Source organism: Emys orbicularis, chromosome 4 (assembly GCF_028017835.1).
Source record: "Emys orbicularis isolate rEmyOrb1 chromosome 4, rEmyOrb1.hap1, whole genome shotgun sequence".
In the NCBI taxonomy this organism is placed as follows: Eukaryota; Metazoa; Chordata; order Testudines; family Emydidae; genus Emys; species Emys orbicularis.
Window position 1 is genome coordinate 28,561,869 of NC_088686.1, and position 144,179 is coordinate 28,706,047.

General features: G+C 46.0%; 1 protein-coding gene across 1 annotated transcript; it reads right to left on the reverse strand.

The window, feature by feature from the left end:
- Nucleotides 1-52,315: 52,315 nt before the first annotated feature.
- Nucleotides 52,316-109,681, reverse strand: C4H14orf132 (chromosome 4 C14orf132 homolog). Its single transcript, XM_065402620.1, has 4 exons — nucleotides 109,660-109,681; nucleotides 107,874-108,100; nucleotides 84,236-84,298; nucleotides 52,316-52,540 (listed from the first exon to the last, which is right to left on the reverse strand). Exons 1-4 carry the CDS (start codon nucleotides 109,679-109,681, stop codon nucleotides 52,316-52,318), a joined length of 537 nt encoding a protein of 178 aa, XP_065258692.1.
- Nucleotides 109,682-144,179: the final 34,498 nt, after the last annotated feature.

Sequence of the window (144,179 nt, forward strand, 5' to 3'; positions counted from 1 at the left end):
AGGATGAGACACTTCTTGATTCAAATCCCATCCAGTTTACAGAACCTAGATTGCGTTTTTGTTTTATTTCTTATGGTCACCTACTTTGATCTCAAGTATCAGAGGGGTAGCCGTGTTAGTCTGGATCTGTAAAAAGCAACAGAGAGTCCTGTGGCACCTTTAAGACTAACAGATGTATTGGAGCATAAGCTTTCGTGGGTGAATGCCCACTTCGTCGGATGCAACAAAGTGGGCATTCACCCACAAAAGCTTATGCTCCAATACATTTGTTAGTCTTAAAGGTGCCACAGGACTCTCTGTTGCTTTCTACTTTGATCTGTTTGCTATTACTTATAATCACTTAGAATCTATTTTTCTGTAGTTAATACATGTGTTTTATATTTTTTACATAAAACAGTGTGTTGTTTGAAGGGTGGACTGGAAAATAAACTTACACTGGTCAGGGTTTTGACCGGGGCAAGATGGTTCATCTCTGGGGTCCTAGGTTGGAGGCTGGAGCCTCTTTATTGTTGAGTGACTGGCAAAGGCATTCAAGTAACTGCTGCTGGGTGTGTCCCTGCCTGTGTAAATGCTTGTGTAGAGTTGGACCTTGCAAAGGGAATTAAAACCAATAGTAAAAGGTTCTATAGTGTGACAAAGTTCCTCCTCTACCTTGGTGGGTCCTGCGCTTATTGGCGGATTTTCTTGCCTCAGAGATTCACCATGTGGGTTGGGGAACAGCCCAGAGACCTTCCCCACTGGAAGAACCCACAGTCCAGGTCAATTGGGAGGTTTGGGGGGAACCCGGGCCCGCCCTCTACTCCGGGTTCCAGCCCAGGGCCCTGTGGACTGCAGCTGTCTATAGTGCCTTCTGTAACAGCTGCATGACAGCTACAACTCCCTGGGCTACTTCCCCATGGCCTCCTCCAAACACCTTCCTTAGTCTCACCACAGGACCTTCCTCCTGGTGTCTGATAACGCTTGTGCTCCTCAGTCCTCCAGCAGCACACCCTCTCACTCTCAGCTCCTTGTGCCTCTTGCTCCCAGCTCCTCACACTCACACCACAAACTGAAGTGAGCTCCTTTTAAAACCCAGGTGCCCTGATTAGCCTGCCTTAATTGCTTCTAGCAGCTTCTTCTTAATTGGCTCCAGGTGTCCTAATTAGCCTGCCTGCCTTAACTGGTTCTAGCAGGTTCCTGATTACTCTAGTGCAGCCCCTGATCTGGTCACTCAGGGAACAGAAACCCTGTCTGACCTGGGACTAATAGACCACTCTCCTGTAGCCCTCTGGTCTGGAGGGAGGGAGGTAGGGGGCTGCTCCTCCTCCTTCTCTGCTACCTGCTTGCTGGCTGGCTGCTAGACCCACCCACACCCTTGGTTGCTGCTGCTCCAGCTACAGCCCCTTGGGGGGGGCCTGCTGGCCCACTCCCCAGAGGAGGGGAGGGAGAGACCCCAGCCATTGCTCCTGCTACTGGGGATGCCACCACCACCATCTCCACCTGAGAAGGGTCCTTCCTGCTGGCCACCAGACTGCCGCCTGGAGCTGCTGCGTTTGCTGCTGGAGCCCTGAGGAGGAGGAGAAGAAGAAGACCATCTACCAGTGGGGGAGCGCGTAGGAATTCCACAGACCACCGCGGAGGGGGCCCTCCCGGACTGAGTAACTTTTGAACTGTGCTCTTGTGGTGGGGGTCTAGACTGTGTTTGTGGGGACACAGGGGGTGTGGCGTGGAGCCTGCCCCCTGGTCCATCTGTGTCCCCCCCCCGATCCCCACCACCACCATCATCGTTGCCCCCTCCACCACCCCCACCGGCTACTCACCATCTGCCTTGAGCTCCTGCCTCTGGGACTCAGCTGCTCACCTAGGCTTGCCACGCCCTGTTGCCACCATTGGGCCTGATATAGCAGCCAGCCTAAACTGCCTTTCCTTTTTGTTACAAGCGCACGTGGGTGCACGTGCCCCCCCTCCTTTGGACTGACCCTCTCCCCCCTGTAGCAAGCCCCCAGCTTTACCCCTGCTACCTACCCATTTGCCCCTTGCAGCCTTTTGCCCCTCTCCCTTGCCCCAGCCCCTCGCTAGCTCCAGTTTGTTTGCCTGCCCCGCCCTTTCCCTCTGCAGCCTTTGTTTGACCCGCCCCAGCCTCTGAAGCTAGCCCCGTGGTTCCCCTGCCCCATTTCCCGCCTGGTTGCTCCCTTCCCCCTGCGGTCCCCTTGCCCTGATTAGCCCCTCCCCTTGTGCGCCCATGTCTCCTCCTATGCGCTTGTACCCCTCCCCGTTTTAGTTTGATTCTGTCTCACTGCACCCCCCAATGCTGTTATATCCTCCCTTCCTTGGTGCAACAAGAGGAGCCGGAAACCTTCCCTGAGTTGGTGACTGACCCCTAGCCCTTGATAGCCCCCCCATCCACCACCCCTTTTTTTGGCACCCTCCTCCCCTGCCTACAGCCTAGCGGGGAGGAGTGGTCGACCTGCTTCCCCCTTCCCTACCCCCCCTCCAGTGTTTGCTCTCCCCCCGTCCTCATTATGGCAGGGGACGAGGAGAGTGAGACCCCTCGGGCAGACCCTGCTGCCCCTCCTCCACCCGCCCCATCATCGTCCCCCCTAGCCTCTACCTCAACCGCCGCTGCCGAGCCACCTACTACCACCCCTGCTGGAGCACCGGCAGCGGTGGGTAATGAGGTGACCTCCGCTGCTGCCACGTCACTTGCCCCCTCTGACTCTGGGGGAGTCCTTCCAACCGGCAGGAAGGGCCAGGGCACAAAGAAGGGTAAAGGCCCCGCTAAAAAAGCCAGGCCCTCCATGGCAGGGGGTGCCCCCACTGCCGCGGCCCTGCAACCGGCCACAGCGTCCCTCCCTGCTGTTCCCTCCACCAGCTCTGTGGGTGTCCCTCCCCCGGCCCCCAGGGCATATGCCCAGGTAGCGGCGGCCCCCCCGCCTGCCGCTGCATCATCATCTCAATCAACCACTGCCTCTCTATAGTGGCCGGGGCCCCTTCCCCACCTTGACTAGGAAGCACGGCGTCCGTTGCCTCCTGGTACCCGCCTCGCCCCACGTGGAAACCTACGTGCGGGCGTTGGCGAGGGTGGTGGGGCCCACGGCCATTGTGGCGGCCTCCAAGATGTACGGAAAGGTCGTCTTCTTCCTAGCATCGGAGGCCGCCGCCCAGGAGGCGGTGGAGAAGGGCCTGGCGGTGGGGGGCGTGTTCGTCCCCCTGGAGCCGCTAGAAGACATGGGCGCCCGACTGGTCCTGACTTCTGTCCCTCCCTTCCTTCCTAATGCCGCCCTGTTACCTGCCCTCTCTACCCTGGGGAGGCCGATCTCCGTGGTCAGCCCTCTCCCGTTGGGCTGCAAAGACCCCGCCCTCCGTCATGTCCTCTCGTTCCGCCAGCAGGTACAGTTACAACTGCCGCCGGCGGCACGTGACGGTGAGGCGCTCGAGGGGTCCTTCTTGGTCCCCTACCAGGGGGCCCGCTACCGGGTGCATTATTCAACGGGGGAGGCCTGGTGCTACCTCTGCCGGGCGATGGGGCACGTCCGGAGGGACTGCCCCTTTTCCCGGCACGGAGGGGCATCCGGGACCCTGCGATCTGGCGGGGCCTGTGGAGGAGGGTGAGGTAGGGATACCGCCGGGCATAGAAAAGGGCATGCCCCAGGGTGGCTTCTCCCTCCTACATGCTGCCCCACCATTGCCTCCCCGAGTCCCTGAGCCTTCGTCCTTGCTCCCTGACCCGACCCCTGTTAGCCAACCCCTGGATGATGATGATGCCATGGAGGGCTGGTCCTTAGTACAGGGGAAGCGGGGCAAGCGGAAGGCTTGAGCTCCGCTCCTCCCACCTGATGCGGTAGCCCCCCGGAAGACCAGGAAGGGGGGCACCGATGCCGAGCCTTCCGCTTTGCCCCCTGCCGATTCCAATTCAATGGTGCCAGCTGGAGATGCCGTGGCAGCACTGGAAGGTAATATCGCCCCTCCTCCGGAGTCCTTTCCTATGGAAGCCCCTGCTGAGGCCCCTCTCGCCCCCTTACAATCTGAAGCCCCTGCAAGCACCAAGGCGAGCGTCGCTTTGGGTGCTGGCGGGGAGAACCCTGGGGTGGTGGAAGGTGATCTCCCCTCCATTTATGAGGAGATCGAGGCCCTGGGTCTGACCCCGGTTACCCAGGGGGAGGACGATCCTCTGCCAGTGGGCCTCGATTTGAACGACCTCGCCTCGGCCCCCCTTTCCCCGTGTTCCGTCCCCTTATCCACTGCCTCCGTTCCCGCCTCCGAGGAGCCCCTAGACTCTTCCACCAACCAGGCCGCAGATGGCACCCCGCTAGCAGCCGCCGAGCCTCTTGAGGCGACGGCCAGTGCCACGCAGCCGGGACCCGAGTCGCCAGGGGACTCCCTCGTGGCTGAGGGGCAGCCAACCTCCTTCCCAGGTGGGGGCCCCATCGTTGATTTTCCACCTACAGATGCCGTGGCCTTACCATCTGCCTTGGAGCATGAGCCCGGCATCGCCGAGGGCCCACCTCCCTCCCCGCAAATCCCTGAGCCCATTTGTGGGGTGTTACCCCCCCCCATCCAGTGGCCTGGCTGCTGGGACCCCCGATCCCAATATCGCCCCTTCCCCTGTCCCTATTCCTGATTCCAGCCCTTCCCCTGACACTGACCCCGTCCCTGTCCCCTCCACTTCCCGTGCTGCTTTTGCCGCCCCTGGGGCTGTCTCCTTCTATATCCCAGAGGATGACCCCCAAGGCGCGGCCTTTGTTTTTCCCTGTCCCTACCCACCAGGGGCTGCTATTTTCCCTCCGCCGCCCCCCATTGAGCCAGGGTCTGAGGTGGGCCACGTGGCGTCGGCCCATCGGACGCCACGTCGAGGGTCTGCCCCCTGCTTGCCCGTCTCGGTGGGCCACGGGGCTGTGACAGGGGCCCCACTGGGGGAAAGCCATAGATCAGTGACCCCACCCCCCCATACGCTGAGAGAGGAGCTACGGGAGTTCCTTGAGGACGTCCGTGGCTCCCGCAACAAGGTACAGCTTGCACTCCAGCGATGGGGGGATTTTCATCAGATCCTCCGGGCCGCGAGGGCCCTCATGGGGGAGGGTAAGAGGACCGGGAGGCAGGCCGCTGCGGCCTACCAATGGGTCCGCCTCTTCCGTGACTCCTTAATCGCCCACGGGGTAGGTCACGGATTGTTGCGCGGCCCGACGGAGGCCGTGAGTGTCTCTGCCGGCGAGGATCCCCCCCAGCCCTCCTTATGGCACCGATCATCTTTGCAACATTAAACACCCGGGGCTGTAGGATGGGTCTCCGCAGGAGCCAAGTGCTCTCCTTCCTTCGGGAGGCGGGGTACTCTGTGATTTTCCTGCAGGAGACCCATACGGATCCGGCCGCTGAAGCTAGCTGGCGGCTGGAGTGGGGGGACAGGGTCTATTTTAGCCACCTCATAGTTCGTACGGCTGGAGTGGCGACCCTGTTCTCCCCCGACCTACGGCCCGAGGTGCTGGGGGTCGCCGAGGCTGTGCCAGGCCGCCTGCTACACCTCCGGGTCCGCATGGAGGGGCTTGTGGTTAATCTCGTCAACGTTTACGCCCCGACATTGGGCCCGGAGAGGTTGTGTTTTTATCAGCAGGCGTCCGCCTTCCTCGGCACCTTGGATCCTCGCGAGTGCCTGGTCCTGGGTGGGGACTTTAACGCCACCCTTGAGGAACGGGACCGCTCGGGGACCGAGCAGCGCCCGGCCGCTGCAGATGTCCTCCGGGAGATCATCGAACATCACTCCCTGGTGGACGTCTGGCGCGACCACCACCCGGATGACGTTTCGACATTCACTTTTGTCCGGGTGGAGGTCCATCGGTCGTACCACTCCCGGTTGGACCGCATCTATATGTCACGCTTCCATCTTTCCCGGGCCCACTCCTCCAGCATCCGGCAGGCCCCTTTTTCAGATCACCATCTAGCCACCGTGACAGCCTCTCTCTGCGCGGAGAGGCCGGGGCCGGCCTATTGGCACTTTAATAATAGCTTGTTGGAGGATGTGGGCTTCGTGGCGTCCTTCCGGGAGTTCTGGCTGGCCTGGCGAGGGCAGCGGCGTGCCTTTCCCTCGGCGCGGCGGTGGTGGGACCTGGGGAAGGTGCGCGCCCGGCTCTTCTGCCGTGACTACACCCGGGGCGCCAGCCGACGGAGGGCTGCAGCGATAGGGCAGTTGGAACGGGAGGTCTTAGAGCTGGAGAGGCGTCTGGCCACCAGCCCCGGTGATCCATCCCTCTGCGGAGCGTGCCGGGAGAAGCGGGAAGAGCTCCGGACCCTCGAGGACCATCGGGCCCGAGGTGCCTTTGTTCGATCCCGCATCCGCCTCCTTCGGGAGATGGATCGTGGTTCCCGCTTCTTCTACGCCCTGGAGAAAAAGAGGGGGGCCAAGAAGCACGTCACCTGCCTTCTAGCAGAGGACGGCACCCCCGTCACGGATCCGGCGGAAATGTGCGGGAGGGCCAGGGCCTTCTACGCAGGCCTTTTCTCCCCGGATCCGACCGATCCTAACGCTTGCAGAATGCTCTGGGATGAACTCCCGACGGTCAGCGCGGGCGACCGAGACCAGCTGGAGCTGCCTCTCACTCTGGCCGAGTTCTCGGAAGTCCTCCGCCACATGCCCACCAATAAATCTCCGGGCATGGACGGGCTGACCGTGGAGTTCTACCGCGTGTTTTGGGACGTCCTCGGCCCGGACCTTGTCACCGTCTGGGCCGAGTCCTTGCAGGGCGGGGTCCTCCCTCTTTTGTGCAGGCGAGCCGTGCTCGCCTTATTGCCGAAGAAGGGGGACCTCCGCGATTTACGGAATTGGCGTCCCATCTCCCTCCTCAGCACGGACTATAAAATCGTAGCGAAGGCCATCTCGCTGCGGCTAGGGTCGGTGCTGGCGGACGTGATCCACCCAGACCAGACCTACACCGTCCCGGGCTGCACCATCTTCGACAACTTGTATCTGGTCCGGGACCTCTTGGAACTCGGGTGTAGGGATGGTCTGTCGTTCGCCCTCCTGTCCCTGGATCAGGAGAAGGCGTTCGACAGGGTGGACCACGGGTATCTCCTGGGCACTCTGCGAGCGTTTGGCTTCGGGCCCCAGTTTGTGGGTTTTCTCCAGGTGCTGTACGCCTCCGCAGAGTGTTTGGTCAGGCTCAACTGGACCCTGACCGAACCGGTCAGCTTCGGGCGAGGAGTACGTCAAGGGTGCCCCCTCTCGGGCCAGCTGTATGCTCTGGCGATCGAGCCCTTCCTCTGTCTCCTCCGTAGGAGGTTGGCAGGGTTGGTGCTGCGGGAGCCGGAGCTGTGGCTGGTCCTGTCGGCGTACGCCGACGACGTGCTCCTCGTGGTCCAGGACCCGGGCGACTTGGTGCGGGTGGAGGCTTGCCAGACCATCTATTCGGCGGCCTCCTCCGCCCGGGTCAATTGGGTCAAGAGCTCTGGTCTGGTGGTAGGGGACGGGTGGCAGGCGAGCTCCCTCCCACCCGCGCTTCAGGCCATCCGGTGGAGCGCGGGTCCGCTGCTCTATCTCGGCGTTTACCTTTCTGCCACGCATCCGTCTCCGCCGGAGAACTGGCTAGGTTTAGAGGGCAGGGTGTCGGAGCGGCTCCGGAAATGGACAGGACTGCTCCGGTGTCTCTCCCTTCGAGGGAGAGCACTGGTGCTCAATCAACTAGTCCTGTCCATGCTCTGGTACCGGCTCAACACCCTGGTCCCGGCCCCGGGCTTCCTGACCACCCTCCGGACGTTGTTTCTGGAGTTCTTTTGGTCAGGACTGCACTGGATCTCTGCGGGGGTTCTCCATCTACCCCTGGAGGAGGGAGGGCAGGGCCTGAAGTGTCTGCACGCTCAGGTCCACGTCTTCCGCCTCCAGGCCCTGCAGAGGCTCCTTTATGGTGCAAGTAGTCCGACATGGAGCGTATTGGCACACGCCTTCCTGCGCCGCTTCCGAGGGCTCCGATATGACCGGCAGCTCCTTTGTCTCCATCCGAGAGGTCTTCCGCGAGGCCTCTCCGAGCTGCCGGTCTTCTACCAGGACCTCCTCCGGACCTGGAAACTGTTTTCAGTGACCAGGTCCGTGGCGGCCACCGTGGGGGCAGATCTCCTCGCGGAGCCCCTGCTACACAACCCCCAGCTTCGTGTGCAGGTGGCGGAGTCCCCCATGGTGCGCCAGAGGTTGGTCCTGGCAGAAGTCACCAAAGTCGGAGACCTCCTGGACTACGACCGGGGAGACTGGCTGGATCCCCTGACGCTCGCTCAGCGCATGGGGCTCTCCAGACCTCGTACTCCCCGGCGCGTACTTCAGGAGGTGAGGGCCGCTTTGCCGCCCGCTGCTCGGGACTATCTCGACCGGGTCCTGCGAGAGGGCACGCCCCGCCCACCCTCCACTCCGAGCCCTCCAGACTTTTTCATCGGGCCCCTGCCCCGTGGACCCAACCAGCCCCCTCCCCGTCCATTTGCCATGAGCCGGCTGCACCATCTGCAGCCAGTTCTGTTCCGCACCGCGCCAAGTAAATATCTATACACGCTCGTGCTCCATGTTCTTCATGTCCTCACCCTCGCGTCCCGCCCCGATACGAAGTGGCGGGACCTTCTGCCACCTCTGGAGGGTGAGGAGCCCCGGTGGGCCAGCCTTTATTCTGCTCTGATCCCGAAGCCCACCGGGGACATCAGTTGGCGGCTCCTTCATGGAGCCATGAGCACGGGCGTGTACTTGGCGCGGTTTACCCCTATCCCAGACACCTGCCCCTTTTGCGGCGTGAGGGAGACCCTGGCGCATGTTTACCTGGAGTGCGCCAGGCTGCAGCCCCTATTCCGGCTCCTCACGGATATTTTGTTAAGATTTTGGTTGCACTTTTCTCCTCACCTTTTTATTTATGCACTCCCTATCCGTCGCCCCACAAAGTGGCGGGACCTCCTGGTCAACCTCCTTCTGGCCCTAGCGAAACTGGCCATCTATAAAACCAGAGTGAGGAGGTTGGCCGATGGAGTTTCCTGTGACTGTGGGGCGTATTTCAAGTCCTCCGTTCTTTCACGTATCCAGGCAGAGTTCCTCTGGGCGGCGTCCACTGGATCCCTTGACGCCTTTGAGGAGCAGTGGGCGCTGTCCGGGGTTCTCTGCTCGGTGTCCCCATCTGGTTCGCTTCGTTTGACCCTTTGACCTCACTCCTGTCCCTGTTCTTTTATTAGTTGTCCCCCGTAATTTTTTGGTCTCTAGGTCCTGTGGACCCCCCCTTAGGCTGGGGGGGATCCTTTAGCAGTGGGCGGGCTTTGCCCGCCCACTTCCTGGATCCCAATAGGTCTGGTCACTCAGGGAACAGAAAACTACTCATCCAGTGACCATATTTGCCCTCTACCATACTCCTGTACCCCACTGGTCTGGGTCTGTCACAATAGCCATATAAATAAGAAGAAAACAAAGAAAGAAGAAGCGGGACCGCTAAACACTGAGGATGGAGTGGAGGTTAAGGATAATTTAGGCATGGCTCAATATCTAAACAAATACTTTGCCTCAGTCTTTAATGAGACTAATGAGGAGCTTAGGGATAATGGTAGGATGACAAATGGGAATGAGGATATGGAGGTCGATATTACCACATCCGAGATAGAAACCAAACTCAAACAGCTTAATGGGACTAAATTGGGGGGCCCAGATAATCTTCATCCAAGAATATTAAAGGAACTGGCACATGAAATTGCAAGCCCATTAGCAAGAATTTTTAATGAATCTGTAAACTCAGGGGTTGTACCGTATGACTGGAGAATTGCTAACGTAGTTCCTATTTTTAAGAAAGGGGAAAAAAGTGATCTGGGTAACTACAGGCCTGTTAGTTTGACATCTGTAGTATGCAAGGTCTTGGAAAAATTTTTGAAGGAGAAAGTAGTTAAGGACATTGAGGTCAATGGTAATTGGGACAAAATACAACATGGTTTTACAAAAGGTAGATTGTGCCAAACCAACCTGATCTCCTTCTTTGAGAAGGTAACAGATTTTTTAGACAAAGGAAACACAGTGGATCTAATTTACCTCGATTTCAGTAAGGCATTTGATATGGTTCCACATGGGGAATTATTAGCTAAATTGGAAAAGATGGGGATCAATATGAAAATTGAAAGGTGGATAAGGAACTGGTTAAAGGGGAGTCTACAATGGGTCAAACTGAAAGGTGAACTGTCAGACTGGAAGGAGGTTACTAGTGGAGTTCCTCAGGGATCAGTTTTGGGATCAATCTTATTTAATCTTTTTATTACTGCCCTTGGCACAAAAAGTGGGAATGTGCTAATAAAGTTTGCGGATGACACAAAGCTGGGAGGTATTGCCAATACAGAGAAGGACAGGGCTATCATACAGGAAGATCTGGATGACCTTGTAAACTGGAGTAATAGTAATAGGATGAAATTTAATAGTGAAAAGTGCAAGGTCATGCATTTAGGGATTCATAACAAGAATTTTGGTTATAAACTGGGGACACATCACTTGGAAGTAACAGAGGAGGAGAAGGACCTCAGAGTATTGGTTGATCACAGGATGACTATGAGCCGCCAATGTGATATGGCTGTGAAAAAAGCTAACGCGGTCTTGGGATGCATCAGGAGAGATATTTCCAGTAGAGATAAGGAGGTGTTAGTATCATTATACAAGGCACTGGTGAGACCTCATCTGGAATATTGTGTGCAGTTCTGGTATCCCATGTTTAAGAAGGATGAATTCAACCTGGAACAGGTACAGAGAAGGGCTACTAGGATGATTCGAGGAATGGAAAAACTGTCTTATGAAAGGAGACTCAAAGAGCTTGGCTTGTTTAGCCTAACCAAAAGAAGGCTGAGGGGAGATATGATTGCTCTCTATAAATATATCAGAGGGATAAATACCAGGGAGGGAGAGGAATTATTTAAGCTCAGTACCACTGTGGACACAAGAACAAATGGACATAAACTGGCCATCAGGAAGTTTAGACCTGAAATTAGACAAAGGTTTCTAACCACCAGAGGCGTGAAGTTCTGGAATAGCCTTCCAAGGGGAGCAGTGGAGGCAAAAGACATATCTGGCTTCAAGACTAAGCTTGATAAGCTTATGGAAGGGATGGTATGATGGGATAGCTTAATTTTGGCAATTAATTGATCTTTGACTATTAGTGGTAAATATGCCCAATGGCCTGTGATGGGATGTTAGATGGGGTGGGATCTGAGTTACTACAGAGAATTCTTTCCTGGGTGTCTGGCTGGTGAGTCTTTCCCACATGCTCAGGGTTTAGCTGATCGCCATATTTGGGGTCAGGAAGGAATTTTCCTCCAGGGCAAATTGGCAGAGGCCCTGGGGGTTTTTCACCTTCCTCTGCAGCGTGGGTCACGGGTCATTTGCTGGAAGATTCTCTGCACCTTGAAGTCTTTAAACCACAAGTTGAGGACTTCAATAGCTCAGACGTAGGTCAGGGGTTTGTTACAGGAGTGCGTGGGTGAGATTCTGTGGCCTGCGTTGTACAGGAGGTCAGACTAGAAGATCATAATGGTCCCTTCTGACCTTAAGTCTATGAGTCTATGAGGACTGGGAGAGGTCTGCAGCTTGCCACAGCCTCACAATGAGTAAGGGAGCCAAGCTGGTGAGAGTACCCCAGTTCCAGGTTGCACCCCGGGGACGTCTTGCACATAGACCTGGCCTTAAAAATTAAAAAATCCCTTCCCACCAACCCCACAAGAAAGCTAGGCTTGCACTGATGCGCTCACAGAATTTCTTTCTTTAGCAGAATTTCTTCCTCTAAACATCTCTGTTCCTTCTCCACCCATTTCTCATGTCTCGGTATTTGCTATTTCTCTCTACTCCATTATCCATCCAATTTGTTTCACTGTATGTTTTACTCTGGCCTATCTCTGCACTCCTTTTTTTCCTCCAAAGTGAAACATGAACTCAGTAACGTTGCAGTCTGACATTTGAGTGGCTTTAGAATTAGACAAAATGAGCTTGTCTGTTCAGACTTTATGTATGACTGATCCTGATTACAAGGATTTTCCAATTCTTCAGTGGCAAGTCACAGATCTCACAGCCCTACAACTTGGAGCCACAAAGTCTCTCCCAGCTGACCTCCACTAGTTAAAGAGGGCCAACTATATGCTCATAAATAGTGACAAAGACAATCTGGAAGATAGTACACTAATAAGTAGCAGGTTCTGTGTTGACCAACTTCTTGTAACTCAAAGATTCCCCTTGAAGTATTTATCACAGCTGAGATTATTCTCCTTAATATATTCCCATTTCTAAAGCATGTTCTGGAATCCTTCATAGGAGGGTTTTCTTATCTAAAGATTTTAGTATCCCACAAAGCATTACAAAAACATTTAATAAAAATACCAGTACTTTAGTCAGCTTTCAAACTTAGTTTCCCAGGATATTACTATTCTATGCAGAATCTTTGTTTACAGATGAAAGACAAGTGTTTAAAACAGAGCAGTGAGACTGACCAATTCTGCCCTTAGATGTGCATGACTACCTTCCAATGATTTAAATAAAAGTCTTATTCCACATAACCAGGGTCAGAATTCTGTCTTGGTGGACATGTGGTATACAACCATGCCACACCCTGCTGGGCTCTCATCAGATCTCATAAGCTAAGCAGGATCAGGCTGGGTCCAGCATTAGTAGGCATTACCTCTCATGAGAATTAGACAATAAAGTCATTTATGGATACATATCATTTATGGATGTATATTATATTTCCCATAGAAGTCTGAGCAAACCTCATGTGGACTTAGTCTGACAGCTCAATCTGTGGAATAAATGTCATGTTCTATTTTTCATCCCTTGGAAAAAAATGTACACTGTGTCTTGATATTTCTGCGTTCAGAATAGAAATTCCAAGTTATATGTTGTGCTGCACATCCTGGGCTGTGGCGCCTGGCTTACTTAGGCTAGGTCTACATTACAAACTTTCATTGGTAGAACTATGCCTTGCGGGGGTGGGGGAGAAGAAGGGGTGAAAAAGCCACGTCACTGAGCAACGTAGCTATACAACCTAACCCCTACTGTAGATGGCACCATGTTGATGGGGCAGCTTCTCCTGTCAACATAGCTCCTGCCTCTCACGGAGGTGGATTAACTAAGAGCATCTCCCATTGGTGTAGTAGCATCTTTACAAAAGAGCTGCCGTGGCACAGCTGCACTGCTGCAGCTTTTTAAGGGTAGCTCTGTTTTTAGAGTCAGGGCTGCTCTCACTCACACCAAGCTCCCATTGCCCCAGTGGGCTGTTCTAGTAGTGGAGGGTTGCCAACTCCTAGAGATGCCACAGCCACGCTGAACTTTTCCCAGATCCACCCCCTGCACCTGGCCTGGGAGGGATGGTGGTCGGTGCAGGAGCTGTTATTGAAGAGTACCCAGGAGACCAGCTCCTCCAGCTTTCTGGATGCTTTGTTTTGCTATAGCAGCATAAAGCAACCAACTCAAGTTGGCCCCCAAATCTTTTTTTCGTAACAATTTGTTGACGGGCAAGGCCAGATGGCTGTAGGAAAGTAGTGGGAGACAGATATATTAGCCCCAGGCTAAACAAATCCCTGTTACCAGGGTAAGTAAATGGCAGTTGCTCCAGGTCAATTAAGACATCTGGGGCCAATTAAGATCCTTCCAGAAAGCAGTGAAGACAGGTAGGTTGATTGGGACACCTGAAGCCAATCAGGGCCTCGCTGAAACTAGTTAAAAGCCTCCCAGTTAGTCAGGTGGGTGGGTGTGTCAGGAGTGGTAGGAGGAAGCTGTGCTGTTGGAGAAACTAGGCAGCACAAACCCTATCTGCCACAGGGGAGGAGGCCCTGAGGTAAAGGTGGAGTAGATGGGGCGGGGGCTGCTGTGGGGAAGGGGTCCAGGGAATTGTACCCATCCTGTTTCAAAGTCAGATGCCAAGAGTTGCTGCTATTAGGGTCCCTGGGCTGGACCCCAAAGTAGAAGGTGGGTCTGGGTCCCCCCCCCCGATTAATCACAGAGACTGTGAAGCAAGAGAGACTGTGCGAGGGAGGGTAGCTTCTTCACACCTCCCTTGCTGGCTTATGATGAAAATGGCTCAGTAGGCTATGACCCTTGCCCCTAGAGAAAGAAGGGCTATGTGGAAGGTCACAGTGAGTCTCTGAGGCTAGCATAATCCACCTGGAAGCATGGGACCCACTGAGACAAGGTTGGAGCTTTGCCACACATTATATAATAGCTTTCATCTGAGGCTGTCAAAGTGCTCGACATACCTCAAGTATTCAATCTTTATACCACACCTGTAAGGTAGGCAAGTATTATCTCCAGTTTGTAGACGAGTAAACTGAAACACGTCAAAGTGAGCAGTGACTTACAGGAGGTCAATCAGTGAGTTAGTAGGAGATAACACTCTGCTATTCCTCTCTTCTGCCCACATGGCACTTAATGGCATAGTACTTGGCTAAAGTTTTTCAAATAAAGAGCAAGAACTTGACACAGACTTTGTTTCTCTGTTCTGGAGATGCAAAGTGAAATAGAAAAAAATAAAAGAGAATTGTGTTTATCTAATACCTAAATCCCAGAGCACTTTACAAAAATAAAAGGACTGTTAATTCTCTAGACCAGAGTTCATTTTCATCCCCGATTTAAGCATATCCCCATACTATGAAAACCAGCTGTTGACCATTAGGCAAAATGCTTGTCAGAAATCTGTTACAGGATTTGAATGTTGTTGTAGCCATGTCAGTCCCAGGATATTAGAGAGACATGGTGGGTGAGGTAATATCTTTTATTGAACCAACTTCTGTTGGTGAGAATAGCATGTTTTAGAGTTTACACAGAGCTTACACAAAGCTTGTCTCGCTCACCAACAGAAGCTGGGCCAATAAAAATGTGACCTTATCTACTCGCAGGATATCAAAGCACTTATAACTTAAAGCCAATGGGACTACTATGAGTAAGTTACTCACGTGCATGAGTGATGGCAGAATCCTCTCCTTAAGGTGTATATGGGCAGATGTATAACTTGGAAACATTTTTTTTTTGCTTTATCTTTTAATTTACTAGCTCATATATGGACTTTTACCATTTAAATAAATAATGTACGTCATAGCAGAGCGAGACCAAACTGCAAATAACTCCCTTGATAAGAAAAGGCTTGACTGAGGCTTTTACTATTATGTGGCATTCGCTTCTGTCACTGCCAGATTTTCAAACAGATCAGCATTTTGGGTGCTGAGCTTTTTGAAAGTCTGGCTCTAAGTATCACCATGGGAGCCGTAGGAAGCTTTCAAAATCTGACATTTAGGTGCCTAAACAGGAGTTGAATTCTTTTGAAAATCCTGTACACTCTCAGGGTGATGGACATCATTTTCCAGTTATGTAGCCTCTATGTGTGCATTCAGCATAGACAACACTGGCTCTTTCTTCTTCCTCGCCTCTTCTGGCACTGCCATTTTAAAACAGTGTTGAAAGCATTGGCCACCAGCCTGATGGATTTTCTCAATTCAACTAGAATTTCTATTTTTTAAAAACATCTTGACAGGTGGTATGGCCGAGTAACAGTAAAATAGGACAGAGGGCATATTTAATCAGCCTGTGAAGCAATAGGAAGAGCCCCAGATGGACCAGCAAGCTCTCATCCCCCACCATCCATCTGTGTATAAACAATGTTTATAAATCAACCAGATAAACACAATGGCTTTGTTTATAGCTAGTTTAGAGGGGTGGGAAAAATTCCAGCAAGTGATGTAAATGCATAACTAAGTGGGAACAGGGTGTTTCATTCCACACTGAACTGCTGTGGCCATGTTTCTAGCATGCTGTCAAAAATGGTATAACTGCAAGTGTATATGGGACAAAACTCTGTTCATCATTGTTGTGAGAACATGACTGACGCTTTAGATGAATCACTGAGCCAGATTCTCTTGTGCATTCCGATCCCTTTGCTCCTTTCAAACATGACTTAGAGGCTGAAAGGCTGCTGGATCTTCCCAGCTAAGAATTCCCCTGGTGTGGCGAAGTTCTTAGCTGGTGCAGAGATGGAGTAACCAGCTCCCTCCTCTATCCATCCCTGGCACAGAGGCTGTGGCTGGATCATGCTGTGTCCTAAAACCTTCAGCACAAGTGCCGGCTTTCCAAAGTGCCGGGGGGTGCCCCTAAGGCACCATCCCCACCCTGCCTCTTCCCACCCCTGCTCCACCCCGCCTCTTCCTTCCCAGTTCCACCCCGTCCCTGCCTCTTCCCACCCAGTTCTTCCCCCTCCCCCGAGCGTGCTGCGTCCTCGCTTCTCCCTCTCCCTCCCAGCCTCGAGCATGCTGTGAAACAGCGGGGAGAGAGGGGGAGGTGCTGATCCACGGGGCCACCAGTGGGCGGGAGGCATTGGTGGGGAAACTGATAGAGGGGCTGCTGGTGGGTGCTCAGCATCCACCATTTTTCCCTGTGGGTGCTCCAGCCCTGGAGCACCCATGGAGTCCACGCCTATGATCTCCAGCCAGCATGCCATCCCTTGTGAACTGTTAACAGCTGGCCTTGTTTAAAACAGCACAGACTTATCCAAGCACTAGTACCGAAAAAGCCAGAGAACCCATGGCCCCAGTCACACTGCCTGTGATGGTGCTGGAAATGGTTTTGTTTTGTCTGTTATTACTATTGTTTATGTTTCCATCAATGCCTTAGGTCCCAGCTCTGAACGAGGGCCCATTGTGATAGGCTCTGCACAAACACATAATGTGAGACAGTCTCTGCTCTGAAGTGCTTAGTCTGTAAATAGACAAGACAGAATAACATTGGGAGGGAAAACAGAGGTGAAGTGACTTGTCCATAATCACTCAGCAGGATCAGAACCCAGGCCTCCTAGCTCCCAGTCTAATGATCTAGCTACTAGATGCAATTGCCTCCTAACCTATGCTTAAGCCCCTTTGTTTTCAGTTTAAACCAATTTTTACTGAAAAATTCCCATGTTTTACAAAAAGTATTATTCATTTTTTTCTGATTTTTGCCCTACTTTTGTATCATCCAAATATATAAAAATTATTTGTTTTATTAGGAAAATACAATAGATTGCATGAGATATGTATTCTGATAATACACTGTGTGTATATGCAAAGCTGCCTATTGAAGTAAGGCTGTGTATTAGTCTAGAAGATATGCACAATAAACAAACAGGCACGCACGTGAGCTCTGAAGTGCATGCGCATCTGAACATACTGATGAATCTCATGCCCACCACAGACACATTTCAAGCTGTTAGCAGATAATGGTTTAAAGATTTGACACATTAAAATGGGAAGAAAATGAAAATCTGTATCAGAATAAATTTCAGAACACAAGAAAGTTTTCGAAAGTTTTAGAAAAACAAAAACAGGAGAAAAGGATGAAGTTCAGTGTATGTGCTGCAAATGGCATGACCCAATTATTAAATGTAAATATTTATAGGCTAATAGTCCTAAAACTACAACTGTGAACTGTTTGTTCAAATGAAAAGTTTTATTTGGGGATTAGAGATATATTATTTTCTTAAACTCAGAGGTGGAATTGTGTTTTGATTTCTGTTTTAGTTCTGCAGCAAACCACACTGATGAACAGAATTCAAAGCATTAGTCTACTGAATACTTTCCCCCTCTCTTTCCATCCACCAAAATAAACCCTGATATTTACCTAGAAAAATTATTAATAGTTTTTTGCACTGATTTTCACCTGTTTTTGTTGTGGTAATAAACACTGATAAATTCCCAGCAAAAATTAAATAAAATAAAAACTGAAAATGAAGGGCCCTACCTATGCTCAACACTAGCTGAAGGTGGACCCATTGATGTCAACAGATGCCATCAAAGAGCCATTCCCATAGTTCAGATGGGGACTAGATAATGGCATTTCCATTGTACAAAGTTGGGATCATCTGAGGTGTTTAATTCAGGAAATCCAAGTGTGTAGGAAATTGTTACATTTCCCCTTCCTTACCATCTCTCTTGTTGAGAATTTCTTGCATTGTGAGCATGATTTATTTTTAGTTCATTCCCCGCAGTTGCATGCGGCTTTGTTGACTGAAGCTTTTGTTGGCTATTGCATAATCTTTTTCTCAGACATTCCCACCTAACTGAGCTCTTTACGATCAGCATCTACTTCCATTACAGTTGGGCCACGGTCAGACATTTATAGAATAACACCTTATCAGATCTGGCAGTTGGAGATTTTCTTCCTCAATAACAGGAGTCTGATTCTTTTCATCTTATCATCATTAATGTTAATAATCATTTCTTCCTTTACACAGGGGAAATAACTTGGAACACCCACATTAAAAATGACACATTCCCTGCAGGGCAGTCACACATTTCAGGAACTTTGTAGCCAAGCGGAAATAGAAAAATAGATTCAAATGCGTCAGATGCTTCCGTTTGTTCTTTCCTTTGGCTTTTTATTAAGTAAATATTCCATCCATCGTTTAAACACTCAGCAGAAGGCAAACAGTATGGTTCAAATAAGGCAAGCTGAAATCTTTGGCTACCACACTGAGATCCTAAAAACTGCATCTTCTGGTTATCTCACTCCACTCTAAGCAGAGTAATCATATTGTGGTTTCACTCATCTCCATATGGTGGTTCTGCCTGTGTTGGCAGAACGCCCCTCGGCTTATTAAGGCATTTAACTCTTAGGTCGCCGGCCAGTCCTTGAGTGTTCTACACATCGGGGATAGCCACTTTTCTAGATTTGAGGCCAGGGGAGTGGGCTTGACTGAGTTTGCCAGGGGAAAGGGCCTTGTTGGATTCCTGGACAGAGCAAGTGTGAGTGAGCAGATCTGATGGTGATTCCCTGTTCTGGAGGAGAGGCTTGCCCCTATTCCCGTTGCTGGATCTCACCCCTTGTCTCAAACAGGGAATTCAGCTGGTCAGCATTGGGAATTCCTGGCATGGTGGACAGTGGCTACATGTGGAAGAGGCCAGTTAGCAGGGGAAGCAAGGCAGGCAAGGAGCAGGAGGCTCACTGCTTGCTAGAAAGAAATGATCCTTCTTATGTTCAGGATACAGGAAGAGGGGAAGAATGAGGAAGTGGGATGGATATCAGGCTGCAGCTGGAAAGGAGAGGTGATAGAGAATGAAAGCAACAATGGGCTCGTGCATCGGGACCAGAATGTAAACCTGGCCAAGCACTGTCTGTCTAGGGCCAGGACCATGGTTTGCATATGGTAGTATCGTACTGTACAAATAGTCCCATTGCTTTCAATGAGTGAAGTACTGCTCAGTGTATGGGCAACAGAATTGGGCCCTCTTTGAGTAAATCTAAAGAAACTATTCAAGATGCTTCCTTACACCTGTGGTTACAAATGGACTGGACTCCACAGTCAGAGTCAGCTGCTGAAATGCTTATTATTATACATGTATTTATTTTTTTTAAAGACCAACATTTTAAAGGAATGGAAACATTTTATAGATTTTTATCATTTTAAAATTCTAACAGTTCTTATGTAGTCTAAGAAAAATATTTCCATGCTTAAAAGATAAACGAATAACGAAAAATACGCAGACTCTTTACAGCACAAGCATTGCTGTATTGTGCTAATAGGAAAAAAGGGGGGGGAGCAATTGGCAGATATAACATACTGCTGGCCCTTTGTACAGGGTGAATTCTACCCAAAACTAAACCGATTAGGAAGAAACTAAGGCCCCGATACAGCAATTTCTAACTCATCTGTGTGGGTGTAGCTGTCTGCTTCTGATGGTTGCATGTGAGCTTGTCTTCACAGCATTGTTAGCTCACACTATAACTCTCGTGTTGAGCCTAACCCGACTCTTGTCCACACATGCAGATCTCTAGCTTGAGTTAAGTGGTGCTTTAATCTTGAGCTAGCCAACCTGTCCAGGCTGTGGGGTGAAGTTCAAGAGCTCCTGAAGCTTGACCTAGTGATCCAGTGGGGATGTGGGAACTCGAGTTACAACAACTCATCAGCTGTTATTCCAGTCACTCTTTATAGCTCAGGGGGTATTTCATGTGGTTGCTCAAGCTAGGCTAACATGTACTAAACTGAGCTAACTGTTTCAGTGGAAACAAGTCCTGGGCACAGGCTCAGCATCCCAGTCAAGACCCGTTTAAACATTTGCTCCTGTCAGCAAATTTTTCCGGAGAAAACTTTTATAATATATATTTTAAAAACCAAACTATCCCAAAAGATTTTAGTTGCTGACATTGTGCAGGATAATTCTCATCCTATGGCAAATAACTAATGGACAAAGTGACTTTTAGTATTAAAAGTGGCTGCCAGTGGGTAGAACAGGATTGTGGGTATGTAATGACTGACACATCTCTAATTTTAAGATGTCCTACATAACAATCTGCTGTAACATGCCAACATACTGCAGCATTTTTAAGGAATAAGAAATGTAGATTTGCAGTGACTCATCCCTAAAGTAAGAGACCAAGAAGAGAAAAATCTCTCTGGCAAAAGTGAAAGGGCTACATACAAACCGAGATGGGCTCAAGGTACATTTCAATCTGCTTTTAAATGTCTCAGACCTGGGTGTATATACACCTCTACCCCTATATAACGCTGTCCTCGGGAGCCAAAAAATCTTACCGCGTTATAGGCGAAACCGCGTTATATCGAACTTGCTCTGATCCCCCGGAGTGCGCAGCCCCGCCCCCCCAGAGCGCTGCTTTACCACGTTATATCCGAATTCATGTTATATTGGGTTGCGTTATATCGGGGTAGAGCTGTATTAAGATTAGGGCTTTCAGGTCACACCCATTCTAAACATAGGGATCATTTGGAAAATTCAGACACTTCAGAGCTGGAGTTTTGGTGTGGGTCTTTCCCCATAAGGAAATTAAAGATCCAGAAATGGGAACAGGGCTTGTAACTACAGGAAAACCATTTCCCACTCTTGACTAAAATGCCAGTGTATGCTTCACTGGGTGAAGATTAAGATGAATGATGGTTCTGAGCCAGATCATGTAATCTGAATCTTTCCTCAGTTTTGGAAAGTTTGGAAACATCACAGCTGAGATCTCTCTCTCATTAAAGGGAAAACCCAGATAGAAAAGGAAGGAAAGTGAGAAACAGTTCACTTAGGGTATGTCTACACTACGAGGGTAGTTCGATTTCTCTTAAATCGAAAATGTAGAATCGATATTGCAAAGTCGAATGTGTGTGTCCACACTAAGGACAGTAATTCGACTTTGTGAGTCCACACTAACGGGGAAAGCGTCGACATTGGAAGCGCTGCACTGTGGGCAGCTATCCCACAGTTCCCGCAGTCCCCGCTGCCCATTGGAATTCTGGGTCGAGCCGCCAATGCCTTCTGGGTAAAAAAAAAGGGTCGAGGGTGCTTTTGGGTAATTGTCATCATCCGTCCGTCACTACCGCCCTCCCTCCCTCCCTGAAAGCGCCGGCGGGAAATCAGTTCACGCAATTTTCCGGTCAGTGACAGCGCGAACGCCACAGCACTGCGAGCATGGAGCCCGCTGCGACCATCGCTGCAGTTGTGGCCGTTGTCAACGCCTCGCAGCTTATCATCCACCTTTCCCAGAGGCAGATGCAGATAAATCAGGCGAGGAGGCTACGGCACCGCGGTGAGGGCATGAAGTCTGAGAGTAGCACAGACCTGTCAGAAAGCACGGGACCCAGTGCCGAGGACATCACGGTGGCAATGGGTCATGTGGATGTTGTGGAACGGCGATTCTGGGCACGGGAAACAAGCACGGACTGGTGGGACCGCATAGTGCTGCAGGTCTGGGACGAATCCCAGTGGCTGCGAAACTTTCGCATGCGGAAGGGGACTTTCCTTGAACTTTGTGAGTTGCTGTCCCCTGCCCTGAAGCGCAAGGACACCCGGATGCGAGCAGCCCTGACTGTCCAGAAGCGAGTGGCCATAGCCCTCTGGAAGCTTGCAACGCCAGACAGCTACCGGTCAGTCGCGAACCACTTTGGCGTGGGCAAATCTACCGTGGGGGTTGTTGTGATGCAAGTAACCAACAAAATCGTTAAGGTACTGCTCTCAAAGGTAGTGACCCTGGGAAACGTGGAGGTCATCATAGATGGCTTCGCCGCGATGGGATTCCCAAACTGCGGTGGGGCTATAGATGGAACTCACATCCCTATCCTGGGACCGGACCACCAGGCCAGCCAGTACATTAACAGAAAGGGCTACTTTTCAATGGTGCTGCAAGCACTGGTGGACCATCGGGGACGTTTTACAAACATCAACGTCGGATGGCCGGGCAAGGTTCATGACGCTCGCGTCTTCAGGAACTCTGGTCTGTTTAGACGGCTGCAGGAAGGTATTTACTTCCCGGACCACAAAATAAGTCTTGGGGATGTGGAGATGCCTACAGTGATCCTTGGGGACCCAGCCTACCCGCTAATGCCCTGGCTCATGAAGCCCTATACTGGCGCCCTGGACACTGAAAAAGAACTGTTCAACTACCGGCTGAGCAAGTGAAGAATGGTGGTGGAGTGTGCTTTTAGCCGTCTCAAGGGGAGATGGAGAAGCTTACTGACTCGCTGTGATCTCAGCAAAACCAATATCCCCATTGTTATAGCAGCTTGCTGTGTGCTCCACAATCTCTGTGAGAGCAAGGGGGAGACCTTTATGGCAGGGTGGGAGGTTGAGGCAAATAGCCTGGCATCTGATTACGCCCAGCCAGACAGCCGGGCGATTAGAAGAGCCCAGCGGGACGCGCTGTGCATCCGGGAGGCTTTGAAAGCTAGGTTCCACAGTGAGCAGGGTAACCCGTGACTTTGAAGGTTCTGTACAGAGAAGCTGAACCTGCCCCCGTTTCTTTACCCAGTTAATGTTGACTATCCTCTCCAGTTACAGACCCCCTCCACCCCCTTCCAAAAAAATAAAATCAGTTTTATTTTGTTAATGAACACCGTTGTCTTTATTACTGTTTTCCCGGGAATGTTTTAAACCTGGGACGCAGACTGTGGTGGGGAGCGGGTGTAGTGTACTGATGCAAATGATCCTTCTAAACTCCAGGAATGACAGGATTCGCAGTGGCGGACTGGTTGTTTCAACGGAGCCTGCCAGCCCTCCTGAGCGGGATTGCGTGTATGTGGGGGCTATGTGACTTTATGGCAGGGGGAGGAGGGTTACAGATCCCCTGCTGCGTGGCTCTGTGATCCAGGACAAGGACCGCTGCATAAGATCTGTAACTGCCCTCCCCCGCCACAAAGTCACAGAGCAACCCCCCCCCCCCCTCCACGCACAGAACATGAAAACCACCTCCCAGACTGACCAGGGTAACTAGTCACTGCACTGTGTATGTGCCCTGCTGCTGGACCTGCCCCCGCCTCTGTACCCTGCTAAAGGTGACTGTCCTGTCCAATTACCAAGCCCCTTCCCCCCCTTCAGACAGACTCTCCCACAAAAGAACATGATTGAAACAGTAATGAACAGAAACGTATTTTTTATTAACAACCACACATGAAACTGGGGGGTGAAACTTGGACGGGGGCTTGGGTGAGGCGGGCAGGAAAGGACTTTTCAAATTTTGGGGAATGACAGCCTTCTGGTGCTTGAGCAGTCTGCAGGGGTCGAGTGAGAGTTTTCACGGACTCTGCCGCCCCTCCTTCTTTGGACTTTGGGCGAGGGGGGTATGGGACTTGGTGGCGGGGGAGTGCGGTTACTGATAGACTGCAGCGGGGCTCTGTCCTCCTGCCTCCGTTCCTGCAGAACATCAACAAGGCGCCGGAGCGTGTCCGTTTGCTCCCTCAGAAGTCCAAGCAGCGTTTGAGTCGCCTGCTGGTCTTCCTGCCGCCACCTCTCCTCACGTTCCATGTGTGTCCGGTGCATTTGGGACAAATTCTCCCTCCAATGGTTCTGCTGTGCTGCCTGGGCTCGGGAGCAGCCCATTAGTTCTGAGAACATGTCCTCTCGCGTCTTCTTCTTCCTCCGCCTAATGTGCGTTAGCCTCTGGGAGTGTGATGCCAGGCTGGGTTGGGAGACAGTCGCAGATGTGGCTGTGGGAATGAGAAAAAGGTAGTGAATTCCTCCGAAACATACATGTAGTTGTGAACAAAGAACATAGTCTTTCTCTGTGAAAAAGACCATGCACCGCACCTATCACATGCGCACTCAGGACAAGGTCGAATTTTCGGACCTCGCCTTCAGTGCCTGGGGTCTTGCACTGCCGATCTGGGAAGCGGGGCAGGACACCGGAATTTCTGTAGCAGGCAGACATGGTAAGCCGTAGACTTGTGGCTGCTTAAAACTTTAGTAGTACCACTGGCCTCCTTTCACATTGAAAGCAATGCCAGTCTCTGCTGCCAGCAATCGGCCAAGCATGAACTCTGGCCCTGTCCCACCCCCTCGCAGATGTCCCAGGGAAAGATCCCTGTATGCTGCCCCTCTCCCGCCTCCACCGCGTGGCTGTAAACCAGCGGTTACAGTTCTGTAAAGGAACTTGCAAGCAGTCCCAATACTAACAGTCCCCTACCTAATTCAAAGCAGGTCATCATGAGCGACATAACAATAATGAGGATTTCGGACAGCGAGAAGGAAAGGATGCTTCGGGAAAGCCTGCAAAGACCAGGGCCCTATGCCGCCATGCTGTGCAAGGCAATGATCCCGGAGTACTTGAGGATCTCCTGGCGCGGGAACGTCTCCTACTTCGGAGGACCCAATAAGGCCGCTCTCCCCAGGAACCTGATGAACAGGCTTTCCCATTACCTCCAGGAGAGCTTCCTCGAGATGTCCGTGGAGGATTTCAGCTCTATCCCCGGACATATAGACCGCATTTTAATATAGCTGCAGTGGCAGGGACTAAAGAGTGGAGCAGCTTGGGCAGCAGAATCATGCACAACCGGACACTGTTAGATTTTTTTTAAATAGTTGGAACTGAATACTTAAGCGCCCAGGGTAAAGAAATCATGAAGAACACATTGTTCTTATTCTTAATATTCCAGTTTTGTTAAAAATAAATGTTTACATGTTTAAAACACTTACTGCTTGATCCTTCCCCTGAATCTGTGTCCGGGTTAAATGCTGGGGAGGGTTGGTAGGGGATCTCTGTAAGGGTGATGAAGAGCTCCTGGCTGTCGGGGAAATCAGCTTGGTAAGCGCTGTCGACTGCCTCGTCCTCCTCATCTCCTTCCTCATCTTCCCCGTCCGCTAACATGTCCGAGGAAGCGGCCGTGGACAATATCCCATCCTCAGAGTCCACGGTCAGTGGTGGGGTAGTGGTGGCGGCCGCACCTAGGATGGAATGCAGTGCCTTGTAGAAATGGGATGTGTGGGGCTGGGATCTGGATCGTCCGTTTGCCTCTTTGGTCTTCTGGTAGCCTTGTCTCAGCTCCTTGATTTTCACGCGGCACTGCGTTGCATCCCGGCTGTATCCTCTCTCTGCCATGGCTTTAGAGATCTTCTCATAGATCTTTGCGTTCCGTCTTTTGGAGCGCAGCTCGGAAAGCACGGACTCATCGCCCCACACAGCGATCAGATCCAGGACTTCCCGATCAGTCCATGCTGGGGCCCTCTTTCTATTCTGGGATTGCACGGCCATCTCTGCTGGAGAGCTCTGCATCGTTGCCAGTGCTGCTGAGCTCGCCACGATGTCCAAACAGGAAATGAGATTCAAACTGCCCAGACAGGAAAAGGAATTCAAATTTTCCCGGGGCTTTTCCTGTGTGGCTGGTCAGAGCATCAGAGCTCGGACTGCCGTCCAGAGCGTCAACAGAGTGGTGCACTGTGGGATAGCTCCCGGAGCTATTAGCGTCGATTTCCATCCACACCAAGCCTAATTCGATATGGCCATGTCGAATTTAGCGCTACTCCCCTCGTTGGGGAGGAGTACAGAAGTCGAATTTAAGAGACCTCTATGTCAAACTAAATAGCCTCGTGGTGTGGACGGGTGCAGGGTTAATTCGATGTAACGGCGCTAAATTCGACATAAACGCCTAGTGTAGACCAGGCCTAAGAAACTGGAGGCATTTATTCAATGCAGTGGGTCTGAGCAAAGATTCTTCTTTAGGATGCTCAAGGATTAGACTGAGGCAGAAATGCTGTCCTGTGTCAAGATGCTGCATCGGGGACACATTTTTGATTGCTTTAGCAAGAAGTTATGCTATTTTCAGCCTCCCACTGAAGTAAAACACATCAGTGTGTTGGGCTGCTTTCGCTTGAGGGTTATGTAGTGATAATGCGAGAAAAACAATAGTTTGATAATCACAGCGTGTCATTTGAATTACAGTTACTGCAGGTGGCAGGAATTCCCACAGCTGAAAACATGAAGAAAGGCTGTGAGAATAAGCATATGCATGAGAAAATCTGATAAGGTTAGGATGTTACATGGGAGAGCAAAGGCCTGAGGCGAAGCCTTTACGTTAATCCATAGGGGATAGAAAGTTTAGAGGAAAGAGGCAGAATGTGAGTGCTCATAACTCTGAGCCATGTAATGAGAGGCCAGTTATGCCATAGGGCTGCTCTGGAATGCTAATCATAACAGTGGCAATTTGGCTTGTCAAACTGAGAGACTTTAAAAGTATTTTTCTTAATTAAAAGAATTTCTTTTAATTTGTTAAAGACTTGAAACTCAAATCTGTGGTTCCCGCAAATGTCTTTTTCTCCCACTCTGCACATGCACAAAGATATGTGTGCATACAGACACACACACGCACACTTGTGTTATGGCAGGGCTGCTCTCTAGAGCTGGGCAGAAACTGGTTATTGTGATTCATCGGGGATCATGCCATCAATCTCCTTTGAGGTTTTGACTCAAGAGTTTCACCAGTTTTCAAACAAAGGCTTAGTCCCAAGTCCCTTGAAGTCCACTGGAAATCTCTGTTGCCATCACTTAGGTTTTGGCTCAGGCTCTAAAACCATTAAAACCTGCAAGAGCAGCAGAGATGCATGATCTGCAGAGACGCAAAACCATAAATCAGCCCAGAGTCACATGAAACCAGGCCCCAGTTTGCTAGAATGGTTTGTGAATCTGAAAGAACCAGCGCTGAGTTCCAGGAGTAACGAACCACCAATTCAGAGAGGTTTCACATTGTTTTGGATTACAAAATAGAAGCTGGGCATATCTCTTCTGCTCACAAACAGGGAAGGGTCTATGATAACTCAGCCTCACTTGGCTTTTGATGCCTGCCCTCAACCATTTCTAAACTTAGGCAAGGAGTGCTGTATATTCCTCCCTCCCCACCCCCCGTGCCTACTACAAAGAATATCACTGAAGCGTTTGTTCGTCAAAGAGGTGTACATAAAGCGCTGTGTGACTTTTGCAGAGACACCTGGGGAAATAATAAACTAGGTCAAATTTTGGATGTCCCAGCTTAGACAGTAAAGCAGACAACAAGGAGGAGGAAATGTATTTTATTGCCAGTACATGATTTAGTGGGACAGGATATCACTCATGGGAAGCTGAGAAAGCTGTGGCAGAAAGCAGTGATGGCAGGATTTCACCCAGGGAGATTTGGGGTTCAGTGCTTGATTCTTAAAGAGCTCACTCCTCAGTGAGAGCTTTGCTACACTAAAAATTCATGTAGAGCTAGAGCAAGTTACCACTAGTTGCCCTCTCACTTTTTCCCCCCAGGGGGTGGAGGGGCAGCAACTTTACCTGCCATCTCCTTCCTACATGCCTGCAGAGTTTATAATAAAGAAAAACATCTGCAGCAGCTACCACGCAGGTTTGCTTCTCCATACTATGAGTGTGAGAAGGAAAAGCCTGGTCATAATGCTGCAAATACAAACAATGACAGGAATCTTGGTAACTATATAAAGGGTTTCAAGCTGCAGTGGCTTTTTGCTTGCAGCAGTTTGATAATCCTGGTGACTGACTTATTGTTTTGGTTTTTTCCCCCGAGGCTTGCATGGCACTGAAAACCTAATGAGCACTTTCAGGGCTGTGTGTGAGACCGAGGGACTAATTCTGAACTCAGAGTAGTTTAGCTCAGGAGTAACTCCAATGAAGTCAATGGAGCTGATTCCCTTTGCACCATATGTAGTCATTTAACACTCTGTACAATGCTGGTATGAAATGCTACCTGAGCGATATTTTAGCATGTTAGATCCACTTTGCACAATGATTGTGAGAATCAGGCCCAATGAAGTTACCCTGTGGTAAAACTACCGGAAAAGCAGAAGCAGGCCATGAGTCAAATACATGGCGCTAAAATCCTCAAGCTTGTTCACTAGACATTTGCTGACAAGCAGCCCACTCACTGTTGTTGTTAGTTCAACTTCAGTTAGGAGGAAAATGTCTTTATTTTAAAAATGAAGGTTTTCTTTAAGACGCGGTGTACATAAAACTTTGATGCCTTTGTTTCCATGGCCACTGCATTTATTAAATATTTAAGAACTCTGCCTGTCTCCAGGTTGCTCCACCATGCTCGGAGAGCAGACACACACTGGGCTCTCCCATGCACGCTGAACTTTTGTTATTTCTTGCTCTTGTTCTCCTTGCTCTAAAATGAGAGGGGGGAGTATATTTTTTGTTCTCTGTGTATGGAAATAATAAATAATAATGATAATACCTTGCTCTTACATAGTGCTTTTCAGGATAGATCTCAAAGTCCATGGGTTAGCTCAACTACCTGTGTTCCCTGGACTCAGTACGCTTTGCTGTTTACTGACAAACAAGGTTCAATTCATGTATTTTTTTAAACTCAAACTAAGAAATCTCATATTTGTCACCCTCTCCTTTAATACTCATGTAAGAAAATAATGTGTATGATCAACAATTCTCTTTATCTTTAATAAAGAAAGAAACTAAGAGTGAAATGCAATGCTGTGCTGAAGGCCTGCACCACTTATGTCCAATTTAAGACCTTGAAGTAGGGCTGAAAACACTATGGCTTATAGAAATTTACTGGGGTGCTATAGAAATTAACTCTGAAAATCGATAGCATTTAGTAGAATATGATAAACTTTCTATATTTTTTTTAACTATTCCAAAGAAGAGAGAGAATTTTCCATTACATTTTATCAGATCATTCAAAAAAATCACTAAAAGGTTATTCACAGAATTTAAGTCCAGAAGGAACTACTGTATTATGATCATCTAGTCTGATCTGATGGATAACGCAGGCCACCAAATTTAGCCACGAATGCTTTCTCATTTAAATTTTAAAGGATAATTCCATAAGGAAGAGACTTTCACAGTGTGGGGAAGGAAGGAGTTTTTAAAAGGTACACTCAGAGGTGAAAGTAAGCTGGTACCGTACGGCAAGAGTCCTACACAGCCAACCGTACCAGCAGGGGGCAGCTTCCCCAGGCCGACAATTTAAAAGGGTCCTGGGCTCCCGGCAGCGACTGGAGCCCCTGGCCATTTAAATCGCCGCCAGAGCCCCGCTGCTGGAGCCCTGGGGTGGCAGCGGCTGGGAGCCCCAGGGCTCTGACAGCGTTTTAAAGGGCCCGGAGCTCCCAGAAGCAGGCCTCTGGTGGCGATTTAAAGGGCCAGGGGCTCTGGTCGCTGCCGGGAGCCCAGGGCCCTTTTAAATTTCTGGCCTGGGGAAGCTGCCCCCTGGGGTAGCGGCAGTGGCCAGGAGCCCTGGGGCTCTGGTGGCAATTTAAAGGGCCTGGGGCTCCCAGCTACCGCTATCACAGCCAGAGCCCCAGGCCGTTTAAATCGCTGCCGGAGCCCCAGGTAGCGGTGGTGGCCGGGAGCCCTCGGGCTCTGGTAGCGATGTTAAGGGCCCGGGGATTTAAAGGCCCCGCCCCTTCCACCCAAGGCCCCGCCCCTTCTGCCTGAGGGGCCCCCCCCCACCTTGCTCAGGACCCTGGCCCTTAAGTTACTTTCACCCCTGGGTACACTATGTCCAAAAGTATATCTGTGCTGCATACCTCCCCCAGCCTGCTTAGAGAAGCATGAAGAGTGTGTTTCTGATTCAATTTTCATTTTAGTTTTGCAGTGGGGTGCTGAGGTACAGTGTGATTCAGACCAAAAGGTAGATGGGATGTAGATCATTTTGCTTATATAACTTAGAAAAAAACCAGAAACATAATTCAATGATGATATGCTCTAACGATTAGTTGATAGTACATAATGAAGCATTCCATTGGAGACCTCTCCCCTCCACACTGAATTCTAATGATATCTCAAGGCTAAAAAATTACATTATGGAGGAGTCATAATTGATGATATAGACAAAGGAGAATATTTGATTTCTGTAATATCAAGGGTGATCACTAAACCCACGAAAGACTGGAGGGAAAAGAGAAAGAAAAGCCTTCAGTATTATGACGCATCCCTCAAAGAATTATTCATAAGGAAGACAATTTGTATTATTCATAATAGATAGAAGTCTTTGCAACTATAAGCCAATATACTTTTCAAATATGAGAAATGGTCTGATGAGTGGAAGGTATTAACAGTATCCAAAACAACAACAATAGTTGAAGGCAGATTGTATAGGAGGCAAGGGAAAAATACCCAAAGTAGAAGGAAGGATAACCCTTAAAATATAGGCACTAACTGGATTGACTTCCTGGATCAAGAGAAGAATGGGACATGAAGCGCACTAGGGTTCAGAAGTTTGAGACGTTTGCTAAACAAGGATCCTTCTCTATTCAAGTCAATAGGACTCTTCCAATTTACTTCAGTAGGAGCAGGATTACAACTCAATGGTGAAACTCACATGACCTCTGAATCACTGAAGTCTAAGTTAAATACTGATATGAGCAGTTAAGGGGACTTAAATGATGGCCATTACTTGTGCTGGCCCTCTCACAGCAGTGAATTTCTCCTCAAGTGACCAGTGAAAACTTACATATTGCCATCGTGTTGTGAGCTCCTCCACCATGCATTTGTTGCCGATTCAATGTTTGTTAAATTTGGGCCTAAGTACAATATTAATGATGAGCTTTTAAAAACACCATCACAATAGTTATAAATAATTAGCATTGGTTGGAAATTTTCTGATGAAACAGTTTCATGGAAAAATTGATGGCTTGTTGAACTTGAATGTCTTGTAAAAGCACAGCTAATATCAAGAATGTGAATTTCAGCCAGTAGTTCCAGTCCAGGCCAGGATGTTTCTGAATCACCATATGTCCATGGTTTTGAAACAATTTTTTTGTTTAGATTTCTGGTTTGCGAAACATTTCAAAACATTTGGGTTTTGTTCTAATTCAGAACTAAACTAAATTCTGAAAACTCAAAATTTCTCCCAAATAAAAATTCCTGAGTTTTAACCAGCTCTATAAACAGTGTGCATGGAAAAAGACCATGAGTAACTAAAAAGCTGCTTCTCTAGCTAGAGAAGTGGTATCACTAGAAGTGGTATCTACATAAAAATGTAGATCTCTGAAAAGTTACTGTCAATAAGAAAAATATCATTTTGACTCAATTGGACGTTTTGATATGATTAAGGAATAACAAATTAAGAAGATGCAAAAATAGGAAAATTCAGTCAGAGTTAATTTAGATCAAAGGAAAATTAAGATAATGTCACTTGACAGAAGAATCCAGTTGATGAACATGGCAGAAAATAGTATGAAAACTAAGCCAGCCTCTTGCAGTCCTTTTCCCAGATTGCTCTAATTAAGTGAGCCATCCGCTGTTTACACAATTCACTTGAAATTACTGGGGAAGTTATTGCTTCAGCTCATTTGCAGTGCAGGTTACTCCATCTCCAGCCTTTGATTGGGAATTGGTTTGGTATAATACAATGCCTATATTCAGCCAGGGCTGTAACGTTGTTTACTGATAAGTCCTTTCTCTGCATGAGAAGTGAGAAATAATGTTTGCTTAGGAAGGGCTCAGATACCCTCTTGCTGTCTGCTTTGTATTAGTTACCCCATGCAAAGTCATTATGTTGCAATGAGAATTAAACATTCCTTTGTTAACTGAACATCTGCGCACTATTCTTTGGACTGTCTAACAGAACTGCTGTTTTATAAACAGGGATGTTTTCAGGAATGGAAAGTAGGCAGGTTGGCTCAAGCTGCAAGGGAATACATATAGTAGGAATGGCACCGGGAGAGTGTCAGCTTTGGGGCTATTCACTCCATGATGCAAGTAAGGCAGCTGTGCAAAAATCACAGTGAGTTCATGTGCACATTTTCTTTGGTCCTTGTGTGTTTGCAGCCCCTGTATTTCACTTGGAGTTCCTGGGTTCAAATGAGCCTCAAACTCAACATACAACCCAATCAATGCTGCTAACCTTCACCTGGTTTTGTGGGCTTTTTTAAAAAAACATAAAATTGCCAAGGTTTTGGTGTAAAATATGTTGATTGATCAGCTCATGTTCATTGGACAAACCTTTTCCGAGTTTCAAGTTCGTCATTAAACCAAGCAAGTTTCACGTGGTTTGGCCAATCTAACAGCGCAAAGTGCTGTTCCCAGGTCTTACTAGAATTACATGCACATTTACACAGAGAAGTGGTAGCTATTCCTGCTTTCAGCAGTTTCCTTACTTTGACCCTCCCATCCTCCTTGAAAGTTTGCTCTTAAACATAGAAAAACCACAGTACCATCTTCTGGCAGCCTCCAATATATTGCATTCAAACAACACCATCAAATGGTTTATAGACACTATCATTTTCTTCCAAAATCTATTAATTTCTTCCATGTGATTATAAGAAAAATGTTCAAGCTAATCAAAGAAATTCCAGGAGGCTTCTGCATCTGTCACCATAGAGAAAAGCAAATGCCAGGAAGATAACCCCTCCTTAGCCATAAAACCATGTTTATTACCCCACAAGTGTTACAGAAACTCAGGAAAACTGCATTTTAAACTTTACCTTGCTTTAACTTTATACTGTTTTCTTTTGTGCTATGTTTAAAAGATGTATTGGTTATTAAAATGGGTGTTTTGTACAAAATATTTAATTGCTATAACAAGAAGGTTGTAACTCTAAGGAGCTTGGGTCAACAGACAAACCAAAAAAATGTCTTATCTAGAACAGACACCTCCCTCTTACATAAGATATAAGTTTGGTACAAATGTAATCCTAATGTTAGGAATACAGAGCACACAAAACAGTCATGTCTTAAATAAAGACCTGATCAAGTTGGAAAAAATGTGAGGATGTTCTTTATGCAGTATACTTTAAAAAGGAAGGTAGGAAACAGGAAAGTCTTATCAGAGCAATAAATCTAGGTGGTAAAGTGGACTATACCATTCCCCTCTGCCCCCTTTTCTTTTATAGAAAAACCTCTGCTTGTGTCTTTAAAACTCCAGAAAAAATATGTGTAGTAGGAAATATTTTAAACCTTTTGTCTATTTCTTAAATGTTGAAATGGCAAACCCCTTTGCATACTTGCAAATATCTTAACTAAATGCAAAGCTCCTAATATGATTTCCTAATATGATTGCTATGTAAATAGTTAAAAAATTATGTACCAGCATGGAATCTAATGACCTTGCTAATCAAATTACTAATGTAAGAAGCTATTTAAGTATAGATTATTTATATTAACTGGACATTAATTATTGCCAGTGCTCAATCGACTCCCTCAGTCAGCTCAGGAAAACAAGAATCATCTTTCCAAAAATTGTTATGAAGAATCAACAACTTATTTAATAACTAATAAGCTAAAGACACTCTAAGAATTATTGAATTTAAAATACTTTTTTGAGAACTGGTTGCTGTGGACAAATTGGAGAGAGTCCAGCGAAGGGCAACGAAAATGATTAGGGGGCTGGGGCACATGACTTATGAGGAGAGGCTGAGGGAACTGGGATTATTTAGTCTGCAGGAGAGAAGAGTGAGGGGGGATTTGATAGCAGCCTTCAACTACCTGAAGGGGGGTTCCAAAGAGGATGGAGCTCGGCTGTTCTCAGTGATGGCAGAAGACAGAACAAGAAGCAATGATCTCAAATTGCAGTGTGGGAGGTCTAGGTTGGATATTAGGAAACACTATTTCACTAGGAGGGTGGTGAAGTACTAGAATGGGTTGCCTAGGGAGGTGGTGGAATCTCCATCCTTACAGGTTTTTAAGGCCCGGCTTGACAAAGCCCTGGCTTGGATGATTTAGTTGGTGTTGGTCCTGCTTTGAGCAGGGGATTGGACTAGATGACCTCCTGAGATCTCTTCCAACCCTAATCTTCTATGATTTTCTCCCCATCCATCAGGGAGGGAGACCCCACCCTCTCACTGCAATGCTCCTATAGTGACTCCATTCATGGGGGGAATTAGCCAACAGTTAGTAGGTCCACACCTGCAGTCCAGGCCGGGCAGCAATTGGGTCTGTGAGCCTTGGCTCTCAGCCAGAGTGGGACAGCACACAGTTAATGCTTCTGGCCTGCAGACGGGCAGTGTAGCAGTAAGTCTATAGGCCTGGCGCCCTCAATCAGGGCGGGAGTGTAATCAGTTATTGGCTCTGGCATGCAGTCAGGAAGAGCAGTAGGGCATCTGTCTGCCCGGGGCCCTCAATCAGGGTGGGGCAGCATCAGGTAATGGTTCTGGCCTACAGTCAGGTAGAGCAACACAGCAATCTAGGGGGGATTAGTTCTCGGGCGAGAGAGCCAGCCAAACCATCTAGCGTCCTATCTCAGGCGGGCGCCAGACCAATGCAGGCCTCCTGGCCTAAAGATGGGGAGGCTGCCACTCCCAGCGGTAGGGTGGCAGAGAGTAGGGGGATGCAGGCCCACCCACTCCACTGTGTCCCACTCCAGGGCCCAAACAGTGGCAGCGTGGTCTGCCACTGGGTCAGCGGGGAAATCTGGCCGCAACACGCTGGTCGACTTGCAGTTTGCAACACAGCCAAACCCTATTCGGCTCTTTTGAGCTCCTTCCGACTCTCCCAGTTAGGGTGACCAGATGTCCCAACTCTAGTTCCTTCTGACTTACAGAGAGACTCTGGGCCGCCCAGAGGGGGGGACAAGTGGGGCAATTTGCCCCGGGCCCCACAGGGACCCCCACGAGAGTTTTTCGGGGCCTCTGGAGCAGGGTCCTTAACTCGCTCCGGGGGCCCCGGAAAACTCTCGCAGGGCCCGGGCCCCCGGAGCTTCTTCCGCTCCGGGTCTTCGGCGGCAATTCAGCGGTGGGGGGTCCTTCCGCTCTGGGACCCGCTGCTGAAGTGCCCTGAAGACCCGCGGTGGGGGGGTCCTTCCGCCCCGGGACCCGCCGCCAAAGACCCCAGGTCCCTGAATCCTCTGGGCGGCCCTGCAGAGGGATTGCCACTGGGAGAACTCTAGGAATAGCCTAGCTCAGGGGGAAGTTTAGGCTGAGGTTTATTGTTCTTAAACTAAGAAGGGAGTAAAACGGAAGGCTGGGGAGGAGAGTTCTGGCCACTAAGCCAATGTTTGTGTGCTGTGTTTAGATTAGGATGGGGACTCAGACACCAATTCTGGCAGCATTTCAATGTAATCCAGTGGTTCTCAAACTTCATTGCACTGCTACCCCCTTCTGACAACAAAAATTACTACATGACCCGAGGAGGGGGGATGGAAACCAAAGCCCGAGCCCCACTGCCCCGGGTGGGGCTCAAGCTTCAATTGTGACCCCGGGCGGTGGGTCTCAGGCTTCGGCCCTGGGTGGTGGGGCTCGAGCTTCAGCCCTGGACCCCAGCGAGTCTAACACCAGCCCTGGCATTCCCATTAAAATGGGGTCCCAACCCACTTTGGGGTCCCAACCCACAGTTTGAGAACCGCTGATATAATCTTTACAAAATATATGTGTGAACTGAATGCAGTTGATGAGATGTGACTGTGGCTCAGCAGAAGGATAAAGATGTCTTCAGTGACAAGATATTATGTTCAGTACAAACATTGGTCTGGCAATCTTGCCAGAGTCACTCTTTTTGGTACCATGCCTCAGTCACTGTCAGCTAGAATTCCTCCTGGGAATTATGGTTGTGGAGCTGCCCCCTCCAGCAAGCTTCAGGGTACCAAGGGCACAAAGTGGCCCATAAGGATTAAGAGTCAGAACAGAGCCTCCAGGCAAAATTCTCCTCTCCAATTCCCAGGGTGGATCTCTTCTCTGGGGTGTCTCTATTGTTACTCTGCAAGTCTGCATGTGGGATGTGTACAGAATAGGCAAAGAGAGAGAGAGACCTGCAGTGCAAATAAAGGAGGAGAATATTTGAGTGAACTTGCACCAAAGAATCATGCTAAATAATAGAGACTTAACATGGTGACTTTCTTCCTGCTTGCACTGTGATAGAACGGGAACTTGCAAAGGATCTAAGAGGAGCATTGTCTTTTTTTATGCTCATTTTACCTCACTAAAAATTGTATATAAAGTGGTGCTTCCTTATTTAGTTTAAAATGTATTTTCTTCAGTGCCTCCTTTCCAATTAAAAATTGGTGCATTGCAGCAGAAGATTTTCACTGAACAGATGTGAAGAAGCCCCTGGTAATTTCTCTGCATTGACTCATGGAAAATGTATCACTTTCTCAATGAACAAAACATGTAATTTTCTCAAGCCAAAGACATTATGATTTTTGGTTTAGTTATGTTTGTAGACTGTTTTGGCAAACAGCTGCTAAGACAAGGTTTGGAGGAGGACCCTTATACAATTGCTCTTTGGCACAGCCAGTTCCTGAGAAGGCTACTTTCCTTAGAACTAAATAGCACACAGGAGTGATTTCAGAGAAATTGGTTGAAAAAGTAAGCCACTGATATATATAAGTGCAATATAATTCAATTTAGCACTTGGGGGAAGGGATTCATATCAAACACTAGTACTAAAGTTGGTCAAAATTATTCTGACACAATGTTTTTCTGCTGGAAAATGCTGATTTGATTAAATCCAAACATTTCATGGGAACATATCGAATGCATTGGAATTTTCAATGAAAATCTATCAAAATGATTCATTTTAACCTTATTGAAATATTTCATTTTGACTTTATTATATTTTTGATTTGTTATATTACAATTTATAATACAAAAGTCAAATCATTTCAATTGTCATGTCATGTCATAATATAATGTGTATAATATATATACATATGTATAATACAATGACGACGTGACATAATATAGTAGTCAAGTCGAGAAAGTCAAAACTAAATGTTTCTACCTTATCTAAGTTATTTCAACCTTATCAAAGCAATTTTTGAAAAGGTCAAAATGAAATGTCATTTCAGTTTTTCCCAAATGAAATTTCAAAATTTTGTTATGTGGTAAATTTCAAAATTTTTGATTTATTTATTTGTTTGTTTATTTATTATTGTTCCAATTGAGAATAAAAAATATCAAAATGTTGGCATATCCCATGGGTGGGAAATCTTGGCTCTGGCCAGCTCTAACTAGCACTGTGACACAAAACTTTAGAGTTGAGAATTTAGAGGGGAAAAAAGAATGAAGAAGCTCACCCAAAACTCCTTAAAGTTAACAGGAAATCAGAATCTTTCCCTTTATCATAGAATACAGGGTTGGCTGGGAACTCAGAAGGTCATCTAGTCTAACCCACTGCTCAAAGCAGGCCCAATCCCCCAACAGATTTTTGCCCCAGAACCCTAAATGGCCCCCTCAAGGATTGAGCTTACAAGCCTGGGTTTAGCAGGCCAATGCTCAAACCACTGAGCTATCCCTCCTCTTAAATAGAGACTACTTAATGCCTTTGATAATTAGGTCACAGAAGGCATTCATACCCCTGAACTGAAAAGGAAGTGGTAGTGGAGCTCAAGAATATTTATAATACTGACACTATCAAACTAAACTGGTGTATGCTACTCAGACCTGACAGACCTTTCACTGTAAATGGATTGCTATTTTCCTCTTTGACTACTGAGGAGAATTCTCACTGCTACCTGTAATTAGCCTTCACACAATACATACCTTTGTTTATTTGTTTTATTTCAAATTTTCCACACATTTGTAAAAATTCAAATATGCAACCAGAGTTCCACAATGGCAACAGGTAAATGAACTATGATTAGGCATTGCCTGCTGAAATGTAGTGACTCTAGTCCATTGAATGACATAATTCACTCCAGTGTTAGAGAGTCATACTCACTGTACCTGATAAGTATCAGCTGATCTGGGTTTTTATGAGTTTTAGCCAAATTTACCATCCATGCAGATTTGTGAGCTTTGGGTTGCAGATTCACCCAACCCCAACAAAATTAAGACAAATATTTATTTGAAACCATGTAAGGTGAGTTTCATAGCACTCCTTTCTGCCCTCCTCTCAACAGAGTTGGACTTCCTCTTAGCCATCTGTTGGAGGACCATGAAATCAGCCTTCTACCTGCCCTGTCAGTAACTCCCCTTAAGAGAAGATGTCTGGGCCACTTTCCACTTCATCTTGCCTCTTCAGAGAATGTCTACACTGCAATTAAAAACCTGCAGCTGGCTCATGCCAGCTGACTTGAGCTCACAGGGCTCAGGTTGCGGGGCTCTTTAACTGCAGCATAGACGTTCAATCTCGGGCTGGAGCCTGGGGTCTAGGACTGTGTGAGGTGGGAGAGTCCAGGAGCTCAAAATCCTAGCCCAATCCCAAACATCTATCACCTGGATCAATCTGTCTTCAGCTGTCGTTAAGACTGCGCCGATCACAACACGTCCACCATTCTTCTCGCATTCTTGCCTTTCTTCTCCACGTTCGTCCGAAACGTTTTACAATGTCATCTTCCCATCTTCTTGGAGGCTGACCAGGTGGTCTTTTCTGTTCTCGCGGGTACCACTCAGTAATGATTGTAATCTATACTGTAATTAATCAACCCTGCAGCCTGAGTCAGCTGGCACGGGCCAGTCGCAGGTGTCTAACTGGAGTGTAGACCTACCCTTAGAGGCCAGCCAATAGGTCTGCTCCCCCATCAAGTATCATCGGGAAGTCAGAGAGCTACCCCTGTCCCATTCTGTAGCACCAAGAGCAGGACATGCTGCTTTAACTGTGCTACTGACATAGCTCAAAGCCCTTTATCTCACTCCTGGGATAAGAGACCCAAGAGTGCATCACCATGGCAATAACTATAGTGAGGCAAAAGACCTTGAGAAGTGGTAACAGCATTGCAGGAGGAGCAGAATGGATTTTAAGGGTTGCAAGCAGCATTCCTATTACAGTGAACATAGGGTTGGTGGTTAAGGCTAACCAACCTTCCAGACAGCTGGAGAGAGGGATCATCTAGCTGAGTTGTAGGGTGGAGATATAAGTGTGTATACCTGTTATAGGGTGTCACAAGGTCCGCACAGGTCTCTGCCCTCTCGAGCCTATGCCCTGTGTTGGCTGGTTAAAAAAATAGTCCTCGCACCTTCTTCAGTGCTTCACCCTTGTGTCTTTATTTACAGTACAACAGTGCAACCCCACCTTGTTCCCCCAACAGTTATCCACATTTAGACCCTCCCCAGGGTCTGCTGGCCCATGAGGCTCCTTTCCTGGGGTGGGGAGACAGAGACCTCCTGTCTCCCCCCAGGCTAGCCTCCTGAGTGAGCTTTCCTCAGGGCTTTTATAGCCCTCCTTTACTCAGCCCAGCTGCTGGCATTCAACTCAAGTCATTGCTGTGAGACAGCCCTCATTAGGGCCTTCAGCTGGGCCCTCTGCTGGGTGCCCGAGCCCCTGCACTTGGACTCCTTACCAAAAAGCAGGGCTTAGCCAGCATTTTAGCAGGACATTCAAGGGGTTTACCCCTGCCCTGCCACATAGGGTGACCAGATAGTAAGTGTGAAAAATTGGGACACTTTTTTTGGGGGGGGGTGGGGGAGAGTATAGTTGCCTATATAAGACAAAGCCCCTAATATCAGGATGGACCTGATAATATCGGGATGTCTGGTCACCCTAATCTGTTATCTGTATTGATCTACAGCCTTTCTTCTTGGTATTGTGTGTAACAGATGAGTGGTACATTTATTTTAAATTATGTTATTTTATTTTTAATAAATTCTCAGAGATTAACAAATAATGGAGATCTGTAAATTATAGGTGATTATTAATATACTGATCGACTCAACTTTAATTATAATCCAATCCCTTTCAAGTTAACCGAGAGAATGAAATAAAAATCATCCTGTTGTGGTCAATTTCAAGAACTTTATCAAGAAAAAGCACAAATTTAATCTTACATTAACAAATTTTGTTATTCTCATCATAGTAAAAAGAGTAAACAAGTAGTAAGTAAATACATAGTGAAGCCAGTTAAATAACTAGGAAATGAATGTAGCAGAAGCTTAAAGGAACATTTTTCTGTTTACTATACCAGTAAGGATTACAATAAATTATGAAAAATCCAATTAGACACAGAACAGTTTTCAAACTTTTTATCTATACAGATAAATCCACATTTCAAGAACAATTCATTACAAGAATAAAGTTTCTGTAAACCAACCCATACAATATAAAACAGTACAGTAAAGCCCCTTCAAAGCAAACCAAGCAGAGAAAGAAGTAGCAGAGAGAAAGAACATGAGCGTTATATTGTCAAAGATACTTAATAAAAATGGTACTAAATACCGAAGGACTCTTGTGAAAGCCGGTGACTTAAATAAGATTAAAAGGAAGGTTTAGCTTCCTAAAACAGTGAGAGTTTGGGTGAAGTTTGGACAGCATCAATGGAATTAGTTTGAATTTTTGCAAAAATTCTGCAAGTGGTAATTGAAATGAAAAGCTAACCAAATTTGAAAAAAATAAATACATTGCAAGTTAGGTAACAAAGCTACCTCTTTGACCTATTTACATCACCTACAAACTCTTTTGAGATTTTGCACCCAATTAAGGGCTTGTCAACTTCAGAACTGAAGCAAGTCTTCACTTGATTAAGTTCAGACGCTCCTCAAGCAAGCAGCGAAATGGAAGGAGAAGGCAAGTTACAAATTTGCTATATTATACACCCCTCTGCCCCATCTATCAAAATTCTCAGATTTTCTATTACCCATTCATTTAAAAAATACATCGATCTGATTTCTTTTTAAATAACAAAGATTTTAGAGATATAAAAGAGATTTAAGTCCCCAGTCCTGCAAGCTGTTCTGCACAGGCAGACCCATTTTATCAGCAAGGAACCTTAGTCAAGCCAATGGGGGCTCCACAAGAGGGCAAGGTTCTGTCTGCATGGACCAGCTTGCAGCACTGGGGCTGTAGGCATTCTTGTGAAGGGAGGAGCCTAATAACCCAGTATGAATTTTAGGCTTTGATCCTGCAGTTTAATTTAATTCATATGAGTAAGCCCATTGACATCGAAGAGACTACTCGTGTGAGTAAAATTACGCATATAGTTTAGCTGTCTGATTCCACTGATTTCAGTGGCAGCAGGATCAGTTTGTGTTTGAAGGTGTTTAAGGGGTTTTTCACTGCCTCGCTATTAAACTTTTTTTCAGTTCTATCAGAAAAGTTCCAAGCAAGTTCCCACATCCATGGTCTTTGGTCAGAAGTTGATTTAGGAATGATCACATATCATTTGCTGGAATGGAACCAAAAGAGGTTCCACATGGACCAGGCTCCAGGATAAATCTCTGAATGGCCCAATCAATGCCTGACTCCCACGAAGGACCCCAGAGACTCCAAGGTGAGGGAGGAGCTACCATCTGTCCCTCTGTGAGTGTCTCCCTCCCTTGTTGCTGGGGCTGTCCCTCTTTGCTTCTGGGCCCATGTTGTTCCCCCACATGTTGAAGCAGGTGGGTGGCCTTTAGGAATGTTCATACATCTGCTTCAATGAACACCTGAGAGCAAAAGAGATCCCCGGGTTTTAAATATCTGTGGCTTAGGAGCCGCTAAGGTCAGGAATCACCTTTTTGTTCTGTGTTTGCAGAACTTCTAGCACAACGAGGGGTTGGTTCATGACTACGGCTCTGAGGCACAACATTAATACAAAAAATAAATTATAATACTAGGACTCCAGAAGTATTTCAATTCAGGTTATTTTTCTTTAACTGAATGATACATTAGCCTTTTCTGGACTCAATCCTGCCCCCATGTCAACATGAAGAACAGCCAAGAGGAAAAGAGTTCATAGATAGCAATATCTGTATCAAAACTGGCCCATCATTATTTTTGGAAGAGGCAAAATTAAACACACTGTAAAATGGAACCATAGGGAATATTTAGGGACAGGTCCACATACCAAATGATGACATACAAAGACGTGTCTGATTTCACATCATCACAAAAAGTGTGTGTATTGAAAAGTCACCCAAAGAGACTGACATGATTGTTTCATTGGATATGAGTGCACGGTGCAGTTTAAATCCATGATGATGGTTTTATCGTAATGCTGTATACTGGTGTAAGGTCAGTCCTGCATCTTTGTCTCTATTATAGAAAAGGGTCCCATAGAATCTGTCTGATCTATTTGTGCTACCCGCGCTGATTACAGCACAATGAAACACAATAAAGCATGAACAGTAGCTTTCCCATATGTTTTTTAAAATATCACTTTGCCAGACACCTGGAAAAAAAGTCAAGATGACAGAGTATTAAACTTTGGGAGAAAGTCTCCATATTCTTGGGGCTCTGGATTCTCCTACTCCATAGAAGCAAGATTGGATCGGTTTTTCGATACACAATATTACCCCAACCTTTAACAGAAAGGATTCTCTCCATATCAAGAAAAAATTGCTATAAACTGTAGCAAATTACTGTATAAGTCCAACATTACATTAGCTGTGAAAATTTGCATTTCCAGTGCTTGCTAGAATATTTAAATGCAGTATGATATTGGTCAATATTCAACAGCATTATATTGATCAGTATTCAACATCCAAAAACATTTAATCCTGGCTGCTAGAGTTCTGGTACTTATTGGAGATAAGATGGGCCACAAATACCCTGACATGTGAGCTCCAAACACCTGCTCTGACCACAGATACACTGAGGAGTATGATTTAACATTGGGTAAAATTCTAGCCCCACGGAAGCCAATGGGAGTTTAGCCATTGACATCAACACAGCCACGCATTATTCTTAGACAAACTCTTACTTCATCAAGAATTTTATCCTCAGAACCCTTTAAACTGAATTTCTTGATGGGAAGCTCTTTGAATTAGTGGCTGTGTCTTTTTTGTGTGTATGTACAGTGCCTAACACGTTGTTAATGCTACCAGAAACAAACAAATAATAACAACAACAATGTGGGTATTCATAAGATTTTTCCACTTTCGGGGATGCGGCTCTTTGTGCTACACCATCAGCCTCCTTTTCTCCTCCTCCCACCCCGTTTTCTATTAGTAATCATAATACCCTAGTTCCAGCTGTAGAATTACATGAGGACTGGGTTTTGAGGTTAAAAGGAGGCTGGTTACTAAAAGCTGGCTAGGTAGGAGCTTGCACTTATGGGTGCCAGCTTGCTGATAAAGGCTGAGCTTCTATTGACTCAGGCAGCAGGCATGTTTAAGCTGCACAAATATTGACGAGCTTAGATGCTATAAATGAGAAGGTGTAGGAATGTAAGCCTGGCTTGACATAAGTAATTAAATATGGGGGAAGCCTCATTTTTTGGAAGACAGGATTAGAGAGGGAAATTGATCAGCAGACTAAAGATGGAATATTTGTGGTAACTAAGATAAATAAATGGGTCAGTGGGCTAAGAGAGAATGTCTGACTAGCTCAGATAACAAGGGGAACACCCAAGGAATCATTTACTATGAACAAGATAAGTCAGGAATGTGAAGATGCAGTAAAGAGTAGGTTGAGCATGGACAAGGCATGAACAGAGCATGCTGTCCAGGGATGTTCCGACACAATAACCAAGCCAATATAAAAATGCATGATGCAATGTATAGTAAATGCAATGAGAAGTGTAAATGTATGTAAAGGGAGAGGGTTTCTCTGTAACTTTAGATCAGTGATGTACCCTGCATCCACCCCTGGTGTTTGAGTTTGATCAACTCAGCACAGTGTTGCTGTGCCACATAGAGATACCTGAATGACAAAGTTTGGAGTTGAACTAAGTTCTTGGGAAGCTGAGTGGAAAGAGATCTCAGAGGGAATCGCAACATAGTGGGGCCATGACTCAGAGGCCCCCCAAAGTATTGTCTGGCTTGCAGAAATATTGGGTAGTTTTGTATGACCCTTGGTAACTAACACTTACCTATGGGAAGGGAAGATGCTCTTGCTCTCCTGGACTTTCTCTAGCAGTATTTGGAATGTCTGCAAAATTGAGAGAAGGGATGAAGACTATTTCTGGTTCCTAATCTGGTTCCTTGATGGGTTGATTGGGAATTAACTCACGTGCCCCTAAGGGAGATTTTAAAAAGTGCCAATGGGGGAAGATAACAAAATAAAGGAATTGTGTCATGTTGTGTTTGAGTTCTTGTAGCCAGTTACTTTAGAGGAAGGTGCATTTGAAATAAAACAGTCAAGGGAGACAGTATGGCCTAAAGGATTGTGCCCTAGACAGGGAATTGTGAAACCTCAGTTCTAGCGCTGGCTCTTCTGCTGGATGATGTTGGGCAAATTGCTTCAGCTCTCAGAGATTCAGTTACCTCCTCTGTAAAATGAGAATAAGGATCCTGACCTTCCTTATAAAGCACTTTGAGAGCTACCACTGTAAAGTTCTATATAACAGCTGGTGGTGTTAGCATTATGCAAATAATGCTGCCTCGTTAACTATTTATGGATGAGAGATCTGTCTGTTATATCGTTTTCTATTGTTGTCTATATCTCTTTATATACAACATAGGGCTTTACATAATAAATCGTTCCTCAAACATTTCTCCAAAATTGGGAAGCCTCTTTTGCCGTTTCTGTACCTGAAGGCCTCCATCCCCTACCCCACCAGCCACACCGCCTGGCATAGGAAGTACAGGACAGATCTAACAAAGGGGGCCTTTGGGGATTTTCTGACTTTGTTAAGCCTTCCAGGTGATGAGATAACAAGGTTGTGCTCATGCTAAAGGGCTAGTTGCCTTGGCAACATCTTGAACATGTCCATGAACCTCAAGGTGAACCTGTCTTTGGGGCTGGACCCTGCAGTATGCTACAGAGACCTAGTGTGCTCAAAGGCTTTTCTGTCACAAGCAGTTTTATAATTTAGGGGAGTCTTCCTGGCTAAGTGTTATGATAGTTCCCAAAATGAGTGACTGCAGTAGCAAGATCAAGAGAAAAAGAATTAACAAAAGAGGAAAAAAACATCAGTTTAAAGGGGCCTAAATGCCAAGCCATTCAGAAGTAAATGTTTTCTTCCCTTCCACTGAATATTCAGCAACAAGTAGCTCTGATGTAATAGATAGGCCTAAAAAACCATAGCCTGCAGGTTCAATTGTGCTAGTCAAATCACTTATCTATTGTGTAAGCCTGTCAGGTTTGTTTTGGCTTCTTTCAGCCAATGCAGACATGACAGGCACACACAACCCATCACAAAATTGACTAGGATAATTGACACCCTCAAAATAACCTACCTGTTGTCACAGGCCAAGCCATATTGAATCAGTCTAAATACTCTGGAATAGGCTGGGACCACATAAAAATGTCACCCACTTCATTCTGTGAAGGCACGTATCACTCTTGATATGGAAGGGTAGATTCTTGGCCTCACTCTACCCGCTTTGTGACTTTCTGGCAGCGCAAAGAGAGCAGAGACTATCTGCTGGGGATTCCTGATGTGTGTGGGAATCCTCAGTCAACACAGAATCAGCGTGGTTGCCTCCTACACCACCTTACCCTGCAGCCTTTGGTGCAGGGGCTATGTCAGAGGCAGAGTGGGATGAGAGAGGTGGGCATGAGGAGCTCAATGTACTCCAGCAATGCCCAGCTAGGGGACCATGAAAGCTGGCATAGTTTAAAGCAGGCCCCAGGAAGCTCCAACCTGTGTAGGACATGCCCAAGGCTGGAGCTAAGGCGGGACAACCCCTCATCTTCCATGCCCTGCATAAATTCTCCTATGCTTTTCTTGTGGTGACAAATCAAGGTACACATAGCTCAGTCTTGATTAGGGTGACCAGATGTCCCAATTTTATAGGGACAGTCCCGATATTTGGGGCTTTTTTTTATATGGGTTCCTATTGCCCCCCACCCCCTGTCCCGATTTTTCACACTTGCTATCTGGTCACACTAGTCTTGATCCCTGGCCACAGTTGCTAGTGCCAGCAGGGTAAATACAAATGCTTCCCTCAGGAGTCTCAACAACAGAAATAGGGAGGAGCTGCTGTACACTATGTCCCCCTGGGATGTCCAGCTCTTGTGTGAACAGAGATCAGAGTAAATGAATTGGGAGCATAGGAACAGGATGCTAGTTAACAGAGCTCTGAATTCTCCATGGGACTTTATACCATTAGGTGAAACACGGGATGCCCTTCATCTTCCCTAGCATTAGTGAGATGAAAGTCAGTTCCAGATATCGAAACTCCAAAGCTCAGAAGTGTTTCCACCTGTGGTTTTGATTTTGGCCAATTCTTTTTATTAACAAAAATCATATTTTTTTTAACAAAATGTCATTTTCCAGATCTACTTCTGTGATTAACCACAGAAAACTCAGTAAAATTATACTTTGCAGGGACATGGTGTGAAAAGCAGAGCTGTGTTAAATTAATAGTTACTAGCTCCCTGCAGGAAAATGCAAAGAGGATATTAAGAATTGAATAATTGCAGGATATTAAACAGGAGGCTTTCAATAATAGAGAAAATATATAATGGCTCACTGAACAGACTGTGGCTGTATTTGGATTGGACTCACCCACTGTAGTAAAGCTTCCAGTTGGCTCGATATGGGTGTATCTGAAGCAGATGTTTGTCTAGCTTGCATCCTCTCTCATCTCATTCTTGAATGGTGCTGAGCACTCCTGCAAGATGCTGAGTGCCCCCAGCTCTCACTGAAGTCGGGAAGAGTTGAGGGGGCTCAGCGCCTGACAAGAGCGCTGTTAAATGGTGATCTATATTGCTTGAAACACACGAGCCATCTCTTTCCTCCATTTTGCTTGTTGTTAGTTGTTGTTAACAAAGGGAAATGATTGATTTCAAACCATGTTTGCTGGGAAACAGGCATGTTTTCCGCCTCTCTCATTTTGTTGTAAAGGAATGTTAGTGCTGGGGGCATGTACTGGATTAATAGTGATGGAGGCCAAAGAGAACAAGGACAGCAGGGGCAGCTCTGTAAGCTTCCCCCCTCACCTCTCCCTACTAACATGCCTCCTTCCTGACCTGAAGGAACCAGCAGTCTCCATACCTGATCAATCCTTTGTCTCTTTGCTAAAATGCCAACAGGGCTGCTCAGTTGGGATGGTGGCTGCTCATGGTCAAATCATTCTTAAAATAGTGAGATACATGAGCATAGAGCCCTAGAACAGTGATTCTCAACCAGGGTACATAGAGGTCTTCTACAGGGCACATCACCTCATCTAGATATTTGCCTAGTTTTACAACAGGCTACATAAAAAGCACTAGCAAAGTCAGTACAAACTACAATTTCAGACAATGACTTCTTTATACTGCTCTATATACTATATACTGAAAGGTAAGTACAATATTTATATTCCAATTGATTTATTTTATAATTATATGGTAAAAATAAGAAAGGAAGCCATTTTTCAGTAATAGTGTGCTCTGACACTTTTGTATTTTTATCTCTGATTTTGTAAGCAAGTCGTTTTTAAGTGAGGTGCAACTTGTGGGTACTCAAGACAAATCAGACTCCACAAAGGGGTACAGTCGTCTGGAAAGGTTGATAGACAGTGCTCTAGAAGTTATGGAAGATCACCCAGTCCATCTCCTTGCTCCCCCCAGCACATCAGCTTGAGGTACATTAACAACCTTGAACATGACAGATATTGTTACTACATGCATTTGCAAGGTGTGGCATTTATACAGCTAGGGGTCTTATGCTAGATTTAGAAGGTATTCTGCCTTCTCCACTACAAAGGCCTAATAGAACTATGAACACTTTCTGCATGTCACTGAGTATCTCATTGTCATTTGCTTGTGTTATGTGCCTCTATTTTAATACTGACCTGAACTAATCTTTGAGCTGACTCCTGCCTTGGTGTGCAAGGGGGCCAAGGGAGAAGTGCAGAGGAGCTCCTCCTCCCCTGCCAAATAGCCACGTAGAATGGCTCCCCAGCATGCACAAATGCACAGGCAGAAATTCCTGATTGACATGCCGAAGCTCATACCACGTCCCAAAGAGAGTGAGGGCTGTTGGAAGACGGGGGCTACACAGTCCACAGGTGGCTAGTGGCTATGGTGCAGTCAGCAGTAAGTGCTAGCTGGAGCAGGTCAGGGCATACACCTGCTTAAGAAGAGCACTAAAATGCAGTCAAAAGTACAAGGATCCTAACAGAGTTCCTGATGCAGAAGCATCTGCCGTGGCCCTACTTATTCTCCCAGAACTGCTGCTTTCACCAGTTAGGATTGGAAGTTGGGTCCATTTTGTAATGTTTGGATGCAGAATTGGATCCAAATCTGAAATTCCCCAATACGTGGAGGTATTTGGATTCTGCCTTCTGGTTTGGCCCAATACAGAGAGAGGGCCAAGCGCTGAAGTTCCAATCCATATCTGGATCTTAGATTCAGCTACCACATTGAGATCCTGTTACAAATACCTAGACAGCTAATATCTGGTTCTGCAGCTGCATATCCACCTAGTTTGATGAGATTCCACCTCAGTGCAAGCCCATCCCTAATATGCTTGACAACACACTGCCCAGACTTTTCATTCAATAGTCCATATATATTCCTGGAGAAGGCTATTTTTAATCATAAAGTTCCCATCGCACCTGCCTTTATTTTGTGGAAATCTCCTGAATTCACAGTGCTAACCACATATTTACAATCTTTTTAAGTGTGAGATGTGGCAAGAGCAAATATTTTCCTTAGATACCCTACTTTAAATGTCACCCTCTTAAATCAGTTACATTAAGTTACATCAGGCCTCTCCTGGCAAGTCAACTCTGATGATGAAAAATATATAGAGAGAGGACAGGGGGAGAACTGGTTCGTTCCAATCTTTCCTGAAATTCCTGTTGACTTCATATGAAAGTAGGGCACTTCTTTGCACAAAACAACATGGCAGTATCTCTCATTTTAAAACAACTCATTCTCAAGTATTTTTTTCATGGTTGACTGTACCTTTTCAATTTGGTCCAATACTTTGGGAGATTAAAGATAAACTTTGCTAATTGCATTTAGATTAAAATCCTAAAAAGTTGAAGCAAAGCATTCTACTGGCAAATTCACTGAGCAGCAAAAGATTCCCATTAGATAAATACAACATTGTCTAACTGGTTTTAATTAGGGTGAAAATGCTTTACTATCAACCATGCAAAAATAGTTTTACTGCATGAGGTAGCATCACTACAGAGCCTTTTTGAGGCACCGAAAAATCCTATTAGTAACTAATTGATGCAATTATGATGCTAGTGACACACCTGAAATAGCTGAGGGCATGACATTAAACTATTCTACCATACATGAGTGTCTTAAAATGGAAAGCCGAGGAGGCACACACACACTTAGGACCAAATCTTTTCCCCTGCCCAAAGCCTGATTAGATGGGCCTTGCACTAAGGACTTCACTTGACAATTGCTATTGGTGGTGGGGTGGGAATCATAGAATCATAGAATATCAGGGTTGGAAGGGACCTCAAGAGGTCATCTAGTCCAACCCCCTGCTCAAAGCAGGACCAATTCCCAACTAAATCATCCCAGCCAGGGCTTTGTCAAGCCGGGCCTTAAAAACCTCCAAGGAAGGAGACTCCACCACCTCCCTAGGTAACGCATTCCAGTGCTTCACCACCCTCCTAGTGAAATAGTGTTTCCTAATATCCAACCTGGACCTCCTCCACTGCAACTTGAGACCATTGCTCCTTGTTCTGTCATCTGCCACCACTGAGAACAGCCGAGCTCCATCCTCTTTGGAACCCCCCTTCAGGTAGTTGAAGGCTGCTATCAAATCCCCCCTCATTCTTCTCTTCTGGAGACTAAACAATCCCAGTTCCCTCAGCCTCTCCTCATAAGTCATGTGCGCCAGACCCCTAATCATTTTTGTTGCCCTCCGCTGGACTCTTTCCAATTTTTCCACATCCTTCTTGTAGTGTGGGGCCCAAAATTGGACACAGTATTCCAGATGAGGCCTCACCAATGTCGAATAAAGGGGAACGATCACGTTCCTCGATCTGCTGGCAATGCCCCTACTTATACAGCCCAAAATGCCGTTAGCCTTCTTGGCAACAAGAGTACACTGTTGACTCATATCCAGCTTCTCGTCCACTGTGACCCCTAGGTCCTTTTCTGCAGAACTGCTACCTAGCCATTCGGTCCCTAGTCTGTAGCAGTGCATGGGAGGTTGCAGTGCATGGGAGGTTGAAGTCTCCTTCACCAGGCTGCTCCGTGGAGGGCTGTGCTCTTCCACTACATACACATGTACATGGGGGCGGGGAGAGAGGACTACAAATGCACTGCTGACATAACTCATCCTACCCCCAAATGCCTCCTCTTTGAGTCTACTGTAGAGGCCCTTCTGCACCCTGCCACACTAGTTTCACTGCATTCAGGGCTTTACTTGGGCTACAGGATTTGGCACTTAATGGCTTATTCTCTTACATGAGCATTAATAGATGCTAAATCCTCTGTCTATAAAGGAGAGAGTAGACATAGTAGGATGCCAATCATCTAAAATACCAGCTTCACAGGTGCCTGACACAGATACGCCATGACTGATCATCCATACAGTCTAACCAGGAGTCTGGTTCCAGAGGTTCAGTGGTGCGGAATGGTACTGCACTTCCCTCCTGAAGTGGTAGCCATACAGAGTACGGTATGGCCCCTAGAAAAGGGCCTTGGGAATCCTCTCCTGTGATTTCATGGATCAAGGATCTTTGCAGTTGACTGACAGTGAGCCAGCTGCAAAAGAACCGGGGCAGCTTTACAGGCCAGCACTTTGACTAACAATAAATACATGCAAAAGCTGAAATGCTCATTTGGGACATATTGCTCTGGATTGTGTGACTATCCACTAACCCTGCAGGAAAATTGGTTTAGAGAGAAAAATCAAAGCAAAACCACTCCATACGTTTGCCAGCTCTTATTCCAGCCTTGAGCTGAGTGACAGAGAAGTGTCAAAAATAGCCACCTTGCCTGCAGACAGGGCCTTCTGGAATCAGGGTAATAGATGTAGGGGACAAGAGTAGAGGGAGAACTGTCCAATACACCGAGGTTTTGTGTAAAGTATTTATCTGCTGCCATTTCTCTATGCTCACATCCGTCACCTTTTTTAAAAGAGAAGGAGAAATGGGGCAGACTTTTACAGCTCAGATGAGCTTTGGCTGAAGATGGATATATATCCTTCCTTTGGCAAGGAAGGCTACAGATTATTTTGGATGGATACAGCCCTTAAAAATCATTGCTCACAAGATTAATACAACAAAGACATTACCCATTAATAGAACACTGAATACAAATATTTGTATAAAATTGCTACCACAAATGATTTTACATTTCCCCCCTCGTTAGCAGGCCATAGAAACATATTAGTGCCTAAATGTAAACAATTGTCAAGGTCTATCAGCAACTTCCCTTAAGCTACTTCCCTCCAATGCTCCGTATATCCCACCACTGTATGTAACACATGTACCCAATTCACCATGGGAGGTTATGTATGTGCACAGTAGGGCTATCTGGTAAACCTTGTGATTCATTTATCCCCATAGATGAATCATTGGCAGTTAAATAGGTTGCAGAATTACTGCACTTTAAGTCATTTCTTTCATTCATAAATAAAGCTTATTTGACCACATGGCTTTTGTGGGAAATTTGGATTTCAGCATAATGAACCAAAACGAGCCATGGACTTTATTTTCTAGAAGGGGTCAATCCAATGAACTATAATCATTATCATTTCTGGCTGTCAATAGTCTGATGGAAATTGGAGCTTTTGCCCCTCCCATTTAAAACTCACTTGCCAGCACTTCATCCTCTGGAGTACAGGTTCTGGAAATATCAAGCAGATTCAGTACTAACACTCAGATTATCATCTCTGCTCACTGTCTTTAGAAGGGGAGTCCTAGTTAAACCAGCCATGCATCCACCTGCATGCCACTGCTTTAAGATTAATAATATCTACACTTTACACATAGCCAACTGATCATGTGCATTTTAGTTCAACACACAAGAATCCTGAAAATCCGCTACTTACAATTGAGCCAATGCCGACCATCCAATGCATCTGCACATCTAGATAACTAGATTTCCATGGAGCATAAGATACAGAGCATTTTTCATATAATGTTGTGATAGAAATACCAATCCCCAAAGCAGATTAAAAACTCAACAAAAGGAACAAACGAAAAACAGCAGAGCTAGAAAATCCAACCAATAGGAAATAAGCATTTTCTACATAAATCCCACTTTCATTTTGTATTTTGCATATCGGCATTGGCCTTTCACATCAAATTTATATATGACATGTATTGGCTGTTCTTGATTAAAGCTTTTGCCTCCACAAAATTTGCCAATGCATCCAAACTTTGCTACTGAAGATCAAGTTTAATAACTTGCACTTCATTTCCAGTACTGTGGCAGTTTTTAATGAACAAAATGTGTCTACCTATATATATTTATATAGCTATACATGTATATATACACAAACACGCACAACAAACACGCTTGTAGCCATCCACTCCTGCAGTATTCCAGTCTCCTGTCTTCTTAGAACGTGAAGGCATACACCACTCCCACAACCACAATGTTTCCAATTGTTGCTATGATCGCAATCCATAACAATATGGCATCGTTTGAGGAGCGGGATGTCTCTTCTGGCTGGTTCTGCATTGAAGCAGCTGCATGGACATTGGCCGATGAATTAAACAAGGAGTATTCTGTACCAAAGTCCTCATTGGGTGAGTCCATGAAAGCTCCTCCCATAACAGGAATCTGTGAAGAAGAATTTGACAACATTAGATTAAAGTCCAGGGTCAACTTTTTTTTGGGTCTTAATATGTTATTTATCTTTTCATACAAAGCAGTAACTACCACTCATTCTGGCAAAACTGCAAAGCTCTCACATGCACGATGTTGGGATGCAATGATCATATATGGAAGACTGTCCTTTGCCAGGCACATTCCTTGCCTTAATAATTAGACTAGGGGTGGGCAAACTACGGCCTGCAGGCTGGATCCAGCCCATCAGGGCTTTGGATCCACCCTGCGGGATTACCAGCCCCATGGCGCCACTGGGCTAAGGCAGACTCCCTGCATTCCCTGCCCCCGCGCTGCTCCCAGAAGCAGCCGGCACCATGTCCCTGCGGTCCCTGGAAGGGAAGGGGGGGGCAGAGGGCTCCGCATGCTGCCCTTGCCTGCAGACACTGCCCCCTGCAGCTCCCATTGGCCGGGAACGGGGAACCATGGCCAATGGGAGCTTCGGAGGAGGTACCCGCAGGCGAGGGCAGCACGCGGAGCCCTCTGCCCTTCCCTCCCCCCAGGGGCTGCAGTGACGTGGTGCCGGCCACTTACGGGAGCAGCGTGGTGCCAGCGCAGGCAGGGAGCCTGCCTTAGCCTCACTTCATGCCACTGCCACCCTGGAGCTGCTCCGGGTAAGCAGCGCTGGGCTGGACCCCAACCCCTTGCCCATAGCCCCTTCCTGCACACGGCACACCCTCCCATACCCCACACTTCCTCCCGCACCCCAGCCTCCTGCCCCAGCCCTACATTCATGGCCCTGCATTCAATTTCTCCACCCAGATGTGGCTCTCGGGCCAAAAGGTTTGCCCACCCCTGCATTAGACAATGGATCTGTCCATGCCTTGCATCATCTTCATGGGATCTTTGCACTTTTTCATAGTATAGGCAGATTTTAAATGTGCACATCATAACGTTTCCATCAGCACTATTAACTTCATTTCAGGGGACCTGTGATATTATACATGGATCTGAGAAAGACAGTTTTCTTTCTGTACGTCTGGGTACTTATATGACTCCCATCAACATAATTTCTGAGTGGAGGTGGCTGGACTTTAAATTCAGTCTGTGATTGGGGAATCAGGCACTTTTAAAACCATGCCTGCATTTTTACTTCTCTCAAGCAGGATAATCTTATACTGTAAAGTAGCTGCTCAGCTCCTTTCTTTGGCTACTTGACTTTGCTCCTCTCTTTGGACAATCATCCAAAACGGGAGGGCTATAAGACGGGAGCAGCTGAAGAACCACCCTTCCCTGCTCAAACAAGCTTCTTTTAAGGGTCAGCCAGCCCTTGTGACTAAGTAGGTACTTCTGAGCTGGGATAGGTTGATTCCACTCTAAGAGCAGCAGGAAGCGGTAGAGAGAGGGGAGACACTCAGGGAGAGACAATGAGAGGAAGCTGTGGCAGAGGCTGCAGTCAGAAGAGCTGCAGTGAGCAGGAGGCTCTTGCCAGATACCCTTGACCAGGGGGAAAGGTTTGGACCTACTTTCATAGGTGCTTCCAGAGCAATCTACATCACAGCCTTCCTGTGCAGCCACGTTGCCAGGAAGCTAGAGGGGGCACAAAGGGCCTCAGAGCAGGTGCAGAGGTATGAGGCCTTTGCATGGATAGGTCTTTTGCATATCCCCAGGTTCTGCCATCAGTATCCCCTGCTCATTTCACAGGGTGGGGTGGGCTGGTGCATGAGGCAAACTTATCACTGACACTCACTCTTAACACTCTTTGGGGAAAGTATCATGAGGGGAGTCTCACTGAGATTCCCCACCCCCAAATCCCTCCAGTGGTTTTTCTGTGGGAGGGTTGACTGATCACACAGCATCAAAACATGCTGTGCCCTGTGGATCAGACACCAAGAAGTAATATTTACATACATTTCTCTATTAACAGTTTATTGCATGTGGCAGTCAAAAGATCTATTCCAGAACTTTGTATCCATTCTGACCTAATAAACATGACTCGGAGGCAAGCCTGGGAAAATACAGTGCTTTTGATTTACTTGGGAAGACAGCTGAATCAAACCACATAAATAAAAACACTATTAATCTTTAGCTGGTTTTTGCTTCATTGTAAAGAAGCCAGAGCTTTAACTCAGCCTGGTTATGGGTCCCATCAATTGGTATCAGATGGGACCCACAATTTAAGAATGGTGGAAATCTTGTAATACTTTGATCATTAAGGCCCTGATCCTGTAAAAAAGTATGCCCATGCTTAACTTTAAGCAGGTGAGTACAGTAACTCCTCACTTAAAGTTACCCTGCTTAACGTTGTTTCGTTGTTACATTGCTGATCAATTAGGGAACATGCTCGTTTAAAGTTGCGCAATGCTCCCTTATAACGTTGTTTGGCAGCTGCCTGCTTTGTCCACTGCTTGCAGAAAGAGCAGCCCCTTGGAACTAGTGGTGGGGGCTTGGAACCAGGGTGGACTGGTAGCCCCCCATCAGCTCCCCTAAGTTCCCTGTGCAGCAGCTGCCCAGCAGGCTAGCAATTGCCGGCAGTTCAGCTGTCCCTCCTCCCACTGCCTTGCGCTGCTCCTGCCCTCTGCCTTGGAGCTGCTCCCAGGAGCCTCCTGCTTGCTGTGCAGAGGGCGGGGGATAGGGATGCTAATGTCAGGGTGACTCCAAGAGGGACAGGGACCCTCCGCCGAATTGCCGCCGAAGAGCCCAACGTGCCGCCCCTTCCCCTTGGCCACCCCAAGCACCTGCTTGCTCAGCTGGTGCCTGGAGCCGGCCCTGATGACAGGTGGTCCTTTTCTTCCTTTATAGGAATGAAAAGGAAAGAATAGATTCTGTGAAGGAAACAAGAATGGATAGTTATCTCACTGTACTGATCCTATTTCTTAAAGGATGATTACCATTAGCATCAAACAGGCTGATCCTGCAAGGTGCTGAGCCTTTCCCACTACCCGCAGCTCCTGATGGAGTCATTAGGAGTCGAGGGTCCTCAGCACATTGTAAGACTGGCCACATAAAATACAACTCTTTCACCTAAGGAGAATGGACTACAGCAAGGAAACTTAGTAAAAGGCACTTTGCAAAAAAATGTGTAATGAACTGAGTATTCCAGGGACAAGAAATATTTTTATTACAAATACGGTACCTAAAACCGATCACCAGTCATCCTCTGATCCTAAAATAAATGATTCACAAAATTCCAAATCAAGAAGCAGACATTTACAAATGCCTTATTATATTATCACTCCACAGTCTGATTTTCTTTCAAACCGTTTAAGAATGAGGGGGCAAGATCATTTTTTGCTTTCCTAAACATTTCCAGAGCATAATTCAAAAACCAGTCAGAGAACACTTCAACCTCCCTGGACACTCAATAACAGACTTAAAAGTGGCAATTCTTCAACAACAAAACTTCAAAAACAGATTCCAACGAGAAACTGCAGAACTGGAATTAATTTGCAAACTGGACACCATCAAATTAGGCCTGAATAAAGACTGTGAGTGGATGGGTCACTACAAAAACTAAAAACTAATTTCCCCATGTTAATTTTCCCCTACTGTTACTCACACCTTCTTGTCAACTGTTTGAAATGGGCCACCCTGATTATCACTACAAAAGTGATTTTTCCTCCTCTTGATAATAGCTCACTTTAATTGAATTGTCTCGTTAGCATTGGTAAGACAACGCCCACCTTTTCATGTACTATGTATATATATCTTCCTACTGTATTTTCCACTCCATGCATCTGATCAAGTGGGTTTTAGCCCATGAAAGCTTATGCCCAAATAAATGTGTTAGTCTCTAAAGTGCCACAAGTACTCCTCGTTGTTTTTGCTGATACAGACTAACACGGCTACAACTCTAAAACCTGTCACAATAATCATAGCTTCTTGGGTTTAGGCTAGAATGTTTGAAAAAGCCCTTGGAAAAAAATCTTTGGTCAACAAATGAACCTTTACTTATGGGGGGAAGGGGAAATTATGTTTACCACAAACAGCACACATTAGTTGCAGGGGGAACTGGTGCTTGCTGTTCAACAGGCTCTCCAGGGCCTGATCTAGTCCTCTTTAACGTCAATGGAAAACACCTATTAACATCAATGGGAGATGGATCAAGTTTCAGTAGCATGTCTGATGCACCGTCCACCTTTTGGTTTTCAACAGTAAATGATCATTTATTTCTGAATCAAGAACCTATTTCTCAGTTATTAGAGGGGGGATGATTAGTGCATTATCCATCTTCAAAAGATGAAATGTGGAGTGAAGTCAAAGCTTTGAACAATCCTGTTGTTCTCATATTAATCTTTACTCAAGCCTGAGCTTATACAGACAGATTTCTCAAAATATCCCCAGGGGAGCATTAGTAAATGATGCTATAAGTATCAAACAGGCCTTGAAATGGGGAGAGTGCAGTCTCAGGTTGGGATTACATTTTAAAAACCTACTTTATTCAAGGCACTTGAGAGACAATCTTTCAGAAAACAGTTTTTAACGAGAAAGGACCAGAGCATTAGAGCCTGCACTAAGAATTTGGAGCAAACACAGCTCTAAGCTCTGCACATCCCAGGGAAAGAAAAGGCTAACAACTTCTCAGGGATCCCACCGTTTTTGTGGGAACAGCCTCTGTAAAATCAATTATCTTCTAAAAATGATTTGGTTTCCTTTGCTCCAAAGAATACAGGGGCATGTGTGGTTTAACAGGCTCTCTTCTGGGTGGTTGAACAGCATCGTGGGCCAGTGAAGACTGGGAGGAGTGAAGTCATGGCCCCAGATGCTTATGGAGCAGGGCATTATTGATCAGTTGCCATGTTTCACTGGGAAGGTGGGTGCAGTGTACTTGAGTAGTGGGCTAGTGATTCCTATATACGGTACCAACAGTTTATAGACTGAGGATCAAATTTTCTCCTTCACCACACCATAAAAGACCTACAAGGGCAGGGCAGGCTTACATGTCCTGTTGCCGTTCAACCATATCACCTCTTGTGAGAGGTGAGGCTTGCAGTAGAGTAGTCTTGCCATGGGGAGTGACCATCAAGAGGTGAAGAAGCTGAGATGCAGGGGTGGACTGGTGGATCTCTGGCCTTCCATGTGGCAGGGATCTGTCTCTGGGAGTCCCCTGGCCCCTATTTCTGCTCTGCAGCATTGTCATATGGTGCCCTTGCCCTTCACTGTGCACATACTCCCACTACTGCGCCACAGAGGGTTATTGCTTCTAGCAGCATTAACTTGCATTGCCTCAAATGTCAAGTCCCACTTACCTGCAAGGGGAACAAGGTAACTCTTCCCTCTCACTTCCTACCTATGTGGATTTAACTTCTCACCAGCACACTTAGCCACACCCCTCTTCGTCATGTACAGCTGAGCTCAAGAGAAGCAGCTTAATGTGGAGGATAACAGAGCATAGCCACTTTCCCCCATGACAGGACCTCTACTCAACTCTGCTTTGCAGAATTTGGCCCATCATTTGTAAAGCATGTGGGGGACCTTCTGGGATGAAATGTGTTTGATACATGTAAACTGTTATCAATAGCACTCAAAGCTGTAAAAGGCAGACCCTCCTTCAGTGTGGCCTGCTCTAAAGGTTTCAAGTGGAATGTAAAGCATATTTCATTTTTAATGGAAAATAACCAGTGTAACATTTATACTACATCAGTGGTTCTCAAAATGTGGGTTGGGACCAATGTTCTCTCTAATTTTTTTCACCCATGTGTGGAATAAATTTTGTTATGTGCACCAAGTTAATGTGCAGATGTGTGCCACCAGTAGAAACAAAAAAACCTAGATATAATATATATTTTTTAAAAGTGACCAATAGGGATAATTTCTCCAGCCAGGACAAGTTAGGCATTTTAGAACTCACTACTCAAAGAATTAAATGTAAGTGTAAGAGAGAAATAAAAATTATGAAATGCATAGACCAGTCAACAAATTAAAATAACACACTTTGAAAGAATAAAATTACAGAGAATATATGTGCATTGCAGGAAGTACCAAGAAGTAACAACAACAACAGTGCTGTGAGGTGTGTTACACAGACTCTGTGTGTGTCTGTGAGAGAGAGAGATCATGTGCGTGTGTGTGACACAGAGACAGTGTGTGTGTGTGTGTGTGTGTGTGTGTGTGTGTGTGTGTGTGTGTGTGTGTGTGTGTGTGTGAGACACAGAGACTGTGTGTATGATGGCTGCTGGGGAAGTTTCTGAGAGACGCCTGTCCACTGTCTCTTTACGGCACTCACTGAAAGCTCTCCTCCTCCTGAACCATGTCCCCCCTCCCCTGCTCTGCGGAGATGGGGTAGATGGGCAGGGGAGAGGGGGAGAGACAGAGTGTGTGTGTGTGTCTGAGAGACCCTGCACTGTCTCTTTAAGGCACTCACTCACCCAAAGGCTTGTTCAGACCTCAGAGCTGCTGCGAGTCCTGAGGCCTATTCCCTCTACCCTGCTCTGTGGAGATGGGGTACAGGGGCTGGGGGAGGGGAAGGGAGACACCCTGACATCAGCACCATCCTTTCCCCCTCCCCAGCCCTGCTCTGCAGAGCCAGCAGGAGGGTCCCAGGAGCAGCTGCAGAAGCAAGGAGGCACCTGAACACACACTGCCGTCTGGATGTGCGTGGCTCTGCTATTCAAATGCACAGCACTTGAATCTCTCCTGGGCGGCCGCCCAAGCGCACAGCTTCCAGGGAACACAGGTCGGGATCCCAAAGTGGGTTGCGACCTTCTTTTAATGGGGTCGCCAGGGCTGGCATTAGACTTGCTGGGGCCTGGGGCCGAAGCCTGAGCCCCAAGCCTGAGCCCTGGTCAGCAGGGCTCAGGCTTGGGCTTCAGCCCTGGGCTCAGGTTAAAGGCCCCCGCCCCTACCTGGGGCTGAAGCCCGTGGGCTTTGACTTTGGTCCCCCTCTGGCCCGGGGCAGCGGGGCTTGAGTGGGCTCAGGCTTCAGTCCTCCCGCCTGGAGTCGTGTAGTAATTTTTGTTGTCAGAAGGGGGTCGCGGTGCAATGAAGTTTGAGAACCCCTGTACTACACAGACAGAGAGAGATGTTGTGTGTGTGCATTTGTAATGCTATCAGTAGAACACTTCATTTGAAGGGCTTGCCTCTTAAACAAAATCATTTTACTAGACTTAGATTATTTATTATTTGAATCCGAGAAGCTATAAGTACCTTAAGACACATGGTGCTGCCACTTCTGTGTAAGTACCATTCAGAGTACATGGACAGTGTGGACATGCACAGCATTGCAAGTAATGTCAAGTCAGAACCCTGCAATACCACACACAATGCAAATGAATAGTTTTCAACATCTGAGAGTAGCACATGGTGAAAAAGCTCAGCCGACTTTTTGAAGGACTTGCAGTGACCCATTATGAAGTGCTGACTTTCAGCAGCTGGTACAGACATATTTTATAACATTGAGTCTCTCTATTTATAGGTTCGCTCTTCATCACAGATTGGAAGGCATTTAGTCTCTAATAGTTGCCTTCTGATTAAATTCGCATCTCCCTTAGCACAAAACACTGCTAAAATTGCTTTCCTCTGAGTCTGGTATCTCCTTGTCATACAACAGTGAGAGAGGAAAGACAGTCCAGTGGTGAGGCCTTTAGACTGGGATTTGAAAGAGCTGCGTTCAAGTCCCAGCTCAGCCATAGAATTCCTGTGCACCTTTGGGCAAGTCATTTAGTCTTTCTGTGCCTCAGTTCCCCATTTGTAAAATAAGGATAACAGCACTGTGCACCACAGGGGTGTTATGGGGAGAACTCAGAGACTGTGAGGTGCTCAAATACTACAGTGATGGGGCCCTCTAACTACCTAAGATAGACAGATTCACCTAGTAGGTCTTAAGAATGGAAAGCAGGAAATACGGACAAGATGCTCAGCTGTTGTAATTTAGTGTAGCTCCATTGAGATAATTGAAGATGCATTGATTTACAGCAGCTGAGGATCTTGCCCATGTCATCCTACCATGGCAGACTGGCATCCTCGCTGTGCCTGCTCTGACTCCTTCTGAAGTCCATGGGTCGGGACCCCCAAGTGGGTTGCGTTGAGAGACTTGGGTAGCTTTCCCTCAGCAGGTCTGTACTCACACTGACATCCTCTGGTTTTCCTGAAAGCTGCTGTAAATGACATCTCCTTTATTGGGTCAAGGTGCCCTGCTGCTAGCCATATCTATTGTGACCTGCCTGTCTTCATGAATAAAGGGTGTGGGCTGGGAGAAGTAATGCTACTTTGTTTCAGAACACCTTTATCTCCCCCCTAGATGTATTTTTATGTTTACAAAGGTGATTGGGCCAAATATATTTCTAGATCTTGATTTGGGTCCTGGGAAAGAGAGAGAATGTGTTCAAATAAAAAAAGAGCTTAAGTAAAAGACTATAGAATACACATCACATATCCTCATCTCCTACATCATGTCTCTCTTTGATTCTGAAATAGCGAATGCAACATAAAGATGAAGAGAAAGGAAGAAAATAAATAGGGAAAGAAAATGCTGAACAAAAATGAGTTACAATTCTTATGAAAACCAATACATCATTAGCAGTATTCTTACTCCTCAGTTCTTGCAGCGGGTCTGAAAACATGTGGTTTTAAGGAAAATATCCATTAAGGAAAAAGCTGAGGCTTTTTTCCCTTTGAAGCATTTCCCTTTGAAGCATTCTCTTTGAAAGCCAGATATTTTCTTCCATTCCTGCATGTGTTTTCCATGAAGGAACTAATATTTAGAATGATTTAATATAATGATGTTATCAGTAGGGTTACACCATGATGAGGGCACTGCAAGTATGAAAAATTGGGACAGGGGGTGGGGGGTAATAGCAGCCTATATAAGAAAAAGACCCCAAAATCGGGACTGTCCTTATAAAATCGGGACATCTGGTCACCCTAGGTATATTTGAGGATATAACCCTTATGGCTGTCTCAGAGTTGCTGACAATGAGGCAGCTATTTTGTATCATTACCTACAGTAGTGCTGCTGTGATAGCAATTACTCCCCTCAGTAGGCAAATGTATCCTAGCCTGCCTTTGTACTTCAACCAACACTATATAAAATGCATCAGGCAGATAGTTTGATGGATCTTCAATCTGCGTGGAATAGCTATATGTTTCTTTGATGAAGTAGAGCTCAGCTGTATTAGCTTGTTAGTGTGGCATAGCTAAGGCTCAGCTGGTTAATGTTTTATGGGGAGTGCAACTGAGTCTGATCTAGCCTACAAGATATTATTATTCCCAGTACGAGCTGGTTCACACAATGGTCAACATAGGCTACGTGGTGGGTTTTAAAAAAAATTCTTCATGTTTTAGACCCACTAAGATTTACTCTCACATAATGGGTCCCTCTAGATTCAGCCCCTCCAACACTTGCCCTCTGAAATCTTCCCGCCTTTGTCAGAAGCACCAAAACTACCTAAATCGGCATCAAATGTAGCCATTTGGAGTGGACAGATTTTTATTTTTTATGAACTCACCAAGCCAATCGGTAATGAGTTCTAGTCATTTAATAATAATTAGTTTTGAACTCAACCTGTGTTGAGATATACACTTCCACTTCCATCTCTACTAATGAGAGCCAAACACCCTCATACCCTATCAAGTGATGCAGCAATAGACTAAACATCCTGTTAGGCAGATAACAACATATAGGGGTGAAAAAATACAAAGCTTTGATCCAAGGCCCATTGAAATCAATGGTAAGCATCCCATTAACGTCAACAAGCATTGGATCAGGCCCCAAAGGCACATAATATAATATCATTATATTAAATCCACTAGCTAATTGAAAAAATCGTCTTCAGTGATTTCAGGAGGCAGTTGATGTAGCATCAGAAAGACCTGTGTTCTATTCCTGGCTCTGCCAGTAATTTGCTATGTGACTTTGGACAATTAACATGATATGTCTGTGCCTTAGTTTCCCATTCCTTAAAAAAAAGATTAATGATACTTATCTACCCTTGTCAAGTACTTTGAGATCTGTTCATGAAAAACACTCTGTAATTGCTAGTTTTATACTATTTAATTATAATCAAGAGAATGAGACAGTTGACCCCCTCTCCACCAGTGTTTTACACGAGTACCACATCCAAAGCCAAGAGAGGTGGCCATGAAACATTGGGGCTTTTACTTGGTAGAGGATTCCATTTGGCATCATTACCTGATTTATTTTTAAGAGAAGGATTTTTTAAAATATAAGGTGTGGCATTATGAGCTGCATGCACGTGGACTTTTTCATCTAACAGATAAACCTCCTCTTAGTTTTTGCACAGCATCTATTGAAACATTCCACTAATACAATGTAGATGGTATTGCTAACTGCATTAAGTACATTTCCATGTGTCTGAAATGAAATGTCCTCCCACAAGGCATTGTGCGCTGGGCTGTGTTGCTTTTTTTTCAGATAAAATATAATATTGGAATATAGAAAAAGAGGATCCAACTAGAGGTCCATCAAATCTAAATCCCTATATCTGATGGTGGCCGATACCAGAAATTTCATAGGATGGTACAAAAATAAGAAACCCTGTAGTTGGCAGATATGGGATAATCTACACCCCATTAAGGTCTCTTCCTAATCCCTAATAGTTAGGAGTGATTTGAACTCTGACACTTGACTAACCAAGATTGGTTATTCCTTGTGTACCATGACATTCCTTCATATGCAGGCATGGTTCTGTCAAATGAAGGGTATGATTAGTGAGAATAGGGCTTTGATACATATACAGAATGAGTACCTGGAAAGTGCAATCGTTGAAGCAGCTTGAGTGCACCTTTTGCATTCTGTATTGGTGGCACTGAACAACTGGGATGGCAATTCAGTGAACTGCTAGTCAGGAAGTACTATAATGGCACTGTCAGGGCTGGCCATTGCTGTTAGGAGCTAACGTGTACTGATGTGCTTGAGCCAGGGTCGGCTCTAGGCACCAGCAAAACAAGCTGGTGCTTGGGGTGGCACATTTTTAGGGGCGGCATGGCCGGCGCCAGAATGCCGCCCCTAAAAATGTGCCCCGGCCGCCCTAGCTCACCTCCGCTGCTGCTGGCGCGCGAAACAGCTGTTTCGCGCACCGCAGCCACTCGGAGTCTCCCCCTCCCTCCCAGGCTCTCAAACCTGGGAGGGAGGGGGAGATCCCGAGCGGCCCTTTCGCGCGCCGCTGCTCCCCCTCCCTCCCAGGCCTGAGAGCCTGGGAGGGAGGGGGAGGAGCGGCGCCCGCGCCGCGGCCACTCGGAGTCTCCCCGTCCCTCCCAGGCTCTCAAGTCTGGGAGGGAGGGGGAGATCCCAAGCGGCCGTTTCGCGCGCCGCTGCTCCCCCTCCCTCCCAGGCTCTCAAGCCTGGGAGGGAGGGGGAGACGCCGAGTGGCCGCGGCGCGGGCGCCGCTTCTCCCCCTCTCTCTTAGGCTTGAGAGCCTGGGGGGAGGAGGCAGGGCTGGGGATTTGGGGAAGGGGCGGAGTTGAGGCGGGGCGGGGGGGTAATTAAAAAACGGGGGGGGGAGCAAAATTGTTTTTGCTTTGGGCGGCAAAAATGCTAGAGCCGGCCCTGGCTTGAGCCAGGACGAGAGCCTCACCAGCCATGATTTGTGACTGGCAAGCAGGTATCACAGACTGTATACAGGTTGCTGATATGAATCTGAGCCAAGTCAGTAGAAAATGAAAACTCTGATCATTTGAAGGCTGTTTTGTGGCCTATGAAAAATGAATTTGGTGATCTCAGTCCAATTCAAAAGCCCACGTCACTTAGCCATGATCCAAACCACACTGAAGTAAATGGAAAGGCTCCTATTAAATTCAATGGATTTTGGATCAAGCTTTTATTTACATTCTCAGCAGAGACACCAAGGACTGGAAAGACATGAAGCCTGACCTATCCTTTCTCTCCTGGAGGTGGTCAGTTCTGGTCAGGGCTGAGGGGATGAGAGGCACTATGGTCCAGTGGATAGGGCCTGGTTACTCATGAAACTTGGCTTTTACTTCTGGCTCTGCCACTGACCTGCTCTATGACTTGAATAAGTCACTTCACGTTCCTTTGCTTCTCTTTGCTCTCCACTTTTATATCAATTCCTTATTTATATTTTAGCTCTTCACGGCAGGGACTGTTTCTTATTATGTTTTTAATACAGAGCCTAGAACAATGAGGCCCCAATCTCAATTGGGGAGTCTAGTCACTTGTGTAATATAAATAATAACACAATTGTTTGCATTACTGTAGTTCTCAGAAACCTCAATCAAAATTGGGTCTTTATCATCCTGGGCATTGAACCAACATACATGAAGACATATCTGCTCTGAAGTGGCTTAAAGAATATTCTGAAATATATCAGAATATTTCAGAACCCTGATCCATCCCTTGTTTTTTCATTTCTGTTTTAAATGGTGATTAGTTACATTTGGAAACGTTCTGCAGCATCAGCCCACTTTTTACCTTTTTCTTGTTACCCATATTAAAAGAAATAAAGAAATTAATTTATCTAAGATCAGTATCAACTGCATGTCACAATTACTAGTGATGCTTTATACCAACACCTGTATTAATGCGTGGCATAGAAGAGTGGGAGACACTAGTTGCTGGCAGGTATCCACTCCAGATACCTGATCTACCTATGAGATTTCAAGTCATTGGATACAGAAGCTCCAATTCTCCTCTCACACTGATTTTTCACTGGTATAACAACATTGACTTCAATAGCTTTACACCTGATTTACAGATGTGTAAGTGAGAGGAGACTCGGGCCCCCTCACTTTTTCCCCACTCACGCTATTATTTCAGGAAGTACATCATCTGGAAATGTTTGTAGGAATGGCAGCCATTCAGAACAAGCTGAAGCTGTGATGTAATCTGTGGTTGTTTAACTGGTATGGCAGCTCAAAGAAGAGATCCAAGCAAGTGGAGTCCACTTATTCTGCAATAGCAACAACCTGTGAGCTCCAAGTATCCTGGGTTACTTAGTCCCTGTTTGGCCCACACATGATATGAAATGTGCTTGCAGATCACACTGCAGGCTGTAGATGCATGATTGCATGAAATAGTAGGCCAAACTCTCAACTACTCAGGAAGTCCACATGAAATGTGCATGTGATCCTAAAGAAAAAGGACCTATGGCTTGTGAAGTAGTTGTACTGTCTAATTAGCATGGTAATTTAACTTCCAAACATAGTATGGTTAAACTTTAATAATGTTGGAATCTCTTAAAACAGATGCTCTCAGGCAGATTTCTGTTTTATCCACTAATGACTGTCGTACACAATTATGTCTCTGGTTTCAAAGGTTACGGGGTTTACCTGCTGGTAGGCAAATGCTGATAAGTCACAGCAAACAAATGTACTTAAGCCAACACCCTGGTGAGTCCAACAGAGATAGTTGGGGTACTATTGTGGAGGTAAGAGAACTAGACTGTGATGCAGTTACAATAATTCAAAGAGGTGGACAGTGTAATCACCAGCATTTGCAGTGTCTGCATTAGCTTCTCTGGAGAACACTGCCCTACTCTGATCCCTGCTTGAAAAGTTGTGCTGTAGGTCCTCCTCTAGGCTTCTTGGGTCAACAAGGAGTGTTGTCGGAACTTCACAAACTAGTTGAGGGAAAAGGGAAATTGCCACAGCCTAGAGTGTCACAGACAGGCAGGAGGCAGCTGCAGAGGAAGAGGGACATCATGGGTATATGAAGGTTAGGGATGATCAGTTGAGGCCCTGCATACTTCACATTGGGCCTGATCCAAAGTCCACTGAAGTCAGTGGAAAGACTCATTGACTTCAGTGGACTTTGGATCAGGCCCAGAGGACTGTACAAACCCTACAACAAGCCCTGGACTTTGGCATACCACCAACTTCCTGCAACGTGCCTGGAAGGATCGAGGCAGGAAATACATGTTTATTCCCATGCCAAGGGAATACAATACACATGTATGGTTTACCAGCTTAGTTAAGAACACATGAAAATAGGAGTTCACGCTGGAAATGCTAACAAGATCTGTAATTACAGAGCACTGCTGTCACAGGTGGATCAGAGTGGGAAGTGGTTTTCCTGTCCCATGAAAATTCTCGAGATTTTTAAAACATTTCCGGTAAAAAGTTGAAATCTTGAAAATTTTCACAAATCAAAAAGGCAAAAGAAATTAGCTCAGCACTCAAAATGTTTTGCTTTAATAATTTTGCAACATTTCAGTTGTGAGCTTTTACATTCTTTAAAATTTTGTTTTACTATAAACTAACTAAAAGTCATTTTGAAATAAAAAAACAGAATTGTGCACGTTGGAAATTTTTGACAATGTGAAAGCTCCCCCGCCCCGAAGACAGAAAGCTTCTAGAAAGCAGATAAGAGGATGATTCATTACCAAGGGAGCGTCTCTGTATCCTATCTGTCTTAGAACTGAACTGACATGTTTCAAAAAAGGAACAGTGCCAAAAAAAATCAAATCTAGGTATTTATTGGAACCTTTACAGCACAGGATCAAGTGAGATGGATTTTGAGTATGACATTACTTACAAAACACAGAAAAAACAAGACCTGAGAGCAACACAATTCTCATGTCTTGATTTGTTTCACACCTGCAGGAGGAACATTGTGAAAATAAGCAAATTTTGCTTCTCTATTATATCCCTTACTTCTATCTGGGCCAGTCTTTTCTATTTAGATTAGTGGTTTTTAACCTGTGGTCTGCAGATCCCTGGGGTTCCACAGATTATGTTTAAGGGGTCCATGAAAGGTTGTTGTTACTGTAGAACAGTGGTTTTTAACCTGGGGTCCGCAGACTAAGTCTGAGATTTCCAAAGGGCTCCGCATCTCCATTTGAAAATTTTTAGGGATCCTGCAAACGAAAAGGTTGAAAACCACTGATATAGACTGTAAGCCCTGCAAGACAGGGATGGTCTCTTACTCCATGTTTGTGCACTGCCCAGTACAATGGAACCCCATTCATGATTGGACCCAAGGTACTATCAGGGTAGAAATATATAAATACGACTGATGCATCAGAATCAAAATAACGCACCAGCCAAGGTCCTCCATTCACATATTCCTCATTTACCTCCCATCATTTGCCCACTGGCAAATCAAGTGCTGACAGCAGTAAGGGAAGCCATGTTTTTATATCATTCCTCTTCCTGGTATGGGATAATTCCAGAAATGGCTGGCCAATCAGGGCCATCAATACTATGATGTAATTTGGAATTATGCCATATAGATACATAGGGGCAAAATTGTTAAAAGTTAACTAGTGATGTTAGGAATCTCAGGTTTGTGGGTAGCTGATTTGAAACCCCTTAGTGCTGCTTGATTTTCAGAAAGAGCTGAGTAACCGCCCTCTGAATGTGAAGCCGCTTTAGCGTGTCTCAAACTGGGCACCTCCCAAAAGAGGTACCCGCTATTACTAGTCACTTTTGACTATCTTGGACCGCAGATCTCAGACAATCCTCCAGGTCAGGGGTCGGCAACATTCGGCACGCGGCTCGCCAGGGTAAGCACCCTAGCGGGCCGGGCCAGTTTATTTACCTGCTGACGTGGCAGGTTCGGCCGATCGCGGCCCCCACTCACCGCGGTTCGCCGTCCCGGGCCAATGGGGGCGGCGGGAAGCCGCAGCCAGCACATCCCTCGGCTCGCGCCACTTCCCGCCGCCCCCATTGGCCCGGGACGGCGAACCGCGGCGAGTGGGGGCCGCGATCGGCCGAACCTGCTGCATCAGCAGGTAAATAAACTGGCCCGGCCAGCTAGGGTGCTTACCCTGGCGAGCCGCGTGCCGAACGTTGCCGACCCCTGCTCCAGGTAGTAGGTTGCTGTTGTTCAGTCCAACTCTAAAAAAAGATGCGGTTATTAGTAATTATTAGTCTCGCTATAACTATTTTTATTGTTATTGTTATTCTCATTAGTTTATAGAGCACCAGTCTCAGTGAGCCAGTAGCTTCATAACATTAAACAAGCTAAAATGTAGCAAATAGTTCCACAAATTCAGTCAAAATAATAAATAAAGAAATGTAGTTCTTGTGTGTAGATTAATGAATGAAGGTTGGGTCCAATAGCTTGGGGAGGAGCATACCAGAGGAGAAAGCGATGCTCAGCCTCAACCATAGCGGAGCTGACACTCCGTTGTATATCAGTGTTGTATATCTTCATATGGAAAGGATGGGTTTAAGATCAGCTATTAAGCAATGTAGCAATATAATTTCACAGGGATAAATTAGGGGAAGAAATTCCAGGGAGGAGCTGCCAATCCCAGGGACCAAAGGAATGGATACAGATACAGAGGGACCGGTGGACACTGATGATGTAATCAGAGTGCTTTATACTGTTTTGGCTGGACACTCTCTCCCCAGTGCTGACTGGCTGTTTGCTCCAACTCCCTCCCTCACATTCTCTACACCCAAGCCTCACTCTACCTGCCCTGCACACCCTTCTACTTTCTCACCCTACTATTTCTCCCCTGCCCTGCCCCCTCACCGCTCTCCCTTCTCTTGTCTTTCCGTCTAGCTAATCCCCTCCTAACTAAATCCCAGCCAAATAATATTTTTAAATTTTGATACTCACATGGTGTTTGCAGACTCACTCTACTTCCTCTACTTGTGTATTATATCCCTGCCCTTACCCTTTATCTGTCTTGTCTATTTAGTTTGTAAGCTCTTTGGGACAGGTACAGTCTATTACTCTGTGTCTGAACAGTGCCTAATCAATGGGATCCCAAACTTCGTTGATCCCTAGTTGTTACAATATTAATTTATTAATTATTATTAATTAATATTAAAATCCTGGCACTGCACCAGTAAGGAGATTGGAAATCCATTATTGCTACATATACTGGGTCTGTATGCGCCTGCCCAACAGAGACAGATTAACCCAATACATATCTATGTTTGCATAAACACAACCTATATTCATTCTGAGATGCCAGTTCAGACAGCTGATGGCAGCAGTCCATTTCCTCTTCTTCTCACAGATTCTCTTGTTCATGTATCATCTCCTCGCTGGCATGGTTCTCCTCCAGCTGCATGGCCAGCATGCACCTGCAGCTCCTCCCCGAGACTGGAACAGCTATAGCTGCTTAAGTCATGCCAGACAGCCTCAGATTCCACTAAGTTGTCTAGTTCTATTCACTGCTACCACTCCCGTTTACATATCTTGCCACCTCTCCAGAATGGTGGTCCTACAATTGCTGTACCCTAGTCCTGGGCTTCATGAGCCTATTGGTTAGTGTGGCCTTGCTGACTAATCCGGAGGGCAGCTGGCTCAGTTCCGAAAAGAAGGGGGGCAGACGGGCTCTGAACACATAGCCTGTATTCAAGGCTGATGGAACAACTGGCAAAGGATTGTGAAAATGAACTCCTTGCTCCATACCCTGAACTCACCTTTGTTTAGCCTGCTTCCTCTCTCTCCCACTTGCAGCTGTAGGGACCAGGATAGAGCCATAAAATCAAACCAAACCAAATGGTACCTTGAGCCACAACGCCTATCCTTGATACAGCTCTGGTCTGGATCTGTCACTAGGAGTGCCATATTAAGGAGGCATATTCCATTCATGGTTCCACCCAGCTGTTGGTCAGCTGTGCATATCCTCCCAATGCATAGGTAGGACAGAGTCTATGGGTACATCTATACTTACCTCCGGGTTCGGGGGTAAGCAATCGATCTTCTGGGATCGATTTATCGCGTCTTATCTAGACGCAATAAATCGATCCCGGAAGTGCTCGTCATCGACGCCGGTACTCCTGCTACGCGAGAGGAGTACGCGGAGTCAACGGGGGAGCCTGCCTGCCGCGTGTGGACCCGCGGTAAGTACCTTGTAGTTCGAACTAAGGTACTTCGACTTCAGCTACGTTATTTACGTAGCTGAAGTTGCGTATCTTAGTTCAAACTGGGGGGTTAGTGTGGACCAGTCCTCAGATTATCCCATGGAGAAGTTGAGCATCCTGAAAAATCTAGTCAGATACCAAGGTATCCAGAATATGTTTTTCAATAGGAAGGATCATGCCTGATCTCTAACTTTTTGGTGCTCCTTGCAATGCCATGGCAATGCTTACCTACAAAGATGTTTTATTCTTTGATAGAGCAGAAGAATAGATGAACATTAGAAAGCCTGATTTCCAACAGTGCTCTAGGTTCCACATCTTTTGTGCCTATCAGGAAATAGATGCATTTAAGTTATTGAGCTCAACATAATTAAAATGTATCCAACTGCTTTAAAATCTTTGACAATGCACCATGTTAGTAACAGAGCTGTGCAGGAACCAGAAGTTCCTTTCTGTAAAACATTTTGGGTTGATCAGAGCATTCTGTTTTGATCAAATCTAAATGTTTCATTCTGATTTCATATTTTAAGAAAAAAAATAATGAAAATTCAGGTCAAAAAGCCATTTTGAAACAAAAATTTGAATTTTTTTGTCTGATAATGGATTTTTTAAATGCTGAAAATATTACAAAATGAAAAATCAGAACATTTGGCCTGATCAAAACACTTTTTTCCAGTTTTTTAAAAAGAAAATGTTGTTGTAATTGACACGTTCCTTTAGACAACACAGCATTTTCTGATGGAAATATGTTTTGTCTGAAAAAATTTGACAACCTCTAGTTAGCATGTGAGATGAGAGTGAATCTTTTAGCACTCGCTATTAAATGACTGTTGAGATGTCTCTGTTATGCAAAAATAAACTATAGCAGAGAGAAGATAAAAAGAACTCATTCTTCCAGAGACAGCACTTGCTAACTAGCTTGTCCATGTAGCCAAAACGGAGAACTTCCTTAATATCCTTCATGAGATCATTTCAAACTGGAGTAAATCAAAACATTGAGTTTCAAACATCCCTCAAATAAAATATTAAAATCCTGGCACTGCACCAGTAAGGAGATTGGAAATCCATTATTTATTCTTTTGCATAGAGACTGTCCGGTTTGACCAATGTACATGGCAGAGGGGCATTGCTGGCACATGATGGCATATATCACGTTGGTAGATGTGCAGGTGAACGAGCCCCTGATGGCGTGGCTGATGTGATTAGGTCCAGCGATGGTGTCACTTGAATAGATATGTGGATAGAGTTGGCATTGGGCTTTGTTGCAAAGATAGGTTCCTGGGTTAGTGTTTTTGTTGTGTGGTGTGTGGTTGCTGGTGAGTATTTGCTTCAGGTTAGGGGGCTGTCTGTAAGCGAGGACTGGTCTGTCTCCCAAGATCTGTGAGAGTGAGGGATACTCTGAATCTGAACTTTGCAAATGTGCCACATCTAAGGTTGCCAGCTTTCTAACTGCTGAAAACCAGACACCTCTGTCCCACCCCTTCCCCCAGGCCCTGCCCCCACTCACTCTTCTTCCCACCTCCCACCGTCGCTCACTCCCCGCTGTCCAGGGACTCACTTGCCTCCTGCAGAGCTGGGCTGACATGGAGCCTGCCTGCCTGCCCAGTCAGGGGACAGTGGGGCGGAGGAGGGGGTTGGTCCCTGGAGGGGTCAGGGCAGGAGCACAGCAAGGCTGGAGGGGTTGGTACCCTGAGCGAGGGGCCGGAGCAGGAGCACAGTGGAGCGGGGACAGACAGGATCCCCCTCTCAGGCAGTGGCAGCACTGGTACCTACCTCTCTGCCAGAGAGGCTGGAGCTGTGTCCAGGAGCCAGCCTGCCACTTCTATCCCTCAGCAGCTGAGCAGGGAGCAGCTCCTCCAGGCTCCAGCAGCAGCTGCTGCTCTTCCTGTCTCTTGGCAGGGAGCCTGATCGTGGTTACTCCGGTAACCGGACTTTTACTGTTTGGTCAGCACTGCTGAACGGATGCTGCCAGGTTCCCTTTTCAACCAGACTTTCCAGTCAAAAACCGAACACCTGGCAACCCTAGTCCCATCTTTGTCATGAGCCAATCCAGAAACCTAGATCAGAACACCCTGTATTTTGGTGGTGTTTGAAATCCGGATCCAAAAGCAGATTCAAATCCTTTGGCATGAAGCCATCTTTACCTTCAATACACAGTCATTACAAATGTATTGTGTTTTTGCAGCATGGCTAGCTAGACAAAACTGAAAAAAGGCAGGCAGTAATGTGGTAGTTGATGTGTGCTCGGTTGATATAGTGATATATGTATGTGATGCCAGTGGATAATTCAGGACTGATAAGTGAAAAGCTAGCATTTTGTCACTGCTCCACGAAGGATGCAATGATGTGAGCATTCATAAGAGTCTGGCAATAATTGTTCTTTGTGCTGCCAGCAAGTTGGATGAAGAATTACTGAAACTCAGACTGTTTCAGGGGAAAGAAATCTCACACAAATAAATAAATCTACAAAAGAATTACTCTTCTAAATGCAACTTTATTGACTGGATAATTCCCTGGCATTGTTGTTGAGACAAGGTGATTAAAACTAAAGAGGTAACTGGATTTGCCAGTCTGGTTAACTCCTTTGAGGCTTGTACTCGGCTAACCCAGAGTAGGAGGAAAGGGATGAGCATGAGGAAACCGGAATGACAAAAAGAGACCGAGCTCAATTAGTGTAACTGATCTCTTTCTATTGCATGTTATTTGTCTCTTTAGCTTTGCCCCAATAGCTAATAGTTTGAACAAACCATTTCCTTTCCTGAGCAAGAACTGAGAGTTTATCATCAAACCAAATGTGCTTGGGATATATGAAAAAACACTATGTGATCCAACTTGTCCAGTAAAATATGGTCAGTCCATACAACATGTAGCAGGACTATGAGTAAGCAGCTACGGAGCACTGGACATTTGAGGTCATTCTGAGAAGATCCACAGGAGGTCAACAGCTTTCAGAAGTATTTGGCTATATGCATGGGAACATACTACTCACTAGCTTTCAGCATTTCTGCCAAAGGGATAAAATTTCATGAAGATTATATTTAACAAGCTGAATCCTTTCCAGTTCAATGGGCTATAAATTGAATTTTTTTTTATTATTTATTATTATTATTAACTATTATTTGTATTACCATAGCACTTAGGAGTCAGTCAAGGACCAGGAACCCATTGTGCTAGGTGCCATACACATGCAGTTCCTGCCCCCAAAGAGTTAACAATCTAAGTACAAGGCAAGAGAGAACAGATGGAGACAGAAAGACGAGGGAGGAAACAATGAGACAATATTGGTCAACATGACAGGCAGTGGTCTCGGCACACCAACAGCCGAACTGTCAAGTTTTTTGTAGGTCTCATGACAGAGGTGAGTTTTAAAGAGCGATTTGAAGGAGGAAAATGAGGTAGCTTTGTGGATGTTTACGGGGAGCTCCTCCCAAGCATGAGACGCAGCATGGAAGATAACACAAAGGCAGGGGTGGCTCTATGGTTTTTGCCACCCCAAGCATGGCAGTGTGGCTGCGGGCGGTCCGCTGGTCACACAGAGTCGGCAGACTGACTGCCACCCTCACAGCGACCGGCAGGCCGCCCCCCGCAGCTTCCCGCCCCAGGCACCAGCGCAGCAAGCTGGTGCCTGGAGCTGCCCCTGCACGAAGGTGTTTGTTTGAAGATTTAACAGTGGACAATGGAGGCTGGCATTATTGGACAATCAGAGGAGGAAGTCACCATGTCCATACTGAATGAGAGAGGATAGATAGGCTGTGAAGGGCTTTGAAAGTGAAGACAAGCAGTTTATGTTTGTTGTGATAGAAAAGGGGAGGCCACTGGAGGGATGTGAAGAGGGGGGTGATATAATCCAAGTGAGGAGCTAGGAAAATGATTTCTTCAGCAGCATTCAGAGTGGATACGAGCAGAGCAAGACTGCATTTGTCAAGGCCAGAGAAAAGGTTACGCAGACAAAATCTTCATGATTTACACATAGCCTGGATGTGAGGACCTGGAGAGAGCTCCAAGTCGAAAATGATGCCCAAGTTAGAGGCCTGAGCAACAGGTAGGATGATGATGATGTCCACAGTGACTGAGAAAGGAGGTGGAAGGGAAGGTTTGGAAAGAAAGATTAAGAACTCTATTTTAGCTATGTTGAGCGTGAGCTGATGACTAGACATCCAGGAGAAGATGTTAGAATGAAAGACCGAGATTTTAGTTTGGACAGGATCCAGTCTGGAGTAGGGAGGTAGATCTGTGAGTTGTCAGCATATAGAGATGGTAGTTGAATTTGTGTTTGCAGATGAGATTAACCAACGATGAGGTGTAGAGGGGAAAAGCCCTGTGGAACCCACACAGAAAGTTGGGGGTGGGGGATGATGAGGATTCTCCAAAGGACACACTGATGGAGCAACTAGAGAAGTAGGAGGAGAATCATAGAATCATAGCATATTAGTGTTGGAAGAGACCTCAGGAGGTCATCTAGTCCAACCCCCTGCTCAAAGCAGGACCAACACCAACTAAATCATCCCAGCCAGGGCTTTGTCAAGGCGGGCCTTAAAAACCTCTAAGGATGGAGATTCCACCACCTCCCTAGGTAACCCATTTTAGTGCTTCACCACCCTCCTAGTGAAATAGTGTTTCCTAATATCGAACCTAGACCTCCCCCATTGCAACTTGACACCATTGCTTCTTGTTCTCATCTGCCACCACTGAGAACAGCCTAGCTCCATCCTCTTTGGAACCCCCACTTCAGGTAGTTGAAGCCTGCTATCAAATCCCCCTCCTCACTCTTCTCTTCTGCAGACTAAATAACCCCAGTTCCCTCAGCATCTCCTCGTAAGTCATGTGCCCCAGGCCTCTAATCATTTTCGTTGCCCTCCGCTGGACTCTCTCCAATTTGTCCACATCCCTTCTGTAGTTGGGGGACCAAAACTGGACGCAATACTCCAGATGTGGCTTCACCAGTGCCGAATAGAGGGGAATAATCACCAGAAGATGACAATGATAGAAGCCCAAAGTCTTAGGATACGTCTTCAATGCAAAGTAGTTCAAGTTATCTTTTCTTGTGTTAGCCTAGCTTGAGTATCATTGGCCATACTGCAAAATAATACTGGAGCAGCACAGCGTGTTTGCAGGGTCGGCTCTAGGTTTTTTGCTGCCCCAAGCAAAAAAAAAAAAAAAAAAACACCTCAGAGAGCGCCAAAAAACCAAAAAAAAAACAAAAAAAACCCTGGTGCCTAGATCGGGTCCTGAGTGTTTGTATTGGCAGCATCCCACTGCATTACTAGCTGGAGCATCAGCCCCTGACAAGCCAGCTAGAGTTTTTAGAGCTAGAGATTGTTTTGTATGGCTAGGAGCTGGGTTATGGGCAGCATTTGAATTACACCTTGAGCTAACACTCCAGTGAAGTCAAGACCTTGGCAGCAAAATTACTGAATTTCAAGTAAGTGCTGTGCAGAAATAGATTGGGCTCAAGAATGGCTCATCCCTAACATTATTTTCATCACACATGTTCCCTAGTTTCTAAAAAGGGGAGGGATAGCTCAGTGGTTTGAGCATTGGCCTGCTAAACCCAAGGTTATGAGTTCAATCCTTGAGGCGGCCACTTAGAGATCTAGGGTAAAATCAGTACTTGGTCCTCCTAGTAAAGGCAGTGGGTTAGACTTGATGACCTTTCAAGATCCCTTCCAGTTCTAGGAGATAGGATATCTCCATTAATTTATTTTTATTTTATTAACATATCCACACTATATTAAAAAGAAACAACCAAAATAACCACCAACAGCATAATATATAAAGCCCTGCAAATCTCTGGATATTCGTGGACTGTGTTTGCGGATCGGATGCAGATACAAATTTTGTATCTGCGCAGGGCTCTAATAATATCTGTTTCCTTTCCTTGTCTATAGCAAACATTTATCCACATACATTATTTACTTACCTGTTCAAATAAATGCTGGCATCACCAAAAAGTGCAAAAATAATAAAAATATTGATCTGATTTTTACTAGGTGGATTCAACGAATAGATAAGCAAATTTGCGCCCCCTCCCATGCACTGTTTTTCTGCCCAAAATTGCTTGTGTGCCCAGGTGATCAAATTTGTGTGCAGAATACATTAGAGGACTGTGCCCTTTCAGATTCAGCTTTTTGATCAATGCAGTGTGAGGAGACGGAGAATAATTAATTGGAAGGCACACAGACTGTAAGCACAAATAATTAACTTTTTAAAGTGTGAAATTCTTTGTTTGATGGTTACAGTGTTCTGGAGTCCTTTGTAACCGTACTCTGTCATTACACTCTTTGTTGAGCTGTGTGAAACCACTTTACCAGTTTTCATTTTGATGCATACACTGTAATTAAGCCTCAGTAACTCCATTTGAATAAGGTAGGGAAATATTATCCTCATTTTACAGCTGCAAAAAGAAACTCAGCTCCTAGGGATCACATTCGGCCTACACGTAAACCCAAAGAAATCAATGGAGTTTAACACTTAACAAGAGGTTAACTTGGTCCAGAGAAATTAAATAAAATAGAACGACTTGTCCAAGGTCACATAGCAAGACAGCAGCAGAAACAGGAGTTCAGGAATAGAAAAACCCAGATCTTTTTACTCTTGGTCTTAACTTCTAGATTTGATAAGAAGTGAAATTTAGCCATATATATATATATCAGCAAATGCTTTTTTCCCCCTGAAAACATGAAGTTTCACCATGAGTTAAATCAGAAATGCTCCCACCTCTGCAAATCTTTGTGTTCAAATGGCAAGATTTTTGCCTCCAAATAAACCACTTTTTGTTTTTATCCACAGAAATCATCAAAATAATGGAGCTGCAATCACTTTTCCATTTTTGTTAAAATGCAGAATCATGATTAGTTTTGCAGACAGCAGAATTTATTTCATTCAAGGCTAGTTTCTCATTTGTATATCAAATACTATTGCAAACCACAGTTCTCGCTGAGTTAAAATTCAGAAAATTAAACAATCTAAGCCAGAGGTGGATTCAAATGAACTGTGGCCTTGATCATCTGTAAAATTTGGGGCCTTGGTTACAGAATCATGAGATGGGGTTATAGGGGAGAGACAAGGTGTCTAGAAATATGTATGTATGGAGTGGGGTGTGTTTGCGTGGAAATGTGATATTCATTCATACTTAGAAATGTGGATGCCCATTCAGAGCACTGGGCCTTGATTGGCCTTTACATTGGCTCCTATAAAGAGGACAGCAATCAATTGTTCTCCATGTCCACTGAAGGTAGTACAGGAAGTAATCAGCTTAATCTACAGCAAGGGAGATTTAGGTCAGATAATAGGAAAAAGTTTGTAACTATACAGAGAGTTAAGTCCTGGAATAGGCTTCCAAGGGAGGTTGTGGAATCCCCCGTCTTTGGAAGTTTTTAAGGACAGGTTAGATAAACACCTGTCACGGATGGTCTAGGTATATCAGCATGGAGAGCTGGACTAGATGACCTCTCGAGCACTACATATCTATGGATTACACTTTAATCCTCCTCAGTTTCAAACTGACTGATACGAGCATTGCATGTATCCTTTTCAAATGTCATTTTCGGAGAAATTTGCTGTATAGTCTCAGTTTGCAAAGTCTCACTTTGGAAAAAATTAATAGATATCTGCCTATTAAACTTTTAATATTTTGGCATGTAAGCTCTAAAATGCTCACTACTATGGTCTTACAGACACAGCATTGTCTGGACAAATAGATTCAAAAGAAATTTGGGACGCAAGGAGTCAGTCTCTATTAAGTGGAAAGAGGAACAAAAAGAAATTGAAAGATTATTGACAATGAAAAATATGAGGCCAAAGTTCAAAACAGTAATAGCAAATGCAAGAGAAACAGATCCCTAATCTTGAGACTACATAAGCAGTATTGCTGTGTGAAAGTCAGAATTTCCATCTAGGGTTGCCAATGTTCTCATTGCTGAAAACTGAACACCCTTGCCCTATCCCCTGCCCGGCTTTTTCCCCAGATGCCCCCCCACCCCCGAGCCTCCCCCAATAACTCCTCTCCCTTCCTCCCTCCGACACTTGTTCTCCAGCCCACCCCGGCTCACTCCCCGCTCTCCCGGGACTCACCTGCTGCCTGCAGAGCCAAGCTGGGAGGAGCGGACATGGAGCCTGCCCACCTGCCCAATCGGGGCACAGCGGTCGGGCTCTGGCTCAGAAAAGGAGCATAGTTAGCACACTCGCAGCCTTTTTAACATTCCCCTTCCCCATTCTTTCTCTTTCAATGTACAACTGTATTGAGCTTTTCCTAATTTCAATTAATCTTCTCATTGATTTATAATTAAATTAGAGCCTGGTAACATAGTCCGGTCAACATAGTGCACTTCTGACTGCACAGGTCCCCTTAAATCTGGACTTTTAAAATTAATTGTATTAATTAATTTATTATATGTTATATTATATTATATATTATCCTCTATCATTTGTCATAAGCTATTTTTCTGTTTTCAGTGGAGCTATAGTTAGCATAGGTATTTTGACCAGCTTGTGTAACATCTAATTCTGCCAGGACATCTCTGTATATTTGCATCAGTTCAATTAGTACCACCCTGGGAACAGCACTAACTGCTGTAACTAGCACATCAAATTTGCATGCTTACAGTTTCACCATTTTTCATGTGTCTGATGGCCCCATCCTCCCCTGAGGGCTGGGCTCCCTGGCAGGACTACACCTCCCATGATGCACCAAGTGGTTCAGTCAGAAGGGAGACCATGTTGCATCATAGGAAGTGTAGTCCAGACAAGAGGTCTGGCCCATAGGAGAAAATGGGGGCATCAGACATCTGCATTAACAACACCCATAAGGCAATGCAGCATTATAGGGAGATGCAGTTTAGTTAGGGTTACCATATTTCAGCAAGCAAAAAAGAGGACGGGAGGAGCCCCGCCCTAGCCCCGCCCCCGTCCTGCCTAGCCCCGCCCCCGCCCCTTCCACTCCCTCCCACTTCCCGCCCCCCTCAGAACCCGCAACCCTCCCCCCGCTCCTTGTCCCCTGACTGCCCCCTCCTGGGACCCCTGCTCTTAACTGCCCTCCAGAACCCCACCCCCTACCTAAGCCTCCCTGTTCTTTGTCCCCTAACTGCCCCCTCCTGAGACCCTACCCTCTACCTGTACCCTGACTGCCCAAAACCTTATCCACACCCCCACCCCCAGAAAGCCCCCCCCAAACTCCAGACCCCCCCCCTGTCTCTTGACTGCCCCCTCCAGAACCTCCCTGCCACTTCTCCGACCCCCTGGCCCCCTTACCGTGCCGCTCAGACCAGCGTGCCGGGGAGGAGGAGCAGGGGGTGGAGCTCCAGATTGCCGGTGCGAACGGCCAGCTGGTGATCTGCGAGGGAGGGAGGGAGTGCTCTCAGCTGCAGGGGAGAGGAGGGGGAAGTGGAGGAGGGGCTCTCTCTGGCTGTCGGAGCCCCATGTAAGTGGCACCATCCGGCCAGCTGCCCTGTTAGCCGCGCGCACTCTGCATGGGGGTGGAGGGGAAGTCCGGACATTTACAGATTCCCCCCGGACGCTATTTTTAACTCTAAAAGCCGGACATGTCCGGGGGAATCCGGACGAATGGTAACCCTAGTTTAGTGTTGAACTGAGTGGAAAAGAAGCATTTCAGATCAGTTCCACAAACTGAAATATTTTGATTCAGATCAAACCAACCCAAACTGATGTATTTCATTTAGTTTTCCCAACAGAAAATTGACAAAAATAAAAAAAAACTCCACAGAAAATTTCACTATTGTCAAAATTGTTTTCTCCATTGAAAAATCATTCAGATGGAAAATTCCCAACAAGTTCTAATAAGCAGTTTCTAAAATGATCCATCAATTAATGAGGAGAGAATTTTTAAGGGAAAATATGTAGCGCTGTGGCCTTTCTTTTCATGCCTGCAAAAAGGCACACACAAGTGGCTGTCCCAATAAGGTGTCATGTGTCATTGCAAACAGATGTTTGCATGAAATGTTCAGAATTCAAAGTTTGGTGTGTTGCAGTCTGACATTTGGGTCTATTACATCCATGAGGAAAAAATAAAAAGGATGATCATTAGTTCCTTTGTTTAATAATTTCAATTTTCCAATTCATCATATAACATCCAGCATTCATGACTAGCTATGCTACCTGCTGAGTGCTGATTACTTGCTTTATTAAGCTTCTATTTTTTAAATTTCTGTGTACAAATGATTCATCGCATTTACTGATTATTCAGGTGCAGAGCTGTGAGAGGACACTACATTCAGATGGAAAACAGTAATGTCAAAAAAAATAAAATAATTGAGCGCTGAAGGCAAAGTGTGTGTGACCGGAGCTGGTGATTAGCAGCAACGTGCATGTTCAGAATACCTGCTCATGACCCCTGCATATTTTACAAACCTTGCTGTATGTTTTATGCATGTGACAATTATAACATGTCTCACTGGACTCTTTTTTCTTTGGAATGGGTAACTAGCTCTGTGCAGGTAGTGCCTGTTGCTGCTCCCACTAAAAGCCTAAGGCTAGTTTGTGTTTATAGCACTTAGCTTGCAGTTAGGGGTGGCATGGAGCTGGGAAAATCCAGGGGCAGCCTAAGGGGCACAGTGCATCAGTGAGGCACAATTTCTCTGGTGCTCCCCTATTGCTCTTGGGAAGAGGGGGCACTTATTTCACCCTTTGAAAGGGTGCAGCTTTGTTGGCTGCTATGTGGAGGTGGTGGGAGACAGAGCTAAAGCTCCACCAACTATCCATCCCTGACTGCCCGCTTGCTCCTTAAGGTAAGTCTGTACTGCACACCAGTGATGGCAGCATGTAGGCCATGTGTAGCTATATGCTGCAGCAAAAAACAGGCTGCATCCACACTGCGGTGTGTAGCTAGAGATGGCAGTGAAAGGCTTTTGCAGAGGGGAGGCAGCGAGAAAAATTCTGGCAGGTCAGGAGCTGCTGGAGCCTCCCCGTCAGAGCCTGTCCCCGCTGCAGGGATCTGACGGACCTTTCCTCACTGCGGGAGTCTATCCCTAGAGCAGGAAAAGGCTCTGGCAGGTCCCTGTGGTGGGGAAGGGCTCTGGCAGTGGGACACTACACTGCTAAAATAGCTGTGCCGGTGGGGGAGGCACTGCTTGGGTGTGTAGAGAACAGTGTCGGGTACATACCTTAAGCCTATGTCTACACTGCAGACCTCTTGTGGCAATGTGTAGGGTATGTGTAGCTACATGCCACAGTGAAAAGCAGGCTAAATCCACATTGTAGCGTGTAGCTTTGTCAGCGAAAGGCTCTGGCAGGGGAAGGAAGCAGGGAAAGGCCTGGTAGTGGGGATCTGCCAGACCCTTTCCCTGCTGCTGGAGTCCTTCACCTCTCCTGCAGGTCCCTGTGAGGGGAAAGACTCTGGCAGCTGGGAGACAGCTGAAGGATACTACACTGCTAAAAACAGCAGTGTAGATAGAGGGGCACTTCTTTGGTGAGTAGAAAGCCACACAGAGTATGTACTTGAGTACATACCCTAAGGTAGGGTTGCCATCCATCTGGGTTTCCCCGGACACGTCCGGCTTTTTCAGCTTTAAATGGCCGTCCTCTTAAAGGTTAAAAAATGTGGGGTGGGGGGAGGGAGAGAGAATTCCAACCGGCTCGGTCTTCCTGGATGGAACACACACCCCGCCGCCCCCCCCCAACACAAACATTAAAGGTTGGGGGGGCAGAGATTCCCCCCCTCCCGCCCGGCGCCACCTTAACGCCGCGTTGTTTGTCGGAAACAAAAAGTTCCTTTTCGAACGTTGAGTTTCCAGTTCGGAACTTTGCAACTTTTCTTTGCCCGGGACCCCGGGGGCGGGGGGCAGGGGCAGAGACCCCCCCCCCATGGACCAACAGCGGGGGGAGGGGGTGTTGCTAGCCCGGGGGGTATCCGGGGGTGCAGCCCCCCGGCAAAATAACGCGCCCCCACACGCCCCCCCAATCCACCCTCCCCCACAAGCCAAGAGGCGGAGTCACCCCGGAGCCCCCCAAGCTCCCCTCCCCCCACGCGCGGGGCCCCCCACGCCGCGGTCCCGGCAGCAGCTGGGGCCGGGAAATGCAACAGGTCCCGCTGCGCCAAACTCCGCCGCCGCCTGCCCCGGGCCCCCCACAAGCCGTGGGGAGGGGGAGGAGCCCCCCAGCCCCAGGGCAGGACCCCCGAACTTTCCAACCCCCCCCCCGCTCCAGCCGCCTCCATCACAAGCGCCAAGAGCGAGTCCTGCTAGCCCCCCCGCCCTCACCCCCCCAGCTCCCCGCCCCCCACCGCTTGTGTCCCCCTCCTCGGTACTTCTGCCTCCCCCGCCCCCATCTTCCTCCCTCACTGCTCCCAGCCCCCCACTTCCTCCTCTCCCTGCCCCCCAGGCGCCCCCACACCACGCGCCCAGGGTGCCCCCTCCAAGCCCTGCTCCTAGCCCCCCGAAATCTTGAGAGGGACACCCCACCTCCAAATTCTAATAAAGTAGAAATGTCCGGGATTTCCCCCTTCCCCTCATGCAGAGTGCGGCGCGGCTGATTGGACGGCTGGGCCTGATTGAAAGCCGCTTGCAGCCACTGGGGCCTTTTTTTTTTTTTTTTTTTTTAGCAGCCAGAGTCCCTCCCACTCCCCCGGTCCCTCCTCCCCCGCAGAGCAGCACCACAGTGTTTGGCTGGCTGCACGTGGAGCTTGCAGCTCTCCCTCGGCCTGGTGGGGGGGGGCAGGCAAGGGACAGGGAACGGGGGGGTTAGATTGGTCGAGGGTTCTGGGGGGGCTGTCAGGAGAAGGGGGTGTAGAGAGCGGTTGGGGCAGGCAAGGGACAGGGAACGGGGGGGTTAGATTGGTCGGGGGTTCTGGGGGGGCTGTCAGGAGAAGGGGGCATAGAGAGCGGTTGGGGCAAGCAAGGGACGGAACAGGGGGGTTAGATTGGTCGGGGGTTCTGGGGGGGCTGTCAGGAGAAGGGGGTGTAGAGAGCAGTTGGGGCAGGCAAGGGACAGGGAACGGGGGGGTTAGATTGGTCAGGGGTTCTGGGTGGGGCTGTCGGGAGAAGGGGGTGTAGAGAGCGGTTGGGGCAGTCAGGGGACAGGGAGCAGGGAGACTTAGATAGGGGGTGGGGTCCTGGGGGCAGTTAGGGTGGGGGGGGTCTCAGGAGAGGGCAGTCAGGGGACAGGTAGGGGGTAGGGGGATTCTCAGGGGGGCGGGAAGTGGGAGGGGGCGGGGCTGGGGCGGGGCTAGGGCGGCACCCCGTGTCCTCTTTTTTGATTGTTGAAATACGGTAACCCTACCCTAAGGGTCTGGCATGTCTTTTTGCACCTAAGCAGCGCCTCACTGTCTACACTGCTATTCATACCCATGCTGGGCGGGGAGGGGTGTTGTGTCTATACTCTACACGTTGCTGTATGGAGCATGCAGTGTACATGTACCTTTAGCATAGCATCAGGTAAACAGCTTCAGTGTTTGATCCCCATAGCCCTAACATGGTGGCCTATGGGGCGGTGGGAGGTTTGGGGGAGACTTATTCCCCTGCACAATGGCATTAAGGCTGGTACAGCCTAGTCCCTAAATGGTAACAATATGAGGTGACATCCTATCACTTCTGAGGTTTTCTGATAGTAAGAACACACACACTGCATCGCATTGAGATCGGTAGACAGGTCTACGATATAGAAATATGCATATGCCATTACTAACGCTTTGGCCCATCTCTGTGCCCATCAACCTGGCTGTCTGGAGAGTTTGGAAAATTAACAAAAGGTTACCATGGTGTAAATCTGGAGTCATTCTAATGGGTTTATGCTGTTACACTGTATTTGTGCATTGTAACAGAGTAAAATTTGGACCTAAGGGAATAATTTAAGACAGGTTATTAAGTAAATGCTCCCAGGCAATACCAAATTTAAGAAAGGATGGGGAACTGTATTGCTAGGAGGGTTGGTTACAGTGATATGGGCCTTGTACCAACGAGTCTGGTTTACTGTCATTTAGAAAACTGCAAGAGAAATTTAAATTGAAAAATATTCAAGAACCTTGATTTTGTCAGTTGAAGGATTGCTCCACTTAGTCACTCCTGATGCCTTCTGGGAAGTGCCCTATTTGCAAGAGTAGAGGTAGAATTCAAAATGTTATTAAAGGGAAGGCTCAGGAACAGGCAAACAGAATCCTACATAGGATTATGCTTTTAACATCTTTAATGGGGAATGCATTTAACAACCCTAAAAGACATGGGCTGAATTAATTTAACACTAGCTTGAGTTGTGGATGGGAAAGGAATAGTTAGTTGCGTCACGTATCTCTTAATTCACATTAATAACTGGGTGAGCTATTGTGGCTTACTGAGTACACAAACAAACAATTATAAATGCAAATATATTGCATCCCATGTATTCTCTTCATTTATTTTAACAACTGTAGCTTAGTTTTAATGATTTATGATAATACTTTAAGGCACTAGCCAGTATACTGTAGCACCGAGCCAGCAGACAAGGAAGAATGGACAATCACCTTCACTGGAGATAATCAGATGCCCATCTATCAGGAATAGGTCAGGGATAATTAATTCAATCTAATGTAGAGGGGTGGACTAGGCGGCCCTTTTAACCTGATCTTTGGCAGGAGTAATTAGTGGGCATCTGTTCATTTCATGAATCTATCTATTCTATTGGAGGTGGCGTGAGTGAAGTCCTGCAAACTGGGTGGGATTTTCATGTAACACAAATCTCCTAGGCTGATGATCCTATGGCAAGGAGCTTGTTCAGGTGAGCTCAGAAAGGTCTTATTCTAAATGAAGTTTATCAATGTGTTGAAAACAGATATTGTAGAAAATGGTCCTGATCTTGAGGTGCTGGGTATACCCAAGTCCCATTGACTTTAATGGGAGTTGCAGGTGCTCACCACCTCCTAGGATCAGATCCTTTGGTTGCTTCCTGGGGAGGTGAAGTTTTACCAACTCTGCTATATTCTTTTATTTTGTTTAACTGAGTCCCCTATACCAGGCATCGATTCAACAAAGTACATAAACACGTTTAACTTTAAGCAGGTCAGCTTTGCTGAACTGGGACTTATTGCATTATTTAGAAAAGAATGTACTATCAACAATTTTGTTTGACTTTAATAAATATCTAGTGACTAAATGAGTGTTATAAAATTGGTCTTGTGCCCATGTTTTTGGGGAGGATGAGTTGGAAGGTGTGAGGCTAAGTGTTTGTTTTTAGGTTATAAGGGAGAAAGCGTTAATTGTTTCAAATGCTTTCCCCCCACCACTGTTTTCAAAAAACAAACAAAAGAAATCTTTAATTTGATTTGCTAGTCACACAACTATGAATCCTCTCAGCCTTTTTACAGTGTAAGCAGTGTCAGGATGAGCTCTACCCTGACATCTGGTGGTGAATTATGGCGAGTGTGGAAAAGAACTCCAGGGGCTGATCTTGTTTGCATAGGCACACCCACTCGCCTGGCATGGAACAACAGCAACTGAAAGTGGTTACTTTGGCTGGTGTGGGATCCCCAGTTTCTCTATTATTGGGGCAGGAAGAATAAAGTTTTGTTACCCTGATTCTGTGAATCAAGGCCAGTGGAACTGTTGTATGACAGAAGGACTGAGTGAGTCCTTCACCATTACCTAAGTAGCACTTGCTTGACAAGGGGCATGGGTTACAAAACCCAGTGAATTGAGAGAGGATGGGGACAGGTATTTGTACCTGATGGTATGGGCCCTCTCTGAGGGTTTGAAACACCAATTGCACCACCTCCTCTCTCCACTGTTGAATGTCAGAGCTAACTTTGATTCCATTAGGAGTCTAGTTACAGACTGCTGAGCTAAATTCACTTTGGGCCAATAGTGCACCAGCACTAGGGCTCCCCTACTATTGAGCTGAAATCACTAAGAGCTGAAATCACAAAAGAGCTAAAGTTATTAAGAGCTGAGATCACTGAGTGAAGTGTTAACAAGTGGGGGAGCCTGAAGCTATATTGCTCAGCAGCTGGCGGAGCAATTTGTGGGGACGACTGGAGGAGCAGCGAGTGGCGTGGGGCCGGTTGGAGTGGCCCAAGGAACGGCAAGCGGAGCTGTTTGCGGGGACGGCTGGAACGGCTCACAGGTCGGGGAGCGGAGCGGAGCGGAGCAGCTTGTAGAGCGGAGCAGTTCGTGGGATGGCAGGAAAGTGGACTGGCTCGTGGTGAAGGCTGCGGCGGAACCCCCACGGAGAAACAGACGGCTGGCCAGCCTCGGATCACGTAAGGTGCCCCTTAACACCCTGCGTGCCCCCCCTTTTTGCTCTGGGGCTGCACTGACCAGGGACAGAGACTTTGGGGGTTGTTGGACTTTTGGGACTTTGGGTGGTTGCTGGACCCAAGAGACTTTGGGGGTGTTGGACTTTGGGGACTCTGGGTGATTTTTGGGTTGTTGGATTCAAGAGACAAAGGGAAAGGACACAGCCCAATTTGCTGGGGTGGGTTTTGCTCATGGTTTGTGTTATGAATCCTGTTTGTGGTGTTTTTTCCAATCTTATGCTGATGTCGTTTACCTCATGTTATTAAACATTTTCTGCTACACTCAGATTCCGTGCTTGCAAGAGGGGAAGTATTGCCTCTTAGAGGTACCCAGGGGGGTGGTATGTAATTGTCCCAGGTCGCTGGGTGGGGGCTCGAGCCGGTTTTGCATTGTGTTATTGAAACAGAACCCCTAGATACAGAACCCGGCCCTTGTTGCTGCCAACTTAGATGGGCAGAAGGGTTACAACAGTAAAGATTGTTTGGCCATGTGCTGAATATTTTTTCATTTTAGTAGATTTGGTAAGCCTGAGATAACACACCCACTGAATCCAAGAATAAAATCTTTACTTTAAGGGCCAGATCCTCAACTAGTATAAATTTAATCAATGGAGCTTTGCCAACTTAAATCAGCTAAGGATCTGGCATTAAATGCTTAGACCTCCTACTAATTTAATATAGGAAGTAGAAGAAATTCAATTACCAACTTATACGGCATGTTGTCAATATTGTCTAAGCAACTAGCAGGGATATTACATTATTACTTGTGATTTAGTTTTTTAATGGTCTACTTTAAAAATAATTAGAAAATATTTTCATACTACTGAGTGAATATTGAATCCATTTACTCCTGTGTTTTAGAACTTTCTGTGCCAAAAATAGGTGCACGCTGGCTGACATGGAACAACAAGGTCTAAATATGACAGTCAGTTGGAGTATTATCTCTTTTGTCACCATCTTGTTCCTTCTTTGAGAGAAGGTAAGGAACTTGCAGCTACCATAACTGAGCTGAATACGGGATAACCCTCAATAAATAGTCCTACGTAAGCTGAAAGTGGGTTCTCCTCCCACAACCCTGCATTTGTTGCCTCTGAGCAAATCAACAATCACTGAGTTTCACCTAGTTCCTGGGATGTGTAAATGTAGAGCCTGATCCTGCCAGCCTGCCCTGGCTTTACTGAAAGCTTTGCCCTCAGAGAGCTTGCAAGATTGGGCCTGAAAAGATTGCTTTTGCTTTCACAGCACAGCAATGATACTTATTGAAGTCACTTGGAATGAAAGGGGGCCCTAATAACTGATTGTGTATGAGTTTGATTGTGGTGTGTGTAGCATGGAAGGGCAAGACTTGCTTAAGATGGGGAAGGAGATTAGAGTTCACCAAGTTCAAAGAGCATCAGAGAGACAGAATGTTGGCTTTGAAATACTGGTTATACTGGATGGGGATATGCAGTAGTATAAGTTCCTCATGTAACTCAGGCACGGGGTGAACAGTGGAATAGGACACATGTGCACACCACCACACCAGTCCAGCTGGCTCTCTATGCATGACACAGGAAGTAGGAGAAACCTTCCTGCCCCCATGTAGGACTAGTCTCAACTTGACTTGGAGGAGGCAGTATGTTCCACTGGACAGACCACCAAACTGGGAGTCATAGAATCATAGAATATCAGGGTTGGAAGGAACCTCTGGAGGTTATCTAGTCTAACCCCCTGCTCAAAGCAGGACCAATCCCCAGAGAGATTTTTGCCCCAGATCCCTAAATGGCCTCCTCAAGGATTGAACTCACAACCCTGGGTTTAGCAGGCCAATGCTCAAACCACTGAGATATCCCTCCCCCCAGGCCTGATTATGCTACTAATTTACTCCTTGACATCTTAAGTGAGTCATGCCACCGTTCTGTGCCTCAGGTGCCCTGTCTGTAAATGATACTTACCTTCCTCTGGAAAGTGGCTTGAAATCAACAGGACTTAAGCACATAATTGAAGTTAAATCAGGGCCTAAAAATGGCAAGCATCTGTGGCGTTTAGGAATTGGGTAATATCCTTTTAAATAGGGTGTGAGCCCCCCAGTGGTCCCAACCATCTTCTGTTTTAGAAGCCACCAGACCTATGAGAGAGCAGCAGTGTATACGTGTAGCTAGGCCTCGCATGTTATATATGTTTAGTAAATATAGTTACTTAGGCTTTACGTGTGGTTCCTTCATATGACGTTTCTTGTGCAAGAGCAATATACAGAACAGTATCGCTATTAAAATGGAAATTAGAGAGGGAAGAAACATTTAATTAAATCACCTTGTCTGGCCTGACAAAGCAGGACTGCTGTTTATTCACGGATACAGTTTCTTAATATATTAACAATACTTTATTTATATAATTTTCCATTGTTTTTGTTTTATTAAATTTCTTAAATAACACGGGTTAAGCAGCATGACAGGACTGATTTCATTTCACAGGAGACCTCGATAAATCCATAGCCTCTCCTCTAGCACTGAATTAAAATTTTATAACCTAGATGCAGTTTCCTAATCCAACACTGATGGAAATAATGAGCTGGCATCCAGACTATGGCAAACATACTCAAAATCAATTCAAACCACTCTATATTGTATACCCAATAAGGTAGACAGTAATCAGTGCCATGTTATCATGAAAGGCACATCCAGTTCTTAGCATTCCAGAGAGCATGCACTGATATATTATGAGAGGGACAGATCTCTTTCTCTCACACACACACACAGACACACACACACAGCTGAAGCTATTTTCTTGGTATCAGAAAGGTCCAGCTATCAAATGGCAGAATTTGGCCACTGCCTTTCTTCCATTTCCCATGTTCTCCTCACCCCCACTCCCTTTGCTTTGCTGAATAGAAATGGTTTGTTGAATTGGGGCCCTCAATGGCAGCTTCTTTAGCATATTACCTTTTGCTGACAGATCACTAAATTCTCTTTTTATGGCTGTTGCATATTCCAGGGAACAGATATCACCAGGCAAATATTATGGAAATGGGATTAATTATGTATTAACAACATTTGAAAAATACTTGCATTTCAAATTTTGTTAAGAATACATCATACCCTTCATGCTGAGTAAGGAAGATACTATCAAAACAAAGTGTATCCTATTCTAAATCCTCTCTGCATGCTAAATCAGGGATGTCTGGGTAAAGATGAGGGCCACGTGGAAAACATAAAGCACAGTTGTAAAAGAAAGTTTTCAAAGGGGGCCTGGTTCTGTTCATTCTCCATGACATTACATAGATAATGATTTGCAAAGCTACACAGGAAGGCAAGGCATCTGGGAGAAAAAAAACTGATTTTCTGCTCTTTCTATCCCATCTACATGTTGAGTGCCAAAGAATACACCAGTAGAATAAACCAACTGTCACACTTTGACAATGAATCAGTTCAGGATTTCACTGACATAGCCATCTGTGCATTTTCACAGCATGCCTGGTCAAGTGGTGCGAGGCCTAGAATTGTGAAAAGCTAGCACATTTGGCAAAGACTAGCACAGAAGGGGCTGCCAGTAATACCAAATGATGCTCATTAAAGTTAGGACATGACAAATAACAAGCATTTTTATGTTGATAAAGTCCACCCACAATGTTGGTAAGCAAGGGAGGAAATTTGAGGACAGGTGAACAGGAAAAAAAAGGAGGTGTCTGAACTCACTCCCTTCCCCTCAATTGTTTTATTTTTACGTTTTAAACATTTTTCTCCAAGTGATTAGGTGTCGCCATGTACTGAAAATGGGATTCAGAGCCGTTCAGATCTGGGTTGCTGGATCAATCAGCCCAGATTAAGAGTGACCACAAGATTTTACCCTCTGATATTTTGATGACCTCTATGAAATGAGTGTGGTTGTTTTCACGCCAGGTGCATTAGATTCTATATCACAATTGACACTAACTGGCACTCTGGTTGGGAGACTCGGCAGAGAAGCCAAGAGAAGAATGAACAAAGACAGAAGTACCTTTTCTCCTATAAAAATCAAAGGCAAACGGGTACCGAGCAGCATGGGAAAGCTTATGCTGCTGCTGCCTGTATTCTACGTATTCAGTGAACACAGGAGTTCAGTCTGCTGGGCTGCTAATCCATCACATTTCACAAACTATGTACAAATATTATAAAAATCCTCCACCTAAATAATAATATATAGCACATTTAATTCAAAGTGCTTTGCAAGGTAGTGTTTATTACCCCTATTTTACAGATGGGGAAATTGAGGCATGGGGAGATGAAGTTATTTGCTCAAGTTCACACGCTGAACCAGTGTCACTATCAGGACAAGAATTCATGTCTGTTGGCTCTGAGTCCCATAGGCCAATAAAGATGCCCTCCTAATCTGTGCTACTGGTAGCCTTGGCCAACCTGAACTTTGCAGCTCTGCCACAAAGCAATGGCTCTTGTTAGTCCTTCCAAAAGGGCTGTGCTAAAACGTGAGAGAACTGGCTACAGACAATTGTAGTAGTGGCAATAATGCAGACATTTGCAAGTTTGGGGTCCCTTTAAGCAGCGGGCCAGCACACCCACTTAATCCCTGTTTTATGGTGGCCCTCTCCACAAGAACGAATTTCACCTTTTGGCCCAAATCTTACAAAGACCCAAGCATGGCTATGAATGTAAGACTTTGAAGATCGGGGCTTTAGTTTGTTGAGTGCACTAGAGCAATGGTTCTCAACCAGGGGTCCGGGGACCCCTAGGGGGCCGCGAGCAGGTTTCATGGGCGCCGCCAAGCATTAGATTTGCTGGGGCCCAGAGCAGAAAGCCGAAGCCCCACCACATAGGGCTGAAGCCCAGAGCCCTGAGCCCCGGCACCCTGGCCAAAGCTGAAGCCTGAGCAATGTAGCTTCGCAGGGACCCCTGTGACATAGGACCCCAGGCAACTGTTCTGCTTGCTACCCTGTAACACCAGCCCTGGCCTTTATATGCAGAAAACCAGTTATTGTGGCACAGGTGAGCTGTGGAGCTTTTATAGCAGGGGTGGGCAAACTTTTTGGCCCGAGGGCCACATCGGGGTTTCAAAACTGTATGGAGGGCCGGGTAGGGAAGGCTGTGCTTCCCCAAACAGCCTGGCCCCCTCCCACTTCCCACCTCCTGACTGCCCCCCTCAGAAGTCCTGACCCATCTAAACCCCCCCTGCTCCTTCTCCCTTGACCGCCCCCTCCTGGGACTCCCTGCCCCTAACCACCCCCCTGGGACCTCACCCCCTATCCAACCCCCCCTGCTCCCTGACTGCCCCGACCCCTATCCACACCCCCACCCCTGACACCCCCCCCGGGACTCTTACGCCTATCCAACCCCCCCTGTTCCCCGTCCCCTGACCGCCCCCCCGCCAGAACCTCCACCCTATCCAACTGCCCCCTGCTCCCTGTCCCCTGACTGCCTCCCGGGACCACCCGCTCCCCACCCCCTTACCATGCCGGAGCCAGCCACGCGCTGGCGGTGCAGCGAGGTGAGGCTGCGGGGGAGGGGAGACAGCAGGGAGGGGCCGGGGGCTAGCCTCCCTGGCCGGGAGCTCAGGGGCCGGGCAGGACGGTCCCGCTGGCCATAGTTTGCCTACCTCTGTTTTATAGCATGTTGGGGGGGAGGGGAGGTTCAGAAAGAAAAAGGTTGAGAATCCCTGCACTAGAGCACAAAAGCTGAGTTAGGAAATGAGAGTGGAAAGTCCAAGAAGTGCCAGGCAGATCTGTGGGACTCCTTTCTCAAAGAAAATTTTCATACAGTCTGAAGACACAGGCGTAGAAAGGAAGGTTATGGGACAGGCCTAGCAAATGCTAACAGTGTGATAATAGAAGCCTGGCTCTGGAAAATGACCTTTCTCCCTCTGGTCCGATTGTCCAGATATCCTACATCCACTTGAAGCAGAGTCCGCTGTATCACAGCAATCACATGTAGCCCCAGAGTTGTGAGCCAGTGACCCCAAATCAGCAAGGCACTTAAGCATGTGCCTCACTTTAATCACAAGAGAAGTCCATGGGGTTGCTCACAAGCTCAAAGTTAGGCACATGCTTAAGTATCTCGCTCAGTTGGAGCCATAGATCGGCTGCAGAGAACCAGCCCCTCTGAGTCTTCAGCATCAGATGCTCTGTCTTGGAAACTCTTTTATTTGGGGAGACTCTTTTTGATCTGCCTCATTCTCCCGTTACTCCTCTCTGCTCCAAGCATGCGCATGCTGCAGCGCCCTCCTGAGTGGGGTGGCTCTTAGGTTCTTCCTCCTCTCGCGGGACTGAACATGCTGCTTCTACCGTGCGACCAGCTCCTGCCAGCTCCAGGTTCCTGCAGCCCAAACCCTGATGCCCAGCAGGGGAGCGTGTGCCTTACTGATGCTCGACTGGTGGGTTTGGCAGAGGATAAATAATGTTGTAAGTATTATTGTTTAAAAAGCTAAACATCATTTCGGAGATGTTTCCCCTTTTTATAACATTATAACCACTTCTCAGAAATAAGCAGAACAGCAGCAGTAGCAGCAAAAAAGCCAGTTTTGGGGTCAAAAATGTACTATTTGATCATTCAGCACAGAGGACTCAGCTTGTCATATAACAAAAGAACTGGCACTTGGTCTGCCTCTGCCTCCCAACGTCTGTTCCTAACAGGCTTCCAGCTCACTTGAAGTGACTGGAATACTAATTTTTTCTAGTTAGCTGGTTCTTGGCAGGTTCAGGGCCTGACAGCTAATACGAGTGCAGAATTCAACACTGAATGGGAGCGACGAAAGGTTCAGTCGAGGAGCAGGAATAATTGTGATTTCAAACTTGCCGTGCTGGGAGGCGTACATAAAAGGAGCTGCGCGTGGGTGTGAGCCTGTGTGGGCGTACAGTAGCTGCAAGTAATAAACCAAATTATGGCTATCATGCACCCAGAAACTCATGTCAGAGCATTTGCACGCAGCGAGGTATCACAACGGGGAATGTTTTCCTCTGCTCCTGGTTTTCTCCCAAAGCTGTGGAGAGGACATTCACCAAACATTCAGCACCACACATCTTCAGGCCATGTGCTGGGGTTGGAGGGAAGGGGCATTAACCATTTGTAGGTTAAATTTACTCTTCCGCAGGTGAGGCCAGTGCAAGGTTTGCGCATCACTTAACTCTTCAAAATGCACCCTTGAGTGCATCTGGCCCCTGGCCCTACAATGGGAATTACAGACATCCCAGATATGCAAGCTATTTGTGCTTCTGGCATGAACAACATGCAGGCCAGATTCTCCTTTCACTTATACCGGTTTCACACAGGTGTTACTCCATTGATGTTGATGGAATTAGTCCTGATTTAGCCCTGAGTGTGGCCCTTAGTGGATGGCACAAATGTTGCTGATTTACTGCTGCTCTGGGTGGACCTCCAGTGAGATGACAGCGCTCGTCTGTTGAAAGCACTTTTTTATTAAGAGCAAGACTGATTTACCATTTCTATTTTAAGGCACCCATTTTACATGGTGGTCCGTGTAAGCCATTTAGGGCAGTGGTCTCCAAACATTTTATCTCGCGCCCACCCCTTACCCTGTCTGTCATCCCTCCTCCCCCCCCCCCCCCCCGCGCGCAAGGAGCCAGAGCTGGGAGCGGGGCCGCAGCTCTGGAAGAGGGGGACACAGACAACAGACCAGGGTAAGGGGACCAAGGTTGGGCCCATAGCTAGGGACAGAGCCTTGGCCCGAGGCCGGCAGCTGGGGCACCGGCTGCGGGGCCAGCAGCCAGGGCCACAAGCATGGGGCTGACAGCCAGGGCTGGCAGCCGGGACTAGGGTTACCATATTTCAGCAAGCAAAAAAGAGGACGGGAGGAGCCCCGCCCTAGCCCCGCCCCTGCCCCTCCCACTTCCTGCCCCCCTCAGAACCCCCAACCCTCCCCCCGTTCCTTGTCCCCTGACTGCCCCCTCCTGGGACCCCTGCCACTAACTGCCCCCCAGGACTCCACCCCCTACCTAAGCCTCCCTGCCTCTTGTCCCCTGACTGCCCCCTCCTGAGACCCTCCCCCCATCCTAACTGGCCCCCTAGGACCCTACCCCCTACCTGTACCCTGATTGCCCCAACCCTTATCCACACCCCCACCCCCAGACAGACCCCTGGGACTCCCACGCCCCATCCAACCACTCCCCACCCCCTTACAGCCCCCCCCCAGAACTCCCGACCCATCTAAACCCCTCTGCTCCCTGTCCCCTGACTGCTCCGATCCCTCTCCCCACCCCTGCCCCCTGACAGCCCCGCCCCCAGAACTCCCAACCCCCCCATCCTTGTCCCCTGACTGCCCCCTCCTAAGACCCCCCCACCCTAACTGCCCCCCAGGACCCTACCCTCTACCTGTACCCTGACTGCCCAAAACCTTCTCCACCCCCCCAAAAAGCCCCCCCCCGAACTCCCGACCCCCCCCGTCTCTTGACTGCCCCCTCCAAAATCTCCCTGCCCCTTCTCCTGCCCCCTGGCCCCCTTACCCTGCCGCTCAGAACATGGTGTTGGGCTCTGTGCGGAGCCGGACACGTGGCTGCGCTCCCCAGCGTAACACACAACCCGGTCCCACCCCACCCAGTGCTGCCGGAGCGGGGCGCTGGGCAGCAGGGGAGGAGGAGCTGCCGAGGCCCGATGCAAATGGCCCGGCAGGCCGGCCGGCTCAGAATGCGGGGGGGGGCGGGGAGGAGGAGCTCTACAGCTGCTCCGGAGTCCAGCCCAGCAAGCTGCGGGGGAAGGGCTCTGGCTGCCAGAGCCCCATGCGAGCGGCTGAATTTCCTGCAGCCCTCCCAGCCGCGCCTCGCTCTGCATGAGGGGGAAATCCCGGACATTTTTAGTGATTTACAAATTGCCCCCCGGTCGCTATTTTTAACACAAAAAGCAGGACATGTCAGGGTAAATCTGGACAAATGGTAACCCTAGCCGGGACCCTAGAAGTGGGGCCGGGAGTGGAGCTCGAGGCACGGAGCCGGCAGCCAGGGCCGGGGCCAGGAACAGAGCTGTGTGGTGTTTCCTCCCCGTGCCCAGCCACGCCCTCCCTGAATGTTCCTTTGTGCCCCCCTAGGGGGCACGCCCCAAAGTTTGGGGACCTCTGATTTAGCAGGTTCTTTTTATATTATAACACTCACCTAGTCAAGGGACTATGTGAAATCATAGCAGTGCCGGCACTAGCCCATTCAGGGTCCTAAGTAGGAATATTTTTGACTCCCCCCAATGCATAATAATTAATAGGAGGCCCCTTGAGCTGCCTGAGGCCCTAAGCCAGTGGCTCCCAACCATTCCAGACTACTGTACCCCTTTCAGGAGTCTGATTTGTCTTGTGTACCCCCAACTTTCATAGAATCATAGAATATCAGTCTGATTTGTCTTGTGTACCCCCAACTTTCATAGAATCATAGAATATCAGGGTTGGAAGGGACCTCAGAAGGTCATCTAGTCCAACCCCCTGCTCAAAGCAGGACCAATCCCCAGACAGATTTTTACCCCAGTTCCCTAAATGGCCCCCTCAAGGATTGAACTCACAACCCTGGGTTTAGCAGGCCAATGCTCAAACCACTGAGCTATCCCTCCCCCCCCTGTGAAGTGAAGTGAAGTGAAGTGAAGTGAAGTTTTTCACTTCACTTAAAAACTACTTGCTTACAAAAATCAGACATAAACACACAAAAGTGGCACAGCACATTATTAAGCAATTTTTCAGTATTTCTAATTTTTACCATATAATTATAAAATAAAGCAACTGGAATATAAGTACTGTACTTACATTTCAGTGTGTAGTATATAGATCAGTATAAACAAGTCATTGTCTATATGACATTTTAGTTTATATTGACTTTGCTAGTGTTTTTTATGTAGCCTGTTGTAAAATTAGATAACTATCTAGATGAGTTGATGTACCACTGGAAGACCTCTGTGTACCCCTAGTGGTACGTTACCCCTGGTTGAGAACCACTGCCCTAAGCAATTGCTTAGCCTGCTTATGCCTAGTGCCGTCAGTGGGCGGGATTGAACCTGGGACCTCTGGAACTTAAAGCAAACAAGCAGTAGAATGGATTCTCATTTTGTAGCTCTAAGTCTCCTACCAAGTTTTGGTTTGTTTGGGGGTTTTCTGAGTGGGGCAGGGAAATAGTTTGCTTTAAAAAAAAATAAAATGGTGTCATTGGGCTAAACTCTTCTATGCTGAGTGTTGCTTGGCACAGGAATTGGAGCAGGTGCATCAAGAGCCGGAACTGGCTCCCTAATTCTCAACTGCATCTCCAGCACAACTGAAAGATTCTGCCAGGCAGTGTCTCCCACTGGCAGAGTGGCCTTAGGAGGGATGCTGTGGTGGAGAAGTGGTGCAAAGAGAACAATCACAGGCCACAGAATCTTGTCCAATATCTATAGCAGCCATACAAAATTCTCAGGAAAGTGTATCAGCCTGCAACAGAGTACTGAGCAACAGCAGCTAAGTCAGCACTCTGGTCACTGCAGTTCTAACTGCTGTACTTTCTCCAGAGCACACCTCATTAAGAAGAGCTGGGCCTAATTGATGGGCTGAGGAGAACTAAAAGACTAATTAAGCCAGGGGGCTCCGTAGGTATAAGGCTGTATAGTATACAAGGGTAATGGGAACCAGCATTGTAAATAAACTGCACCAGGTGTTTTACTAGCATAAAGGTCTCTGAGCTGTTTGTGGAATTGAGCAGGGACAGGAGCGAGCCGGCCCTGCCACACGGTCCATAAAAAACCCTTGTAACAACGGTAATGATTATTATAATTAAAACAACTAATGATAACTTTCTAGCCCACAAAGAATGTTACTTGCCAGTAAAGTTTGTCAGTTTATTCATTCTTCATAAAGTGTCTGTCTAATTTAGCATGCTTTTCTGTTTGCACTTTATCCCTGCACTGTGAGATTCAGTCTATGTCCATTAAAAGGGGATTTGTATAAAACTCAGGGCCAAATTTTCTAAAGAATACAGGTTGCAACTCTGTTTATGTACACTTAGAACCCAATAATATAAGAATGAAGGAAGTACTCCAAGAATTCACTTCCCATTGATTTCAAAGGAGTTGACAGTGCTCAGGCCATTTAAGAGTGCCCAGAACACTGCAGTATCGGGATCTTAAGGCAGGGCAAAATACGCACATAAGCATGAGCAGTATATTCAACCAGCATGTGGTGCTTCTTCAATCTTGGTTCCTCTCCACACTTCCACCTCTTGCAATTTCCTCTTTACAATGGGACCCCGACAGAGCTCCTGCCATAACAAAGCTGGGAAATTTTTATCCACTTCATTTTTGCACTAGCAGGAAATTTTAAAAAAGACTCAGACACTAATTGTCAAAGATTCAGAATGTAGTGACCGGGGATGCGGTGATTCATAACAGACTCAGAAATAAAATCATAATTGTAATGCTTCATAAAATTCAGTTATTAGCTGATTGCCACATAAAACTGACAGCAAAGAGGGGCACTGTTCTCACTAAACTGTGTATCCATGCACATGTGCAAAACCCCACACAAACACAAACTAATGAATGTGAAACCCAGGTGTCCACAATAAGTACACATATACACACACACACACAGACACACACTCCTACCCACCCACCTTTCCTTCCCTAAAAGTTTTAGTAATTTCCAATGAGACAAGATGGGTAAGGTAATCTCTCTCTTTGGACCAACTTCTGTTGGTGAGAGAAATAAATCGCATATGGGATCAAATCCCAAACAGGCCAAACCAAAGACTACTCACGCCCCTAGCAGCAGGTAGCCTTTTGTATAGTAATGGGCCCCAACAAATGTCCTGGATCTGAACACGACTGACTTCTGTGGTAAAGGGGAATGGGGTGGAATTTGATCTGTATCTAAATTTCACAAGTGGGCCATATCAAAACCCCTGATTTTAAAAGATGCCCTGAACTTTGACGATTTGAAACCTGGATCTGGACCTGAATTTTGAAAATTACTTTAACTTTTGGAAAACAGAAAAGCTGGTAGAGGAATTTATGGTGCCTTATTATATTGTAAGTGTTTATGCAAGTTTGTATTGAAACGATTAAGTTTTCATATAAGGGAAGGTCTGCACCCACTTAGGTAGGATTATTAATGTTGGATTCTAAGGATCAAAGAGGATTTGGCTTTTAAGTCTAAAAAGCTGACGTGATACTCATGTATCTTTAAATCTCCTTTTCTAATTTGTTTTCTTCCACATGATATACTGTTTTGAAGATCAGAACATTTTCCTGAACTTGTGCCAAACAAAGAACAAGTTCCCAAGTGTGATCAGTGCATTCCTGAATATCAGACACACCTACTCAAGGTACCAAGCAAGTCTGCAAGATCTAACTCTTTAAGCTAATATTGAATCCAGGTTTGAACACACACATCTAGAATCAGTAATCAAGATTCTGCCTTATGCTGGGACCCCTTTATGCTGCTCTAGTAGTGTAAAGGGGCCATAAAGGTTTTAAAAGGCCCCTACAGAATAACCTCATTGTCGGAGGTTCTCCAAATAGCATACAGTCTTTATAATAGCTCTACACTGGCATCACTTCCTGGACCCTCTGGTAGGGGATGTGGTAGGGTTGATTGGGGAGGTGGGATCATGGCAAGATCACACTATGATCTGGCTGTTCTGTGCTAGTGTAACAGTCCATGGAGTATATTAACAAGCTGGCACAATTTAGAGCCCTGGAGTTTCTCTAAGCTGCACTGGGGATAAAGAACACATTCCTGTGAAAAGGACCTGATCCATGCCTATTAAAGTCAATGGAATGACTCACATCCTACACAGAATATGGGAACAATTAAAATAGAATCTGCTATATATTATTTTAAATGTGTTTCTTTAACCTCCACAGTGCACTGCTGAGCTGAACTTTAATGTCTATGGAGGACAAGGTATAAGATGTACCTAGCCCTAGCATAAATTCAAGGTTAGAAAAGTCACTCTAGCAATGTCAAGAATTTGTACTTAATCTGAGCAAACTCAAATTGCAGCCCTAAGAGTTAACCTTAACTTAACCTTGGAGTCTCAGAAGTTGTACAAAAAAATCTTTTGAACCAGGCAGAACACAAAGATCATTTAATTTTGTAAATTACACTTGTGTCAATGAACTCATTTAGAACCTTGACCACATTCTCTAGAGTCTTAAATGGCTTAGTTTTTTCCTTACCAGGTACTCTTTTTGTTGGTACAATGCAAAGGACATTGATGGGGTTCAGAAAATAATAGTAGTTTACATAGCACGTAGTGCAATAAAAATACAAAGAAAGGAAAGCAGGATTCCCCAATTTTCATTTTCACTATGGAGCAAAAATTACTCCTATCTTTTCTATTCTTTTAATCATTGTGGGGATAGGGAATATTGCAAATGTAAATCCTAAAAAATAACTCACTGGAACTAGTTATACAATTGGCATGTACCATAGCAATGATATGTATCACACTGAAGACCATATAACCATTCTTTTTCACCACATTTTTTTAATCACTTAAAGTTGTTGTCTAATTACAGAGTTTTTAAAAACAAAAAACAAAACAAAAACAGAAAACACATCTTTGCCTGGTACTGGGTTGTGTTCACTGACAAAATAATTAATAGATTCCAGGGCCAGAAGGGACCATTGTGATCTAGTAAGATCTTCTGTATAACACAGGCGATGGAACTTCCCTAAAATAATTCCAAGAAAATACCTTTTAGAAAAATATCTAACCTTGATTTTAAAATCGTCAGTGATGGAGAATCCATCACAACTGTTGGGGTTAATTCCCTCACAATAGAAAATTGACACCTTTTTTGCAGTCCGAATTTGTCTAGCTTTAGCTTCCAGCCATTGGATTGCATTACATCTTTATCTGTTAGTCTGAATCACCCATTATTAAATATTTGTTCTCCATATAGGTACTTAGATTGTAATCAAATCACCCCTTAACCTTCTCTTTGTTAAGCAAAATAGATTGAGCTCCTTGAGTCTATTATTTTAAGAACGTTTTCTAATCTTTTAATCATTCTCATGGCTCTTGTCTGAACCCTTTACAATTTACCAACATCCTTTTTGAACTGTAGGCACCAGAACTGGCCACAATCTTCCAGCAGTGGTTGCACTAGTGCCAAATACAGAAGTAAAATAACCTCTCGACTCCCTACTCAAGAGTCCCCTGTTTACACATCCCAGAATTACATTCGCTCTTTGGGTCACAGCATCACACTGGGAGCTCATGTTCAGCTGATTATCCACCATGAACCCCCCTCCCAATCTTTGTCAGAGGATAGTGTCCAGGATAGTGTCCCTCATCATGTAAGTATGGCCTACATTCTTGGTTCCTTGATGTATATATGTACATTTAGCTGTATTAAAACACATGTTGTTTACCGAGCAATCCAGATTGCTCTGAATCAGTGACTTGTCCTCGTCATTGTTTACCTCTCCCCCAATTTGTCTCATCTGCAAACTTTATCAGTGATGAGTTATGTTTTCTTCCGGGTCATTGATAAAATTGCTAATAACCTAGGGCCAATAACTGATTTCTGGAGGATCCCACTGGAAACACACCTGCTTGATGACAGGTCCCCATTTACAACTACATGTTGAGACTTATCAGCCAGTTTTTAATCTGTTTCATGTGTACCATGTTAATTTTATATAGTTCTAGTTTTTTAAATCAAAATGTCATGCAGTACCAAGTCAAATGACTTACAGAAATCTAACACTATTACCTTTATCACCCAAATTTGTAATATCATTTAAAAAAATATATCCACTTAGTTTGACAGGATCTATTTTCTATAAACCCATGTTGATTTCCATTAACAACATTATCCTTCTTTAATTTTGTATTAATCAAGTCCCAGAACAGCCGCTCCAATATCTTACCCGGGATGTCAGGCTGACAGGCCTACCCATGTCATCTCATTTACCCCAAATTGGCACAACAGTCACCTTCTTTCAGTCTTTTTGAATTTGCCCAGTGCTCCAGAACTTTTTGAAAAATCAACATTAAACTGTCCTGTGAGCTCCTCAGCCAGCTCTTTTAAAAATGTTTGGATGCGAGCTATCTGGACCTACTGATGTAAAAATGTTTAACTTCAGTAGCTTCTGTTTAATATCCTCCAGAGATACTAGTGGAATGAAAAGAGTGTTATCAACACTATATGATGAGACTATATCATCTGTTTTCCCCCAAATACAGAACAGAAATATTTATTGAATACTTCTGCCTTTTCTACATTATTATTGATAATTTTACCATTTCCATTTAGTAATGGACCAATACCACTGTCACGATTCTTTTTGTTCCTAATATATTTTTAAAACTCCTGTTTGTTCTTAACTCTGCTGGCCATAGATTTCTCCTTGTGTTCTTTTGCTTCCCTTATCGATTTTCTACAGTTTCTAACTTATGATTTATAGTCATTATTATCAATTTCCTCTTTCTTCTATTTGTTTTTTATTTGTATAGCTGCTTTCACTTCCCCCCCTAAACTAGGTCAGTTTTTTAACCAGCACAGCCTTCTGATATGCAGTCAGAATTTAGGACTCTGTCCTGCAAAGTCCTGCATGCCCTCAGCTCCCATTGGGCACCGAGGGTGTTCAGCACCTCACAGAATTGGGCCTTTATTTTGAAAGACTGAATCGCTATGTTAAATAAAGAGAAGCCAATTTTATTTCTAAGATTATTTACAGTACAAATGTGCTCCCAGGTGAACACACAGCACACAAAAGTAAAATATATATACTACAATATAGCTCAAAACTTACATGCCAACATATCTCGTATACTGTTTTTCAGTAGTACATAACTATACTCTTCAAAGTCTGTATTAAAATGCAAAACCTTATTAGCATGAGTCACCCCATTGAAATCAATGGGAGTGTTTACAAGAGTAATGATTGTTCAGGTCTGCAAGATTGGGCCATAAGTGAACACACACAGTAAGAAAGCACGGACACAGCCTCGCAAAATGTGTTTTTTTGACAACTGTGACTTAGTTGTTGTGATCAGGTATAGTACTTCAGAACAGGAATAAATGCACTAGAACCAAGATTTTCTAACTATGGGTGTCCAAAGTTAAGCACCTAACTCCATATTTAGGAACCTAAACAAAAGTAGTCAGATTTTCAGAGGTGCTGAGCATTCAAAGCTCCTATTGATTTCAATAGTTTTGGGTGCTCAGCACTTCTGAAAACCAGGCGACTTTTATACAGATGCCTAAATGGGAATGTAGGTGCCTAATTTTAAAGATGTACAAGTTTGCGAATTTTGGCGAACAGCGTATTTTTAGTAAATACACTGGAGTCTAAGAGGGAACTTCACTACCAGCATTACATTTTCACTGAGACATGAAGAGAAAAAGACCTTGTGTAAATTAAATGAGGCCAGATCTTATGTCAGTGTAAGTCAGCCTAGTACCACTGAGGTCACTTGAGCTAACCCATTTTATACCAGCCACCAAAGTGTGTAGATCAAAGAAGCTCTGAGATATATAGTATTGTTTCATGGTGTTTCACAGGGCTTCACCCATTCAGGCTTTGGCTCATGATATATGGTACGGGTGGGCAACTGGCCGTATCCAGTACACCAGATCATTTTATTTGTCCCACCCATAGCAGGGTTGCAGCCTCAGAATTTAAGATTGAGTCAGGTTGCTGAGAGGTGCAATCTTTGGCCTGGTCCACACTAACCCCCCACTTCGGACTAAGGTACGCAAATTCAGCTACGTTAATAACGTAGCTGAATTCGAAGTACCTTAGTCCGAACTTACCGCAGGTCCAGACACTGCAGGCAGGCTCCCCCGTCGATGCTGCGTACACCTCTCGCTGAGCTGGAGTACCGGCGTCGACAGCAAGCACTTCCGGGATCGATCCGGGATCGATTTATCGCGTCTAGACAAGACGCGATAAATCGATCCCAGAAGATCGATCGCTTACATCCGGACCAGGAAGTAAGTATAGATGTACCCTTTTAATAAAACTGCTGGTGCCTCTGTTTGGCTCCATTTACCAATCAACGCAGACTCCAGTGCCACCCCACACCACCCTGCTCCACTTACTGTCCCCCATTGTCTAATTGCTTGGAAACTGAGAGCTAATCAGATTCTGGCCAGGCTCCCTTAACAAAGGGCTAGGGCAGGGCACACCTCTGCCAACAGGGAGGAAATACCCAGAGCTGAGTGGCATGGGATGAAGCTGGAGCCTGTGTTGATGGGGAGCAGAGCACAGCCCAGGACTAGGCATAGGTGCCCATGTGCCAGGTCACAATGGCACTCATTGGCCCAACCACCTCTCCATCACTTACACAGGGGAGGGGCTCTGTCCCATGCTTCCCGACTTTGGTTACTGCCTTCCCATTGGATCTCATCTGCCACAGACAATCTGACTATGGCCAGCCCCAGTCTGCCTCCCCCCCCACACACACCTCCCTCAGCCATAGGTGGGTTCAATGGGGAGGCAATAACCAGAGTTGGGTAATATCAGATTCTCTTCCCTGCTGGCATGATGAAGGGGTGGGGCTGGGTCAAATTTGAATGTCTATTTTGATCCAGCGTATGGGCTCCTGCTCTCAGGGTGGAGCCCGAGTCCATGGGGAATAGGGTGACAAGATGTCCCAATTTTATAGGGACAGTCCAGATATTTGGGGCTCTCTCTTACATAGGTGCCTTTTACCCCCCACCCTCTGTCCCGATTTTTCACACTTGTTATCTGGTCACCCTAATGGGGAAGCAGAGCGGAGGCAGACTAAGAGCAACAAAGACAAAAACATCTTTCATAGTTATTTTTTGTTATTTTCATTTACTAAGGGGCTGTCCATAAATGACATAACATCTTTTCTAGTCATTTTTCGAGACCTTCCTCTGACTCTTGTAACACTGAAACAAACATGAAAATTAAGGATCCACCCTTAATGTGTGACATAATTAATGGACAACCTCTAATCCCCTGCTCTTCTGCACACTGAAAAAAAAGATTCATGAAAGATTTGTTTAAACTTTTTTGTAGTTAATTAAAGGTTGAGCTATAAGGGGCTTTTATATTTAAAAACACTTCAGTTTTTACACTCTTAGTACATAGTTATTTGTATGGTCAACATGCTATATGTAGCAAACATTTCTGAGTTATGCAATATGTAGCCTAAAAACAAAGGGTTTTAGTGGTCCTCTGCTACCTTAAAGTTGCTCATCCCTGATGTATTCTGTGAATGCACTACTTAAAGATCAATATACAAAGCCTCTCTCACAGGAATATTAATAGCCTGATGAACTCACAAGAGCAAGGAAATTCAATTAAGATTTAACCCTTGCCTTTGTGGCTAACTATGCTCTTCGCTCATAAGCACTGCCTACCTTGTCATAAAAATCAGGTATAATATTTATGCATCGGGCATTTATGCAGTAAAATGGCAAACACAATCCTACTGGATCTCCTCCTGCCCCCATCTCATCTGCTGTCCTCACACATCCTCTCCTTTAACCACCAACTCCTCACTTTCCTTGTCAAGCAGGGCCAACTCAGTGCACCATGTCACCACAGACGCTATGGACACAGATGGCTCCAGCCACACCGAGCAGATTGAAAGCCAAGGGGTAGTTTGAAAGATGAAGAGTTACGTAAATACAGTAGGCAACATGATGACAACACTAAGCATTGGAACCCCTAGGATAATGCCGTTATGTCAAACAGACCATACGTCTTGACTTTGAATTACAAAAACAGCAGGAAAAGGAGGCCAGAAAAAGAAGGGCAACAAAAATTTGAGACGTGTGTCTGTCTGTACGAAATTCCACTTGGGGATAGGATTGTTTCATTCAGAAAGAAGACAGAGTAAGCGGTGCTGTGGTAAAAGTCTAGTGAAGGCTAGTTGGACATCTCTACTAAACATAGCAACCCTTAACATGAATTTACGTAATATGCACATAAGACCCCAGATCATCCCCTCCTATGCAACAGGGTTTTATGGAGGGAAATCTGCACAAGGATCTCCTCATGGAGTTCCCCCTTTTCCCCCAATGGGCAGATCCCTTGGAATTCATTTGGCTCCTGGGAAAAGCACAGAAGGCCCATAGGGGCCCTCTGCCGCTATACTGGCTCCGGCCCCTGGCAGCATGGCTTTGGAGCTGCACTCCCAGGGACTCCTTTGGCCATGGCAATTCCTGGGACCACGGGGGGGGGGGGGCATGTGGAAAAGATACTACAGCTCCAGGTTGTTTAACCTTTTCCTCCTACAGTCCATTGGGACAATCATTTGTCCCTGTCTAAGTCCACTCACCCAGAGACTATGGTAATGGGAACCATAGAAAACCCTGTAACTAAAGAAGTATATTCTCTCTTAAAGGGACACTTTGGCATGCATGACAATTTTCTTTGAATAATCCAGCATGGAACTCTGTTGAAGGAACGAGAGCAGATTAGATGAACCACTGATTCCCACCCCACCCCCACCCGCCCCAGTATGACATTGCTTAGAGAATATTCTTATTATGGACATTCCCACTAAACACAAAAGACTACTTCACTTTTGGGCAATGGGGTCAGCCCTCCTTCAGGAGGACATAGCCCGATACCCACACCAAGAAAATGTAGGCTGTGGAGAGGAGAGGACTGCATAGAAGAGAACACTACCATCCCATTAATGAAATACAGCACACTTGGGACCAAATTTTGCTCTCAGTTACACTCATAAAATGCACTTGTAGGCAGTGTCCAGGCCATTACACTGATGTAAACTGAGACCAGAAATTGGCCCTTAGTATATTTCTAAAGAGAGATGGGCTGAATCCTTTGGCAAAGTTCCAAATTTTGCAGATCATACCCACCTCTCTGTAAAAACCAAAACAAACAAACAAAACCCACTAAAAATGACCTTAAAGTCTCCTAAAAGTACAGTCTATTGAAGATGCCCTATTGGCATAAAAACCTGTGTTTTCATAGCATATCTTAGATACAGCTTCTCTCTTCAAAACAAAACAATACAAAAAAAATATGTCTGTATCACACAGGTCACAGACTTTTCCTGGCCTTGAGGATATCTGGAACCACTGAGTCGCTCTCCCCATAGCAAATGTTTATTTCATTATATATTTATAGGACTACCCCACAGAATTTAGTTGGCAGCTTGTCATACGTTTGCACATACACATGACATATACAGAAACAGTTTTCAGAACCAGAAAATAATATATATAAACACACAGACATGCACAAACGTACACTTAAAGAGAGAAAAACAAATTGTACACTGTACTCCCATTAATATTTCAGGGGATAAAATAATCTCTGGCTCTGGTGGGAAAAATACTGTTCTCACTCCAATTTGAAAACAAAATAAATATAATATAAAGCAGGGCTGCATAAGGAGATGACCATTGATTTTATACAACCATATTTCAGCCTTGGAGGCACCCGGCAGACATTAGCACTGGAAATATTTCATGTTTCCTCCTCCCTGAATACAACATAATCCAATTTAACATGAAATCATCCAGCATAAACTTGAAGCGTAACGTAATATAAACGAATGGTCTGGCAGCCCGCTGAGTACCAATAGGCAACTAAAAAATAAGATATTGCTTCTAATGTTGCTGCTGTTGTGCCCCTGCAAGAATATAAACCTAGCAGTAGAGAGGCAACTGTGAAACTATTTATAGAGAACAGCAGCCCCATTTTCAGAAGTGCAGCTCTGTTCAATGTAAACAGCTGTTGTGCTGTATGCTGATTTGTGCATAGGAACTCTTATTAATATGGTGCCTACTGATTTCCTGGAAGGTCTTTGAGAAAATAAAGCGACTGTACTGGGTATTTTTAATGATTGTTATGAAACTAATTGTGATTAATAGTTTCTGTGATCAAGTCAATACAATTTTTTATTTATGTGAAAGGGTGGTGGCTGGCATTGAAATCTTGCTGGTTTTCTTTCCCCAGGGAGCACAAGGAGAATCCCTTCTCCCCTTTGCCAAATAATGACAATGTACAATTTAAATGATCATTAAGTGCCCTTTAAAGAAAACGAGCAGGATTGACTGTACACAAAACACTCCCTCTATTGCCAGCTGTTTGGGTCCGTGCTCGCCTGTCGCTCTGTTCTAAACAGAGCTTCAGAGTCACTAGGAAAAGGAGCCTCCCTGCTGGGCAGGGAGTGGGGGAAGATCAGTTATCACAATGCATCCGCTCTGATCCACATGCCCCGCTCCCTCTCGCAGCCTCTGGCTAGCTGTGGCAATACAGCAGCCACTGCCGGGCACGGGCCACCCCGGAGCCTCAGGCAGGAGCAGCGGGGAGAAAGCAGCATCTTTCCGTGTCACCCCGCGCACCTGCCAAGCTCTCCGGACTGGAGGCTAAGGCCGGGCAGCCCATGGGGGCGGGAGGGGGGTGGAGTTTCTGGGGAGGAAGGGGACTCAGATCCTGTGGGGAAGGGAGAGGCGGGGGCTAACCAGGCACTGAAATCTGGTGCCTCTGGCGGGACTGGCCACTTACCTGTGCAGCCATGAAGGAAAGGTCCATGGTGCTGCTGCTGGTGGTGCTGCTGCTGGAGAGGCTGCTGCTGCTGCCCGGGGTCGGCAGGTCCCTGTGGCGCTGCGGAGGAGGAGGAGGAGGGAGCTGGTCCTCCCCCAGCAGCAGCCGCGGGCGCGTTAGCAGTTCCAGCTCAGTGCGATCGCGGCGCCCCGACAGCAGCCCGGCTCCCCGCAGCCTCCTCTCATGGTCTGCGCGGGCAGCGGCTCAGGCAGCGGCAGCTCCCAGCGCAGCAGCCGCCGAGCCAGCCCGTGCTGTCATGTGATTCCCCCCACCCCTCCCCGCTCCCCGCCTGCGGCTCGGGCAAAGCCCCGCAGCCCTGCCCGGGCTCTCCCTCGCCTGCCCAGGGGACAAGCCCGCTCTGCTGCCAGCCGCAACGGGGCCGCGCAAGCCTGGCTGAGCCTGTCACAGCGATTAGCTGCGTGCGGCGCCTGCTCTTCGGGCCTTCCCCGCTCCAATCCACTGCCGCCCTTGGACAGACATTGCGCCTTTCCTGGCCCCGCTGGGCCACCAGCGCATTGCCACTGGCTTCACCCCACTTACTCCTGCCAGGGCAGCGGGAACCAGGCTCACTGTGGGCAGGTCTTCACTGTGGGCAGGTCGATTTAAGATACGCAAATTCAGTAGCTGAATTCGACGTATCGGAGCCGACTTACCCCCCTGTGAGGACGGCGGCAAAATCGACCTCCGCGCTCCCAGTCGACGGCGCTTACTCCCACCTCCGCTGGTGGAGTAAGAGCGTCGATTCGGGGATCGATTGTCGCGTCCCGACGAGACGCGATAATTCGATCCCCGAGAGATCGATTTCTACCCGCCGATTCAGGCGGGTAGTGTAGACCTAGCCTGTGTCAGGCACAGGCAAGCCTTCAAACCTGGGGCGAGGGGATGTACCGGCCTCTAAGGGGATCCCCCCCCCTAAAAAGACCACTCCCAGAGAAGACTACTAGTGCATGCAAAGCCTAACACTTTTAGGCCTGAAGGGAAGGGCAAGGCCTCTGGCTTGGGGGAGACCAAGACCTCAACTTTGCTTGAAGTGGCATCCCTCTCTTTCCCTATCCAGGAACAATCAACCCCTGAACGCTACATTGATTAAAAACTACCCATCACTCCCCTGTGTGATCCCTATTAGTCACTATCAGGGTGCAAGCTTGCTTTTCTGCAAGTGTTTGAGATGCTAATACAATTAGTTATGATATTAGAGGCTGGTTTGGTAGACCATAAGGTTGCCTGACACTTCCCATCATAAGACCCTGTTTTCAGTTGCTTATAACTTTGCCACACTTATTTGGACTAAAAATTTCCATGCTGGATTCTGCCTCGGGCTGAAATATTAGTGGAAAATTTCAGCCCAAATGTTCCAGCTGTTTCTAAGAAGGAGGCTAGGGAAAAAATATTAAAAAATTGAGACCTTGCCTCTGAAATGCTCTAATACCCCCCTTGCTTTGGAGCGGAGACTTGAAATTGGGCAGGTGGATAGTTTAGTGTCAGGGATAATTTTCATCTCCATGAAAATCCACCCAAATTTGGCTGAGATATAAGCCTTTGAAAAAAAATCACAATTTGCACATGCTTGGTAGAGACGTTCTGGAGCTTAACAACTAAAATCTCAGAAGTTTCCAGACTGCGCCTGCCTGATCCCCACAGAGTGATTAAGCATATTTCAGCCCAGGAGTAAAGGCACTCAGAAGAACTATCCCTGTTATGTCTGCACCCAGCGAGATTGGCTGGGCACTAGGACTAGGCCACTCACACGTTCCTGTAATATAAGACATTCCGGTACTTATGAGACTGGCATGAGCCCCCACCATACATGCAAGGTCATGCTGGTGTGTATGAAGTCACATTGCAACAGGGCGCCATTTTTAAGAACATGCTACCCCACCCCCACTGGCATGACCTCGTAAAAAAAAAAATCACAAACTCCTGTCTGATACCAGACAAAACTAAGTCTGGGGAGACTGGCAATTGTGGAAGAGAGGCTGGAACTGGTTGGGTGGAGAGACTGGAACTTGGAGCTGGGTGGGAGGGGAGGCAAGGGCTAATTAGACAAGGAGACTGGGAGTGGGAGCTGGCAAGGGAATGGGGGATGACTGGGCACCAGCCAATTGAAGGTGGACACAGATCGGGATGAGGAGCTGGGAGGAGGAAGGAGACTGGGACTGGCTGGAGAAGGAGAAGGCGACAAGGAAAGACAAAACTGACAAGGAGCTGGGATACAGGTAGAGAAGTGGGACTGGCTAGTAAAGAAACTGGGGTAAGTAAGCAGGGAGGGGAAAGAGAGGAGACAGACTGGAAGAGGAGTGTGAAGGGAGAATGAGTGGGAACTAGTGGGGTTGGGGAAAACATTTCAGGTGGAAGCCAGGAGGGGGGAACTGAGATTGGCTGGGCAAGGAGACTGAGATTGGGGCGGGGAGTGATTTGGAAGCAAGGACAGTGGAGGACTGGAGCTTGGACAGTGAACCCAGATGGGTAAGGACTGGCTGGGTAAGAAAAGTTAGGTTAAGGTTTGAGTGCCAAAAATTAAACTTGCCTGTGCTACCTTAATTCAGCCTCCTTGTGTGTATGTATTATGATGGTACTGAGTGTGGGGGGGTGTGCTGGGTTCTGTAGAACTCCCAGTAAGACAGGGCCAAACCAATTATCAGAATAAGGAATAAGAGTTTCCAGTTTGCCTGCATTTCATTCACAGAGCCTTATATTACATTGTACCAATCCATCCCTGTTCACGGAGGTACTTGACTGCTGTAAACTTGCCTCCCTCAAGTCTATCCAAAATGCTGCTGAGGTTATCTTCCTGGCTCCTCACTCTGGCCACATAACCCCTCCCTTTGCATCACTGCATTGGTTCCCTCTGCTCCACCACATCACATCTTTAAGCCCCTCCATGACTTAGCCCCACCTTACCTAGCCACTCTAATTCATCATGATATCTACTGGTGCCCTCACTCCCCCCGCATTACCAGCCTTTACCACTCAATAGGCAGCTTCATCCTCAAACATCTTCACACCTTTTCTTATGCTGTCCCTTACACATGGGGAAAAAATCGCCGTACAGCTGCTATTTTATCCACTTTTAGATCCCTCCTGAAGTCTCACCTCTGCTGAGATGCCTTAAAAACCTTGCCCATTGGCCATCATTAGATGGGTAGAAAGCAGACATGCCAAACCCATGAAAAAATGCAGAAATTGGGCTTGTTTTTGGCTTAATTGGCTTGTGAGTTGCTTGTTGGGTAGTTTTTGGCTTGTAGCTTGTTGCTTGTTTGGCTTGTTGTAGCTTTTTTTTTTTTTTTTTTTTGATCAGCTCCCAGCAAGTGGGGGCAAGGGCGGGGAGAGAGTCATGGGTGCACAGCGGGCCCACCATGGTCCCAGACTGTACGCCTGGGGGGGATCTAGTCACATAGAGTGTTGGGGTTCTTAGGGATTGGCTTGTTTTGGCCTTGTTTTGAAATGGGATTAGCTTGATTTTTGGCTTATTGTGAAAGTCGGGATGCTTATTTACTGCGTGAAAGTTGGCAACTGTGGTAGAAAGCTTCAACTACTGCTCACTATGCTAGACTTATTTGTATTGCTGTTACCTCATCCTGCCCCTGCCACACATCTGTTTGTTTCATCCATGTTGCAACAGCTTCAAGCTTTTAAGCTATTTGGGGCTGGAGCTGGGTTTTTATTGCTTCATGTTTGTACAGAGCCTAACACAATGTGGCCCTGATCATGGCTTCTAGATGCTACTAGATGTGGCCCTGATCATGGCTTCTAGATGATACAAATAATAAAGTAAGAGCATATTAATGGCAGCAGTATCTAGAGAATCAGCTTTACCCTGATCCTATCCACTAGGGTTTTAAACTATGTTTCCCCCCCTCCAATCAGTAGACACATCTTATACAAATTTTTTCAATATAATTATGTACAGTTTTGCAGAGGGTGACAATGGAAAGATGATGATGTATTAAAAAAATCAATTCTCAGTTACTTGAATGACTTTGTTTGTGTCCCTGCCAAACATTCTCCTACATGTCAAGATTCCCATTAACTGAAGAAAAAAAAAAAAAAACCACAACAGAATCTAAATGAGGCTCTCTCATTTTAAGATTTTAAATTAGATTCTATGAATAATGGAATTGTCTCACTTTGGGAAGTCCTCCAAAGTCTTAAAAGGTTTAAAAGGTTATTGACACATGCATCACAAGCCATAAGGTAATTTCAAAGCAGTTGCAATAATTGTCTAGAGATGAACTTTGCATGCATTTATAGCCATCGCTGTGAGTGTAATAGGGTCATTTGGCTCCCTCCACAATAAAAGCTATAGCAGTATCACTTCAATAGGAAAATAAAGTAGCAAGGGCCCTGATACTGCAATTACTTACACACTTGCTTACCTTTATGCACTTTCAGCAATCTAATTGAAGTCAATAAGCTACTCACAGTGCATAAGATTAGGCATGTGCTTAAGTCTCTTCAGAATTGGGGCCTAAAGGAGGATATTATTTGATCTGTGTATTAAGAGCTTTGCAGGGGCATGGCTCTGGCACTGACATTCAGCCTATCTCTGCATTAATCTTGTGAAAGATGGCCAGAAATATGCAGGAAGGAAGGAATATAGCTTAACCTGTGGTTTTCTCTCCAGTTTTGATTTTGGAAAGGTGCAGTGAATTTCCTGCAGGTTTATTGGAAAATCAAATGATGTTTAGGTGGTTAACGGGCAGTCGTTCAATCTGCTCATTAAGGTCTGAGGGGTTGGGTTTTTTTTGTCCCCTGTGCTCCCCCCACCCCCCAGTGGTGTAGGACTAGCATATTAGAGCCAAGTTTGTGATTTAGCTCGAGCATCAAACTGCTGATATTCTCTTATTCGTTGTAGTCTTGAGTCACAAGAAACATGTCCAACTCCTGAATTCCACTGCAGACCTACGTAACTTAAGGTCAGGGAGAATACAGCTGGAATAGCACAATATGCAACATGTTAATCAACAGTTACAATAGTTCAAAGGCCAAAGGCCTATGAAGGAATGTCATACAACAGAGAAAGGCACAAACTCAAGCAAAAGGAAATCAAGGTGACAGTGTCCGGTTTTGTGCAGTACTGATGAGAGAGGCTACTGGGCCAATGGCCCAGACCCTAGACTGGTCTTCCATTTGGAATCAAGTTTCAAAATTTTCACTTCCATGGTGCATATGCCTTGCGGAATGACTTCTGATTTAGACCCTTGTAGGTGAGAGCATAGTTTGGATTTAGTAGAAAAACTACTTAATATAAACAATTTTTTAACATTGTGGCACTTAGCACAGAAGACAGCAACTCACCCCCAGTCTGTTCCTACTCTGAACCCCAAATGCTTAGCTTCATTTCTTCTTCTTCTTCTTCACTTCCATAGTTTGGGTTATGTAGAACTTTGCTTACATTTGATTTCTTACATGCTCTTCTATTATCTGAGAAGGAGGAGGGTCGCATTACATCTGGTGCCATTGGAATATGGTGCCAGTATTATACTTCGCAGTATATCCATTCATTGGATATACAGAAGGTAAATTATATCTTTTATTTGCTAAGCACTCTAGAAGTTTGACTGAAGTGGCAGATGGTAGCGGAATAATAAAGTAATGGATTATTGCAGGTTCAAGATGTACTCCAGTATGGGATCTAGCTATAAGCAGCAGTGAAGTCCAATGGTTACCATTGAGAATTACTTCCTGAATGGCTTGACCAGAGCTAGAACTTTGTCTACTGGGGCCCTTTCCCTGTCAACACAGTTTAGGCAGTCTGCTTTATGGGAATAATACCTGGGCAGAATTTGCAGTGTTGCCTGGGAAAAACTGCCTAAGAGAACATTGTAACTTCCAGGTTCCTTCTTCACCACAATGGAGGTTACTGTTTCAGATGTCATTCTTTTTCGAAAGAGGTAAATTTACTGTTTTTGTTTATAATGGATATGATATTTGGTCATGTTTTGTTCTAAACGGAAGTCATAATCTACACATTTTAAAAACAAAATGTCCTCACCTCCCTTACTAACAAGGCCTTAGGTGATTTAAGTAAAAGAATTTGACAGATAATTTTTTTTATATGATTTACGCTGTTTGTTTACTTTTTGCATTTCACTCTGCTTGCCTGATGGAAATAGACTAGTCAATTTTCACTTCTATTCATTGTCAATTTCTCTTCTTGGCTCCTGCAACAGCACAATGCAGAAAAGTTTGAATTGCAAACACTATGCCATGAAAAATGAACTGCTTTCATTAATTTACTAGAAGAGAATTTATAAACACTTTTTCCTTATGCAAAACTAAATTTTGCATCTAAACTACTCTATAGTATCATTCAAATTCTTTAAATTCTGCTGTAAAATAAATCTGTGGGCTGCTTCTGTCTTCTATTAATGATGGTGGAAGGTGTGAATAGAGGTCCAGTAGCTAGCATGCCAGCCATGGGTCTCATGAAGTAGATTGAGAACATTTAAATAGAGTTATGATTTATTAGTGCCTTTGACAAATTCAGCATAAAAGCACCTAGCTTAACATGCAAATACAGTTGTGTAATATTATTGCATTCCAAAAACAAGCTACAATTGCCTAACGTGCTTCTTAATTTGCTTAGAGATGTCCATTAAAAAGACCACATTTTTCAGTGCAGTGGAACATAAGTCAATTAAATAATAGTTTGGTTTGTTAGATTTCCTGGGGCATAGTAGGAAATCCTTTGTTGCACTGAATGCATACATAAGCTCTGTTTTTGCTTCACAACGCAGACTTAACAAAACTTGACAATTGAGTCTTGCTACTGAAAAGGATTTTAAGTGTGCTTGTATCTGTACAGTCATATTTATTGTAATGTTGTATTTTACTACCAAAGCAGTGCTGTAGCATTCCCAATTCTGCCTCCCTTTGATCTCAAATTTTACATTTACATAGATAATATTTCTCCATGTTGGAGAGAAGGTGAATCCGAGGTTTTGGTGAATTTGTGCTATAATTAAACAAATGCTATTCTCTTCTGAACCTCAGTTTTAACCTACTCTCTTCACTATACCAAGCCTGGTTCATTCACAGCTGCAGCTGACAGTTAGTTCTCTTCAGGAGGAATCATTCAAAGTGATGTTTGGAACCCTACCTGGAGACTGAGTGCATTGTTTCTGACAGACCCCTGTTGTTACAATACATCATAATTTAAGCAGAGGGATTCTGAATTTTTAATACAGAGCCTGATTGGACTGAATTACCAAAGGATAATTCACTTAGAAATATTTTCCCTTTATCATTCTTTTTGGTGCCATTCAGGGAACTGAATGCTTAATCAGTAAGGAGAATAATGTTGTTTGGTAACACTTTGCATTTATAAATTAATGCATTATAAGTCCAGTAGGTACCATTATGATATTCTATACTGACCTCCTTCATAACACAGGCCATAGAATTTCACCCAATACTTCCTGAATCAAGCCGGTAACTTATGGTTGAGCAAGAGTATGTATCTTTTAGAAAGACATTCAATCTTGATTTAAAGACTTCAAGTGATAGAGAATCTGCCATATCCCTAGGAAGTTATTCTAGTGGATAATTACCCTCACTGTTAAAAATGTATGCCTTATTTCCAGTCTGAATTTGTCTAGCTTCACTTCCCAGCTATTAGATCTTGTTATGGCTTTGTCTGCTAGATTAAAGAATGCTCTACTATCAGAAATCTTCTCCCTGTGCAGAGACTTATTAAACTGTAAGTCACCTCTTAGCCTTCACCACTGTAGCACCTTTCATAGGAGGGTCTCAAAGTTTTTACAGACATTTACTAGCCCTTATCTTGACTTCGCTCATTCCAGTTGCAAAGCCTGGGCACTCCTCCGTAAGCTGGGAACTGCTGACTCAGTATAACGCAGTCAGCTGAAAGTGTCAGCGAAAGCTATTGCCTCACACCTTCTCCATAATTCTAAGACCAAAAGTGACAAGCTGCTTAGATAGAAGGCTCAGAAAGAGCTCGTTATAAACATCTGACAGAGCCCTGCTACTCCACCGATATCATCTCCATATACTACAGACGAAATAAACAAGGCCCTTATGGCCAATAGCAGTGGGAAAAGCTGCTGGCAAGGATGGTATTTATCCCAAATCCCTTAAGAGTTTGAGCCAAAAGGACAAGCATGGTTGGCAGACCTATATAGTGGTGCCAATGATCCACTATAATGAAGCTGACTTATTCGGTCAGTTGGCTGTCTTCCTCCATCTTGCCATCACAACCCACCCAGAAGCATTATCCTCTTCCCTGGCATTATCTTGAAAACACAAGGCCAGATCCTCTGCTGGTGTAAGTCAGCAGAGCTCCACTGAAGTAAGGGAAGTCAACTGAGTTATTCCAGTTTACACCAGCTGAAGATCTAGCCCATATTTTTTTAATGTTTCCAGAGTCCAGGCCCTTGGTATTAGTTAAATCCAGGAGCCTTAAGATACCGCCTTTCTTGTTACAGAAACTCAGTGTTATCCAACTAAACTCACCCTACATGAGGAAATCCTCAGCAATGGAAGCATGTTAGGGTTTGAAGCCTGTACTTCTGTTCCACCATCACAAGGCAAAATGGCCAATATTTTCAAGCACAGGTGCCTAAATTTATCCCATATTTAGGCAGCTAGGTAAGTGGCCTGCATCTATATGTTCACAGATGGAACTTTTAATAAATTGAGAGATTTAAAGGCCAGAAAGAACATCAAAATCATCTAGGCTGACTTCATCATAACATGATCCATAGAACCTCACCCAGTAATTCCTGCATCAAGTCCCTAACTTCTGTTTGAGCTATAACATACAGTCTTGACTGAAAGAAGTCAAATTATGGAGAATCCGCAATGTCCCTAGGTAAATTGTTCAAAAGGTTAATTGCCCTCACTCTTAAAAATTTTGTGCCTTATTTCTAGTTGGAATTTGTCTTGCTTCAGCTTCCAACCACAGGATCTCATCATGCCTTTTTCTGCAAGATCTAAGAGCTCTCTCTTCTCATAAATCTTTTCCTCATGTAGGTATTTGTAGGCCACGAACACTACTTTGTCTTAACGTTTCTAAAAGATATGCTATAGCTCAAAACAGAAGTTTGGGGCTTGTCTATATGAACACTTTGTTAGTAACAAGTTGGGGTGTAAGTCTACTTTGCACTGGCCTGCTATGCACTAAGTGTCTATGTGGACCCTATGGCCACTCACTAAATATTCCCTAGTGCACTTTTATCTACTCCTGTTTCAAAGCAGAGTAGATCTAAGTGGACTAGGGAACTTTTAGTGCACGGCAGCAGAGTCCTCATGGAAAATCAGTGTGCGGCAGGCTAGTGTGGGGGAAGATTTACACCCCAACTTGCCATGAATTAAGTGTTCCTGGAGACAAGCCCTTCAATGCCTAACTTTAGTCAAACAAATTTGAAGATTTTGGCTTAAAATGTAAGTATTTTGCACTATATTCCCCAATTAATACATCAAAAGTGCTACAGAAATGCAAAGCAAGGATTTTAGAATGCTTTACTAATATGAAGAAATTTAGCCTCATGACACCGAGATAAGACTTTTTATACCCATGTTACAGGAAACAGGGGGACAGAGTTATGACTTGCTCAGTGACATGCCAACTCTGTGTGGCAGTGGCAATAGAACAGAACCCAGGTCCCCTCTTTCTCTTTTCTTGGCATAAAAACTTGATCTTCCTTGTAAATACAACCCAGGATCAGAGTTTGATTCATTATTGCTTCTTTGGAGCTTTTATAGATGGACATCAATACACGTAAGGCTTTTTTGTATGAGTCACTTCCTTTACTCTTGCTTACGATACATTACAATTGATGTCCTGAACTATTGGGTTTTTTGCCATCTCAAAATATCTCTTGCAAACATACCACTTCTGTTTAGCTATATGTGTTTTACAAAAGCTTCTAGGGAATGAGTCTTTTAGCCTATTTCAGCTTAACAGAAAGCAACTAAGATAAAGTGAACATCGAAATATCCAGCTGGAAATAAAAGATACTTGTATATATCTGGTTGGCCTGTCCCTACCTCGAGCAATATTCATGAAGGATTTTGAGCCCATTAAAATTTGGCCCATGCTTCCTCGCAGTTACATATACCCTCTTGACATCAATAAACTTGCTTGTGGCATAAATCAGTATGCTCTCATGTCATCCTGAATTTTCACATTCCAATCATTGAAAAGGCACCATATAAACCTATATTTTGAAATTTTAAAAACTTCCATACCACAACTGTTATTTGGTTTGTTATCAGTACACGGCCATGTTCCTGGCTGAGTCAACAGTGGGGATCAAACCCATTACCTCAAAATCCAAACCATGAGCCTCTATTGCCTGAACTAAAAGAAACTTTCTGTTAACCAAAACTGTAACTGGTTTGTCAACTTCTGTGTGTCCTAACCACCAACAGAGGGGAAACAGAGTGTCACGTTGAGTTGATGTAGGTTTCATCAGCATCCATAACTTGCTTCAAATTTACAGTATCAAGCATACTTAATGGGCACAAGTCTATCAAGGTACATCTACACTGGAATAAAGACCCAGGCCAACCACAGCCAGGCCATGGTCAGCTGGCTCAGGCTTGCGGGGCTTGTGCTGCAGGGCTAAAACATTCTGTGTAGAAATTCGGGCTCAGGCTGGAGCCTGGGCTCTGGGACCTTCCCCCATCATGTGGTACCAGAGCTCAGCCTCCAGCCCAAGACCAAATTGGGCAGCAATTTTGCAGCCCAAGCCAGCTGGCCTTGGCCTCCTGTGGGTGTTTAATTGCTGTATAGACGTACCCTCACAGCCATTCATCCATACATAACTAGCTGGTAAAATAAATTAATTGCAACTAGTTGGGAAAAAAAAAACAGTTTGCAATATTTTACAAGACACCTACATTTCCCCAAGTTCAACCAGTTACTCATTTAAGAATTATAATACTAGGGGCTATTGTCAAATCACAGCTGGCAAAATATTCCTTCCAGAAGAGGGATGGATTCAAGTCCCTCTTGAAAACAATAATATCATAAATGTCAGCAGTGACAGCATGAGAATTCTTAACAGTGCAGGGCTGTTGAGCATCCTTAAGAATTTAGTACTACAAGCAATAATGCCCACGAAACCCAAACAAGTATCACATATATTTCCTTGGGTTACCAGTGTCAGGCTGTCTGGATAGGGTTGCCAGCTTTCTATTTGCAGAAAACCGAACACCCTTGCCCTGCCTCTGCCCCACCCCATCCCCAGGCATTGCCCTTGCCCAGTCCCTTCTCCAAGGCCCCACCACCCTATTCACTGCATCCCCCTTCCCTCTGTCAATCACTCTCCCCATCCTCACTCACTCATTTTCACCGGGCTGGGGCAGGGGGTTGGGGTGTGGGAGGGGGTGAGAGCTCTGGCTGGGGGTGCAGGCTCTGGCATGGGGCCAGAGATGAGGGGTTTGGGATGCAGGAAGGGGCTCCGGGCTGGGACCAAGGGGTTCGGAGTATGGGAGGGGACTTCAGGCTGTGCAGGGGGTTGGGATGTGGGAGGGGGTACGGGCTCTGGGCTGGGGGTGCAGGCTCCAGAGTGGGGCCAGAAATGAGGGGTTCAGGGTGCAGGAGAGGGCTCTCAGCTGGGGCAGGTGGTTGAGGTGTGCGAGGCGGTGTGGGCTCCGGGAGGGAGTTCGGGTGTGGGAGGGGGCTCAAGGCTGGGACATGGGGTTGGGGCATGGGAGAGGGTTTCGGATGTGGGCTCCAGGTGGTGCTTACCTAAAGTGGCTCCCAGAAGCAGTGACATCTCCTTCTGGCTCCTAGGCGGTGGTGTGGCTCCGCGCGCTGTCCCTGCCTGCAGACGCCAGCCCCGCAGCTCCCATTGGCCATGGTTCCTGGACAATGAGAGCTGCAGAGCCAGCACTTGGGGCAGGGGCAGTGTGCAGAGCGCCCATGGCCGCCCCTACGCCTAGGAGCCAGAGGGAGATGCTGGCAGCTTCCCGGGAGCCATGCGGAACTGAGCAGGCACCCTGCCTGTCCCTCTGCGGACAGCCAACTGGACTTTTAATGGCCCAGTCAGCAGCACTGACCGGAGCCGAGAGGGGGCCCTTTTTGACCGGACTTTCCGGTCGAAAAACCGGACACCTGGCAACCTTATGTCTGGAGTGCCTCACAACTGTGAGTGCCTACCTCAGGGCAGGCTCTAGGGGGCTTCCACGTGCTCTCAAAGAGCAGGGAAGCATACTGTCCCTTTTCATTTTTATTTCCTCTCTTCCACACCACACAGTGAAGGAGAGCACAGAAGGCTGTGTGTCTGGTCAGATAACCCTACATGGATATTAAAGGAATATTTAGGGCTGGTCTACGTGCCGTGGCAACATGAACTGGAGGGGTGTGAATTCTAAAGTGAACCAACATGTTGCGCACTAACTGGCCCATGCAGACCCTCCTGGCGCACAGGAAACGTTCCCTAGTGCATGTTAACAAAAGTACTTTTTAACAGTACTGCGTTAATGTGCCCTAGGCAACTTTTAGTGCATGCCAGCTGGCTCTACATCATTTCATTTGCAAAGAGAGATGCTTGCAGGTTAAGTTGAACAAATGCAACTTTACACCCTTTAGACTGCTCTGTCCCTAACTCCCTGCCATTCCCTGGTGTTCACATAATAATAGTCCTTCAGGACACAGGAGCCCTCTGCCTCCAGTTCCACGGATCATGAAGTGAGCATGCAACATGTTGGAGTGCTTTACAGTTCATTCCCCTCAGAGTTTACAAAATGATTCATATCATTAAACCACTGTACCAACATTAGCAATTCAGTCCTTAAAGGTAGGTCAGTGTTATTAGCCCAGTTTTCACAGCCAAGGAAATTGAAACAGAGGTTATGGAGCTTACCAAGGCCTTATCACAAGTCTGTATCAGAACTTGCTCAGCAGGATTAGAACACAGGAATTTCTGGTTTAGTATTGGACTCAAACCGCTAGGCCCCACATTCACATAAAAATAGTGGGGAATGGAATTGTTTAGCTTTACAAGGTTTGTTGTGGGCAGGAGCAAACTCAATGGTGATTCCATAGGGGGTAAATCCTGTCTCCTTTCTCCCCCAAGGGAGCTATCTAGTGAAAATCAAAGGGAATCTCACCGAGTTTCCTATTACCTGCATGTTAATTTTCCAAAATGGGAGATGATCTAGCCTGGGGTGTTCAGACACTAACTGAATTTGGTCATCACCAAACCTTCCATTTTCTTTACCAATGAGCAAAACTTATGCAGACCTGTTTCCATACAATGAACAGCATGTTTCATATGTCAGTGCTCTATTGGAATAGAATTTCCATCCTTAAAAGAAACCTAATGGATATTATAAAGGAGGGAATCACAATAAAAGAGAAGAGAATTAGACACAAAGCTATACTGTGTTTTGCAAAAGCCCATTAAAAACTTTAAAATCATAGAAGCATGATATGGCAAGATATTCTGCAATCAAAGAATGTCACCTTAATATGCAACTTGTCTGGGATCTATAATTGGATACTGTTGATAGAAAAGTGACATGGAAACTTCAAAGGAGTGTACATTGGGCGAGTCTGAGGCTTCTACATTAAAAAAATACAAATAGAAGGAAAATAATGAGATTTAATTTTCTCCTAACACTGAAAGACAAAATAGCTACATCAAAGAAACAGCTTCTTCTATCTTTAGATTACATGATATATAGAAAAGTAAAGAGAGATGGGAAAACACTTACAGGGCCAAATTCATCCCTGCTGTATTCCACTGACTACTTCTAAACCAATTGCCAGTGTAATAATAATAGTTCATAGCCCATATACACCTGTACCCCGATATAATGCTGTCCTCGGGAGCCAAAAAATCTTACCGCATTATAGGTGAAACCACGTTATATCGAACTTGCTTTGATCCGCTGGAGTGCACAGCCCCCAACCCCCCGGAGCACTGCTTTACCGCGTTATATCCAAATTTGTGTTATATCAGGTTGCGTTATATCGGGGTAGAGGTGTATTATTATTTGTGTTACTGTAGCGCCTATGTAGCACTGTCCATGTGTAAGTCGCAGAACGCTTTATGAAGGTCAGTATCATCATCCCCATTTTAAAGATGGGGAAACAAGGGTCATGGAGCTGGTACTAGAGCAGATCTTTTAGAAAGACATGTAATCTTGATTTAAAAATTGCTTTCGATGGAGAATCCACCACAACCCTTGGTAAAATGTTCCAGTGGTTACTCACTGTTAAAAATGTATGCCTTATTTCCAGACTTATTTCCTGACATTGAACCTAAGTTTTCTTTTTCGCCGTTTCATCCCATTCCTCTGCTGTGTACACCATTTTATTCCTGTCTCAATGATGGTTGCAACCTTCAAATAATTGTAGGTGGCTACATATATCTTAAATAAATGGCAACATTTTGAGCCCCACCTCTTTATGTGAGAGGAGTCTGAGGGTCTCCATCCACCTCACCCCCCGAAGAGGCCCTCAGGTCACAAAATTCACCACCAGTTGGCAATCTCAGTAGAGAGCCCAAGTTCTAAATAAAGAATGAATACTATAGCATCTCCTCACCCCTATAAAGTTCTTATAGAAGTGATCAGATGGTGTTATTACAGACGGTCTTATACAATATGTTCTTTTTATTTGATGTATCAACAGAGTTAACAGTTACCGGTGCTGCAAGAGCTGTCTGGCAGTTCCTTTTAGAAGTTGTGCCTATCAACAGTAAGATTTGTCCTCTCTTCCTGAATCTCTGATTGGATCATCTCTTGGGTGCAGAGCTACTGCCTAAAGGACATATGCACACAAAGAAAAATCATTATATGGTGTCAAAACACGAGATCCTCTGTGCTAGAGGTGATCCCTCCTAGTCATGGATGAGCTACAATGGAAGAGCAGCATGGGGAAATCTTGCACTGCCTCTGCTTGCACTGTCGCAGGGTAGAGGATACCCTGCTCCATTAGTGAATACTAAAAAGGATAGAAAGTGTTTGTAATTTTTTTTTAAAAAGAAACATTCCCATTTGTCCAGCATTTCCTGAAGTGGCTCAAATCCTGCCCTGTGGATCAATCTAGGTCTTTATACCACAGCCATCACAGTGGTACTGTATCACCTTCCAGTGAGCTCTGTGACAGAATGCACCCCAGCAAGCTTTCAGGATGGAAAAAAATGTCTAGCTGAAACATAAATGTAAATGCAACAAATACTTCGGTTTCCTGAAGAACCAGGTAAGTCACATCAGTACTTCCCACTGTTTTTTACCATCAAGAAACGTCAGTACTATTTAGTCCAAAAAGTATCAAACGGCCTCCATTTACCAAAGAAGCCAATTTTCTTCCTCTCAGTTAACAGTGTTTTGCATGGCCAAATTCATTCACTTTTTTAATTAAAACACTTTAATGCAATCAAAGAGAAATTATAGGACTGCAGGGCCTCCTGAGGGGATATACAACATTGACTCTATAATTTGTTCCACTTTAAGCAAACTGAAACACGTCTACCTCCTCGGAACCCAAAGTCACTCATCCAATGAACAGGCATTAAACTTTGTTTGCTGTCCCTAGTATTATACATCCCTAAGCACCCCTCTTCAGCCTGAATGGCAGTGTCAGCCCTGGGGATGTGTGGCAACTAAAATATGAACTGAAGAAAGGAGATTGTTTGGGAACTCTCTCCCCTCCAGCCTCTCTGACATTAGGTAATTAATCCTGAAAAGCAAGAGAACAAATGAATGTATTTTCACAACACATCCTCCAGAATTCTTATTAAAGCAGAGAACAGAGAGAAGGCAGGAGAGAATCTGGAAAGGAGCTTCTGGTTTAATGAGCACCTTTCACATCATTTCCAGTTGCAGGCTTCAGAAGAAGAAAAAGACAGTTTTGCTCCCTGCTAATGCTCTTCCCATCTCTACTAAAGAGGGAAAGGCTTCTGCTTACTTTTCCCCTTCACAAAAGGGCACTTTTCTTTCTTTTGAGTTGACTTTGCAAGGCTTAACAGAAGCTTCAACCCTAAGAAGATGTGAGACTGTCATTTTAGAGAGCTTACCAGACATACTCTCTGTCTTATCTTCGCTGCCACTCTGTTGCTATTGTATTCACTCTGGCTGAAGAGGGAGCACAAGTGGTCAGAGAATCCTGGTATCCTGTATATTGATGTGCAACTTCTTAAGGGACAGGGAGCAGCCCATGAACAAGAAAAAAGAAAACTGCTCCCCTTTTGCCTGTCACCCCAGCAACAGCTCTGCTACTTTATGGTCAATTAGAGAGTTGTTCACAACTCACTCTGCCACCTTCTCCCAGCCAATAATGGTTATAACCAGTTAGTGCACATTCATCATTTCCTGGCACAAGAGGAGACGTATCATCTAGCCAAAATTAATAGGCTGTGATTCCCTCCCCCGCCCCCCGCCCCATACTAGCCTGTATTGATGAATGGATACAAGAGATGATAACCTACTGAAAGACATACTCAAAATACATCCAAGAACATGTGTGTTCTCGATAGGAAAAAATTATACCTAGTCCTCAAAGAGCCTTGGCCAAGATTTTCAAAAAAGTGACTGGTGATTTTGAGTGCCCAACCTGAGGCATCTCAAAAGGGCTTGATTTTCAGGAAGTGCTCAGCACCTGTCCTCTGAACTCAGGACCTTCTAAGATATTTCTTGTTGGGCACCCAAAATTCAGTCACCTGAACTAACTAGCCATTTTTGACAATTGTTGCTTTGGTGCACTAGCTCATTAGAGTAGTGACCCTCTGATGCCATGAAATATAACCATTTAGATTTTGTAATTTAGTGCATGGTGTCCTGTGAGTCCTTACTGAAGCATCAATTCTTTTGAGATGCAGAAGCATGTGTAGAACCTTTCATTTCCATTTCATTTCATTCAGCAGTCTCTTTTTGCAAAGGGATTGAAGGTGTAAACAATGGCTGTAATTCTCATGAACTGTGTCCATTGGAGATATTTGTAGTACTGGACTAAGATTTTAGAAAAAATTGACAGTTTCTTCGAGCTGGTCAGGAATTTTTCAACAGAATTGCTTGTTGGAAAATGGTGATTCATTAAAACCAAAATTTTGATGACACTTTTGCTGGGAAAGTTTCTCTGGTCCAGGATGGAATTTCTAATGAAACCAGAGAGACACATGAGAATAACTAATAGCCTAGTGGCTGGGGCACTTTTTAATCATGGTGTCCCCTAAGCCACGCCAAGAACCTATATGACTAAAATAGAGGGAGTAATATCCTTGAATTGGCATTAAAAGAAATAATGATAAGATTTGGCAGACTATTTGTTGTTTCTCTAGACTATAATTTTTTAAAGAGACATGGTCGGTGAGGTAATATCTTTTATTGGACCAATTTCTGTTGGTCGTCTTCTTAGCGTATGCACAACGTGCCTCGAGTGGCACGTGACCAGGATTCATCACCAAATTTGGTCCGTTGATTGGATCATTAGCTTCCCCAGCCTGGGCTGGGTACTGACTGGGAATGCGACATGAACGCTGATCCATGCCACCCACTTCTGTTGGTGAGAGAGACAAGCTTGCAAGAGCTCTGTGTATGTTCAAAAGCTTGTCTCTCTCACCAACAGAAGTTGGTCCAATAAAATATATTACCTCACCCACCTTGTATCTCTACTAGCCTGGGACCAACACAGATACCACAACACTGTAAATTCTTGGTCATTTTTGTGATAAAATTACCAGCTTAAAACACTCCTTTCTAGGGCACATAATTCAATGTTAGTTTCTTAGTCAGCTCTAACCTATGAACCTGACCTGAGGTTTGAAAGAAATCCCCCTCCTCAGGTGTATGGTCCAGGCCTATTTGTGGAGGGTAGGCTGGGAATGTTTCCTTTCCTTCAGAGCCTATGATGACATATTCCTTGTGATCAATTTCTGGTGATTGCAGGAGGAAGGCAGAAGCTGGGCACTGATGGACATTGGGTTTTCCTATTCTCTTCTGTTATTACATGTAAGTATATGGTCATGTCCTCATTACATTTCAGACTACAGCAGCATTATAGCATGTAATCAGATTGTAAGTAGCTCATACATAAGGCCCATCACTCAGCCCTGGACCTCGATTTGCACAGTTACTGCCCTCCATATCACTTGCACAGTATGCTAGGGTCATAGGATAACATAGATCCCTCCCACCACCATTGCCACACTCTGCAACAGTAAATATAGGGGTGTATTTCACCTGTGAAGGACAAAAAAGACGGCATTAAGGTCTCCAAAACATGAAGTATTTCCTACAATGTGGTTATACCCTGAAAAGAGTATCATCATGGGTTTCCATCTTTACTGTGTCTCAATTTCCATATGTAATTTCCTCAGTTAACAAGTAAAAGAGCGGGTTTTTTTTAAGTACTAGTCCTGCAATCTCAAAATAGGTTCTGGCTGTCAAGCTGGGTTCTTTCTGGCTCATTTATCATCACTAATAAAGATTCTGCATAAGAAGTCCTATGATGATTTGTGAGTCAGAACAGAATCCAGCTCAGTCTCCCAGGACTGCATTGGCTCTCTAGTTCTAGGGCTAGGTCTACACTACAGCGGGGGTCCGACCTAAGATACGCAACTTCAGCTACGTGAATACCGTAGCTGAAGTTGCGTATTTTAGGTCGGCTTACCTAGCGGTGAGGACGCGGGAAAGTCGACCGCTGCCGCGCTGCCGCCGACTCCGCTGCCGCCTCCTGCCGAGGTGGATTTCCGGAGTCGACGGCAGAGCGATCAGGGATCGATTTTACCGCGTCTTCACTAGACGCGGTAAGCCGATCCCCGATAAACCGATTGCTACCCGCCGGATCGGCGGGTAGTGAAGACAAAGCCTTAAGAGAAGTAAAAAGAGTCAAATATGTTTGCAGTGCGGTTGTAGTCATGTTGGTCCCAGGATAGCAGAGAGACAAGGTGGGTGAGTGAGACAAGCTTTTGAGCTTGCGCAGATCTCTTCAGACCTGAAGGAGAGCTTGGTGAAAGCGCAAAAGCTCATCTCTCTCACCAACAGAAACTGGACCAATAAAAGATCTAACCTCACCCACCTTGTCTCACTAATATTATGTTAGTCAGAAACGTAAGCAGACAAGACTTGAAATGTACACAGGAAGCAAATCTGTTGAGCAAAGAGAGGGCATTTTTACACAGAGCCTGATCCAGTGTCTGTGAAAGTAAATGGAGAGAATCCCATCGACTTCAACAAGTGTTGGCTGAAGCCCATAGTCACTCTGACTGTAACCTCACTTAAAAGGGCTGTACACTGCCACCAGGGGCGGCTCTATGTTTTTTTGCTACCCCAAGCACGGCAGTCAGGCGGCCTTCAGCTGCACGCCTGCGGGCGGTCCGCGGTCACGCGGATTCGGGGGCGTTTTTGTGGGTGATCTACTGGTCCCGTGGGTTCGGAGTACCCGCCGCCGAATTGCCACCGAAACCGCGGGACCAGAGGACCTCCCGCAGGCACACCGCCGAAGGCCGCCTGACTGCCGCCCTCACAGCGACTGGCAGGCCGCCCCCCGCGGCTTGCCGCCCCAGGCATGCGCTTGCTGCGCTGGTGCCTGGAGCCGCCCCTGACTGCCACTTTAAACTCTGTTTTGAAGTCAAAGAATGAAATCCTGGCCCATTAAAGTTAATGGTAGTTTTGCCATTGAGTTCACTGGAGTCAGGATTTCACCCATATTCTTCTGTTTTCTAAGCAGAGGAGCAGGTGGTTATATCTTAGAATAACACAGCTCAAACCCAGATTGCTGTTTGAAATGCTGAGTATAAAACCAAAACCTAACAGTGTCAGCCTTTACAATGTATCACTATGGCAAGCTGCCTAGCAGCTTCCTATCATGTTTCTGAAAATCTGTGGTGGGTATTTTAATCTGTATTTCACCTGTCAGTTATATAATTTGAGAGGAATTCGGGAGGGGAGGAGACAAACTTTGTCCTTAAAATCATTTCTTTCTTTAAAAATAATACATGCACAGATGATATCCAGTATGTCTTACACTGGGGACTAAGCTTTTCTTATTTTTATATGCCTTCCATTTTCTTTCAATAAAAGTTACAATATAACAAGCCCTACCTTGCAGATAAAAGGCCAACATTAATTGGTTTTCACCCAAGTGCAAGACGATATCCTAATGACCCCTGCAGAATGTCTTGGGTACAAGATTATGTGCTGAAATAAAACATATGAAACTCTGTATTGGATTCACATTTAGATTGTTAGTTAGTTATTTTTATTAAGAAACAGACTTCTACTTAGGTTTTTATGCCATGTCCTTCACTGTGGTATCTGAAAAACTGTAGTGCACCATGAGCCCCAGAAACAATTATTGTTAGGTAAAGAAACCAATTCTAAGGTGTTCCCAGGCCCTTGAATAACCTAATCTTTACTTTCAGAAATCAGTTCAGCCATTTCTGCATAAAATCAGGCAATATCCAAAATGATGATGATTTAACATTTATGTTTCAGTAAGCAAACGGATTGGAACTAGATGCTATACAACTAACATATAGTGAAAGACAGTTCCTGCCCCAAACAGATTACAAATACTGTATGTAACATTTCAGCACTGACTAGAAGCTACTTTAGGAACCTTTGTAGCAGTCATTAATAGTCATTAACAATACGTTCATATTATTTAGTTATATTTTAGATAAATAAAATACTTCCTTGCATAAAGCTCAGGGTGCACATACAACACATAATAAAGATACTGTCATTACACACAACTCCACTACTTTCAGAAATGGATGTAAAGGACCAGACTCCTACAGTGAGTCAAACCTTATTCCCCAATCCCTGTCAGGCAAATGCCTTTAACAAGAAAGGTTTGTGATGCCATAAAGATTCACTACGGAAAAAATGTGGATAGATTACATATTGAAATTAATTACTAAAACATACACCAAAAGGGTAACCTGTATTGCCTTGTACATCACTAATTTGATGTGCAGAACACATCTCCTAGTAAGACCTATGTTGCTCATGCTGCCAAAGACCATTACTATCTGACAAAATAAATCCATTGTTCCCTGACAAATATATAGCACCTGCCAAGTCAAACACACCATGAACTAATCAAATCAGATACATTGCCTATATAACGAAACAAATCACCTATCAAATCAGACATTGAAGGGATGTAAGTTAACTACTGAGATAAAACTCTGATGTAACTTGTGTTCTTCATCACAGTTCAGAGAAACTACATCTGTATTCTCCCTCTAAGGTCCAGCAATAGCACCCACCCTAGGTTCCAGGTTCTTCATCCGTCACTTCTCTTGGTAAGAGACCTGCATTTATCTCCCTCCCGACTAGGGTATTTAAATATAAAAATAAATTTATGGAGATATACCTTATCTCAAAGAACTAGAAGGGACCTTGAAAGGTCATGAGTCCAGTCCACTGCCTTCACTAGCAGGACCAAGTACTGTACCTAACAGTTCCCCCCTGATCCCTAAATGGCCCCCTTAAGGATTGAACTCACAACCCTGGGTTTAGCAGGCCAATGGTCAAACCACTGAGCTATCCCTCCCCCCTTTCCAGACTGTATAGCTTTCCAGACTGCATAGCTCCCTTCCTATACTGTGAACTACTAAGCAAAGTCAGACTGTCTAAGCAGGCCTGCTTCGCTTCAGAGAGATAGTAAACAGTGTAACTTCCTGCAGTCTAACTACCACACAAAACTCTTTCTAAGCAAGCACATTTATTCTTAAGGTAAAAGCATTACAGAGAAAACATTAAAAACAATAAAAGAACCACATACCTTCTAGTAAGTCTACCACAGATGATCACTCACTCTGCCAAAGACTCTGGTTGGTGATTATTCCTTCAAACCCCACACAGGGCTTTTTCTTGTGGTCAAAAGTTTATCACAGGTTCAGCTCAGAACATGCATGCTCAGTCTTATGGGGCCTCAGGAGGCCAAAGTCCTGCCAATGCTTCCGTAAGGATTGAGCCCCACCTGGACCAAAGGGGCTGTCCATTTACAGGATCAGAAAGAAGGCCCTGAGTCAGTTAAATAGCTACGAAGGGCCAAAGAGGTGTACAGGGCCAAAGGGGAAGTGGCCCAGGGAAGGAAAGCGGACAGGAGGGGAATGAAGGAGGGCAGGAGGAGGCTGCCGCTAGAGGGTCCCTGGGTCGGGACCCAGAGTAGCGGGCGGGCCTGGGTCCTCCCCTTTCCCCCCCTTATGCTGCACCTGGCCACAGAAGACTGTGGCCAATATAGACTGCAACTTGCCCTTGAGCTAAGGGGCTAGACTCTGGGTTGTGGTTGGCCACAGAGGCAGGTGTGAGTCCCAAAGACTGCTGTTAACCGCCTGCCTCCTCCCCCCGGAAGGGGGTGAGTCTGGAATAGTGAGCACTGCCGGAGGGCAGTGTCCTGAAGAGGACACCGTCGAGCAAAGAGCAACATGGGTCCCACACTGGCAGAGCAGAACGGACAGCAGACAAGACACCACACGTGCAGTAGACAGAGCTAATTCCCAGAGCAACCAGCGGGAGGCGCCAGCGGTGGTGAGTCTGAACCCCATCACACCATGCCATAGGCTAATGGAGAACTCTTGTGGCTCTACAATAAAGTCTTTTGGAGGATAGAACTGATACCCCAATTGACAGACCAAAGTTCATCTCCTTCAGAGGTCCCTTCTCACGAGGCATCCAGCATTGTGATACCACCAGCTAATGGCCTTCATCACAAACTATTAAAGGGAGGTCAGCTTTTCCAAAAACTGATTACAAAGATTTTTTTTAAATGATTAAACTGCAGCCTATAAAGATTCATTCCATTTTCATCCCTTAGGTCCTTCTAGAACTGTCTAAGGCGTTTACAGGCTGCTGGATTCTGTTCTAAGTCTTTTCTTTTATGACAGTATCTCTCTCTGTCTGTCTCTTTCCCTCCCCGGTGCCCAGATTTAAAAAAAAAGTGTCAGTCCTTAGTGCTTACTGACTCTTTCTGCATCAACAGCAGTTCAATCACCAGAAAGATAAACTTACCTTCCCTTTGCATCACTCAGCTTCTCACTGCATAGCAACAGCAGTCAATGGCTACTTGTGCTCTCATGTTCAAGTGGGATTCAGTAGCACAGGAAGCTGAGATATCAAAGTCCTGAGAACAGAAGGATGTAGGAGCTGAAGCAGCAATCTCTGATGCCACCATAATGAGAGCACAGCATGGCGGCTGGTTTCTGTAGGCTGCTCATTTGTGGGCTGCATATATATGATTTGCATGTTTGCTCGGCATTGTCATTTTGCATAGAGTACTGTTAATAAGTCAAAGGTTCTGACACAGACATTTTGTTCTTCCCTTTCAATCTGAGATGGGTCAAGACACAAAACACAGATGCAGATTTCAATCATCCTAACATTCCAGGATGTTTGGATCTGGGCTTATAGTTCAGCCTACTCTAAAGTTAAGGTTGAAATTCAGACAATTATCTTAATTTCACAAAGCCCTTGGCCTTCGGGTATGTTTATTCATATCCAAGGTTTTGATTTGGGCTACATGCTTAAACACTGCTCACAAACTGTTAGATTTTCACGGAATTTGTTGTTCAAAATTATCTAAGTCTGTCTGCAGATTGTTTATGACAAATGAAAGAGGCGAAATTGATTGAATAAGTTGTTCACTGCAAAGTTGGTCCAGCTCTGCTACAGCTTTCCAGTCCTGGCTCTGACTGTTACCCACTGTGTCACCTTGGGCAAGTCACTTAGGCCCAGATCCTCAAATATATTGTGGCACCTAACTCCCATTGAGACTGTAGGCCTTGCTGGAGCCCTACGTATAACTAGCAGTGTGAACCAAAGGCAGTGAACCAGAATAGGCCTGGCCTTGGCAGAACAACAACACACTAGGTATTAGCTAAGAGCAAGTAAGCACATTCCTGACAGGAGAGGATGGTACAAAAACACACAGATCTCTCAAATAACTACGTAAACACATTCCTAAGAAATGGTACAAAAACACAACAACCCCTCGTAAAGATAAGGAGGGGATGACAGGATAATGGATGTTTTGTTTGAACTAGCAGGTAGAAGGATAAGGGTGGTAACTAGCAATGTCTGGAGTGTAATACACTCAGGCTCCCTGTACAATGAATGGAGGGAGATGGGCACCTAAGAATGGGATTCACAAAAACCAGCATGCTAGCCAGTGGGAAATGCCAAGAGGAGGGGTGTGTCCTAAGCCCCACCCCTCTCAGGGAGTTTAGCATCTAAATTCTGGTTGCAGGAAGGTGCCTCCCTCTAGTGGAGATTCTCAGATCAAAACCTTCAGCCCAGTGGCTAGGGAACTTTGCTGGGATATGGGAGACCCCTGCCCTGTTCAAGTCCCTTTTCTACCGGGAGTCAGTACCCCAACTTCTGAGCTTGGAACATTGGTGTGGGATACTCTCAATCTTTCCTGTTGAAGCTAGTCCACTGTGGCTAAATAACTAAGGAGTTATTGGGACAGAGAGAGAGAGTGAGCATGAGCGCAAACATGAGAATGACGCTGTAGGCTTGTGGGTAAGGCACTCACCACAGACGTGGGAGGCCCAGGATCCACTCCCCTGCTCTACTGACTCTAGTTATCCACAATGATGGAATAGCTTCAAAGGAAAGATGGAGGGACTCCCACATCAGAATATCCCATAGCTAAGTGACTAGCGCACTCACCTAAGAAGTGGCAGATCCACATTCAAATCCCTTCTCCCCATGTGGTGGAGGGGGGTATTTAGCAGGGAATCTCCCACATCCCAAGTGAGTACTCTAACCCCGGGGCCTAAAAGTTGTGAGGAAGGTCCTCTTCCTTTTGCCATTTTGTGAGAGCTCACCTGCAGGGCTCCAACCAGTAAGTGAGAGCTGAGTATGCTCGCTGGATCGGACCACGCTGGCGAGCTAGGCATAGAAACACCTCTCTTTCCTCAGTTTGTGCATTGCACTGGGACTTAGGCATTCAAATGCCTGGGATCAGCAGTGCACATGAACAGAGGCAGAAACATAGGAGTCAGAGAACTTTTACCGGAAACATTTAGGCGCCAAATGAGTTTAGGCCTCTACAGAGTTTGGCCACAGCTGAGCGGGAGCTTTGTGCATACCAGTGGTGCCTGATTCTGGCATTTAAACACCAAAAGTGACAATTAGTCCCTTTGTGACTCTAGCCCTAAATGTTACTAAAATAAGTGAAGTGTTAGATTGTTGACTATTGAGGGGCTATAGCTATTTATTCAAATTTATATCATGTGTCTAACAGTCCTCTACACACATTTACAGTAAAACATACCAAAAAACCCAACTACACTGACAAAGTGCAAACAATACTAAAAGAATGCCCCACACAGCTTCCAAAAGACAAGAATCACCCACGCCCTAGAGGAAGAGCCAAGATTTTCAAAAGCGACTAGTCATTTGGGAGCCCTGACTTCCAACTGACTGTTGGCAATGCCTTTAAGGGCCTGGTTTTCAGAAATTGCTGGGCATCCACCTTTTGAAAATCAGGTCCCTTTACCAGGGGCGGCTTTATGTTTTTTGCCGCCCCAAGAACGGCAGTCAGGCGGTGATCTGTCGGTCCCGCGCCTTCGGCGTACCCGCCGCCTAATTGCCGCCGAAGCCGCAGGACCGGTGGACCTCCCGCAGGCATGCCGCCAAAGGCTGCCTGACTGCCGCCCTCATGGCGACCGGCACGCCACCCCCCACGGCTTGCCGTCCCAGGCACGCGCTTGCTGCGCTGGTGCCTGAAGCCGCCCCTGCCCTTTACGATGTCTCAAAGTGGATATCCAGACTTACGAATTCTTTTTAAAGTCTTAGCCACAATAAATAGATTTGCTTTTCAACATGCCCTGGAAGTCAGACTACGAATCTGTGAAACTCTGGCTCTGCTGGAAAAGGAAGCCCCAAAGTTGCAGACCTTCCAACTGAAAACATCCTGGATGTACAAATTTAGGTGCCGTCAGCTTGAGCAACCCAGCCATCATCAGCTGTCAAAAATTGCTTTAAGGGAACCAATGTAGAAATATAATGTGCTTGTGCTGCATATGTGGGGATTTGTGCATATATACTGTATGCTAAAGCCTGTTTCACTGTCTCTTGCTCTCTGAAGTTGATCATTAACTGAGTGCAATTACAATCCTCTCATGATAATAGATCCCTCAGCATTAAATATCTTTAATGTGTTCAAATAAAATATTTGTATATTTCGTCAGATAAATTATCTTGTTCATTGCCTCATGCTGTAATTTGAAATAGGAATTATTGGGCCTTAATTATTGGACCTTAAGTGGAATTATTGGACCTTGAAGGGTCTTAGTTTCCAGAGTACTAGGAGGCGTTGTGCAATTGTGCAGCTGTTTTAGAACTTATTTGCCTAACAAGATCATCATGTAGCATAAAATTGAATGAGCTGGTTGAGCATGTAATTCAAGTTACATTTTTTATTTAGAATAAGATGACTTTCAGCTGCTTTGTTACTGTCTACACTGTAATAGAGTTGAGTGTCACCGAAACACACGTTCCTGCATTTGATATGGTGTTCGGAGCTTGTTTAGAGTTTTCCTCATGAGCAATTTGAGTAATAGCCTGGCAATACACAATCTTTGGCTGTTCTAGCCAAGTGATGTTTTTAATTCACTTGGAAACAAGACTCTGAATATCATATCAGCATATTGATAGCAAGATTTCTAAGCCATCTGATTCACATTCCCCTCTCCGATTTTCTCATGCTGTTACAAATGTGCCACAGTTTTGTTACAGGATCTATTCCATTGTGTAGGGTTGCATTTATATGAGTTAGTGTTAGAGACAATCTGCTGAACAAGCCATGATTGTCTTGTAGTACTGTAGGCAGAGAGCTTGGGGAGCTGCATTTGGGTTCTGGACCAATAGCAGAAAGTCACAAAGTCCAACTGACAGAGGCATCTGGCCTTCCAAAATAATCAAACATTTCCATTGTCAGGGTTTAAACTCTTCCTTCAGCACGGCCTCAGACCCTGCTCAAGCAAAGAACTTTCATGAGTATGGTCTATCAGGCTGAGTGCAGCCAAATTTTGAGTCTCCCCCATCAAGGAAGTTCTAACGCTTAATGCCAAACAAACAACCTAGTTCTCCAGATCTCTACCATCTCCTAGTGTACTGTGGGATTTATTTAATCAAACACAGCTGACCCAAGTTAACCTTCTACCCTGGACAATCCCTGATCTTTGGACAGGCAGCTGCCTTCTTTATGCTACTCAGAGAAAGGGTACGTCTACACTATCTATCGGGGATCGATTTATCGCATCTAGTGTAGACGCGGATAAATCGATCCCCAATCGCTCTGCCGTCAACTCCGGAACTCCACCACGACGAGAGGCAGAAACGGAGTCGACGGGGGAGCGGCGGTCGTCGATCCCGCGCCGCAAGGACACGAAGTAAGTGATTCTAAGTCGATCTAAGATACGTCGACTTCAGCTACGCTATTCTCATAGCTGAAGTTGCGTATCTTAGATCGATCCCCCCCACACCCCCCAGTGTAGACCAGGCCGAAGTGTGTTAACCCTCTCTGCACAAACCGCCACATTACATTATGTGAAAATGTATAGAAAATCCCTTTCACCAAAGATTATGGAAAGGGCAGGAAGCGGGCGCTAAAGTTGAAGTTGCTTCGCAAAGTTACAGTATGTCTAAGTTTCCTGGCTTTGGGGAGGTTAGTGTCTTTAACTTAACATTGCAGTAAAAGAGTTATTTGCATTGGACATTCTTTTAAAAGTGACTCTAATGCTCATGAAAGGTGCCAGTTGATGGACTCCGACTATTTAGACAAAAAAATAAAAACAGATAAAGCTGTAATGTCTCCCTGATAGAGACTCTATCCATTTGCTTCTGGGCAATCTTCCTCAAGTTTGGAGCAAAAGACTTAGGTTTACAAGAACTCTGTATAGACTGTTCAGGAGGAAAAAGGCCAGTACCAAATATTAGAATGTGCTGTGCCTGTACCTAGGGAAACAGTCTCCATAACCAGAGTGAAGATTTTAATGCCTGCCCTCAGGAGACTGTCCTTACACTTATAAAAGCAATACTTTGGACTGGGCTCCACTACGGGGAGATCAACACTGCTGCAATTGATGCAGCAGGGATTGATTTAGCTGGTCTAGTGAAGACTCACTAAATCAATGGCAGAGTGGTCTCCAGTCGACCCCAGTACTCCAGCTCTCAGAGAAGAGTAAGGGAAGTCAACCAGAGAGCGTCTCCCATTGACTCAGCGCAGTGAAGACACCGGGGTAAGTCAACCTGAGCTACACTGACTCCAGCTGGAGTAGCGTAACTTAGGTCGACTTATCCCAGTAGTGAAGACAAGCCTTTAGAGTAAGTAAAAAAGAGTAAATGAATAAAATCTAAAAAAATCAAAAACAAAACCCCTAACCCTTGCAGAGTTTTCAACCTGAAAATGGAGAAGGCCAGAGACTTCATGAAGCCCACCAGGGATTTTCCTATTGATTTTACATGGAAGGCACTCAGTTACTACTGAGGTGAGCAGCAGTGTAAAACTATATGGTAGATAGTCTAATGAAATCAATAAATACCACAAAAACTGAACAGTGCAAATGTAGAAGGTGGGCAGTCCACCCACAGCAGCTTTATTTAAATGAATGAAGGGAGAAGAAAAATTTAACTAGGAAAGTATAGCAAAAAGGCTGAACAAATACAAATTCATCTTATATAGGAACCAATTTCTCACACCCATTAAGGGCCAACTTATAGAACATTGTCAGTAATAGGTTAGTAGATGGAGATGGATCAAGGTTCAAATTCTGACACCTGCAGAGAATTAGGATTTAGTTTTGAGCCAGTCTCTAAGCAAGAATAAAATTCACAATTAGATAACTGCACCCATTTGTCTTATTGATTAGTACAAAATGAAGCAACTCACTTTGTATTTACCTCCAATTATTTGGTGTCTATGCATTTACACAGGAGTTCAATCTAATAGGAAAGGAGAATGTTGCCCTACATTTTGCCTTCTTTACTTTGCAGCCTTTATTTTTCAGGTTGCTACTCCAAGGATTTTTCAGGCAAGTGAAGGGAAAAGGTGTTTTTACCACACCAAGAGTTGCTACATCAGGCACCTGTATTGCAAGATTTTGCAAGATTTGTTCCAGGAAATGTTTGCCATTTTTAATGTTTGTGTTTATTTTTGAGATGCATTATCATCACATGAAGTAGATTAAATTCTCTCCAGATGCATATTGATAAATGGGTTGATGCAATGTGCGACGTATTCCATTTGGTAGGTGAATAATCCAATTCTCTGAGTGTTCTGTCTTTTTCATGAAGTGATGGACAGTTTTGTTTCTAAAAGTGGTGTATTTCCCTGTTAGCTGTATTGATTTTATCATGCAGTGCTGCTCTCACTGGCTTGGTCCATAATGTACATTTCAGTAGCTAAGTTATTCATTTATATGCAAAACAGTCAGACCATTCAGAATTTTAAGTTGAAGGATTAGTCTTATTTAATATTTATGTCACAGTTTCATCCGGAGGCCCACTTAAGAACCACAGCTCCATTCTACTAGGTGCTGTACAAATATAGGCCCAGATCCTGTAAGCTGCTCCATGCAGGTAGGTGTGTTTGCGTGGAATAGTTACTATTGTTGGGTTTGACTGGCAAGTTCAAAGCTGCCAGTCAATTCAGGATTCTGAATGCTGATCAGAACAGAGGGCTGCCTGCTGAAGTTAGGATCAGGCTCTGCTTTGGATGCCATTACATGGCTGTAAAATTAAAAATAAAAGAGCATGTTTAACACAAGCTCTTCCCAAATCAGTTGGGCTCTTCATGGGTGTGAGAGCTCTGAGAGCCTGGGGCAGCTTGCAGAGCCAAGTCCATAATGGTAGCTACAATCTCTGCATAAAAAAATCTTTGCAGTGCAAGGCCCTGAGCCTGCAAATCCTTACACACTGTGAATAGTACTCCTGGAGAAAGTCACATACATACAAAGTGTGTGTATAGACCTCAGATATTTGTTACTGATTTGGTAAGTTTTGTAATTACTTTTTCTAGGTGTAAAACCAGGATCTCTGTTGAGGTTTAAAAGAAAGTTTTTCAAGAACTTCAACCAACCAAATACCCACTCCATAGCCCCACACTCCCAGGAAGCCTGATCTTAGGCCTTAACTTTTAGGGGCTGCTAATCAACCCCCTTTGAAAACATTTTTCAACACGGCAATAATAATGACCCAATTGGGGTATATCTGGTGTGCATTTTATGAAATCCTATACTCACATCTTTGCTCTAGTGGGGTTTTATCAGAATCTAAAACCAGAAACTATTGTAAGAGAACTTATTAGATATACTCACTATTAGGTGACACACTCACTACTTATCCTGAGCTGCTTCTGCCCCCTTGTGACTATTATGACTTTCTTTTTTTAAGGTTTTACCAACAGTAAACAGATAAAATTGTATGTCACCAGCTGTCCCCTGCTATGGTAAAATCAGCAGGACAGGGTCTCAGAGAGAATAAGTGCTGGTGATGATTGCATGTGGAGACCCATTGTGCCCCCAGTGTGAACTTTGTCTTCTCACAGAAAAAGCCCCAAAAGGATCTGTGTGGCTCCTTCGGGATGTGTGGGAGGTCAAGGTTATTCTGCACTACTGTACCTATTCTGGCTCCCATTACAGATTCCTGACAGTACAGCTCCATTGAAACTGTAGGCCCACCTCTAGCTAGAACTGCTTCTGCCATCCTGATGGGGTAGAACTCCATGGATGGGACAATACAGCTGCCCCAGGCTGCATAACATTTTTAAAACAATTTCCATAGTGTTAGAGTGGGAATTACTTCATATCCCCAGCCTCTTCCCCAGCACAGAGCCCAGAATTCAGAGAGGGAGGATTGGTGCCCCAGAGCTAGCTAAGCCCCCTACTGCATCAGAAGTAGGCCCTTCATTTTCAGGTTTTTGTATTCAATTTTTCCCAGGAATTTATCAGTGTTTATTACCATAACAACAAAAACTGGTGAAAATCAGTGCAAGAAAATATTAATTTTTCTGGGTAAATATCAGGGTTTATTTTGGTGGATGGAAAGACAGGGGGGAAAGTATTAAGTAGATTAATGCTTTGAATTCTGTTCATCAGTGTGGTTTGCTGCAGAACTAAAACAGAACTCAAAACACAATGCCACCTCTGCGTTTAAGAAAACTATATATCTCTAATCCCCAAATAAAACTTTTCATTTGAATAAACAGTTTACTGTTGTAGACTTAGGGTATGTCTACACTACGAGAGTAGTTCGATTTTACTTAAATCGAATATGTGGAATCGATATTACAAAGTCGAACGTGTGTATCCACACTAAGGAAAGTAATTCGACTTTGTGAGTCCACACTAACGGGGCAAGCGTCGACATTGGAAGCGGGGCACTGTGGGCAGCTATCCCACAGTTCCCGCAGTCCCCGCTGCCCATTGGAATTCTGGGTCGAGCCCCCAATGCCTTCTGGGGAAAAAAATGTGTCGAGGGTGGTTTTGGGTAACTGTCGTCATCCAACCGTCACTCCCGCCCTCCCTCCCTGAAAGCGCCGGCGGGAAATCAGTTCGCACACTTTTCTGGTCAGTGACAGCGCGGACGCCACAGCACTGCGAGCATGGAGCCCGCTGCGACCATCGCTGCAGTTATGGCCGTTGTCAACACCTCGCACCTTATCATCCACCTTTCCCAGAGGCAGATGCTGAGAAATCGGGCGAGGAGGCTACGGCAGCGCGGTGAGGACCTGAAGTCTGAGAGTGGCACAGACCTGTCACAAAGCACGGGACCCCGCGCCGAGGACATCATGGTGGCAATGGGTCATGTTGATGTTGTGGAACGGCGATTCTGGGCCCGGGAAACAAGCACGAACTGGTGGGACCGCATAGTGCTGCAGGTCTGGGATGAATCACAGTGGCTGCGAAACTTTCGCATGCGGAAGGGGACTTTCCTTGAACTTTGTGAGTTGCTGTCCCCTGCCCTGAAGCGCAAGGACACCCGGATGCGAGCAGCCCTGAGTGTCCAGAAGCGAGTGGCCATAGCCCTCTGGAAGCTTGCAATGCCGGACAGCTACCGGTCAGTCGCGAACCACTTTGGCGTGGGCAAATCTACCGTGGGGGTTGTTGTGATGCAAGTAGCCAATGCAATCGTTGAGCTACTGCTCTCAAAGGTAGTGACCCTGGGAAACGTGGAGGTCATCATAGATGGCTTCGCCGCGATGGGATTCCCAAACTGCGGTGGTGCTATAGATGGAACTCACATCCCTATCCTGGGACTGGACCACCAGGCCAGCCAGTACATTAACCGAAAGGGCTACTTTTCAATGGTGCTGCAAGCACTGGTGGACCATAGGGGACGTTTTACAAACATCAACGTCGGATGGCCGGGCAAGGTTCATGACGCTCGTGTTTTCAGGAACTCTGGTCTGTTTAGACGGCTGCAGGAAGGTATTTACTTCCCGGACCACAAAATAACTCTTGGGGATGTGGAGATGCCTATAGTGATCCTCGGGGACCCAGCCTACCCGCTAATGCCCTGGCTCATGAAGCCCTATACAGGCGCCCTGGACAGTGAAAAAGAACTCTTCAACTACCGCCTGAGCAAGTGCAGAATGGTGGTGGAGTGTGCTTTTGGACGTCTCAAGGGGAGATGGAGAAGCTTACTGACTCGCTCTGATCTCAGCGAAACCAATATCCCCATTGTTATTGCAGCTTGCTGTGTGCTCCACAATCTCTGTGAGAGCAAGGGGGAGACGTTTATGGCGGGGTGGGAGGTTGAGGCAAATCGCCTGGCTGCTGATTACGCCCATCCAGACAGCCGGGCGATTAGAAGAGCCCAGCGGGATGCGCTGTGCATCCAGGAGGCTTTGAAAGCTAGGTTCCACAGTGAGCAGGGTAACCTGTGACTATTAAGTTTGTTTACAGAGAAGCTGAACCTGCCCCCGTTTCTTTACCCAGTGAATGTTCACTATCCTCTCCAGTTACATACCCCGTTCACCCCGTTCACCCCCTTCCAACACACGTTTAAAAATAAAATCACTTGAAATTTGCTAATGAACACCGTTTTCTTTATTACTGTTTTCGCGGTAAAGTGTTGAACCTGGGACGCAGACTGTGGTGGGGAGCGGGTGTAGTGTAGTGATGCAAAGGACGCTTCTAAACTCCAGGAATGACAGGCTCCGCACTGGTGGACTGGTTGTTTCAACGGAGCCTGCCACCCCTCCTGTTCGGGACTCTGTGTGTGGGGGCTATGTGACTTTGTGGCAGGGGGAGGACCGTTACAGATCCCCTGCTGCGTGGCTCTGTGATCCAGGATAAGGACCGCTGCATAAGATCTCTAACCGCCCTCCCCCGCCACAAAGTCACATAGCCCCCACCCCCCCCACCCCCGACCCCAGAACATGAAAACCACCTCCCAGACTGACCAGGGTAACTAGTGACTGCAATGTGTGTGTGCCCTGCTGCTGAACCTGCCCCCGCGTCTGTACCCTGGTAAAGGTGACTGTCCTGTCCAATTACCAACCCCCTTCCCCCCCTTCAAACAGACTCTCCTCTAAAAGAACATGATGGAAACAGTAATTAACAGAAACGTATTTTTTATTAGCAACTACACATGAAACTGGGGGATGAAACTGGGATGGGGGCTTGGGTGAGGCGGGAAGGAAAGGACTTATCAAATTTTGGGGAATGAGAGCCTTCTGGTACTTGAGCAGTCTGCAGGGGTGGAGTGAGAGTTTTCACGGACTCTGCCGCCCCTCCTTCTTGGGACTTTGGGTGAGGGGGGTATCGGACTTTGTGGCGGGGGAGGGCGGTTACTGATAGACTGCAGCGGGGCTCTGTCCTCCTGCCTACGGTCCTGCAGAACATCCACAAGGCGCCGGAGCATGTCCGTTTGCTCCCTCATTAGTCCAAGCAGCGTTTGAGTCGCCTGCTGGTCTTCCTGCCGCCACCTCTCCTCCCGTTCCATGTGTGATCGGTGGATTTGGGACAAGTTCTCCCTCCACTGGGTCTGCTGGGCTGCCTGGGCTTGGGAGCAGCCCATAAGTTCCGAGAACATGTCCTCCCGTGTCCTCTTCTTCCTACGCCTAATCTGCGCTAGCCTCTGGGAGTGTGATGCCAGGATAGGTCGGGAGACAGTCGCAGCTGTGGGATGGGAAAAAGGGAGTGAATTCCTCAGAAAGATAAATTTTTTTGTGAACAAAGAACATAGTCTTTCTCTGTGAACAAGACCATTCACAGCACCTATCACATGCGCACTCAGGACAAGGTCGAATTTTCTGCCTTCACATTCAGTGCCTGGGGTCTTGCAGTGCAGATCAGACAAGCGGGGCAGGACAGCGGAATTTGGGTAACAGGCTGACATGGTAAGCCGTAGACTTGTGGCTGCTTAAAACTTTAATAATAGCACTGGCCTCCTTTCACGTTCAAAGCAATGCCAGTCCCTGCTGCCAGCAATCCGGCAAGCATGAACTCTGCCCCTGTCCCACCCCCTCGCGGCTGTCCCAGGGAAAGATCCCTGTATGCTGCTCCTCTCCTGCCTCCACCGCGTGGCTGTAAACCGCCGGTTACAGTTCTGTAAAGGAACAGGCAAGCAGTCCCAATACTAACATTCCCCTACCTAATTCAAAGCAGGTCACCATGAGCGACATCACTCTGATGAGGATTTCAGAGACCGAGAAAGAAAGGATGCTTCGGGAAAGCCTGCAAAGACCAGGGCCGTATGCCGCCATGCTCTGCAAGGCAATGATCCCCGAGTACTTGATTGTCTCCTGGCGCGGAAACGTTTCCTACCACGGAGGACCCAATAAGGCCGCTCTCCCCAGGAACCTGATGCAAAGGCTTTCCAATTACCTCCAGGAGAGCTTCGTGGAGATGTCCCAGGAGGATTTCTGCTCTATCCCCGGACATATAGACCGGATTTTACTGTAGCTGCACTGGCAGGGACTAAACAGTAGAGCGCCTAGGGCAAACCAATCATGCTAAACTGGACATTATTAGATTTTTTTTCAGTAGTTGCACTGCCAAGGACTGAAACGTTAAGCGCCTAGGGCAAAGTAATCATGAAAAACCCATTGTTAATATTGTTAATATTCCTGTTCTGTTAAAAATAAATGTTTACATGTTTAAAACACTTACCGACTGATCCTTCCCCTGATTCTGTGTCCGGGTTAACGCCTGGGGACGGTTGGTAGGGGATCTCTGTAAGGGTGATGAAGAGATCCTGGCTGTCGGGGAAATCAGCGTTGTAAGCGCTGTCGACTGCCTCGTCCTCCTCATCTCCTTCCTCATCTTCCCCGTCCGCTAACATCTCCGAGGAACCGCCCGTCGACAATATCCCATCCTCAGAGTCCACGGTCAGTGGTGGGGTAGTGGTGGCGGCCGCACCTAGGATGGAATGCAGTGCCTCGTAGAAACGGGATGTCTGGGGCTGGGATCCGGAGCATCCGTTTGCCTCTTTGGTCTTCTGGCAGCCTTGTCTCAGCTCCTTGATTTTCATGCGGCATTGCGTTGCATCCCGGCTGTATCCTCTCTCTGCCATGGCTTTTGAGATCTTCTCGTAGATCTTTGCATTCCGTCTTTTCGATCGCAGCTCGGAAAGCACGGACTCATCACCCCACACAGCGATCAGATCCAAGACTTCCCGATCAGTCCATGCTGGGGCCCTCTTTCTATTCTGAGATTGCATGGCCATCTCTGCTGGAGAGCTCTGCATCGTTGCCAGTGCTGCTGAGCTCGCCACGATGTCCAAACAGGAAATGAGATTCAAACTGCCCAGACAGGAAAAGGAATTCAAATTTTCCCGGGGCTTTTCCTGTGTGGCTGGTCAGAGCATCCGAGCTCGGACTGCTGTCCAGAGCGTCAACAGAGTGGTGCACTGTGGGATAGCTCCCGGAGCTATTACCGTCGATTTCCATCCACACCTAGCCTAATTCGACATGGCCATGTCGAATTTAGCGCTACTCCCCTCGTTGGGGAGGAGTACAGAAGTCGAATTTAAGAGACCTCTATGTCGAACTAAATAGCTTCGTTGTGTGGACGGGTGCAGGGCTAATTCGATGTAACGGTGCTAAATTCGACATAAACTCCTAGTGTAGACCAGGCCTTAGAATTGTTAGCCTCTAAATGTTTAGATTTAATAATTGGGCCACACCATTTTCAGCACATACACTCAACTTCAGCCTTTTCTCCTGTTTGTTTTTTTAAAACTTTTGATCTGATACAGATTTTCATTTTCTTCCCATTTTAGTGTGTCAAATCTTTAAACCATTACCTGCTATCAGCTTCAAACGTGTACGTGAGATTCATATATGTTCAGATCTAAGTTCCCTGTAAGCTGCACGGCCGCACA

What these genes read in the sequence shown, in the direction of transcription:
- C4H14orf132 (XM_065402620.1), bottom strand. Translation starts at nt 109,681, where the DNA reads ATGTCTTATATTACAGGAACGT. An exon ending in GTCTTATATTACAGGAACGT is followed by an intron (nt 108,101 to 109,659) that starts GTGAGTGGCCTA and finishes CTGCCCGCGCAG; the next exon opens with ACCATGAGAGGAGGCTGCGG. An exon ending in CTTCAACTGACAAAATCAAG is followed by an intron (nt 52,541 to 84,235) that starts GTTCTTGAATAT and finishes TCTTCTTCACAG; the next exon opens with ATTCCTGTTATGGGAGGAGC.